At 43.8% G+C, this 140,382-nt stretch overlaps 8 protein-coding genes across 8 annotated transcripts; all 8 read left to right on the forward strand.

Annotated features, from left to right (window-relative positions):
* Nucleotides 1–7,329: 7,329 nt before the first annotated feature.
* STOX1 (storkhead box 1) lies at nucleotides 7,330–25,036 on the forward strand (the record flags this gene model as incomplete). Its single annotated transcript, XM_084264589.1, has 4 exons — nucleotides 7,330–7,476; nucleotides 19,615–19,765; nucleotides 21,568–23,878; nucleotides 24,954–25,036. 4 exons carry the CDS (start codon nucleotides 7,330–7,332, stop codon nucleotides 24,991–24,993), a joined length of 2,649 nt encoding a protein of 882 aa, XP_084120715.1. The 3' UTR covers nucleotides 24,994–25,036.
* Nucleotides 25,037–26,534: 1,498 nt separating this feature from the next.
* Nucleotides 26,535–40,462, forward strand: LOC311193007 (nucleolar RNA helicase 2-like). Its single transcript, XM_084265700.1, has 15 exons — nucleotides 26,535–26,656; nucleotides 27,193–27,459; nucleotides 28,604–28,679; nucleotides 29,297–29,475; nucleotides 30,762–30,879; nucleotides 31,746–31,931; nucleotides 32,395–32,540; nucleotides 33,434–33,583; nucleotides 34,788–34,949; nucleotides 35,707–35,826; nucleotides 36,626–36,699; nucleotides 36,844–37,003; nucleotides 37,280–37,414; nucleotides 39,030–39,074; nucleotides 39,881–40,462. Exons 1-15 carry the CDS (start codon nucleotides 26,552–26,554, stop codon nucleotides 40,085–40,087), a joined length of 2,130 nt encoding a protein of 709 aa, XP_084121826.1. The 5' UTR covers nucleotides 26,535–26,551; the 3' UTR covers nucleotides 40,088–40,462.
* Nucleotides 40,463–40,722: 260 nt separating this feature from the next.
* On the forward strand, nucleotides 40,723–53,537 carry LOC311193001 (nucleolar RNA helicase 2-like; the record flags this gene model as incomplete). Its single annotated transcript, XM_084265694.1, has 15 exons — nucleotides 40,723–41,094; nucleotides 41,299–41,577; nucleotides 42,729–42,804; nucleotides 43,779–43,957; nucleotides 44,819–44,936; nucleotides 45,593–45,778; nucleotides 46,947–47,092; nucleotides 47,345–47,494; nucleotides 48,727–48,888; nucleotides 49,441–49,560; nucleotides 50,033–50,106; nucleotides 51,203–51,362; nucleotides 52,182–52,316; nucleotides 52,903–52,947; nucleotides 53,283–53,537. The coding sequence occupies 15 exons, from the start codon at nucleotides 40,723–40,725 to the stop codon at nucleotides 53,475–53,477; spliced, it is 2,397 nt and encodes a 798-aa protein (XP_084121820.1). The 3' UTR covers nucleotides 53,478–53,537.
* A 630-nt stretch (nucleotides 53,538–54,167) lies between these two features.
* KIFBP (kinesin family binding protein) lies at nucleotides 54,168–66,167 on the forward strand (the record flags this gene model as incomplete). Its single annotated transcript, XM_084265702.1, has 7 exons — nucleotides 54,168–54,518; nucleotides 56,381–56,479; nucleotides 59,974–60,053; nucleotides 60,165–60,348; nucleotides 61,461–61,545; nucleotides 63,898–64,007; nucleotides 64,716–66,167. The coding sequence occupies 7 exons, from the start codon at nucleotides 54,168–54,170 to the stop codon at nucleotides 65,592–65,594; spliced, it is 1,788 nt and encodes a 595-aa protein (XP_084121828.1). The 3' UTR covers nucleotides 65,595–66,167.
* A 10,511-nt stretch (nucleotides 66,168–76,678) lies between these two features.
* Nucleotides 76,679–79,164, forward strand: SRGN (serglycin; the record flags this gene model as incomplete). Its single annotated transcript, XM_084265703.1, has 3 exons — nucleotides 76,679–76,757; nucleotides 78,396–78,543; nucleotides 78,772–79,164. 3 exons carry the CDS (start codon nucleotides 76,679–76,681, stop codon nucleotides 78,983–78,985), a joined length of 441 nt encoding a protein of 146 aa, XP_084121829.1. The 3' UTR covers nucleotides 78,986–79,164.
* Nucleotides 79,165–79,635: 471 nt separating this feature from the next.
* Nucleotides 79,636–93,341, forward strand: VPS26A (VPS26 retromer complex component A). Its single transcript, XM_084265696.1, has 9 exons — nucleotides 79,636–79,707; nucleotides 82,740–82,889; nucleotides 87,289–87,364; nucleotides 89,151–89,307; nucleotides 89,752–89,916; nucleotides 90,383–90,489; nucleotides 91,537–91,605; nucleotides 92,158–92,300; nucleotides 93,038–93,341. Exons 1-9 carry the CDS (start codon nucleotides 79,705–79,707, stop codon nucleotides 93,149–93,151), a joined length of 984 nt encoding a protein of 327 aa, XP_084121822.1. The 5' UTR covers nucleotides 79,636–79,704; the 3' UTR covers nucleotides 93,152–93,341.
* A 7,749-nt stretch (nucleotides 93,342–101,090) lies between these two features.
* On the forward strand, nucleotides 101,091–113,917 carry SUPV3L1 (Suv3 like RNA helicase). Its single transcript, XM_084265699.1, has 13 exons — nucleotides 101,091–101,175; nucleotides 102,715–102,829; nucleotides 103,432–103,600; nucleotides 104,798–104,909; nucleotides 105,195–105,272; nucleotides 106,358–106,449; nucleotides 107,352–107,532; nucleotides 107,944–108,037; nucleotides 108,681–108,900; nucleotides 109,231–109,311; nucleotides 110,815–110,991; nucleotides 112,607–112,755; nucleotides 113,132–113,917. The coding sequence occupies exons 1-13, from the start codon at nucleotides 101,112–101,114 to the stop codon at nucleotides 113,628–113,630; spliced, it is 2,031 nt and encodes a 676-aa protein (XP_084121825.1). The 5' UTR covers nucleotides 101,091–101,111; the 3' UTR covers nucleotides 113,631–113,917.
* A 5,419-nt stretch (nucleotides 113,918–119,336) lies between these two features.
* LOC311193000 (hexokinase HKDC1-like) lies at nucleotides 119,337–138,090 on the forward strand (the record flags this gene model as incomplete). Its single annotated transcript, XM_084265693.1, has 18 exons — nucleotides 119,337–119,399; nucleotides 123,322–123,484; nucleotides 125,963–126,111; nucleotides 126,201–126,320; nucleotides 127,104–127,199; nucleotides 128,535–128,634; nucleotides 129,280–129,463; nucleotides 130,011–130,166; nucleotides 130,895–131,128; nucleotides 131,383–131,687; nucleotides 131,976–132,124; nucleotides 132,217–132,336; nucleotides 133,989–134,084; nucleotides 134,175–134,274; nucleotides 135,306–135,489; nucleotides 136,184–136,339; nucleotides 137,087–137,320; nucleotides 137,946–138,090. 18 exons carry the CDS (start codon nucleotides 119,337–119,339, stop codon nucleotides 138,088–138,090), a joined length of 2,754 nt encoding a protein of 917 aa, XP_084121819.1.
* Nucleotides 138,091–140,382: the final 2,292 nt, after the last annotated feature.

Genomic DNA, 140,382 nt, shown 5'->3' on the forward strand with positions numbered 1-140,382 from the left:
TGCTGGAGGTGCCTTTGCTCTTGCTCTAGTACTGAAAAGGCAGAAGTAAGTTCCAGTGCTACATGGCAGTGGTGGTGGAAGGATTAATGGTGGATTTTTGTTAACAAAGTGTGGGGGATTACATACTGGCTCATGGAGCTGCTTCCAGCACTGCAGCAGGTTTTCTTAGACTCACCCAGTGCTTGACGCTTGTGCCTGTAGCGCCTGGGTGCTGCCCCAGCATCCCTTTCCAGTTTGCTTGCTTTACCTCATGTTCTCTGGCTCAGCCTGGGGAGCCCTGGAGTGTACAATGGAGAAGTTGGAAACTCCCTGGTGAGGTGGGTTTCCACAGATCCAGCATTTACAATTGAATTGTTTCAGAATCGTAACATTATGAAGCCTAGTCCTTTAAGATAACAGGTTTTTTTCATTTCAGTGTGTAACTGTTTTGAGAGCAATGAGTATTTTTTTAGTCCGTCTTTCTGCTGAGTCATGTACTGTGTGAATATCTGTTTGGACTTAGGTAGCACAGTTAACATCCATCATTTGATCAGGAATGTGCACAAAATGTGTTCTCTCTTGCTTCTCTGTAATCTTTGTGTACCCAGGTCAGGTTCTTGCCTTGAATGCATTTGTTCAGTACAGTTTCTATTTAAAAATACAGAATATAAAATAATTCATTTTGAGTGACTGAGTCTTATGGCCAGCAGTAGATGGCAAAATGTGTAGGTAGCACAGTCAAAACACTTAATGCTTGCCAGAAAACAGAAGTGGTTTAAGTAGAAAGTCAACTGGGATTTGGATATTGCCATGTAATGTGACAAGAAAAATGGCAGAAATAGTCAATACTCAGCTGTCAAAACTGCCAGTGTTTTGCCACAAAACTTTTATGTTTCTGCATACTGGGTCTCTAGATCTATTGCACAAAAGTAGTTATAGTAAAAATGCAATACTTTCAAATAACAGTTGTCCTTTTCATTCATCCACCATATAATCCATGGAATTACAATGCAAAGTGTAAATTTCAATGTTTGGAACACCAAATACCACCCAAAGTTGTATTTTGTGGTGTTTTAGCTGTGCTTAGAAACATTGATTTTGAATGTCTAGATATCTGATACCTGAATTTGTATTGAAAACATGATGCTGCAGTTGTATCCTGCTTTTGGTTTCTCGTATTTTGTATTTCTCCTGGGGTTTAAATTGTTGTTCTCTTTAGGAAGTGGATTCCCACATGTTTGAGAATTCAGGGCAGGTACTGTACAGTACATGTGTCGGTATCTTTTTCAGGTACAATTGAGTAATCCTGCAAGCTGTTGTATGTAGCCCAAGAGTAGCTCAGTTCTCTCTATTCTTTTCTCTCAAATGAAGCCCAGTAGTGATGCTGAGTAGATTTGTTGCATGCTGCAATTTGATATTATTTCGGTGCAGGGTTATGAGGTTGAATTACCAGAGGTTTTTCTCTAGTTCCTGCAGTACTTTGCTGCACTCGACCCTTTTTTTGGAGCCTGTTGGGACACAGGTACATGTTGAAAGACTTTGTTAATTTAAATTGTTGAAACTGTTTAGTGACATCCCATTTTGAGCTAACAACCTTCCCCCAGGCTGAGGAAGGAACTTTCACAGCTAGCTTTTTATTCCTGATAACTTTGCTTGCAGTTCCAAAGCACGTTCTTGTCAACTTCATATGAATCTCCCAGTGGGGTGAGGTCGGATCATTTCATTTCTTTGTGGGAGGCAGGTGATGCTTGTCCCTGTGGTGCCTCTGAAAGTCCATGCTCTTCGCAGATACAGGAGTGTTGTAGAGATTTTTTGGACCAAATCGGTAATGATAGTCCTATGAGGAGACTGAATATTTGGAGAAACGACTTAGCTGGATTTCAGCCAAGACAACAGATTCCCAAAGCCACAAGTTTTAATGGGAAATTTATCCCTAGGTTATTTTCCCTCAGTCTAGTGAGTGGCACAAGTGAAAGGAACCTGTTGACTGAACCATTGCTCACATTTCATCACAAACAAACAGCTGTTGAGGAGAAGAGTGGAGAGGTGGCAGAGGATTCTCTGCAAAGAATCCCAGCCTGTACTCTCCCTACTCTGCTTTTCAGCACGCATTTTTAAAGTACTTATTTGCCTCAATATTGGCTTGCAACCTTTCTAGTGGTATACAGAAGGATTTGTTTGAGCATGAGTTAGGTTTTTTCCCCCTCCTGTATTGCTTAATTCCTTTCGGTGTTCAGTTACATTCCTGTTTTGTCATGCAAGGGGCAGAAGCAGCTGAGAACAGCCACCTTCACTTTTGGTCCCTTTTTAGCAGGATGGATGGTAGCCAGTAGATTTGCATATTAAAAAACCCCCCAGAAATAGCTGCCTTATCCTATCATAGAAACAAACAGATGGAAATAAAAGTACCTTGCTATGCAGGTCTCAGAAAACACTCGTCTCTTGGACCAGTGTGATTTATTGTAAAGCAGTCCATGGCATGTGTGCAGAAGAAAAGCTGAAGAAGTGGGCAATTTCACTCTTAAGTGTAATGTATACACAGGTTGGGAAAATGGGTTGCAAGCCTTTCAGCTTGGCTCAAAAAAAAAAGAGAGTTTTGGAAGTTCTTTTGAGATCTGGAAAGACTCCTGTTTGTTTCACAAGAGTTAGTACAGGTCTCCTGTAACAGACTTTCCTTTTCAGCTTGTCTTTTGATGCCTTGTTTCATTGAAGTGCTATTAAATCAGATTAAATACTTCTGTTGAGTACATTACCTGTTGGAAGTTGTAAAATCTTGGGGATGGGTTTCCAAATGCAACATGAGAGCATTCCTAAAACTTTAGAGAGAAAGCTTGCACTTAAGTATCCCCTGTGATACAGGGAAGCCATGTACAGCATGACTAAAAGGTTGTGAAAAGCAGTACTGCTTTTCTGCCTTGGTGTCTTTCCTGAAATCAAACATGACTTTTTTCTTTGGGGTTTTGGAGGGGCTTTTTTTTGGGGGGGGTGGTGGGGGTGGTGGTGTTGGTTGTGGGGTCTGTGGAGGGGTTTTGAGGGGTGGGAGGGTATATTACCGTACTGAGGACAGGAAAAATAGATTAACTTCAGTTCTGGGATACATATGGGAGGCAGCACATTTATAAATCCTCTGATTATCGATGGGACCCAGTAATATGCTTGCCAGGAATGTGCAGTCAGCATTTTCACTCCTGTGATTTGGGCATGTAATGATGGACAGCACAAAAGAGAACTTGGGGCTGTAATATAATGTACAATAATTGTGATCCATGGACAAAAGCCAAAGTTGTGTACCATGACCTTTGGCTAGCAGGGGCTCAGAATAGGGAGGCTTGATAAGAGATAGCTGTTCAGTTTAGAGAAAAGGAAAATGAATCCACTTCAGGTCTGTCTTTTTTTCAATAAAGACAGCCTGAAAAAAAGGTTATTATTAAAATGCAACCTGCAATTTAAGAACTTACACAAATTCCCTAAAGAATGAACTGAATTGGGACACAAAATAGTGTGAGTGAGCAGTACCCTTATGTTGTCTGACATTGATTTTCCACAGTAAATGAGAAGATGCACAACAGCAGCAAACTGCACAAGTACCAGGTAAAAACTGCAGAGCAGTGCTGACGTCTGGCCTGCACTCTAGTGCCTCCCCTGTCTGCTATCCAGGACATCCCTTTGTGAAAGTGTAACCTGAGGCAGTTTGCCGTGATCCTGGGGTAAGAGAACAAGGAGATGAGATGGGGAGGGTGTCTGTTCTCTCTGAAATTTTAGTGCAGATTAGAGGCAGGTTTCTCCAATCCACAGCGTTATTTTCTAGAAGGAGAGTGCCCCGTCCTGGAGCAGCAGGGGTGGGAGGAGACAACTAGGGTGAGGCTGATCACAGTGGCAGCAGCACATTGCCTGCTGGAGCCTTCCTGTGCTCTCATGTATTTGCTTTCATCTTCGCTATTTCCCATCTCCTCTGCCTGCCTGTATGATCCTGATGGTGAGATCCTCTCTGCTTTGCAGAGCTGCTGGTTGATTCAAGCAGGGTACCCTGAGCTGTCATCAGATGCTTTTATCAGCTGGAAGTACAAAATCACTCTCCCACAGCAGGTGACTTCTGCCCGTGGCATTTTGTGATTAGCTGTACCAGTGTAAATCCTGGCAGGCAAAATTCCTGCAGTTGGACTGGCAGAAAAATGAACAGCAAGCAGGGCATCGCTGCCACAGCTTTCTCCAGAGACAGAGCCTCCCTGTCAGAACGGACACCTGGACAAACTGGCTTTCAGCTGCTGGCTATGTGGTTTGAAGTCATCAGTAGTGACCTGGTGAGTCATTGCAATGTAGACACTGGCACTCAATACTTAGGAAAAATGTGATAGGAAGCAGCTGTGCTGGTTGGTTGCAGTGATTTTTGGCAAGGAATGCTGTTTCCAAGAGAAGGTGGCTGCATGTAACATGTCCAGAGACTGATACTGCAATGCACTGGAAGGTGCATTTATAATCAGCGGAAGACAAATTAGCTTCACTTATCATGGATGATTTTAGGCAAAGGCTGATGCATAGAATGAAACACGGGCTGGATTCACAGAATTTTAGGGGTTGGAAAGGACCTCCAGAGACCGAGTCCAACCCCCAATATTATGGATTGACTCAAAACAAAGATTTCTCTAAGAGCTACAGAAGGTGCTGCCACAGGAGAAGGTAAAGGTAGAGGGCACATAGAACTGTGGCCTGTCTGGGAGGGAAGGCACTTTGTTAGGAGAGACATGATGCTCTGAGGTCAGCAGCTGCTCTTAGCCTTAATTCCTTCGGAAACGTTGACAGAAGCAAACCAGAAGACTTACAAAGGGTTCTGTTAAATCTTTACTAAAGATGCTTAAAAGGGCAATTGATGGAAGATCTAAGGAGAAAAGAGGTTCACACACAGGCAGGTTGCTGCCTTAAATATGTAAATATTCACACTCAAAATTCAGAAGATGAGAATCTTGCAGAAGATGACAGCAGCACTGTCTTCCCCCACACCCTTTCCTTTCACATTGATTAACTTTGGTTTGATGGGATACACAGAGAACATGCTCTCAGATCTAGCAGTAGTAACAATAATGATGAAACAACCTTGAAATTTACGAGCATTTTAAAGTAGATTGTACTGGTGAGTATTTAGCCATCATTTCTGTTTCATACCTGCCATTAGTTCATATTCAACTAATTGTGCTAGGGACCCCTGCAGTCTAATGAGGCCAGGCTGCAATCAAGGGTTTAGAGTATACATAAAAGTACAGCTGCTCGATTACTGAGTGCTCTTAGTGCAAAGCTGCAACAAAAAGTCATCTGAAATGTTAGTGGTTGCAGAATAACTCTGCATATATAGAATAACCAGCCGGCATCATAACTCTGGTTCACAGCCAGAGCAGATTAAATTTTTTTAATTAAATATTGACTGGTGCCTCCCAGGTCTTTGTTTTTTACTCTGAACGTTGTTTTGGGGCAGTAAATCCCTTTACTGTTAGCAGTTACTGGGGGGAGGGCAGACATCAGAACCCCGGTATCATTAACTCTTGCGTGTCTTTTACCCTTGGTCCTGCCGGGCTTCTGTGGGTTTGCGCTGCGGAGCTTCCCTGCCTTTCCTCTTCAGCAGGAGGCGGCAATACCGTGGCACTTCTGTAGCTCTTGCAATTTTCTGCGTGTTTTTGACATGGTTAATAAATTTTTCTCGGCTGGAGATGATTACAGGAGATAAGAAGTTCTAATTACCGAGCATAATGCAGGTAAATGATGTGAGCAGTGTAGTCCTTGCTTCGTTTCAGCTCAGGTGTCTCCTTTAACATTTTGATGTGAAGTGCTTGCACTTTGACTTTCCCAAAACAAAAGGATCAGAAGCATTAGCGGCCAAACTAAGTATGCTTCCAACTAAGACCGAGTAGAAGATGCTCAAGCGAAGACTCACAACTGTTCAACCCCATATTGACTACAAGGTACCTGGTGAAATGCTCACAGATGCCTTTTCAGTTGCATTTCTGAAGGTTAGTAGAGGATTTTATAACTGTCGTTATTTGAGAGCTTTATTGTTATTCTTCTCTGAGTGTGACGCTAAAATCTGTCTGGGGATGAATTCTAGGTTGAGATAGAAGTACTTTTTACCTCAGGCAGAACTGGATATAATTGGATCACAAAAGCTTTTTGTTGAAGCTAACTGCTGCAGTTTTGAATTCCTTCTCAAAGCAAGAAATTTATTAACTTTTGGAAGACTTGAGAAATTCTTAATGTTCTGTTTCAAAACTTTTAACAGGAAAATTTCTGATGTGTTCTCCTTGACTAGGTCAACCTCTTTATGTTTCTCTTAATACTGACTTTACCTTAAATCACATAGATTTTTTTTTCCCTCATATTTACCTTTCTTTCCTAATAATTTGTGCAGGATAGCCAGTCCCTCTTGCAGCCCCATTTTCTGACTAGACAACTGAATTTTAATGCAGTCTCGTTTCTCAGGCACTCTAGTTAATCTTCAGTAAATAGCTAACATCTGCTCCAGCACGATTTTTCCTGATCACAGGTAGCCTGTTGATTTCTAAACTCTTAACCCAGGTTAGGTATTATACAGAAGAACGTTGTTTTACTTACAGGTCTCCACCTACAAAGCATCCCTATGTTGGGAACGGTTCTTTCTTACTATAGTTATGTTTATATCGCTGGTGAATGTTGATACTTGCCGATTTCCTGGGGGTGATTTAGAGAGAGAGAGAGTCCTTGACTCCTTTTTTTCTACCTCCTTGCTTCCCAGCAACCTTTTTTCTGATGTGTAGCATGGCTGGCTGAATACAAATGTAAATCACTTTGGTAAACGAATTACATCATTTCCCCTATCATCACCCCTCTTGCTGCAGTAGCACCCAAGGGGTTTCTAACAAGTTAGAATTCTCCCACAGTTGATTTAATGGAACGCCTTTGAAGAACCTTCTTTTTGAATTTCACTTTTGCAGACATTTGATGTTGAAACGATGTTTTCATGGTTTTACATCCATTTCTCAAAGCTTAACTGAAACCAATTTGCAATTTGAGTGTCTTTAATTAGGTAATTTTCTGGTTAAAATTAATCTATGCTCTGCTTTCTCTTCTATCAATCATCACAATGACCATTTTCTGCTTTGGAAGACTTTTCTCCCATTCCTTATGTATATTTTGCTCTCTGGGAAAGCAAGTGACAAGCGCCACAACTAAAAGGCAAGGGAAAAAAGGTCTCTTGGGTTTTGTTTTATAAATTTCTTCACAATATTTAAAAACTAAGCCGTTAATATCATATATACTGTGGTTATTCTACATAGAGGTTTAACTGCTTTTTAAAATCTACCCCCTCTCATGTTGTTGCTTGCCGTAATGGGGAATTCGAGGCGCTTGGGCTGCTCACGCTTTGCGACTCATGGCTGGAATGGTGGGAACCCAGCAGTGTCCGAAGCAGTTCTTGGGAAACATTTCCTGCAGCCCATAGCAAGAGCAGCGTCTGCAAACTTCTGGCAGTGTTTGGTGAATTGTCGCAGATATCGGGGGGCAGCTGGTGTCAGTGATAGGAAGTACTTGGCCTGCAGCCCCCTTGTCCTTGGCCATGGTATGCAAAGAGTATTGAAGCTGAATTTTCAGACTCATGTGTAGAATCAGCTAACTGTTTTGAGTATTTTTTTCCCTTTCTAATCCACAACCACTTGTTTGCTGGGCCGTAAGTGAGAAACCATGGGCACTGCAGCACTAGTTTTGCCAAGTCGTATTTCAGTGAAGTACAATGGAGTCTTAGCATGCTCCATACCACTTCCATGCTGGATTTAAAGCCCTCTGCACTCAGAACTCCTCCTCACTGCTCTATCTCAAAGAGCTTGCCTGGCTATTGCTTGTCATTAGAAGACACCATGGTCCCACAGATTACTCTATACTAGCAGTGTATATAAGGTGTGTTCTAAAGAAACATGCTGGGGAGTTGGACATCCTGACTTTACAGAATAGGCTACACCTTGACTGATGTTGGCCACCAGAAGATTAACAAAATAAAGGGAAAATCCAGTCCCACAAGCTTATAAAAAATCACAAACTGTCCTTTTGTATGTATTCCCAGGTAAAATCCAAAATCTCTATCCTTCTGATAAAGATGGCTATACTCAGCTCTGGTCTGAGTGATACACTCCAGACTGAGTAGAGGCTGTTATGGTCAACTCCTTAGGAGAATCACGGCAATTCAAATCTTGCTCAGAGGGTGAGGCAGGGACCAGTTTAAAAAACCTTATCCTTCTGATCTGATAACTCAGCAGCCTCTGTCGAAATGCTAACATCGCTCTGTCGGATCATCTCCTGTACTTAGATGTGGTGGTCAGTCAATTGTTAACCAAACGAGGGGCAAACTGCTCCCTCCTGCCTTTCCCGTACAGCTGGGGGGGGGGGGGCTGGGTGCGGGGCAGTGCTGGGAGATGAGTAGTGGGCTCTCAGCTGAGATTTACAGATACAATTGGAAATACTCCGTGTGAAGACACTGACCTCCATATCCTCTGAAGAGAACTGGGGTGATCAGTCGAGGAGAATGCATCTCAATAGCTGCTTGCTTGTTGTCCTTGGTCATAACCAGCTCGTTTCTGTCATTCCAGCCTGCCTTCTCCCTTGACAGCAGCACCTTCCTTCTGCCTGATTCCCTTTTTCGTGGTTCCTATGGGGTAGAAGTGAGCAACAGAAAATTGAAACATTTTTGCTTAGCCTTCAGAGGCTATATTTGCTTGAATTTGCCGACAGTTCCACAACAGGGCTACTAACAAGGGAAACTAAGGCGGCCCTGCGCTGCACTTGCCAGTTAGGCTGAGGCTGGGATTGGTATGCAGGCTGTGACTTTTCTGTGGTCATGTGATGTGTTGATCACCTGCATTAATGAGAGGTCGGCTTGTTGGGCTCTGCTAAGCCTTTAGGTCCTTACTGTAGGCTGCAAATTTACCTCACTTGGAAAATATCCTATTGAAGAGTGACATTGAAAGGACACTGTGAAGTGTTAAGTTTTATCCAGTTTTACTGGAGGCATTGAACTGTAATGAGATCAGACAAGGAATTGTTTTGTATTCCTGTTGTTTCTGCATTTGGTGGAGTAACACGATAGATCTAGCTCCTCACTTCTCTTCTCCTTGTGTGAGTCTCTCCCAGAAAGTAGAGAGAAGATAAGCACTCAGAAAGGGAGCTAAAAATTGGGCAGTCTCTGAAGCTCCTTGATTTTGGGGGGTGAAGTGGTGGTGTTAATGCTAATTTGATATTTAGACAGAATCCTTGTGATAGGAGAGAGGTGGAAATTAATCTCCTGAAGAAGGAGAGGAGGAAGGAGTAAAACTTCTGTTACATTTATGGGGTGTAATTATTTTCCAAAGGGGAATGCAGGTTTGGGGAACTACATTTTTCCTGTGTCTTGACTCCCAAACATACCTTACGTAGTGACCTCTGCAGTGCTGACACATGGCTCTGCAGGCACCGGCCATCTCTGCATGTTTCTGCCAGCTTTCAGGAACACTTCTGAAGTGCCACCAGCGGAACTGGTACACCTCGAGTCCATCTGTGACTGCGTACTTGAGTATTCTCTATTTCTTAGCAGTTCTCAACACTGCTTAAAATAAGAGACAAATTCTTTTCCAAAATGGACCTGGCAAACTTTTAGGACAGATTTATTTTAATTTGAATAACTTAAATTTGTTCACAGCCATTGTTGTCAGTATGAGCATCGGCCTTTTGCTTGTCTAATGAAGTCACAGATGAAATCTCGGCGTTGTGAGTAGCTGATTCCTGTTTTGCCTCCAAAAGGTCATGACTCTGGAGTGGATGTTGTTTGTCAGGCACTCTGTAGTTACACACCGGAACACACACTCTTAATGAGGATGGCAGCTCAGCAAGAGGCTGGGGAGGAGCTTCATGGGATTCCTCTTTTTTTGCAGTCCCTTTCTTCCACTGTCTTTCATCCTGCCTCACAAACAGGGATGTAGGTTTGCAAGTGAAAGGGGAATAATTTTGTACTTCAATGGTGCTGGTTTCTGTAAAGTGTAACTAGCAGTGTGTGGTCATGGTTTGCATTGGATTGTTTGGGATTATTTACTGTTCTGTTCCTTTTTATTTTCTTCAGGCCTGAAAAGAGTAGATGACAGAAAATGGTGCTTTAGTTTGCACTGCTGTGTGCGGGCTGCCAGAACATGAAGAATAGCTTAATTGGATTTTTAACTGCTTTATTCTCAAATGTTACTTTTGAAGTTCTTTACAGTAAGGTAACTGATTCAGAACTTACTAACATGTACATTCTGCTGTAATTGGGTTTTCCTGGTTATCACAGTTGTTCCATTGGTGACTTTGTTGAAATATTTTCAGGAAGAAAAGGGGAAGAAAACATTAGTACAACTTTCTAGACGTTTTACCTTTCTAGTATTTACTTACTAATTTAATTCTCTCCATGTAATGGCTATGTAAGCCTCACATTATTTCATAACGTTTAGCACCTAATTCTAGATGGCGTTCAGCCCTTACCACTGACTTCAGATGAGATGATACCCCTCCGTGTTTCATGCATTTCTTAGTAAGAATTTGATATAATTGCTTCAGTACTATAAAAGCCTGATTGAACTCACAGCAGCAAGGTATGAGGTACTGTAATGTTCTTCAAATTCCAGATGCATTTACCACATCTGGTCAGATTGAATAACCTGAAAGGTGTAATCTGCAAAACCATGTGTGCATAGAAATTATTTCACTGTCTCAGCAAGAGGTCTCTAGTCACACTGTTTATTTTTAACAAGCATTGTAGAACAGGAGCACGTATATATACTTTTTCTAATAATAAACTTCATTCAGTTTAATTTACTCTGATTTTTTCTAAAAACAACCTCTAAAAATCAGTTGTGAAGCACTTGATATGTATTTGATTGATGTGTATTTCTCAGTGCTAAGGATTTTCAGCAGAGGCTCTTGCTTCTGTCTTTCGAGTGAGAAGAAAAAATTCAAGAAAATGGACTGAGCTGTGCTATCTCCACTCTTTTGAATTCCTGTGCCTTGAATCCTCAATGGCAAAACTTACCTGCCTTAATGCTCTTTTAGGATGAGAATAATTTGAAGTGTTGATTATTTTTTCTTAGTCAAAAAAGACAACAGTTTGTGTTAATATCATGTAGTCTATGAAATAAATGGCATCAATTAGCAGTGCTTCCACAATCGTCATTGATGCAGTTTCAAAATCTGAGACTTTACTTCAAGGCTGGTTTTCGCTTTTCTATACTGCCATCTCACTTTAGGACATATCCACTCCATTACTTTGTAGAGAGAGCACCAGCTCTTACACCGAGCCCATACAGATGGAATTCACTTATTTAAAAAAAAAAAAAAAAAAAGTTATGGAAACAGTAGCTACTTATTTGAAGGCTGAAGAGAACCCCAGTAGTTTTACCACACAGGTGCTGTTTCGTATCGCCTTATTCACAGCACGATGTAAGTTGAACCTTTTCTCTTTAACCTGGTGTAACCCAAGAAAACTTCACAGCTAGGGGAGGTCAAAAGTGCCATTGCATTGGGTTACAGAAACCAGGGTGGTCAAAGTGTGGGGTGAGAGTGGCTGTTGGAGGCAGGGTTACGGCATCTAACTAAACCAGACGACTGCACTACTGTTTTATTCCTGGGAGCGTATCCATATTACCTTATACTGAAAGCAGGGTCAGCTATGAGTTCAGATCAGGTTGCTCATCAGGTCCCTACCCGGTCGTGTTTTAGGAACTCTCCCAGAATGGAAACTGCACAACCTTTCTGGGCAACTTGCTCCACTGCTGCGCTGTGCTTAAAGGTATAAATTGAACCTCTTCTGTTCTGACTGACGCCTGTTGTCTTTCATCCTCCCACCATGCACTGCTGTGCAGAGCCTGGCTGCATCTTCTCAAGGGGCTGCTGTCAGGTTCTCCCCCTGCCCCAAGCTATTTCGTCTCCAGGTTCAACAAGACCTGTTCCCTCAGACTTGGCTCACAAGGCAAGTGTTCCAGCCCTGACCACTTTGGTGGCCCTCTGCAGAATTTTCCCCTATTTATAGATGTCTTCTATACTGGGTCCCAAAACCAGACTTAGCATGCCAGACGTGGTTTAACAAGCAGCAAGTAGAGATAGATAATAATATTCTTTGATCTACTGGCTCTGCTCCTGTTAATACATCTCCAGATGCTCTTGGCCTTTGTTGCTGTGAGTAACATGAGCCTCCTCAATACTGAGGAGCCTTGTTAAAAGGCTTAATTTCATTTTATACCAAGAGAAAATTGATTTTGAGTATCAGCAGAAAGAGGTGAGTGGCTTTATTCAGTCAATTTCGCTTCTTGTTTTATACTTGGAGAGCTTTAGTGATCTTCTGATTATACAGTCCATGAGCCAAAAATTTGTAGAATGAAGTGTGACATGCGTAGAGAAGCAGCATGGTTTTCTTTAACCCAACAAAACTGCTGTGGTGTTTGCATGAGATTTTGCTTGCTATATGTTTTGTTTTTCAAAACCATCAGCTTAGAGAAATGTAGCTATCTGCATTTCTAAAACAACATACATCCAGAGCCACTCTGCCAGTTCCTTGCTGTGTTTTATAAAAGCACTCCTGGGATAACTGAAGATATGCTAGTAGAGTATATCATGAATGTGACTCTTGCAGTGCTATCAAACTGCTAACAGTGAGCTCAACTTGCGAAACCCAACAAACTGTCCTCATTGGTGAGAGTACAGTGAAGCCCTTGGGAATAATTAATATATGATGTGAAAAAAAATGGTTTATCCTATACTGATGCATCAGCAGCAATCCATGCACCATTCACTGGCAGGGGAACTTTGGAAGCAGCCTGATTTGGACTGAAGCAAGATTAATGACAATGAAAAAAACCTGAAACTGCTTTGTTTAGCAAACTCAGACTGTTTTGAAAGCTAAAACACCATTTCTTTAAAAACCTGAAATAAATCGAGCCTCTGTGAACTTTATTTCACTAAAAAAAAAAAAAGAAAAAAAAAAGAAAAAAGTGAGCTTTATTTTTATCTTGTAATAATGTTTTTTTTCCCAGATACTGGATTTCTCTTTTGTGGGATACGGCCAGCTATACGCTGAGTTCCCAGGGCTGATAGCTCCACTGAAATTAATAAATTTTTCTTTGATCTCAATACAATACTGCAGCAAAGCTAGCCTGTCGTTCAGGTCACTTGCTTAGGTACTTCATGGGCTGCATAATCTACCTTTTCCCACGGAACTGTTCTGCAGTTTCAACACCTTGCAGGCAGCTGCACATCTCTGTGATTTCCACTGGAGGCTTCATTCTGGTCTGTGACACCCAGCAACCCAATATCTTCACAGCAAGGGTTTTGCTAAACTGGCTTTTCAAAAGGTATTTACTGAGTCTTCTGTAATAGAGTGGAGGTGCTCATTTGGTCTGTTGCTCTTCTATCATTTCTTCGTTGCTGAAATTTAGATGAACTGAAACACTGAACAGGTATTTAATCCTGACAAAGCCGTGCAGAAAGGGCTATGGTCCTCATGTACAAACTAGCGCTGCTTAATCTGCTGTGTCGGGACAACTCTTGAGACCCATGGTAGTGATGAAGACACTGCTTTTCATTTCTGTGCTAGTTTTTAAATTCTAAATTGGATTGTTTTTACTATTTTTGGTGCTTTTTTTTTTTTTTTGTAGGCCATAAATTCCAGCCCAATCAAAGGGTGCAGAAACTTATTTTCTATCTTAGGGAACATCTTTAAAGGTGGATATCCATGTCAGGAGAATGGAGGGAAAAGCGGCTGTGCACACCCATCAACATCACAACAGCTCAGGGTGTGGGTGTGTGTGTGTGGGGGGGGGGGGGGGGCGTGTGTGGCCTTGCCCATGTACCATCAAAGCTTTGTTCCCAGCTGAATGAAAAAAACTTCCCTTCGGTGGGATATGCCCTGAAACAAGATCTGAGGGCTGATTCCTTCCACTTCAGTGTGTGATAGTGGCTCTTGTCCTCACTGTAAGCCAGGAGCCTGGGTCTGAGGGAAGCTACAACTGCACTGAGCACTCTGACAGCTGTTTCTGCAGTGGGTGAGTTTTGGCCAAGTGTTGCCTGAGAGTAAGTTGGATATAATAGCTGTTGTGTTCCCTGATTCATGGTTTGCTGGAAAGCCTCTGCAGGGGGCTATGTTCTCTTTCGAGTAGCTCTGTGGGTGCTGTTTTTCAGAAAGACCACTGTGCCACTTTCCTTGGCTGGAGTAAATGTGAGTTGAAGTAAAGGAGCGTGCAAAGAAGTGGATTTTGGTCCATTCTGGGGAGAGGAGACATGACCATAAGCATATCTTACTCCCATGACTGTAACTTTGCATTGTATGCTTTTTGTGACTGTCTTTCGTGGGGCAGCACGTTCTCAGGCAAAGGAATCAGCCCTGGGAATATTGGGGCAGTTGGAACCGACCTTTAGCTAAGCAGGCACAGGAATGCACAAGTGTGTAATGGTGTTTTTATATTAAGTCTATATAGGTAAGTACTGTATAGGTAAGTACTGAGCAGCCAGTAATGCTTTCTGCTTAGAACAAGACTTCTGACGTTAAAGAGCTGCTTGGATGGTCTGAGATTCATTGCAGAAGAAAGGAGAGGGCTGGGAGCAAGGAAAAGGCAGTGCTGATCTTGTGGAGAAATTCCAAGGTGGTTGGTGAGGTTTTTTGGGTTTGGTTGTTTTTTTGTTTTTTTTGGTTTTTTTTTTTGAGCAGACCAAGTGGAAAAGATGTGTTTGTGACAAATTCACAGTAGATGGCACCACCTGCAGACAGTTGAAGGAGCCAGAGCCATTGCAGCTGAGCTGTTCAGTCCTGCTGTTGTTTGGCTCTGTGGGATAGTTATTGGCTATTTCGCAACCTGCCTGGGACTATTTCGTTTGGTGTTACTTCCTTCTGCCTCCCTGCAGCGAAGCTTTTGAATCAATCTGTCTTTCCTGACCAAGCTTGACACTGAAGCGGTTACAGATGATCTTCCTTGCTGGTAGCTGTGCTGGTTATGTTGTGCCATATGTGAATTGGCTTAAAAGATGGGACAGTAGGAAGGGCCCAAGGGCAGATATGTTTATACAACTTTCCTTGTTGGCTCTATTTTGCCAGCTATTGTGGGTGAAAGACATATCTCCACTGGACAATTTGCTAGTCTTCAAGCAAGCAGAAGGGCTGTTTTCTTTTAAACAGTCTATTTGAACCTGCATCTTTGCTGATGTGTTCAGTAAGTGCTTTTGGGGCTTGAAACCTGCTCCCAAATGGTTTTGGAGCATTGAAAAGGACATCAGTAGCCTCATTAAGTCCCCTGTTGAAGGGGCTGATCTCTCAGATAATCAGAGAGACGCGTCTCCGTGGCAAGAACTTTCACGCTGTGCTTGGCTTAAGGAAAACTACCACACTGAACATGTTGGTGTCTGCTTCTGCTGTGTAACTTTCTCCTATCTGGGGGCTTGAACTGAGATTGCAGGAGACAGCTCCTGCCTTTCTTCTTGACTGCTGCTTTGTTTTCACTGTACCTGCCTACGGATGGGTTTGGGTGTTTGGTTCGGTTTGGGTTTTTTATTGCTGATGAAAGAACAGATGGCTGTAGGTTGCCATTAACCCTAAGATTAGAATAAGAATCTATTAGCACTTGGCTAGGAACCTCAGAAAACAATTCTAGGTAACTTTAAAAGTTCATAACACAGTTGGGAGCAGCCTTTGGGGAGTTATCAGGAAGACAGAAAAAGTGGTTGGGCTTTGGTTGGTTGTTTTGGGTGGTTTTTTTGTGGGGCGGGGGTTTCGGATTTTTCTCCAAGTTGCATGGCATCATTCTCCATCTGTAAAATTGACTCCAAGTGCAGGACGTTGCTTGCCTAATTGCCCTGATTTGAGAGTGTCTGTTCCTTCAGAAATCAGTTGGTATGAAAATCTGACATTTTGATGTCTCTGTAGCTGCTGTTTTAATATCAACTGAAGGCTTGTCAGTGACCTTCACTGACACTTCATTGTTTTGTTTCTCTCTTTGAGAGTTGTACCAACTAATCAGACAGAAAGATATTATCTGCTGTTCCTGTTGTTTGTATCACAACAGATTAAACCTGTTACAAGATTTGACCGTTTTAATGCAGTTGAACTATTTACTTTGCTTCAGTAAAAGGATGTTTCTGAAAACAGGATTTAGTACACAATATTTGTGACAGTTTTCCCTGTTGTATACTTGGAATTGAAAGTGGTTTAATGATCTCAATTCTGTCTTTATATAGAATTTTATTATTTAATAAGGAAACATCTTGTAAAATGATCATTAATATTCAACAAGTGTTTTGTTGCAGTTACAAGTTTTCTATGATGGTCTTACTTTCTCTTCCTTAAAATTCTTCACCTTTAATTATAAAACATAATTTTTGCTATAGAATGTGACTACAATGCATCAAAGCAGAAGCCTCACAGTTCTAGCAGAATTAAACTTTCTTATGGCCTTCCTGGTGTATTTTGCAAAAAGCCAAGTGTACACCAAACATACCAGGGCTCTCATGCAAAGTGGTGCAGGATCTCTGGGGTCTTTTGAATGTTCAGCTTAACAGAGCACACAAAGTAGTTCTAAGATAGATCTTTCCATCTACAAATAATACAAAGTCAATCTTGTATTTCCACGTGCTGTGTCTTCTCTGTCTCAACAGATGTAAGTGGAATCACATAAGGGAGTTTATTCTTGATTTGCATTTGTTTGGGCTGGTTTTGTGGTGGGATTTTTTTTTTTTTCCTAGAATGAATTCACTGTCAACACTGTCAACACTTTATTGGTATAGAAATTGTTTATCTGAACTTTTAAAAAGTAAATTGAGAGCTTTTGCAACAAAATCCCTCTGTTCAGTCTCCCAGAAGTAGCCTGGGTTTTACTCGTCTCGCAAGAAATTTTTCTTAGAGCCAGAAGATGCATAAAATCTGCAGCTGTTAAACAACTTGGTAAAAATGGTAAAGCTCGTGTTACAGAGGTGGAACAAAGAAGTCATTTTGTGTTTGTCAAGAATATGCAGAGGCTTTTCTGTGCGCTGAGTTTTGCTATATAGGGGTTGTATTACAGATGACTACCCTACATTATGACTGATATTGTGCTGCTGTTCTTGGGTTTCGGTGGTCCAGGGTAATGAGCAGAGTTTGAATAGAGAGGTAAACCAAGCTGAAGGATAATAATACATGAGTACTGGCAAGCCACCTAGGTTGGCGCTGGTGAGCATGATTCTGTAAGAGCTATGGAGCATGACATGGGAACTGTGCTCTGTTTAAGCGATTGAGAGGATTTGCCTGAGTGCCGTGGCGGCTGACAGGTACCTTGCACATAGGCATAAGCAAGTCCTTTGTGAAAACTATGAAGAAACTGGGAAGATGATTTATGTAAAGTAGGGAACGGGGCAGGGGATTCTGCAGTCTGCTCTGAGCTCTAAATGGACAGAAACCGAAGAGCTTTAACGAACATGGCATTTCGGTGGTTTTGCATCAGATCTATGAGAGACAGCTTGCACAAATTATAAAGGCTGGTCCCTGTGCAGATCTAAGTGATGCGACTTTTATGTATTTCTATCACACTTGGGAGACCACTTGACATGCAATTGCAACAGTTATTTAGCGATAGAAAGTAAATCTTTTCATAAGAAATTGATAGACACTTGCAGGGTGCTGCCTGGACCTTTTCTCACATGGCTTATCAATCTTGCCAATGATCTAATTTTGCTTTCACTATTTCAAAGTCATGAGGGAATTATAAGTAATAATCTTGTTGTCGTATGTGTGTACTCTGGTGCTTTTGATCTGCAACAATCACTTTAGACAGATGCATTCGAATGCTGGTTTAGTGGGTTTTTCCTTCAGTATCAAGCTGGCTTTTGCTTAATGTGTTGTTTTAAATATTGTTCTGAAAGGGCCTCCCCTGGATGGGGACACAGGATTTAAGGCCGTGAGACAGATGCAAATAATGACAGCAAGATAATAATAATAAAGATAATGAATAAGTGTTGATTACTCTTGGTGTTTTGCTCCTTAGCAGCCTGGTGCTCCACAGAAGTAAATGGTAAAACTGGCATGGTGTGCCTACTGCAGGGGCTCAAGCCAGTAAACTATTCCCAAGAGTTACTGCTGAATGCTGGTGATCCTTTCTCACACAAAATGAAAGTTTGCAATGGTTTCTGCACCTGTGAGGAGTAGCCTAGCAACATTGCTGAGGAAACTGGACACCAGGGCTTTTTACTGAATGCATTTTGTTGAACATAGCAGCAGTTGGAAAACAAAGGTCAAGAGCAATTTAAGCTCTTAAAAGCGCTGTTGCTTTATTCGTTTACTCAGAGAAATGTTTGTGTTGTAGTCTTGGCCTACAGGATAAATATCAGGTTCCAGAGTCATCTGACTGACTGTCTGATTGGAGTGTAGTTAAGCATGAATATCATTCAGTCTAAGATGTCACTTCTTACTCGGAGGAAAATTACTGTTATCATTTAACTCTACAGTTTTTGCCTGAGGAAGTAACCAGGAGTCCCCGCTGCCTCCTGTCTGCTCTGGCAGCTGGGGATACTCAAGGGTTCTCTCTGCAACACAGACCAGGGAAGCCAGACCTCCAGCAGGTAGTGGGCACAGACCATCGGGATAATTTAAAACAGAAGAAAGGTTTTGTTTTGTTTTGTTTTGTTTGGGTTTATTTTGTTATCTGAGAAGGTGTATGCGGCCATTGCCTTACTCAGGTAAGTCCTTGCTTCATGCTTTATCATCTGCTTTAAGAGAAAATGTTTATTTCGGGTTTTCCCACATCATTTACTGGGACCATGTCAGAAGTACTTGCTGGGCTTGTTCTTACTGTCTTTTTCTTGAAGGGGAGAGGACAGTACTTATCTTTGTGGCAGAGTTGAGGAGAAGGACCACAATCCTTTCCAGCACCCTGAACTGGGGCTACAGTTACTGGGGAAGCACCCTGAGCTGGGGCTGCAGTTACTGGGAGAGCTGGGCCATGCCCTTAGCCCCTCTGAGCTTCTGCTTTCATCGCACGGGACAGGGACAAGGCTACTGTCTCTCACCAGGAGAGAGATGAAGATGTAGCCTAAAAAATGCACACAATTGTAACAAGTTTTTTTGCTCTTGCTCATTCTAGTAGATAATCTTTAGTTCTAGAGACCAGTCTAAAAATGGAATTTCTATTCAAATTTATGTGCTAGACAAAGGACAAGGCCCACTTATATTCTTTTTTTTTCCCCCTGTGTTGTGACTCAGTGAAAAGCTTTTGTATGTGATAAAGGTAAACATCCAATAATCTTTTTAGCTACTTAGAGAAACAGAAGTCCTGCATGGTTTCATATGTAAACAGTAATATAGAAAGTCATCAGTCATCTTCTCTCAGCTCCCTGTTTATTAAGCTAAATGATGGTTTAAGTTGGAATTTAATGTCAAATAAACTTAAGTGCTTAAGGTAACCTTTTGTTTCCTTGAAAAATGGTAGGGCCGTTTTCCTTCTCTGAGAAGCATTTCCGAGTAATTTGCTAAAGTAAATTAGCTGCAGATAAAGAGCTTGTTCTGAGACAACACGAGAATTTTTTAGTGAAAATCTGTCACAGCCAATAGAAAAAATATAACGCTCTTCCCTTCAATCTTTTTTGTTTGTTTCCCCCCCTCCTTCTGGGCTTCAGGTGGTGACCCCTGCTCTCATGAAGCCTCTCTCCCAGCCACAATTCACTTCCCTGTCAGAAGGAATATGCCGAACCATATCAGCCATGAATGCCAACCACGTGATGGTCACGCAGGAAACTTTAACGGAGCAGTTAGTGAAAAATTATCCAGGTAACATGTTTGTTTCTCCTGCCTTTTAAAAGTGACTGTACCATCCAGCTTGAGTTTCTGATACTGGGCAAGTGATCACTGAATGTTTACAAGCAAAGCTGGCAGTATGAGAGAATATAAATTACTAGGCAACTGGTAGAATAGATAAATGTGTATACTACGCTCATCGATTTTTGAGTGTCACCAACACTGTTTCAGATGTAATCCTCTTTGCAGATTTTAACAATTCTTTGAGAATAAGAAAGGGAACTGAATGCAGTAGTATGTTGAGAGTATGCCCTTTCTAGAAATGGGAGAGCATAAAACAGACTGTGTGTGAGATCACAAAGATTTTGAATCCTCTTTTAAGAGAAAGAAGCACATCTGACTTGGATGGGAAAGGGACTGTGTAGGAATCTACATCAGATGTTTGCTATTAAAAAATACAAATAACCTCAAATTCAGTTTATTGGTCAAATTCCAGCCCATTCCTTCCTGAAAGCAAATTGCTCACTCTAAATAAGTTTTATTCCTCCTCTTCTGAGGAGGTAGCAGCCACTTCCCTTAAATACTGTGTTTTCTTTTGCATCTGAAAAATGTGTTCAATTCCCTTTAGATCTGCAATACTGGTGTGTGTGTGTGCATGTGAGACTTTGTAAAAGCTCATTATGGCCCTCTGCAGGAGGTTGCTTGGTGTGATACCGAGCTGCCTCTTTTGAGTATTGGTAGTATTCGAGCTCTGCAATTGTTACAGGTTGATCTGGTAGGCATTTTCACTAGTAGGAAAATTTGTAGTGCAACCCCGCAAATTGGCTGAGAACCCTGCCAAGAACGTGAGGCAGCCCATTTTTAGGTCAGCCAGAAGTAGCACACTCAAAGCCTGTAGGGAGAGAGTGTATTGCTTGGTAATTTTTCAGCTTGCTGGAAGTTTTCAGTCTTGTGGTCAGCAGAAACCAGGGCCAGTAGTTGAGATGTCACTAGACTAATGACTGTGACTAGCAGCTGAGACTAGTGTCTGTGAGGTAAACTTTGGCAGCAATTGTCATCTGACAAAATTATACCCAGAAGCTTCAAAAAGTGTGGTAAAAGCTGCTGTTAAATTAGAAAGGAAATGCTTTGAACAACACACTGTTCAGCTTGTACCTGGCAGAAAGTGTCTCTCATGAATCATCATATCCTGACAGACAGAACATCCTAAACTCTATCACACCAGTGCTGCACTGGAAACCTGAAACACAGCTGGCCTTTACCTTCTCCCTTTCTAGTGAGGAATGGCCTTGGCAGAGTTAAAAGGGGTTTACCTATCCGTAAGACACTGTTGGGACTGCAGCTAGAAGAGCCCTCAGCTGGATGATGTCTCTGTGCTCCCCTCACCTGGCTGGCCCAGGAGGGCTCTCCCTGACTCAGGGCTGCAGCCTCTGCTGAGGCCAAGGTCTGGGGCAGCCCTCACTGCCCTCTACCCAGCTGCAGTGGGGCTGCCCCTGTTGTGCTGGGAGCCCAGAGCTGTGGGTGGAAGCAGCTGGGTGCAACAATGCTTTCCAGCACTGAAAACTCAGCAGAGTGGTGATACATTGACAACAACAACAAAAAACCTGCCTATCGTCCCATGATACAGGACACTTTCACATTGAAATTGAGTATGCCCGATTGAAACTTCAGTTGCCAGGTCAGTGTCAAGCTTCTTTTGAAATCCTGTGAGCTAAACCTGTTGGGTATTTCATTTTCAGTTGCTTCCAGATCTCTGGTGTGTAAGTTCTTTTTTGGCTGGCTCCCATTTTATTTGAAAACTTATTTCTGATTTGAAATATCTGTCTGTCTTGTAGGCATGGCAGTTCCCTCCCACAGTATCTTATATAATATCCTTGGCACTTTAATTAAAGAAAGGAAAATCTATCATACAGGAGAAGGATACTTCATTGTGAGTCCCAACATGTACTTTATTACAAACGATGCCACAGAAGACGACAGAAAGGTTGCGTTGGAGGACAGTCGTTGCTGTCCATTGCCTTCCATCACTTACCTGGTAAATATTGAGTTCTGTGCAGACCTAGTGAAAGAGAACATTCCCGTGGTATCCTGCTACAGAATCTGCCAGTGCTTCCCTGACCAAAATATGCCCTGTGTACGAAGACATTGGCAGCTAATGAACCGTGAACCTAACGGAGGAGGTAAGAAAGGCTGCAGTGAACTGAAGCCTTCAGTCCGAGCTCAAGGGATCTCCACATCTGCTGAAAAACATTCCTGGGACACCATCAGATCCCTGACATCTGTGAAAGAGAAACTGAAATGCAAAAGGCTTGACCTTGGCATTTTCTGGAGAAGCACTTCTAAAAAAGAAAAGCATAAGAAGAGATACTCCACTTTTTCAGCCCAGTTTCCTCCCAGGGAATGGCCAGTCAGGGATGAAGATGACTTAGATAATATTCCACGCAATATTGAACACAAAATCATCAAGTGTATTAACCCTACTCTTACAGTTGATAATTTGACCAAGCACACAATATTAATGCAGAAGTTTGAGGCGCAAAAATGCTGTATCAGCAAGGGTACCGCGGCTGGCGTTTCAACGGTCAGGCAAAAACATCTTTTGAAGGGTTGTGTTCAAAAGACAAAAAGTAAACCAGAAAAACACACCAGGAAAACCAAATCAAAAGAAGAGAAACAGGTTAGCAGAAGCAATAGGGAATCTGACATGTTTGAGCTAACGTCCCAAAATGAGAAACTGCAAAAGAACCTCTCACAGCCTGTCGGAAACCAACAGCCATCTGACATAGCAGTAGAATCCCATGTCATATATAAAAAACAAATTAGGAACCCTTTTCAGGACCTGCCATGGAGGCGCAACATTTACATGAAAGGGTACAAAGGTGCTATTAGCAGTCAGCTCAAGTCCAGGATCCGAAAGCAAGAAAGGGCTTCACAAAAGCCACAGTCCTTGGACTCCACAAAATCCTTCGAACAGTTGGCTGCTGAAATGCAGGCTGACAAAGTTAAGCAAAACAAACCACTCCGTGCTAATCAGTCTTCTCTCCAGCTAAGGAAAGGTAGTTTAAATGAAAACTTCACTTATCCTCATGGCTGTACTTCGCAAATAGATAATAAATGCAAATACTATCCAGAGAGTGGTATTTCTGAAGAAAACATCTATGGAAGACCAGCAGAAAAACATCCTGGGGATATTAAAAAATCTCCTCACTCTTACATTGGAGAAAACGGTGTGTGCAAAGAAGATGCAAGGTTTTCATTAAATCCGGAGGGTAAGTTTTGCAGGTGCAAAGCTGACTTTGTGTGTGAGTTGTTAGATCAAACAGCAAATGAATTCCAAAACGTCTGTCTTTCAAACTATACAGCCGATGCTAACCTGGCAAAAAATCCTGGTCCGAAATACAGACAGAAGACTGATAGGAAGAGTGAACCTATATTTAAATATGACTGTGCCAGCCATCCCAGATCACTGAAGCTGGAAAGAGAAGGATTTAGTGAGAACTGCCGTCTTCCGTACCAAAAGGCACATGATGGTGACACCTGTAGCTGGCTACATCTGGGTGATGGTTTTGAAGGCAGCAAACAACCTCACCTGCCTCCTGCCTATGCTTTCTCAGAAAAAAGAGACTGGAGTAAAACTGTACAAAAGCTGGGGACAGCTATGTCCCTAAAAAACTGCACGGTTGATACTTATTCTGACAAGTACAACACACTTGTACACCGACATGACTCTGGAGAGCACAGATGTAAGGGAAGTGCTTGTTTTGCAGAATCGCTAGATGGCTCAGAAGAGCACCCAAAACTGGATTTTACAGGAGAAAGTTGTTTGTACAGTCAGGTTCTTCCAGCAGTTCACAGAAAGGAAGAAGAAACCGGCCTTACTGAATGTGTGAAGGCTTCAGCCACAGCAGATTTCTGCCACACTAATGAGGCTGATGCAGATGCTGATGCAGCGCAGAACTTCACCTATGAGAGGGACAAAGTAGTGGCATGCTGTGCTTTGGGCTCACAGACCAGAGAAAGGAGAAACCCTCTGGGAAAGACAGATCTGTTTTCTAAGAACGCGTGCAGTGGGATATCAGGACGGAAACACCTGGAAGGCACAGAAAACCACAGCATTACAGGAGACAGTGGAATTGATTCCCCAAGGTAAGAAAACATGCCTAACTATATTAGATGTTTTATCTTTGGGTTAACACTCAGATTTAGGCAGATACGTTGCTGTAAATTATAACCCCTTCTCCCCAACAACAAAATGATTGCTGTCTTTAAAAACAACAGTGCTACACGTCTCCAAAATACTCAAACTACTATGTCTTTTTACATTAATATTCCATCAGCTATAAAATGCTTCTTTTTATACTTTGTAATTGTTTCCTCAAGGCAAGAAAACAGTACGAGTTCTGCCTTGCAGTCGGAGATGGCCAAGTGCAGAAATGTGAAGAAACACAATAGAGAAATTCCTCTTTGCAGGCAGGTTCAGCTTGCACTGTTCTTGCCATATGGCATCAACTGGGGAAACTATGATGTTATCCATGTAGATGAACAATTAAAACTGCTTTATAGCAGTGTTCAGTCAAAAAATATAAAGTACAAAATACCATCTGACTTGCTCACAACGCACAGGAGAATGTGTAAATCATTTGAGCTAGAAGCCTCTGCTTCCTTTCACAGGGTACATTTTATCTGTAGCTATACTTGGAAAAATCCCTTAATCAAACCCAAATTGGTACGAAACCCTTTTTTTACACAGTTGCGTGCAGATAAGACCTACAAAGCTGTTAACGAAGTTGGTAAGGATGTAAGTTAAATTGATGTGAGGGAAAAATCACATTTGATTTTTTAATAGTATCGTGTATTCTTAAAATCTTAAATGATCAGTATTTGAGTGTAATTATCCTATTAGTTCTTATTAGATGTGTGCTGGTATCTTGAGAAGTTACTATATGAAGTAACAAACAACGTACCACAATTTTAAAGGAAATTCTTCTGATTCTTTCTTCCCCTTAAGCAGCTCTTGGCTCTGCATCTTTCAAGCACACTTCTAGTGTATTACAGGCACATGAACACTTGAAAGCTGATGGGTGCTTTTTAGCAAAATATATTCCAAAGGGTCATTTTGATTGTTTGCATTGATGCCATCCATCCGTGGTACCAGAAGCTAAGCCAACTCAGTTTATTTTTAGAATGTGAAGCCTGATGTCTAATAATTCTGTCTTCATAGATGGACTGAAAAGAAGATGAAGCTTCCTGCCAAAAGCTGAAAGCATAAAGACTAATGCAAAGAGGAGGACAGTGTGCAAGGACAATCGCAGTAAAATTCCTTGCTTCAGCTAACTCTGGTTATGAATGTTTGTCCTTTAATAAGCTTTGTAAACTTTCCCTTTCTAAGAACATTAATTGTAAATGTGATGACTCACATCTGTGAGGCTGTCTCTAAACCAAAGGTATACTAAGTTTTCACTGGTAATATTTGGAGAACTAATGTTGTGTATCTCTGTTTTCTCATTAGTCTTTGCATCCCTGTGATAATAAAAATGGGAACTGCCACACTTCATTCCGATCACGCCATTAACCTGGAAAGGGTATGTGCATAACAGGACCTGCATCAGGTGGACAGGACTGTTTTAACAGTGTAATTCTCAAAAATTTTTCCTACTTGTACCATAGAAGTAACAGCATGCTCCAAACTGCCCTGTCAGACAACGAACAAACTAGATTGGCACGCACCTTATTACTACACAACCTCCTGGAATCATGAGGTTCTCTTACTGCATCCTGAAGCAATCCCAGCTGCACTCCTTAGTCTACCTGGTGTGTTTGTATCTGGCAAGCAGGATTTGGTCTTAGCAAATGACAATGTGTTGGTGCTGGGGACAACAGGTAAGGTCAGCGGCATTGCCTTGGGAGAAAACCTGCTGTGGGTTTCTCCAGCATGGTGCGCTCTGGTCACAAGTACCCCTTTCCTTCTCCTGTGTGAATAATGTTCTGGCAGTTGTCAGGATCACTTTGTAGCTTTACGCTGGTAAATCTAATTTTGACTTCTTAATCCTGAGAGCTTCCTGCTAAAAGCAGACTGTGCTCCTGGCGTGATGCTTATTGCCAAAGGCTTGCGCTCCTTTTAAATCTCAAGAGTCTCTTGGTGATACCTGAGAGACTATGTTAGGCTCTTCTGCTACTGAAAGCTTGGCTCCAGTAGTTACGGAGGCAGAAGACTGAAGCTGTAGGTATCAGTTTTTGAAGCTACTGCAGATTTATTTTAGGGAAGCTGTCCTCAGGTGTGAAAAGTGGAACAAACGGCCTTTGTGCTGGCTGGGGCTGAGTGCTCCACTTCGCCTCAGTCCACAGCCAGTGTCAGTCACGCTGCTGTTGGGTTTTCCCCCCTCAGTCTTCCGCACCTCTTTGCCTTCAACGCCTCACGCTCCCGCCAGCAGCTTTTCCACTTCCTTAAAACCCCCTCCCTGAGGCTTACGCACGCAACGGGAGAACGGCACAGCGCAAGCCCCGGGTAAACGCCTGCGGGCGATCATCGAACCGCCATTTTCCCGCCGGCCCTGCCCACCCGGCCTGTCCGTCATGGCGGACGCCTCAAGGCGCGAACGCGGCAGTGGCTACGAACGGGCGCAGGGCAGGCTGGGCCTTGTAGTCCGGGGGGGAGCCCCGGGGCATGCCGGGCTTTGCAGTCCGGTGGCGAAGTGGCTGGCTACCGGGCGTTGTTGCGTAGCGAGGCCCCGCCTCGCGTTGCTGGGGCACTGGGCGGGTTCTGTTTCTGTCACACGGCGGCCGGCGGCGGCGGCGTGGAGTGGTTGCCGGCGAGCGGAGATGCCTGAGGCCAGCCGGTTTAGCGCCAGTAGCGGGGCCGAGTCGGATCCCGAGTGCCCTATGGAGAGCGAGTCAGCTGTGGAAAGCAGCCGGCGGCGGCGCAAGGTACTGGGGAGGGCTCAGGCGGGGCGCGGGAAGGAGGGGGGGTGGGGGGTGGCGGCCATCCGCTGCCGGGTCTGGCCTCCCCGCAGCGTGCCGCCTCGCTTGCGCGCCGGGGCTCGTTGTTCGGCGGGTCTGGCCTGGGGTCGCCTCCCCCGCACGCGGTGTCGTGGGCCGGGGCGGGTGTGCGCGGCGCGGCCATGGGGCGGGGACCGGGCCGGGCCATGCCGGGCGGCCACGTGCGCGACGGCGGCGGCAGGGCCTGCCGGGAAGCCGGCGCCGGGCTGCGCGGCCTGTGGCGCCGCGGCCCTGCCTGCGGTGCGGGGTCCGCTGAAGCAGGCGTCTGGCCGTCCTCGTCCCGCGGCGGGCGGGCGTGAAGAGTCCCGAAGATGAAGGCCCGGTGACTCGTAGTCCCAAAAAAGCGTCCGGGAAGCACTAGAAGGCGGCCTTTTAGTTTTAGCTGCCGTGCAACGCGTTCTCCGCCCCGCCTCGCTCGGGCCGGGTGTTTCCATTGAGCTCCGTGTTGCTCTGTGCTTTACCAGAAGGAGAAAAAAGAGAAGAAATCTAAACACCGCGACAAACCTCGGAAGAGAAAGTGTCAGACGGACGAAAGCGAGCAGTCGGAGGACGATGTCGATTCCCCGAAGCCCAAGAAGTCCAGGAGAGGGCTGAAAGAGAATGGCAACGCGAGAGAAGGCAGCCTGGAGAGCACGAGATTGTCTTCCGTAAAAGTGAAATCCAGTTCCAGCAAGGGGCAGAGTAATTCCAGCGAAACGTCAAGCGGTGATGGTGACAGCGAGCAAGAGCAGGTAAAGCGATGCGATTAACTTCCCACCGCTGCCTTGCAACAGGGTTAAATTTAGAACACGGGCTGTCTTTCCCTTTTTTTGTTTTCTCTCAGTCCGCGGAAGGGCTGCTGGAAATGCTCAGGGTTTAAAACTACCCAGACTGTCTCCCCTTCTGTTGATTGTTTGCCAGAATTTTTTTTTAATTGTGAAATTCCTGAAGTTGTAGATCAGTGCACTGGTGTTTCCTCACTTCCAACAGTCTGGTACTGTGGTAGCTGTTGGCAGATAGACAAGCTGCAGACGGTGCTTTAATATGATTCAGCATCATTTGATATGATTGTAATGATTGACTTAATAGTGTAGTAATTGTTTGCTTTTAGTTGGTGAAAAAGTTATATATTGTGTTTCTGTATCACCTTGGTGGTAGTTAATGTGACAAGAGAGTTCTTAATGTAATAGAAATTAATGTCATAACGGTTTCCTAGGTCTTTCTAAGCTTTTCTATAAAACTGTTTTACATGGACCACTTATCGTTTTTTTTTATTTTGTAATGTAAGTATTTTGTACCTAGGATTTGTTTTGGAATGGCTTTACGCCTGAGTGTTCTGTTGTTGCTACGTTTTCTTGTTCCGAGGGATGCTTCACAGAGCATCCAGGGTTTCCATGGTTTTCAGGGTTAGCATTCTTTCCTCATGCTTAGCATTTTAATTGCTGTGCTGTTAAATCCTATGTGGAAGTGACACCTTACTAAGTAGGTGTGCTGTTCTTGTGGGGATCAATTTCTGTACCTGTAATTCACTGAACTCTATTAATTGGGAAGCAGGGAACAGGCTCGATATCAAGCCTGATCCTTGCATATTGCAGCATAATCTGTTAGGCTATTGGTAATTATTTAAAATAGAGTGTTAAAGTTTTGATTTGGGTGTTTTGCATTTGCAGTGATATGTCATTAGATACGAAACAGTCTTTTAATTAGAGGTCACTTTTGTCTAACTTTGAAATATGACAATAAGTAAACCAGAAGAGGGTCTGTAGCTGCAGCATTGTTGTTAATAATTTCACCTTTGGGTATGACAACACTGCCTCTGTCATTAACCTGAATTTTCTGATGGTCGTATGGTGATATTTACGTGGCATGTTATCTGATCTATTGTTTACCAAACAGGAGATGACTGAAGAGCAGAAAGAGGGTGCTTTCTCCAATTTTTCTATTTCCAAAGGGACCATTCAGCTTCTTCAAGGTAAACTTCTTGGCATGATGTGGCTTCAGAAAAGTAACTAATCTCTGTCTCGTGTTGCACAAGCAAGCACAGATGCTATATAGAAGGCATATTGATTGCCTACTCTGAATACATCTTTGAACATAGACTCTTCTGTATTGCCTGGTTTAGCTTTTACAGTAGAAAAAAGTTAATCCTGTGCCAGAATTTTTCAATTAAAATTTATTTCAGTGTGAGTAAAGGAAAACCAGCTTTATTTAATGTCTTTGATACTGGTTAGTGTGTGGCTTAGTGTGAATTAAGGGAAGAGTAGAATTGGCTTTGGCATACCTTTGATTTGAAAGGAAGAGATTTTCATAGCTAGATTAGATAAATAAAGGCACAGTACTTAAAGGCTGTGGTTAAAGGCTAGTAACTTCGTTTGTCTCAGCTAGGACTGCGATGGTACAAAGTAGGACAAAACATGGACAGTCCCAGGACATTCTTTACAATTGACTTCTGTGATTAAATAAATCAGTCCTGACTGTCTTTAGGGTTGGTTAAAGGAAGTTCTGTTTGGGATAACTTCCTCTGAAGAGTTTGCAAGAACACTTGTAAAATGATTGTTGTATTAAGCAAGTCTGTTAAAATTGTCACAGCTCGAGGAGTGACGTACCTGTTCCCTGTGCAAGTGAAGACCTTCGACCCGGTATATTCTGGCAAAGATGTAATTGCTCAAGCACGAACTGGCACAGGGAAAACCTTCTCTTTTGCTATTCCCTTAATTGAAAAGCTTCAGGAAGAGTCACAGGAAAGAAGAAGAGGCCGTCCACCAAAGGTAACAGTTTAGAATGCTGATTTTTTGCTTTGTCTTAGGTCAGAGTGATTCAGAGTTTCAACCTGCTGGAAAAGTTCTTCAAGTTTGCGCAGGGATAAGCTAACCCACATTAAAGGTTCTTTGAAAGTTGTGTTTGTCAGGCTTTGCCTGCATCCTGTGCTATCTCATACACTCTGGTCAAGGATAAAGCTCAAAATAGCTCTATTGACTTGTTGATTCCTTTTTCTGCTTACAGGGAGACCAAAGCTACAGGTGTTCAACGTGTTCCTGTTTAATTTTGTTCAGTCACCTTACATGTTTGGGCCCAGTGTTCACTGAGTGCTTGTTTCTCTCCCAAATTAGCAACAGATTAGTGACTTTTTCAGATTGCTTGTTTATGTAAACATGTAAATAGTGGGACATTTTTAAAATAAACTTAGTTTTCCACTTGGACCACCATTAAGCTATTGAAGCTTCTGCTCTGGACGATGCAGATTCATTATGAGGTGTCTGCATTCTGCTAAGGAACACCTGTATGATTTTATCCCCATTAATAATGGGATATCTCCTATTTTGTCACCTGATTGCATCTTGTCATTCATCTCATAGATTACCTGAAACTTAATGTCAAAGCTAGTGCTAGCTGTTTTATTAGTGTCTGACTGAGAATACTGGCTCTGGGTTGGGCACAGCCTTGCAGAGGAGCAAAGGTTTTCTTTGAGGGAGTTACAAGTCTTAAAAGAATGATTTCTGGCCCCATTCTGTCATAGTACATTACTATTTCTTAGTTAAAACTCCTAGCTAGTAGCTTCTCCGTCACCTGCTGTGAACAGTGCTGAACCCCAGTTCTGCAGACGATGTATGTTTTCCCTGAGTCACAGGGAAGCTGATATATGGTTGATGGCTCTTGCTTGCACCTTCTGGAAGGGCTGTGAAGTGTTATGAAGCATGTGTGAAAACCTTCTATTATCCAGATCCTTCAGTCTTGTACTCAGACATCACATGCTACAAAAAAACATCTAGCTGATCTGTTCTGGAGTTTAATACAATTGAAGGATCTCCTATTTCATTTAAAAAGAAGTTGGTCTCTTGTAAATGAGTATGTGGGAAAGGAGATTAATCGTGTTACAAGAGCCATAAGCAGTGTGTTTCTCTAATCCTTGCTCAGATAACTTATTGAAACCAGATATATTCTTTTTAAATTCTGTAAGTGGTCAGTCCTAAACTAATGATAAGGAGGAGTTCAGTGGTTTATTGGCAGAGGCCACATTGTAAGAACGCACCTCTTGTGTCTTTCTTCTATCCAGGTGCTAGTTCTTTGTCCAACAAGAGAGCTGGCAAACCAGGTTGCCAAAGATTTCAAGGACATCACAAGAAAGCTAACAGTAGCATGTTTTTATGGAGGAACTCCATATAATGGACAAAGTAAGTGACACATCACTAACAACTGAAATGTTGATTGTCTGACAGATTTGAGACATGCAGTGGGTCCTTCCAAACACACTTTTAACTCACTAACTAGAGACTGTTCAGGGGGAACTCGGTAGCTCATAATGTATCTTCTGGCAAGAAATAACTGTAGAATTATATTCTTGGTGTTCCTTGTGTACTTGAAAGTGGAAGAGATTAGGCTGTGTGAATACATAGTATTTGGGTTTAGGTTCTTGTAAACATTCTATTTTCTTTAAAAAATGTTTAGTCTTAGAGCAGTGAGTGGGTGTAGAGGTTTTTTTTTTGTGTGACATGGGATATCTAGAAGGAGTTGTAAAGTGTAGAACTTCTGTATTGTGACAGCAAAATTTACTGTGTTGGTGGTTATAAACAAGGCCATGGGAGCAGGAATTGAGAATAAGCCCTTTTGTCATACTATATCTTGAGACCTTAGGGATGCATTTTTTTTTTCCTGCAGAACTTGAGGGAGGAGGTGCTTTCAGAAATTTGGATAGTCAAAGAGAGAAAGTTTTATTAAAGTTTCCAATTAAGGTAGACAGCTTGGAGAAGAGTGAAGTAGTTCCAAAGTATGTTAAAAGAAGCTCTTTGCCCCTTTATTTAAATTGTGGGAAGAGAGAAGGGTGATGGGATATTTTTTTTCCTTCAGGAAGAGCAGCAGAACCTCTACCTTACTAGTTTTTTTTTTCCAAGTTTTGTCCTGCTCATCATGGAAGGAGAGTGCTTACAAATGGCTTTAAAAGCCGTTGTTTAACTATTACTTAGCTACCATGTGTTTCTAATGTAGCGCGTGCTCCTTAGTTCACTGCTAGCTCCTTTTCTACTCTTTTCCTGTTTATCAGTTGATCTCATGAGAAGTGGCATTGACGTTTTGGTTGGGACACCTGGTCGAATCAAAGACCATCTTCAGAGTGGCAAACTGGACCTTACCAAGGTGAAACATGTTGTACTTGATGAAGTTGACCAGATGTTGGACATGGGATTTGCTGAGCAAGTGGAGGACATTTTACGAGTTGCATACAAGAAGGGTAAGCTCAATATTTAAACAAATGGTGGAAAACATTAGTAATAATTTAGTCTGCTAAATTCAGGTCTGTTTTTATGAAAGTTGCCAGGTGGTTTTATCTGTAGCAGTGACTGACTACTATACATTGTGTACTGCATTCGTGTACAAGTGTTGCAAAAGTGGGGACCATTCATAGGACTTTTGCAAAGCTTAAAATCCATTAACTAGGTATCTGTAAATAACTGTCTCTGACACCCATCTATAAGTTGTAATTTGACTTTTTCCAGTTAAAATTAACCTTGAAAATATTTAGACCTTCTAGAGTATTTTTTCCCCAGATGTTGATAATGCATAAATTTAAAAAGCAGAATTGCTGTCTTTATTTTACATACTGATACTTAACCTTGTATTTTTAATAACTCATATAATCAACTTCTGTAAGATGAAACATATGAAATTTGTGAAACATTGTCCTGTATTTTAAGACTCTGAAGACAATCCCCAGACTCTGCTGTTTTCTGCAACTTGCCCACACTGGGTGTACGATGTGGCTAAGAAATACATGAAGTCTAGATATGAACAAATTGACCTTATTGGGAAGAGAACTCAAAAGGCTGCTACAACAGTAGAAGTGAGTAATCTATCTGATCCAGAACGTTTTCAGACCTTTTCCCTTTTTCTTTGTGCTACAAACAGTCATCCCATCCTAAGGAACTTTATCAGACCGATGTTGAAAATTGTTTTGAGAATTATTTTCTACCAGTGAGGTACGCTACAGCTACTCAAATTGTTTCTAGGTGTAGGATGTGTCTCTTCTCCCAGCATCCAGTGATCTTAGAGATGCCTCGGGTAGAGTGAGGATTGGTTGGTTTTTAAGAGAAAAGCGATACCTGAATTTATCTGAGTTGGAAGGAAGAGGCACACGTATAGCATTATGTTGTCTCTCTTAAATCACCACACCTACCACAGTCAAATTCTGTTTTCAGACCTCCAGTGGTAGCTCACTTTTCTGGACATTTGCTTGCTATGCAGTAGATACCATAGCAAGGGATACAACACATGCATGCTAGAAGCCTGAATTGATTACCTTTGCTGTTTCAGCTGAAGTATCACTTAGGGGTTACTTGGGCACATCTTAATTGTATCAGTGGGATTGAAAGAATGTTGATCTTGTGAATGGTAACAGCTTTTAACACGCTGTATTTCTTTGTTTCATTTTATCTGGCCTAAAGCTTTAGTTGATAGAACTGTGATAAAACCTTGCACCCCTGCCTTTTTTCCTATTTCTGCAATTATTTTGCTTAACGTTAAGCAAATCATGGTGGACCCAGCAGCTTTATGTAATTTTCACGTTCCAGGAACACGAGTTAGCATCATTTGGCCATCAGGAAACCGTATGAACTCTTCAGCGTTTCTGGATTTTTAAAGTTTCAAACATATTAAAAAAGAGTCTTGGTGTGTCTTGTTTTGGTTTTTGGTTGTTTTGTGTGTGTGTGTGCTAAACACTGGCCTCCTTTTCCACAGCATTTAGCAATAGAGTGTCACTGGTCTCAGAGAGCTGCGGTTATTGGAGACGTCATTCAGGTCTACAGTGGCAGCTATGGGAGGACCATTGTTTTTTGTGAAACCAAAAAAGAGGCAAATGAACTGGCTCTGAATGCTTCAATCAAACAGGTATTTTGTCATTTGCATTAAGTAACCAAAACCTGTCAGAGATGTATTGATAACAACCCTGTGTTGATAACATAACTATGGTGAGTTAACTTAAAGAGAAGGAGTTTCAAAACTGCTTTTTCTGTGTATGCATTCATTGAGGAGGTGGGTGAAGCTGTATCTAGAATGCAGCATAGCTTTATGTTCCTGGGGAAAGGAGAGGCTTTTTCATCTGCCACAACTACGTCCAGGAGTGTTTCTGCCACACTCCTAGACAGCCTCGCTAACAGCTAAACCTGAGCATGGAGCCTTACCCTATGTTAGTGGTGGTGTTAGTGATACCAAATCTTGCATAGTTGATGCAGAACCCTGATCTTGGCAGGTAAGAGGAGGAAATCATGTATGTGTTTCTGTATTAGCATACCAATATGCTAAATATTAAATATTAATATGCTAAAACAGAGTATGTGCCTTACCAGCTGACGCTAAGGCAAAGCTGTCTGAAAGAAATGTTTTTCATTCTGTGCTGACCCCTAGCATTGTGTTAGTATTTTTACTAATCATTCTCTTTTTACATATGGAAAATGTGGTAGCCATTTACAGGCAAGCTGTAAAACATGGAATAGAGGAAAAAAAACAGAGGACATAGAGGAAAAAAACCCAAATTTTATACATTTGATCTTCACACTTGTTATTACTGTGATACAGAACTTCCAGACTGTTTGGATTTTTTTTTTTTTAATTTTTTAAGTTCCGTTTGGTGTTTTTTCGTCCCATTTTTAGGACCACTTATATTTTAATCCTTTAATTGGTAGTGGGGAAAATTAATATATTAAGGGGGATTTAAGAAGCAACGCTATTTTGGGAAAGATGTTTAAATGAATGTTAAGAAGGCCTGAGGAAATTGAGCTTGAAGCAGTTAAGCATTGCATAGATGGGTGAACAGCAAGCTAGGACATAGCTGTTTTCTTAAGTTGGAGTAATTAGAGGTGGAGAGAGGACACGCTGTGATCCTGTTTTCCTGCCTTTGTTAAGGGACTTACCCATACTGAGAAATACTGAGCAAATATTGTAAGATGCCTAACATACAAGCTCCGGTAACGCAGTATCGTGCCATATGGTATCTGTTGCATGCAAAGACGTTGTACCTGAAGCTGACCATAAAATGGAGCACTGCCTTGAGTTTTGGTACAGTCCTGTAATAATACTCTTTTTTTTTTTTCAGGATTGCCAGTCCTTGCACGGTGACATTCCTCAGAAGCAAAGAGAGATCACGCTGAAAGGTTTTAGAAACGGTACATTTAAAGTCCTGGTTGCCACCAACGTAGCTGCCCGTGGTTTAGATATCCCTGAAGTTGACCTGGTTGTACAGAGTTCACCACCAAAGGTAGAGGAGACTGTTGCATTGGGTGTCTTGTAATAACGTACAGTTTTGTTTTAAAGCAGTAGTTGCTGGTAGTGGTGGTATTCACTGTACAGAGTCTATCAGTGTTGCACTTAAGGGTGAGAGATGTCCTGATACACAGAAGTAATTGCGTAGAGGATTTTTTCAAAGTGGATTGGTCCCTGGTGCGCCAGGGCTCCATAAAACGCCGCCTTTTCAGGCTGTTCAAAATCTCTCCCTTTGAGGCTGTACATGGCAACTGCAAGCCTGGAGACAGTGGGAAGGGAAGAAAGGCTCTTTTTCTTGCAAGAACCATTCAATGTGGTTGGGCACGTATGAGGAGGGGACCCCAACAGTGAGAACATTGGCTGAGTTGATAGGCTTTAAAAGAAATGAGATCATCTGTCAGTGAATTTGCTATTAATATCTTGGTAACCATGCTCAAGCTGATACACAGAAGGGTGAGTGGGACTGTCTTAGAGGTATATGTACTCAGAACGTTTTCTGTCATTCTCTGTGGTGATGCCAAAACAAGACTTAGTTGATCCATGCTCACGTTTCTGGCTTTCATACTCTGATTTATGGAGGGTAAAGGAAAAGGTTATTTGTTTTATGTAGTGAAACATTGTTTTTAAATTTAAATCTCTGATGCAGTTATTGTTCGGGCTTAACTGTAATAGCTTCTGCTAAGTGATATGAGCGCAATGAATTGACTAAATTGCAAGACATTAGATAAATCATAAGCCTATTTATTTTGAAGGATGTGGAGTCCTATATCCATCGTTCTGGACGTACAGGTCGAGCTGGACGGACTGGGATCTGTATCTGTTTTTATCAGAGAAAGGAAGAACATCAGTTAAGATTCGTGGAACAAAAAGCGGTAAAGTACCGTTTTCTTCTCTCTGCAGGCACTTGAATGTCCTATGTCAGGGTAGCATGTAAAATGGTCAGGTTTTGTTCACTAGTTCAGTTTCAGAATACAACTTGCAAAGCATCCAGCTGAGGTGGGGTTTCCATGCAGAGTTTGGGTAGGCTGTCAGTCACTGCAGAGCCGGGATTGTGCTGCGGATCCTCGTGCCCACCCCACGCTTTTTCAGCAGATGCTGTTGGGATTGTTTACCCACAGAAAGAAGGGAAAACTAGCAAGGTTTCAGCTTAGTGCTCGCCCTGGCTTACTGTCCGATTGGTGATTTCCATGTGTGTAGCTTCACTGAAGACCTGTTAACTTCCATTTTTGCACTTCGTGCACTGTTCCACAGGATAGTTTTCTGCCAATTAACTGTCTGGTTGGGATGAGATGGTTGAGTCTCAGCAGATGAAATTTAGGCTTAAGTTTAGAAAGGCTGTGTAACTTGTACTTAAATCCAAGTAAACAAGACTAAAATGAATATTTTTAACTTTTTTTTTACCACCCCTCCCTGGAATATGCCAAAATAGTGTCTATTTACTTCAGTTTAAGGTCACTGGATCATTTAAACTGACTGGTACATAAAAGACTTTTAAGTATTGACCATTTTCCTGTAAGCTTAACCTTGCAATTTTCACTAGCAAAAAGTTGAGAGTTTAAAGGTGGAAAAAAAGAATAATTATAGACACTTATTTCATTGGCGTTCAGGACTTTAGAAATTAATTATTTATGATCTGCAACTTTCATCTGTATTTTGCTTTCCAAATTTCAGGGCATTACATTCAAGCGTGTTGGTGTTCCTACTGCAACCGATATAATAAAGGCCTCCAGCAAAGATGCCATCAGGTGTGTTGGGTGACTCAAACCCCGTTGTGTCTTCCTGTCTTTCCAGTTCAGAAGGGCTGTTTGGATTGCCCGTTGCTGTCTTGTTGAGCTCTCTGAACCGTTCTGATGGTTAAAAATTGATCTGTTTTTGCTTTCATTGCTTAGGTGCCTGGATTCTGTTCCTCAAACTGCCATTGAGTATTTTAAAGAATCTGCTCGGGTGCTAATAGAAGAAAAGGGACCAGTTATTGCTCTGGCTGCAGCTCTAGCCCATATTTCAGGCGCTACTTCCATTGAACAGCGCTCCCTGCTGAACTCGGATGTGGTAAGGGTGTATGCCTTAACATTCTGTCTCGAACCTCAAAAAAACCCAAAACTATGCACCTTTGTGTTGTTTAAATTGAGAGTTATTACTCTCCTTTGGATTTTTTTTTTTTAAATGGGAACTGTATTTAAGCTGCTGGGAGCTACTGCTTTAGTTAAAGGCAAGAATAGAAATATACCTGTTCTCCAATAACTTGAACACTTAGTTTCTCGTGTCTGATTTGCTGAAGCTTCTTCCTCTGACTGAATGTGGGATGCCCCGTTTCTTACTCTTTAGGGATTTGTTACGATGATACTACACTGCTCTGAAGAAATTAACAACATGAGCTATGCTTGGCGAAGGCTGCGAGAACTGTTGGGTGATGACGTTGACAGGAAGGTGAACAGAATGTGTTTCCTCAAGGGAAAAATGGTAAGAGGGGTTTTTGTTTGGTTTTTTTTGGTATCTCTGCTACCGAGCTCTTCTGGGTGTAAATTTTTCTCAGCAGTTGTCAGTTGATAACAACTGGTAGAAGTTGATCTTAATCAAGTTGGTCTTGATCTTTTTTATTAGGGCTTAGGCATCTCAGGGACTTAGGGCTGTGCTCCCCTGACATGCTAAGGAGGCCGTATAACGTCGTATATAGCATGGCTGTAGGGGTAGCAGAACTGGTAAAAGGTATGAATGAATGGTGCCTTAATGGCAAAACATAGAACTGGGATTCATGGGACAGTAGCTTTCTAGTACCTGTGACTGAAAGATCAGAAAGTTACTTTTTGGGTTGCACGCCTCTAGCAGTGCTGCAACAAGTGCAGCAAAGGTCACTGAGACACCCTTAGGGATTCCCCTCGCTACTCTTGTCCTATAATTTGTATGCATTTCCAGAAATATGGCTACTGTGCCCAGGAATATGTGTGGTGTTGCAGGGGACAAGGAGTGCTTGTGTCCTCCTTTTGCGAGATGTTGGGCATTACTGCTGATTTGTTCTCTCCTTGTGTTTGTTTGTTTTTTTTTCCTGGGGTGTATCTCCTGTTTTTCCACATGCCCTGATTAATAGAGCTGTACCAGGAGATGCCGTGAGCTTGATGACTTAATTCATTTGCGTGCAGCCAACACATGCCATTCTCTTATCCCTTTTTCTGCTGTTTTATCTTTCTGGTACTTTGATGCCTCCTCATTCATACCCATGTTGCATTTTTCATCACAAGCACCATATACCACGTGTTGTTCCGGACATGTAGCCTCTTTGTGTTTCCCTGGTTTTGTGTGGTTTAAGGTGCTGTGGGTCAGGAAGAACACTAGACAAACTAAAAAGACCCCAAAACTGCTGGAAGACAAATTGAGAGGACACTTCAGAGGCAGGTGTTGGATGAGCTTTGATGTAGAGATTTGTAACAGAAACATTAAGATTGGTATGAATGCGGTTTGAATTTGTACCTTTCAGAAGTACCAAAAAGAGAGAGGCATAAAAACGGGAGGTGTTGATAGCACCTTAGTTTAGCCTGTCATTAAAATCACAGAACACCAGCATGCCAGTAATGAGGGCACCCAGACTTGGTAAACTAGAAAACCTAAAATGAGGGGCAACCTCGTTATTAATGTGTCCTTCACGTGTGATATTTGATATTGTGTTAATTGGCAAGATTAATTGTTTTATTGTCCTTGCTCTTTCTTCGTATACATTAACACTTCTGATTTGAAAGACTCTCCAACATGAGTACTGCAGAAGCCAGTAGGGCTGCCACTAAGGATGGAGAGGGTTACAAGCTTATTATTAAGGAGCAAGAAAATGTGAATTGGAAGTACTGGCTATGCAGAGGAAAGAAAAATGTCTGTATCTGTGAAAAACATTAAGGAAGTGCAAATACAGGTGTTCTGAGAAGTTCTCCCAGTGTTCAGTGGTTGTGAGGTATTTTGATCTTTGAAATGTAAATCTGTTTTAGTATGTAAATTTGTAGGCTCTATTTTTATTTATTTTTTTCTTTTTTTAGTTGCAGCCAATGAAAAGGCTATGATTGTACCCATTAAAATTATTCTCTCTTTTTAGGGCGTGTGCTTTGATATTCCGGCAGCAGCCCAAAAGGACATAGAGGTGCGTTCATTGATGTTGCTGGTTACAGCTGACTATTGATAAACCTGGGTGAAGTGGGTTAGGCAGAAAACATTATGTAGTCTCTATCCTGCCTTTTCTAGTGGCAAAGGGATGGCTTTGAAGGAATCAATGAACAGGACAAGCATACCGTGTTCCTTTCCTAAATTATTCCCCTGTCTCCAAGAATCTGTAGCTTGAGACTTTTGCACTACAAAGAGCGGTGGTGTGAGCAATCACACCTTGTTACTGCTGCTGGATTAATCTTTGTAGGCAACAAATCCCATTACACTAAAAATCTACCCCCCTCCTTTTCATGCAGAATTCTCTGCACAGAAAAGTGAATTCCAGTTCTTTTCTTGTCAGAATTAGTATCCCCATTCCAAAATTCCCCAGACTTTTAATCTTTCCTTAAGATATTTCTACCTTAATGTGTGTGTATACCCCCATGCTCTGCCATTCATTCACTCCTAAACCAGCATTTGGTTTTGGATTAGAGGGGAATTGAGGTGAGGGCATGGATTTGTGATCAACAGTAATTATTGTGGTATTCTTAGTAAACAAAAGAGTTTACAATGAGGCTGTAAAGCTGTAAGGTGGGGTTTCAGTTCCCTTCTGCGGTAACTGAGGTGTACTCAATCAGCTATAGCCCTTGCACTTAAAACCTTGAAACTGCTATTGTCCCTACTTGGATCCGCTATACTGGCTCACAGTTCTTCCTTTCCAATGGAGCAAGTTTTGTAATTATGAAACACACTGTGTATGCTTTCCTAGAATTTAACTTTATGTGTCTGACTTCATTTCATTAGGCAAAATGGGAAGATTCAAAACAGTGGCGGTTGTGCGTGGCAACTAAATTACCTGAGTTAATAGAATCACAACGCGGAGGAGGAAGCGGCGGAGGAAATGGCCGAAGCTTTTCAAGCTCCAGAAATGGGCGCCGTGGGAGCTGTGGTAGAAACAGATTCAGAGGCAGAGGCCAGAGGCGAAGCTTTGACAGAGCCTTTGATCGTTAACTCCAGCAATCCAAAAGCGGAACAAACAGGACTGCAGTATTTTGTATTGCATTCACATAGGCTCTTCCTTTCTCTTTGTACCATTTGGAAAAAAATCTGTCATTCAGGGTTTTCTTTTTCTCAGTACTACTTTGGTCATAAACAAGATCCTTTTCACTTTAAAAAAACAACAACAAAAAAAAACCCATAAGAAAGAGAAAACTTAGTATTTCTTATCTCCTCAATTACTTTCAACTCTAAGACTTAAATCTTCATTGCAGCATCTGGCTGTCATTCAGAACTGTAGCGTGGGTCAGTGTATGATATACGGACCTTAACTGCTGGTCAAACCTGTACATCTTCCCCAAAAAACCCAGTAATAAATATTATTTTACAACTTGACGTCTGATGTCCGGCGGTGTTAACAGCACAAGTAGTGGGCGAGGTGTGCAGCAGCTACCCAAGCGTGGAGGGCACCGGCACCTGCACAGAGCAAGGCGGGATGCGAGGACTGAGGCATCCCGGCTTTCGAAGCGTGGCGGCGGGCGCTCGGGTCCCGCCTCACGGTGCAGGGGAAGCCAGCGGAAGAGACCGGCGCAGCCCCGCCGGCGGAAGAGGCGGGGCGGGCCGCACAGCACCGGCAGCGCAGCGGCTGCATGGGCGGCGTGTGGGGCCGTGCGGCGCGGTTCGGCTTCCCCGCGGCCCGAGCGGCGGCCCCGGTCAGCGGGCGGCTGGGCTGGCTGTCCGGCGCCGGGGCTGGCCCAGTGCTGCTGCTGCTGCCGGCGGCGCTGCCCCGCTGTCCGGCCCGCCCGCAGTTCTGTGTGCGCGCCGCGCCTCACTTCCTGCGCGCGGGGGCGGGGCGCGGCTTCTTGGGACGCCGCTGCGAGACCGGTATCGACGCCGTCGCGCATCTCTCCGGGGAGCAGCCGGTAGCTATGCCCGCCGCCGGTCCCACCGCCAGCCCTGCCGAGCCGCAGGCGCCGGCAGACGGCGAGTCCCTACGCCGCGGCCGCCGGAGGAAGACCAAGGTGGGAGCGGGAGCGAGCGGCCGCGCACCACGTGCGGCCGCGGGGGCGGCCATTTTGTGCGGCCCGGCCCGGCCGGGCCGCTGGCTGGGAGGTCCGGCGGAGCGACCCGGTGGTGCAGGCCTTTGTAACGCGTACCGGCGCGTTGTTGGAGCGGGCGGGTGAGTGCAGTCGTTCGTCCGCGTGACTCCCGCTTTCCCGCGGCAGGAGGAGGCCCAGGAGAAGAAGCTGAAGCGGCCGGCGAAGCCGAAGCGGCGCGGTAAGGCCGAGGGGGAGCAGGCCGAGCCCGAGGAGAGCGGCCTGGGCGACGGTGACCTGGAACCCCCTCAGCCCAAGAAGACAAAAAGAGTCAAGAGCACCGGCCCAGCTGGAGAGAGCGGCAGCTCCGCGCCTGCGGCGGAAGCGTTAAGTGACGGCGCGGCCTCCCTGGTAGCCCGCAGCGCTGCCGGCGACGCGGCCGCAGGGGAGGAGGACAGCGACGCAGAGGTAGTACCGCTCCGCTCTTGAAACCCTTGTCATTAGCTCCCACGTATAATGAGCAGGCTCTGTAGCGAAAGCTTGGCATGCGTGAGCTGTGGCAGCGTTTTGTAGCCCTTCCCTGTAGATTCCCGGCCCCCAGTCCCGTGTGCATGGCCTGGGCTGCGGGCATCACTCTGTGCCGCGAGGCATCGCTCCGTGCTGTGGTGGTACTTTCTCTCCTGGCACGCTCTTAGGAGTATTTTGCAAGGTGTGCTTTAAGGCACCGTCACTGTTATCCTCATTAATTCCTGCTTCTGGAGTTCTCCCTGCTCTGATTCTACCCTCATCCTCGCAGCGGCGTGCAGGAGGGCCCTGCAGCTTTCCCTGCCCTTTTGTAGGGCCTGCCTGTGCTGGTAGTTTTCTCCCTTGCATTTAAGACGGGAACGTGAGTCAAAAGAGTGCTTTTTATACGTTGGGTGCAATGATGTTAGAAGCAGAAGTTAAATCGCGAGTTTTAAGTAAGCATCCACTGGTGTGTGAAGTTAAGCTGTGTAGTATACCGAGTAGGTGTGACATAGAAGGAAATTGTTGCTTCACACAGTGAGTTGTGACACCAAATACAGTTTTTTGGGGGGTGAAAAACAGCTTTCTAATGAGTTACATGGATTGCAGTTAAGATATTTAACAAATAGCTTCCCTTTCTTGACTTGCCAAGCATAAGCTCACAATGCACTAAGAGCACACAGAAGAGGACAGTGGTTCCCTTTTGTTTGCCAGGGGACATAAAAGGTGATACAGCAGTATGTGAATTAGATGGCAGCAGCTAAGGTTGTGAAGGAGTTGTTACAGGTACTGAAAGTCTTTACCTAAGACTGATGTAAAACTCGAATCCACTTGTAGGGATTCTGTCGCACTGAGTGGTGTGGCCTGTGTCAGTCAGCATGTGTCTTGTCTGGATTCAAGTGTCCCACTTCACACTGTGTTTGTGTTTGTGAAGTATGTGTAGCACAAGGATTTTCTTTTTAAACAGGAAGGAGGTAGCGGGTGAAACTGCAGTGCTAGAAGTAAATGCATGGGGTGGGGAGGGGGTTGTGTATTCCTGTGTAGGAGATGTTATTGTCTCTTGGGAATAATAAGGTTTTGTTTTGTTTTGGTTTTTTTCTCTTTAATCCTGTTAGGAGCTGACAGAAGAAGCAAAAGAAGGCGCCTTCTCTAATTTTCCTCTTTCCCAAAACACCATCAACCTTCTCAAAGGTTAGTTAATGTGGCAAAAAAAGTTTCTGTAAATGTTTGTCCAGAACTGCACTTTGTTAGCCGTGCAAGCAGAGACAGAAGCCAAGGGTAAATTGTCTTAAATCGTCTTACCTTGATTGTGGAGTAAGAATGCGTATGTGAGCAGTCACAGTGTTCACAGGAACAGAGTTCCTGTTTCACTTCAAGCTCTGTTGCATTAGGGCGAGATTATTCTTCCATAGTGTGGTTATTCCTGCGTATGTTTTTATATAGACTGTGTCATTCTTCTCATCAGCATCTACTTAGTTCTTGTGTATCTTATTTTAATTCTAGTATCTGCTGATTCCAACATCCCTTCTTAAATAAGTGTAATGGCGTTTCCTGTATGAGGATTATTTGGCTTCTGTGAACAGATCATCTCTGATTATTCTCATACTTTTGGGCATTTTCATATCTCTTCTAGATTACTTTTACTGTGGATGTAGTTGCTGTAGAATTCCTGCTGTTCTTTGTGTTGGGAAACTGTGATTCCCAGAAAAACTGTGTTTCCCAGAAAAAAATCTAGTTGCTTTAAGTTTTCCTTGCTTGGAAATTTCTCTGGGAAGGATTGTTTCACTTCCACTGTGCAAAATCTGTCTCAAGTTTTAGAATATCTTAAAATAAACACCCTCACCTAGTCCCCTGTCCTCAAAGACAAGCTACTGCAAAATCTTCTTCTTTGCCTCCGGTTGCCTTATGCCAAGCATGGTGGAGAAGGCTCTATTTCATGGTGACTACTCAGCTGTGTGTTGAAGGGGCAATACTTTTTGATGTAGAGTAGGAAAGAAAACACACAGGTGTGTATTTCTCCTGACTTGCACCTTCTGTCGCATATGGGGTTTGACATGATGTGTCCTACATTTTCGGGCTAGTTATGTATGAGAGCTTCTAATTGTTTGTGCGGCTTGCAGTGGAATAGGCACCTGTTAATGAAGTCTCCTTGGATTATTTCACAGCTCGTGGTGTAAAATACCTGTTCCCTGTGCAAGTTAAGACTTTTCAGCCCATATACGATGGCAAAGATGTCATTGCTCAAGCTCGAACAGGGACTGGGAAAACCTTCTCTTTTGCTGTTCCACTGACTGAGAAACTTCAGAGCGTCTCGCAAGATGTGAGAAGAGGCCGCTCGCCGAAGGTAAATACTGCTTCAGGGTTAACACCAAAGCCTGAGAATATGGAAGTTTACAAAAGTGGTTTTTGTAACTGCTTTGGGGATTTCTTTATTGGTGTTTGCAATACCAAGCTCTTTCCTCAGGCCAGGAGCTACAGTGTGGCAGGTTTTGCCCCTTACAGTGATAACTTGTTTCACTTTTAGGGTTCCTTGTGACCTAATTTGGGAGACTGCTATTCTGGGGAGTTAGTGTGTGGCTTGGGGGTTGAATCCCCTGCTTTTCTCAGTGGTTGAGTTAGCTGGACTTGTCCCCATTCACGGAGTCTTTTTCTCACTACAGATTCCAGGGTGCTAGCTGAAGGCGCTTGTATTTTTATTTTCTATATGTAATGGATGCAAGTGCTGTTTACATTTCTACTTAAGCATGAGATGGAATTGTTAACTTGTGATTATGTATCATGTTTATTATTTAGACTGAAGAACTGTCATAAGCCTGCAGATTTGCTGCCTGCTTTGTCCTTCTGTTTTAAGTGATACAAGTTTTAAGATCTTAATGTCGGAAAGATTTCCAGAGAAGAATTAATGTCTTTGGTTTATTATTAAATTCTTAAAAGCAAATGGAGGGGAGTAAGGATAGGTGGTGGAGAAGGAGGTTATGTGGCTAGAGTGTTCCATGCTTTGGCTCTTTTAAGATCTTACTACTCCATCTTGTCTAGTGACTGTTCCTGTGCTGCAATGTGCAGGCTCCAGGTGCAATATTCCTGGGGTGGTGGGGAGCTGTGAGAAACAGAAACAAGTGTAGAGTAAGAATGGGATGACAGTGTGAATTAAACTCTTCTCTTAGTACCCTGTCCCAAACACAGCGTCTCATTTCACTCCCTTCAGGTGCTGGTTCTTGTCCCAACCAGGGAACTGGCCACCCAGGTAGCTAAAGACTTCAAAAATCTCACCAGGAAGCTGTCCGTGGCTTGTTTTTATGGAGGAACTCCATATAAAGAACAGCGTAAGTAAGCACTAAAGAATTACTGTGAGATTGGAGGTGGCATTCTCCAAGGGAGTAAAGTGGCTTTTCTTCCCCTCAGTTTCATGTTGGTCAGGAATCATGACCTTGCTTTTATATGAAGTGTGCAGCCTTATTGAGTTCTTTAAATCTTTATTTAAATCTTTATTTAAAAGTGGTTGTAAGTCTGCAACGTGCCCAGTCCTTGCAGTTTCTTCATTGTGTGTTTTCTGTAGGGACATGTACTGGAACTAGACAACTGTCCAAGGAAAAGAGAGAATCAAGTTATGTATGCGTGGCTTTGTCTGCCTCTTATCAGAGGTAGCTGTGAAAAAGAATTTACCTGAAAAACTAAAGTGTTTTTTCTACAATAGAGCTCTGGAGGTTCCTAATGCTAGTTTGTTGCCACTAGGAAATTGGAGTATCTTGCTGTAGCTTTGCTTGTGGTTTAGCTGGTATTCCTGACAGAGCAACTTGGGCTGCCATTGTGCTTAGGTGTTCGTTACCTGGACTGGAGGTAGTGCTTTATTCAGAGACAGCAGTGAAAGGCAGTAGCTCTTTGGTTTTGAAATTAAAGTGTTGCTTTGTACTGGTAGCTTTTTACCTTGTTGTCTCTTAGCATTCTGGCACTGTTCTTGTTTTTCTGTCTTTTCTTCCAGTTGATCTCCTTAAAAGTGGCATCGATATCCTGGTGGGAACTCCTGGACGGATCAAGGACCATATTCAGAACAGCAAGCTGGAACTTTCCAGCGTGAAGCACGTTGTTTTGGATGAAGTAGATCACATGCTAGACATGGGCTTTGCTGAACAAGTGGAAGAAATCTTAGGATTTGCTTATAAAAAAGGTAACCTCTGACATCAGGCAAGGAAGGGGTGACAAAGTGGAGAATGCAGTTATATTATGAAAAATGCTGGTGCACCCCCAACTTGAATCCTTTGCGTGACTCAGAGAAAAGGGAAAGATAGAATTGGAAAAGGTTCAAACCAAGGTGACGGATGAAGGACTGGAATGGTGTTGCTGGACGATGCCAGAAAAAGCAACAACCCCAGCTCCCTAAGCCCTGGTGTTCTTCATCCTGAGTGGTGACTGAACGTAGGGTTAGAGTTATTGCGTGGCTGTACACTCATCATCACACAGCTAGGGAACATTTGAACATTTGCTCTTTTCTGATATAACAGGCATTCAGCAGAGCCACATTATAGCAGGTACAGAGCAGAAGAGGGATATTTTAATAGTGTGAAATTCCTTGCAGCACTGTACTAAGATCACAAATTTCGAAAAGTAACTTGGCAAATTACTGGAAGTAGAAATATCGAGCATTGCTAAAAGAAAGTGTATCATTTCTGGCTCTGGGACCCACAAGAACTAGATGCTGGCAGAGTTTCTGTGTATCTTTAACTACACTGCTGTTGGTGAGAGTATATGGCCTTCATGGATCTTAGGTTTGACCCAGGACAGCCACTGTCATTTTGACTTGACTGTTAAACTCTCCCCTTTTCTGCAGAGTTGGGTTTTTATCTTGACATCCAAAAAGTACAGATAAACTCCTTAAAAAGGAAATCTGTATGGGTTTTGGAAGAGTTGTCATAATTACTCATCTTAACAAGCTTTATTTGTTACTGGAAAATAAATTGGAGGGAATAGTAGTGTTCTTTTGCAATGTGTATTTGTTTCTGTCTGATCCTGTGGATCTCTGGAAGCAGGTTAAACGTTTTCAAGACACTGTTTGTTAAACTGTTCTTACCTGGGGCAACCTGTCTTTAGAATTATTCCCCCCAGTCTGCAGAGTGTTCTTTTTTTAGTGTTCATTTTTCCTTGACACGTAGCCATACCACTCAGAGCTAGTTAGTACTGGGATATCAGGCAAGGAGGGATTGAGACGGGGTTCCTTAAGGTATGTGTGAGCACTTTTGAGTAACTCTGCTGCTTTTTTTTTTATTTTTTATTATTACATTGGTTCTCAATTTTCATAGCCTGCTGTGATGACTGCAATTGATGGCTTTTCCTTCCAGGTTCTGAGAACAACCCCCAGACACTACTGTTTTCTGCAACTTGTCCACGATGGGTATATGATGTGGCAAAAAAATACATGAAAGATGAGTATGTACAGATTGACCTGATTGGAAGGAAGACACAGAGGACTGCCACGACTGTGGAAGTGAGTAATTCAGCTGCAGAGCAGCACAGGGCCTGAGTGTGCGTGGCCGGGGTGAGATGGGTTCTGCATTGGCTTTAAAAAGGGGGGTGTGGAGTGATTTTTCACAATGGACGCAAATATTTTAAGCAAACTTTCCTTTGGGGGCAGTAGTTCGCAAGCTTTAAAAATAAATAGATGATTTTGTTGTTTTCATTTTGTCTGCACGTTGCTTATGCTTAATACAGATGCTTACCCTGTTTCTTTCCCAAACAGCACTTGGCTATACAATGTCGGTCATCTCAGAGAGCAGGAGTTCTGGGGGACATCATTCAGGTCTACAGTGGCAGCCAGGGGCGGACCATTGTCTTTTGTGAGACCAAAATGGAGGCAAATGAACTGGCTATGAATGCTTCCCTCAAACAGGTACTGGGTTCTGAATGGAGAGCAGCAATTTTGGATATATAGGGGTTGGATGCCCTGAAACAGTTAGGTGATTGCAACTGTGTGGATGGAGTTGTTTCTATGGCTGGTTTTAAGACGTAGGAAAGCTGTTTCTAAAAGTAGAGCTTTGCAATAAAAATTGCTGCGATGATGGAATTATTCATTTGGCTTTAAATTCATATAGGGCAGAATGGTTGGAAGATAGGCAGCTTGTGCTGAACAGCCAGAAGATAGTAATAATGCTAATAAACAGAAGCTAGTCTTGTGCTCATTATTCCATCTCGTGTCGGTATTCAGGAAAATTCAGCCAGTGTGGTAGAACAGATTGTGCTGTTGCCCTTGGAGGGTCATTAAACACTTTGTTCAGATCTCAGGTTGATATATGGAGCGAATTTTCTAATTTTGCTTCAGTTATCAACCATTTCTTGACAGTGTGGAAAGGTATTGAATTTTTTTTTTCAGAGAATATCCTGTTTGATACCAAATACTAGCTTACGGAAAAAGAGCAGAAGTGGGAATGCATGATTTTCTCAGGGTTGGATGTGTGTCATACACCATCCATATTAAAATCTTTCAGGAGCAATTGTTTTTCTGTTGGCCCTGCTGCTTTCACAGTAAATCCAGTGGGTTTGTTCTTATGTCAGTCCTGTGTGACGTGTTTTTCTCTTAGGCTAGTGAGTTCTGCTGTAATTTGTTACTTGTTTGAATTCTGAGCTTGTGACTCTCTTCCTCCATGTGAAATGCTTGACCTGTCTCTTGGCCCATTAAAAACGGAGGCCATTCAGGTCACCTGTAGGGTTTGGGAATGTCCTGAAAACATCCTTTCACCTTTTGTGTGTTTTGGGATGGTTTCCTGGGGAAGAGAGCAAAGATTCCTGCTGGCTCTTCACAAGCAGTGCTGAAGTTGCTTCTATTTGTTCCAGTGTCAGTGAAAGCTGAGGTGGGCCCGTGCTGGCATGGCAGGTTGCAAATTGCACAGTCTGCTGTTGGTATGCAACAAATCATAATGTTATGGTAAAACTGCTTATGTGTGCTGCTGTCCCAGAAGTGAATCGAACCACAAAACAGGATGCTTTGTATTCCTTTGGTAGCAGCTGTGTAATTCCTTTTTGTTGCTGTGCACAGTGTTTTGTGTTTTGTAATGAAATGTCTTTAGGTACTGCAGCCTGGACTCCCATATCAAATGACACCTTAATGGCTTGTTTTGCTGACAGGATGCCCAGTCCTTGCATGGTGACATTCCGCAGAAACAGAGAGAAGTTACATTAAAAGGCTTTAGGAATGGTGTGTTTGAAGTTCTGATTGCAACAAACGTAGCTGCCCGCGGTTTGGATATCCCTGAGGTTGACCTCGTTATACAGTGTTCACCACCAAAAGTAAGTCGTTAGAGGAAACTAAAATTGTAACCCACAGAACCGGTGGGTTACTCCTTTGTCTCAGTGGAGCTGTTACTCTGATTGCCTAATGAAGTGAATTTTTTGTAATTGTAGCCCTGGAGTTTTCTAGTTGAGCTTTTGTTTCAAGCTATGATGGAAGTAAAACTGATGGGTTTTGGTTACTCTGGAAAGTTGTAAAATAGCCTTTGTTACTGTGTCAGTATTTCCAAATCCCTTCTGAACGTAGTTAGGATGAGTTTCGTGACAATTCTAAAATGCCTTTTTCCTCTTTTGAAGCTCCAGTGGCACTTTTTATTTAAAAAACTTGTATCAGTAATGTTTTTTTACCTAAGGCAGCATGCCTTGGGTAGAGCAGTGTACGCAATCCCGGGTGGTTCGTGTGTAGTTCCAAGTTCAGGTGTAGGAACATAATATAACACTTCTTAGGCTTCCGAGTTAGAAGTTGGGTTGCATTTTCTCTTTCGTACAACATACAAATGTCAAGAGCTTAAATGACGTAAGGTTTTCTCACGTAACTCTGAATTTCTGAAGGATGTTGATTCCTACATCCATCGTTCTGGACGTACGGGTCGAGCTGGCCGGACGGGGATCTGCATTTGTTTATTTCAGAGAAGAGAAGAAGATCTTCTGAAACAGGTTGAGCACAAAGCGGTGAGTTCTGCCTAAGACTTGGTGAAATTCTTCAGCTGCAGGACTTTGGCACTGTTAGACCTTGTAACCATGGGCTGCATGGGTGCTGTGCAGGCCTCGTGTCCTCTAGGTCTAAAATGTGAATGTTTGGTAAACATTGCTAAGTGATTTTCTGTCAGCCCTCTCTGATAGCCCACAAGTTTCCCCATGTTGGCAGTACTCTGTTGCTGTCAGCAGGCAGGCTGTGACAGGAGTATGTGAAGGAGACCACACCTCACATTTCAATCTGCATGTAAATTGGTATAAAGTAGCTCCACATTAACAGAGATGGGAAATGAAAGCACAGCTTTGTTCTGGCTTTAGAAGTAACTTAATTAAAGTAAGGCCTGTTAATGTTCTGAACAGTAAGTGACTAGAGGTCTCAGTAGTGTGACTTGGGTAGGGTTGAGTTACTGTAGAGTGCTAAAAATATCTTCATTTTTCTTGATTTCAGGGGATTACCTTTAAGCGTGTAGGTGTTCCTTCTGCTATGGATGTGATTAAAGCTTCAAGTAACGATGCCAAAAAGTAAGTTTATTTGCCTGTTCTTAAATGTCTAGAGTTCTTGCCAGCAACAATGTTACTGATGCAAAACTTTTAAGAAAATCAAATCTCTGTGTGAGCGTGTATTTGCCTGTGTTGGAAGTAGTCTGCTTTGCATGTAGATGCTGACTAGTTTTCACAAGGTGATATCAATAAACCTCTATGTGACTGAACATAGGCCTTTACACAGAAGGTTAAGTACTCAAAGTTCTCACAATAAATTGCCTTTATATAGAAATCAGTAGCAGAACAAGGAGTTACTGTCACTAAGGGAAACTGATTTTGTCAGCTTAGATGATACAGTAGCAGCCTTTAAAGAGCAATACTTCGTATAGTGAGGAGTTACTCTGTAGCAGTGAGGGTTGTAGCCCCATCCTGTGTTTCGTTGTATTGTTTTATTCTAAAAGGTGGTGGGTTTTATTCCATTCAGATCTGTTGACATTCGCTGCCTGGTTGGTGGAAGTTGCATTGACAGAGATTATAACAATTAGCAAGGATTTTACCAGTGTAAGGGAGGTGGTGGGCATGGTATTTGGTTCACTGAGTACTGAAAAGGTGTGGTAGTTGCTGGTGTACCAGAAATAGCATTAGAGAAATAGTTGTTCTCCGTTTCCCAGCTTGTTCTCACTGCTTGTCCTGAAAACAGCTGATTTTATCAGCTTTCACTGAGAGCAAGATGTGCCTCACTCCAGCTCAGGAGTGGCATTGTAGTGGTTTGCCTCTCTTCCTTGTGAAGTAAAAGCAAGGGATTCTTGGGTTTGCTGGCAGCGTGTTCTTGTGGATTCTTGGGTGTGGCCTTAAGAATGACGAGCCTCCCCTTGATGTATTTGTCAGCGCTCTCAAACATGCCATGTTTGAACGTTCTGAACGTGTGTTTCAAGAGACTTGGCTTAATGAGCAGAGAAGGTAGAATTCATCAGGAAGAACTGAGTTAAGAGTGGTGGTGAAGCATAGGCATTATAACCAAGGGTTATAGACATAATTTGTTAACCTTGAAAGCTGCCTGAAATCTGGTGTCTTGAACATGACTGCACTTCCTATTGGTCTTTGCTGATTGATCTCTTGTGTTGTCACTGTGTAGGTTGTTGGAGGCCATTCCTCCTTCTGCAGTAGACTACTTCAGAAAATCTGCTCAAGAGCTCATAGATGAAAAAGGGGCAGTTGATGCCCTGGCTGCAGCTCTAGCTCATATTTCTGGGGCATCTTACATACAGCAGCGCTCCTTACTCAACTCAACTGCGGTAAGTAATGTTATTTATACCTGTGTTAATAAGAATGGATAAAATAATAGCTCATGTCTAGTCAGAATCTGGCATCTTCTTCTCAGGCTCTTCCCATAGGCCTGCTGAGTAGGTGTTATTCCCAGCGTCTGGTTTGTTGTCTTGTTCCTTTACTGAAATCAGCTCTTGCCAGAGAAATTCAAAATCAGTTCCTAAACTTTCTTTTCATGAGAGTTTAAAGAATTTCTCCAGAGAACTAAGTGACAGAAGACTTTGATGCTCTAAGAGAATTGAACTAATAATGACATTTTACGAGCTAATAGATAGGTTTGTGTTGTAGTTTTCCTTTCCCAGAAAGCTTTGACATACCATTAGTAATTCAAATTAGTGGCATGGGATTACCTGATACCAAAGACATTTTGACAGAAGAAAAACACAGCTCTTCCTTTTTCTGATACATTTAGGGAGAACTTGACCCAATTTGTTGTGTGGTAACACAGCTTTGGAAATGGCGTGTGACTGGACTCTGCTTCTTGTATCAGTTCAGGGGTTTTTTTACACTTTTTCTAATAGTAACTTTCTGACACAGAATAAATGTCTCTACTTCTGGCTAAAGTACAGAAATGCTGTTGGCCTTTGTATCAACTGGAAATCCCAGGTTAGAGGGATGCCTTCCACTTCCTTGAGGCTTTTATTTGCTTTGCTTTTGGCAAGCTGATTTCTTAGAAATAAATGCCACACTACAGCAACAAGTTACTGCATAGTTCATTAGTTAACGAGTTGCAGGCTGTCCGACCAAGTTCAGTTTTGTAAATGTTATTGTTTCTCTGTTTCCTGAAGGGCTTTGTGACCATGGTGTTGAAATGTTCAATAGAAATGCGTTCCATGAGCTATGCCTGGCGAGGACTGAAGGAACAGCTTGGTGAGGAGGTTGATTCCAAAGTATCTGCAATGCGCTTCCTTAAGGGGAAGATGGTAAGTTGGTCCCTCCCTTGGGGAAGGAGGGATGCGTGTGTATGTATGGGCAGTGATTGAAGCAAGAATTCTGAAGTACTAGTGTAAAAAGGTTGATACCTCTATCCCTACTCATTTCTCATAAAATGGTCATCTATCATGAGACACCCAAAAGTGCTTCTGTGTACACTATTAAAAAACACACAACGTTGAAGCTAGTTGAGTGTTAAAAAGACAGATACTTAAAGGGAGACATTGTTCCCAAATGTTAATGCAGGAATTCTATCCTAAAAAAAAAAAAGCATCAGAAATATATATATACACATACATATATACTGGCAGTGGTGGTTGTGACCTGAGTTTTCTTTGTAAACTCAACACTAACACTATACACCATCTCCTGTGCAAGTGTGTTCTTAGTGAGCTTGTGGTGCCCAATGACACCCGTCTTAGGCTTTAACTCACAAGACCCTGCTTTCCACCATTTCTGGTTTCTACACTTAGAGTGTTTGAGTGTTTGCAAGTGCTGCCTGTCCGGAGTTGTGTGTCTTCATTCTTGGATGTGTCTTTGAAAAGTAAATACTTTTTTTTTTTCTTCCTGTTACAGGGGGTGTGTTTTGATATCCCTGTTGGCGAACTGAGTAACATACAGGTATGTGTTTTAGCCAGAATTGGCTCTGGAACCTGGTGATTTGCAAGTTGTTGATTACTGTATATAGGATTGAATATAGGGTGGTTTAGGAGGATAAAGTGTGTTTTAAGGATGTTCTATGACAAGTCATTAGAAAGAGCACAGCACAGCCAAAAAATATCCCGTTGTGCCTCTTTCTTGCTTCAGTTTGCATTATATTACCTGATTTTATTAAACAAAATCTTCTGTTCTCTACTCTGGAATGCCTTTGCGTTCAAATGTTGGTTTTAATGATACAGGCTACCTCAAAGAGACCTGGAGGCCAATAAAGTCTTGTAATGTTGGTCTTGTTTTAGGAACAGTGGAGTAACACCAGGCGCTGGCAGCTGTCGGTGGCAAAGGAGTTGCCTGAGCTGGAGGAGTTCCCACAGGAGGCGGGACGAGGGTTCTCCAGGTTTGGAAACGGGAGGAAAGGTGACGGCGGCTTCAAGAGAAACAACTGGTTTAAGAATGGAAACAAGGGACATGATTCTAACAGGTCACTTGATTAACCCTCTGGTACAGATGGGGGACTGAGCTGATTTTTATCGGAAAGTAAAAAGCCTGTTAGACACTGCTCTTTGTCTTTATTCCTTGATAAAGCCACCCGTCTTTGAAGATCTCTAGAAGTCACGTTTGCTGAAACGACTGGCTTTTTGGGAAGAATTTTCTTTTTGCCCAGCAAACCAGCTGCTGCTCTTTCCCTGCCGTTAAACATCACACACATCTCTAGGGGTGAACATTTTTACCCCAAATTCTGCATTGTGGGAGATCAGCGCTCCTCTGAGCCTGTAGTTACAGCACACTGCCGCTTCAGCAGCCCTCATGTAAAAAAACCCAAACCAACCTGGTTCTAAAAAAATTTCTCTCTTCAGAAGAATGTGAGCTCGAGCCTCGCAGAGCTTTTTAACCCTCCAGAGCCTGCCAGGAGCGCAGAGGCACTGGCAGCCGCGCTTGCCTGGGGCTGTTCGCCGGATTCCCCATGTTTGGCACCGTTCACCCTCAGTCCGGTCACCGAGGCTGTGAGGAAAAGCTCCCGGAACTCGAAAGCAGCAGGAGAGTGGAGCGCGGGGACTATCGCAGCGTGGCAGCCGCCATGGCGGCGGGGAGGGAGGAGAAGGCGGGGCCGCCTTGTGGCGGTGATTGGCCGAGGGCGCGTCAGGTGGCGGCGCGCGTGACGCTGGTGGGCCCGCGGAGGGAAGATGGCGGCGGCGGCGGGAGGCGGGTGGGCCGCGGTGTGCGAGAAGTTCCGCGCCGCTCGGACGCTCTCGGCCGTGGAGTCCCGCAAAGACCCGGAGACCGAGCCTTACCGCTCCAAGTACAGCGCCCGGGCCCTGCTCCAGGAGGTCAAACAGCTGCTGAGCGCCGCTGAGGAGGGCGATGAGGCGCGGCTGCTGGCCGTGCGCCGGGCCGTGCTGGAGTACGAGCTGGGCGTCAACCACACCGACACCGAGGAGCTGTCGGCCGGCGAGGAGCACCTGCAGCGCTGCACGCAGCTCCTGGAGCCCCACCGCCTCTCCCCCGACTGCGTCTCCCTCTACATACAGGCCCAGGTGGGCTGGGGGCGGCGGAGGGGTGCTGTGCCCGCGGGCCGTGCTGCGCGGTCTCCGCGGCGGGCAGGGAGGGGGACCGGGGGGTAGCGGCGCTTCCATCCCCTCCCGGGTACGGCTTGTTTAATAACAACAATAAAGATCACAGCTGCGGGTGGTTGTTTCACGCTCGACCGATAATTCCCGGGTGCGGGCTGCGGGGGGCGCAGTTTGCTTTGAAGCTTGCTGGGCGCGTAGAGCATCTCCCCGTGTTCCTGTAGCGGCAGCCGGGTGCCGGCAGAGCAGCGTGTCAGCGGAGCGTGTGAGACCGCTGTAAGAATTAGCTAGGAGAAGACCTCGGCACGTTAAGAACTTGTTTGTGATTCCTCGTTAATGTAGTCAGGAGGCGCTTTGCTTCGGTCTGGTATCCTGCAAAGGTAAATTGTCCTCAAAAGCTGTGGCTTGTTTGCTTTTCAGCCTTACCTTTTCTCTCTTACTCTATTATATTTTATTCCAGATAAGTAAATACAGTCTTGTAGGGCTAGAGGTAATAATAGTCACTCTTTATTCCAAGGAAAGTAGTACAAAATTAGTTCTTATCATATGAAGATTCCCAGAAGGGCATTTGCTCTGCTGATCTGTCATGGTAGTTGGTATACAGTTAGATACAACCTCTAGACTTTAAATTAAATCCAGGAGTTATTTAGATGTCTCTGTCAAAAATGGTTGCTCCAGTTAGAAAAGGTGTAGCAGTCCTTACCAGACACTGCAAAACTGTCAAGGAATTGGGTGTTCATGTGGAAAGATGCAAGCTAAAAAGTGACTTTTCTTAGGTTGGTCTGATTAACTGACTTCTCTGGAATTCAATGAGGTTACATATGCTCGTTGGCCTTCAGTGTGAAGGTGCAGGTACACCTGCTAATCTTCTACCTGTTGTGAGACTGGAGGCTACTTGAGATGGCAGCCGCAACAAGACAACATCTTCCCAGTCTGTGTTGCTCTTGTGGCTGGGGAGCAGGGATTCCCCCACTCTTGAAGTGGGGCGTTGGAAAGCAGTACTCTTTGCCATGGGACAAATGCTGTCCTTCGTGTGGGTTTCCCTGCTTGGGGGGCTTTAGGAAACAGCAGGATAAAGTTTTGGTGTCCTGTGTGTGCAGTGTTGTGGCCCAACAGAAGACATCAGGCGTGCAGCTGAGAGCAGTGACAGATCCATGTACCCTCAGCTTTCTGTCCCAAGGGCTGTAAAAGACTTTTGAATACTTAATAAAAAAACCTCTGACGTAAAAGCAGACGTGGATTGTTATTAATGCCTTTATCTCTATTAATAAACTGAGAAGTACTCTTTTGTAACAGGTGAGTTTACAGATGTGGTAACAAGTCACTGTCTATGTTGATGTAATTTACATTTGAAGGAAGTAACCCATGGCTTTTGCATCTTAACAGGTCTTTTAATCTCTTAATTGTTGAAAATGCACAAGCATTTATTCCTAGCATGTCTTTTTCCTGTTAAATTTTTCTAGGGAGTCATGTTTACATATTTCTTAATTCTTTACCTCCTCTGACATTTGTATGCAACACCAAAGCTGCAGGAATCAGATGCAGGACATACTGTGTGGAAGCAGTTTGTTGTTTGAATGTGGCAGTCCTAGTTTAGCAGAGTAAATGCAGAAAGCTGCAGTTTGTTAGGTAACTCTTGTATGTATTTGAACCTTCCTTTTTGAGCAAATCGGCCAAAAAATGAGTAAGCACAATGTTTGCTTTTTGAACTCCGCTGTAGTAGAACATATATGTGTTCTTCGTAGAGCGATGAAGACGGATAAATTGTGTCAGGTAAATGGAACATAATGGGGAATATAACTATATTTTGTTTTTCCTTTTGCCTTTAGAACAATCTAGGTATCCTGTGGTCTGAGAGGGATGAAATTAAAACGGCGCAAACTTACTTGGAATCTGCAGAAGCCTTGTACAATCAGTACATGAAAGAGGTACTGTGTTCATTAATACTGTGGCAGGTCTTGCTTTGGCGTGCCACTTACAGTTCCAGTAATCTTTGAAAAAAAACCAAAACAACCCATACAGTGGAATTTGGCTTTCTGGGCTTTAAACTGGCTGCTCTGATACTTTTGCAAGGTGATATGTTTGTACTTCGAGCATAAGATGAGACAAGCTAGAGGACCGCTTGCTAATTTCCAAGTAGACTCATTCAGGAAAGTAATTTTGCTCAAAAAATAACGTCCCTTTTTGGAAGCTCTTTTGAGTTAATAATCCAAAATTGAAGCCAGGTAGAATCTGGCTTTTAATTAAGACTGGTTTTAATCTTATCTTGGAAATGCTATAAAACGTTGCAATTCATTGTTTTAGCTTGGAAAAGAAAACAAAACTGTAATATTTGCATGGCTTGTTCTGAGTGTGGTAGAGGCAAGTAGCTTAGTTCCATCTCCAAGAGGACAGTCTTACCAACAGCTGAACCTCTCATGCATATTAAACAACCTTTTGAGTTGTGGATTCTGCTGTGTATCAACAAAGACTCCCTTGTGCTATTTTTAAGCTCTTTGCAAAGCTCTTCCTACACTGGCTTGCCTCAGGAGCAGTTCTTGACGAGCTAAAAACATTTGCAGCCTTAAAGGAGCAGTATCTCTGTTTCAGGGTGGCTGTAAAGAACTTAGTTGGGTTTTACATGAATCTGGTTTATAGCATGGATTTACTCCCATGGCAATTTTAGAATAGCTTAGGCTTTATAGGTTGGTTCCTGCTGTAGTGTCACCTTTGTAGCCGTGCTGGCCTGCAGTGGTGGGAGAGGTAGGTAATCCAGAAAACAACCCTGCTTTGTGCTGAAAGGCTTCTCTGGCTTCTGCCTTCTGGATCACTTGGCCTGACTAGATACTGTACATATGTCTACAGACCTTTTCTCTAGTTAATTCCCAATGTTCAACTTGGATATTTACACCCAACCAGGCATGATGCTGTTGCATCCCATGTTGCCTCTAAAAGATTTTGGCACTTGTCCCAATGGATATAGAATTTGAACCAGTGCTGCCATATATTTCAGTAGGTTAAATGGTTCTTCATGTTTTTATTGTGGGCTTTTCTGAAGCACTTTGTGTTAGATACCTGCACAGGTTGTTTGGTAATGGCTGAAAAAATCCTAAAAACATAGGGCATGGATGAGCTTGTCCAATGCTTTATGGCTTATTCAGCAAACTTGAGTTTCTTACAGAGGTGTTTCATCTTTAGGATTTATACAACTGTACCAACAATTTACCTGTGGGACCTGTCCTAGGGAGCTGCTTTGGCAGGGGGGTTGGACTGGATGATCTCTGGAGGTCCCTTCCAACCCCTACGATTCTGTGATTCTGTGAATCATCATTCACAAATTACAAAAATGTGAATATACTTTCCTGACATTCTCCATTTTTTAGGCTCTCATGAAGCCTTTGTGTCTCGGGATCTCCTGTGAACTGTTAATGATTGAGGCATCTTCCTGAACTGGTGGATTTAGTTACTTACTATCTGGGTTTAGTTAACTTACAATTTGGGTAGGGGTGGGATTTTCTTTTTTTCTTTTCCTAAAGCAACTAGAACAAAAGACAGTTGGCAAGAATAAAATTATTTTCATAAACATAAAAGATCCTTTTGCTTTCTGCTTCTGAATGCTTTAAGCATATTTTAGAAAGCTGTTTAACGCACTACAGGAAGAGCTGAGGCTGCTGAACTTTATGGGCAGGAGCTTGGGGACATCAAGTCCACCTGGAAGAGGAGGACAGTTTCAGAGCTGTTCCTGAGGATCATTAAAGGCCTCAGGCTTGACATCAGAGGATAAATCTATAGATGCAGGAGGGAGGCAAGGTTCTCGCTTACTGTGTCATTTCAGTTTCTTTGCAGGGTTAGCTCTCGTCTTGCCAGGCTGCACTCTGAATCTTGTAGGAGGTTTGGGAGCTGTTGTAAACCTTTGTATCTAAAGAAAACATGACAGGAGGGTTATAAATTCACATTTTAAAAACTAATGAGGTATAAACAGAAAACCTTGAAGATCAAAAGGTCACACACAAAAAAATAGCAGTCTCTGGTAGGTTAAAGATGCTTTTATTTATTTGCCACTATCTGTTTTGCCCTTTTGTTCATCTTTGAAGATGAACAGAACATTTCCATTAAAAGCAAACAAATTCATTCAGGATATTTTTTAAATGAGGAAAAGTACAAACAGAAGAATATATTTTCTTCCCTATAAAGTAATTTTTTTCTCTGTCTTTGCTCCTGTCTGAGTCTGTATTATCTTCTGAAAAGTATTTTTCTGCTTTCTTTTATATTTGTTGCTTTACTTTCTCTTGGGCTAAGAAATACATGGTGTTAGGAAATACGTAGGAAAAGCTGCATCCTAAACTGGGTTCTGTTGCTAGCAGGGATGCTGAACATCCATCAGGATGCACCGTGTAATGAAAAAAAGGCATCTTTAGAAAGACACCTTTATTTTAGAGTTGATACCGGAAGTTACACACAATTACAGAGGAAATTAGGTAAGCACAGACTAGTAAAGCTTTGCCATAAGCAGTGTTAATGTGGTGGGCTTGCCAGGTATGTTGACTCTTAACTTTATTGGCAGTTACTTTGAGGAAAGGATGACCAGCACTGCCAAAAGATTTATTGTTGTCACCATTCTGCATTCATCTCTGAGGTTATTATCACAGAACACACAGAAATAAGGCTTAAATCAATCAGAATTACTTCTGTGTGCACAGCAATAGCTTACTTTCCATTCTTGACAAAGGAAAATAAACCTGTCTCTGCATAAGAACTTATGGTTTCAAAACAAGCACTTCTAAGTGAAGTAGTTCACATCATTAATAACGTGCGTGTAGGTCATGCCTTATATCAAGGCTCAGCAGCTTCATCCTCCAAAGATGTTGCCTGTTGTCTCGTTTATACCTTTGAGCAAATGTCTTGCCAGCTTGTGCATAAAAGGTGTCATTTCACAGCTGTGAGTCTCCACAGCAGGTCTGCTAAGCGTGCTCTGCACATGATGTTCTTTGCAGTACTTCCTGCAGGATGTGTTCTTGTTACTGATAGTGCAGCTGGGCAAATGAATCTTTCACACTAGAAGGCATGCTTAGTATTAAACTGCTCTTTTAAAAACCCGCTGTGTTACTGTACAAACTGAAGACCTGTAGAATCCAGGTTGGGTTATCTCTGCCGTTGCGCAGCCTGTTACTTGAAGGTTTGTAAACAGAAGTCTTCTGCAAGCTGAAATCCTTGTAATTCCATGTGGAATTGTAACTTTCTTCCTCGATGTGTCCAGAGTGCTGTGGAAGTGCTCCAGAGATGTGACATTCGTAGTCGTATCTACCAGTGTAGGTGCGTTGGGTGAAATTTTGTTGGAATTTGGGATTGACAAATGGTCAATCGCCTGCAGCCAGGAGAGGGAGCGCTAACGCTACAGAGTAAGACAAATGTAGGTTACTGAAAGTTTCCTGTGCCCTTGCAGGATGGAAATCCTCCCCTGGATCCCAGCGAGCATTTCATGGCAGAAGAAGAAAAACTCACAGATCAAGAAAGATCCAAAAGGTGGGTGTTTAACAGCACGCCTAGATTGCTATTGCATTTTTAAACTGATGAGGGTGTATTTAGGGAGGGAAAAAAAACCCCTTAATCTAAAGAGATTTGTTTTTTTTCCAGGTTTGAAAAAGCCTATACGCATACCCTGTATTATTTGGCACAAGTCTACCAGCACCTGGAGATGATTGAGAAGGCTGCTCAGTATTGCCATACTACCCTCAAACGACAGCTTGAGTATTGTGGCTACTACCCAGTAGAATGGGCACTCAATGCTGTGACTTTGTCACAGTACTATCTCTCTAAGGTAATGTATCTGTCTAATGATTTTTCTGCTGTAATGATAAATCATAATTGTCAAGTAAGACAATTATTTTAATAGCTGTTTGAAATGGAGTTCCCCGTCCAATTAAAAACGCGCTTCTAAAAAACCACGAGTTGTCTTCTGACGTGAAACTGTTGTTGTTGCTGTTTTTCTGAAGAGGAGGTAGTGGCTTTCCTGTGTTGGTGTGATGGCAGTGGGAAAAATGAACAACGCTGTAGACATGCTTCATAAGCTACAGTGCTTATCAGCGTTGATGTGACACGATGTTTATTATCAGTTTTAAATTGTTCCTCGTATTGTTTTCTTACAATAGAGTGTTTAAAAACAAAACCATTTGAAAGCCAAGCTGTGGGACACTGTGTTTCCTATAAATTCTTGTCCTTTGTACCTTAGCACGTGCTTAAGACTTGTTTGAGCCTACGTGAATGAACGTTACAGTGAATGTGTAAGATGGTAGCTGTTTGCTTCCACACATCTGTGTTGAAATGTTCCAGCTTTATTTAGCAGTTTCTGTGTTCCAGATTATTCAGATAGTGGGTTTTTTTCTTGATGCTTCAAAGTCTACTGCCACACCTGGGCCAGTTTATGCTAATTTCAATGGTAATTTCTAATTTCCATATCCCTCTGATGCATTGGTGGCACTTTTATTAAACAACGGCCTGCCAAATATGAGTAAAGGAATCAGGGTCTGACTCATAATTGTGACTTGAACATACAGCTCATGCAGACTAACACACCATGATACAATCTTTACCACAAGACATCACTTCCTTTACCACAAGGAGGTGATAATAGCATAGATCAGAGCAGAGCAAACGTTCAGTGTATGTATCTAGTACTAAAAGCAGGGCTTCCTATTCTGACTCTGATAGGAAGAGAATAGTTTGTTAGAAAACACCATATTCAGTAGCAGATGTGGAAGAATCTTTTTCCTCCGGTGTCCAGGGAAGTATGTGCCAGAGCCTGTCAGGTCTACAATTTCCCTCATGTTCCTGTCTCTCTTTACTCTCTGAGGCGAGGGGTTGAGCCAAGCTGAGAGCACTGCTTGGGAGCCTTAGACCAGAGATAATCACTGCCATTTCTGTTTCTCTCAGCAATGCTTTATGGAGTCCCGACACTGTTTAGCAGCGGCCAGTGTCATCTTTAGCCAAGCTGGACAGGTGCCATCTGCTGAAGACAGTAAGTTTATATAAAAGTTTTGACTACAGTACTGTGGATTAAGCATCATTGATACATCATGTTGGATGTGAAGCCTGGCAGTATGTACAACACTTATACCAGTCTTAGTTTTCTAAAATCTTTTTATTTAACTATAAAGTGGACTGTTTCTGAAGAGCTGCTACTGCAGCTAAAGCTTGCCTGTGAGTAAACCATGTGAGGTAAAACTCAAGTGCTTCTTCGTGGTGTTTCAGAAAGCATACCAGAATAAAAGTGAAACTTAAGCCCATTGCAGTAGTGGCAATGTCTCTGTTTACCTGTTTGTCCTTGTACATGTGTCTAAAATGCAGCTTACTTTTGCTTCTCTGCAATCAAGAGAGCAATGATTCAGTCGTCCACACCAGATGTTTTCCTGGGAATAGTTTTAAAAGAGGGAGGGAAACTGCCACTCTTAAAAACCCAAAATCCAGGAGTTACTTGTATTGTTTTTTGTGAGGAGATGCTGCAGCCTCATTAAGGGTTATTTTTGGAGAAGTAGTTTTGGGTGCTGATGCAAAGGAAGAGCTTCATGGTTCAGCACAAAGACCAATAAAACAAACTTTTAGAGAACTAACCACAGTTTTAAGGACCTGTGGTTACACAAAAGTCAGTACTCAAGATAACGACTCTGTTCTGGACTCAGTCTTTGGTTATCAGCAGCACAGCCTTTTACATTCTGTGTCTTGGGCAGCTGAAAGCTTCAAATCAATAAAGTAAAGAGTGAGCAGGTACTTGGGGTAGTAGCCCCTGTGTGAGTTCATGGCTCTGGCTTTGAACAGTGAATACATTGGTTCATAGATACATATAACTCAGTGGTTTGAGCTGTTTGGAACATAATCTCTTTAATCCACTGATGTTGTTGTTCAGGTTAAAATATAACCTGAGTAGACACAATTGGGGTTTATTTAATTGAAGTTCTGTAACAGTACATTAACATTGCTTTTAGTGTTCCCCTTTGGTCAACAATTCAGATCTCTGTGCAGTTGCAGTTGCCTTTTTTACTATTTAAGTATTTTGAGGATGATGTGCAAAAGCTTTTTAGTTTCAGAGAAACAGAGCTGTAAGGAGTTGTGTTATGCTAAGGTGTTTGAAAACTGTGTTGTGAAATGCTGAACCAGTGTTTGCAGGCTTCCATAGCTACCTGGCTGCACAGCTGCCAGGGTTCGTTAGCGTGGCGCTTCAGCCAAGTGATGAGGTTGTATGTTCGGTAGGTGCACAGAAACATACAGTTATGGTCTCAAATTCAGGCACAAGGCTGGAAGTGGTAGGCAAGAGCCCTATTTTTAATTGTACTTTATAGATTTCTTGCTTGATTATTTTTTTTATCAAGTCAGCTGCTTCTGTCTTGACTTCCTCCTGTGCCAAATGGGCTATCAGTGTTTGTTTCACTGGAGCAGACGTTGATGCTATTGTCCTTTTTCTCTGTACAGAGAGGTGGGCGTGCGCTTGAAGATTGTTATGCAGAGAGTTCTAAGTTATAGAAAGACACAATAACACAGTCAACACTGGCCAGGCTCAAGCACCTTAGTTGGGATATAAACAAAGACAAATATTAGTAATGATGCCTTTTCTAGACTAGCAACCATTCTTACTTACTTGATAAGAACAACTTGTTTAGCTCTAATGAAGGATAATGAACCCGGTGAATCCAAGTGCCAAGCTGGCTTTTCATTTGGTGAACAAATATGCTAGTGTCCCCTCATTGTTCAGCTGACCCCATGCCTTTTGCCTAAAGACCAGAAATGAGTTCTCTGTGAGATCCATTTGGTTTCTGAGAACGTTATCTCGAGACGTCAGCAGTGCTACCGCTTATGACATTGGGGAGAAGAATAGAGAAGTTGTAGAACTAATAAATTTTGTTAGTACCAGGTAAATTAACCAAAGGCAATTTCCTCCACTTCTGTTCCCTTTTTTGGTAGCAAGTCTGGGGCCTGTTGCAATACAAATGCCCTAATCGTCTCCAGAAACAACTACTGGGCAGGCAGGTGAACCAGAGAACAAAGTAGCATGATTTCTTTCTCTTGTTGCAGAGAGAGGTGAAAACCTTTTCCAGTAAAACACCCCCAAGATCAAAGGTCTCTTTAAACTTGCATTATGTGATACTTTTTTAAAAGAATTAATGGATGACTAATCCACATTAATATATATGGGTTTCTTCTGGAATGACAGTTACAAAATTATTATATAAACTGACATGGAGAATGTGTTTCTGTCTGAAAATGAGAAACAATGAATTAAATACAAGTAGCGTATTCTTTGTGTGTCATATTTGAGGTTCTGTCTGGAATGGGTGAGTTCTCCTAAAGTTTTTATGTCTTTATGTCCCTTGAATAGATGAAATGGAGGAAGACCAACAGGACCTTCGCCAGAGAAAAGCTGAAATTGCGAGATGCTGGGTGAAGTATTGCCTGAATCTCTTGCAGAGCGCTCGGAAATTGCTCGAGGTAACACAAAATCTGTTCTGTAGCTGTTGTTTAAAAACAAACTTAGGCTGTTTTGATGTTTGTAATGGGAATCAATTTGTAATTGGTAGCAGATGATAAACGAATGCCCAATGAATAATACTTGCTTGCAGTGTAGCAGCTGCTTCATTGTATGCTTTGATTCTAATGCAGCACTTGGAAATAAGCATAGATCAGAGATCAGCTCTGTAGTGTGATCAGGGTGCTGCTTGTACAGCCATCTCACAAATTTCTCTCCCCTCAGCAGCTTGCTTGGGCAGATTGCTATTTAACTGCTAGTAAGAACATCCTCTTAATTTGCAGCAGTTTTGTATGCTGGTGTTCTCATTCAAGCTTGTGATTCATTCAAGCGTTCATTTTATTCACACAGCTCTTCATTTCGATGTTTAAGACAGTATTTGCTGAAATGTTTTGCAGAGGCAGAGCTGTTTGGTCTTTATATTTATTGTTTTGGCTACGTTGTCACACAGGGTAGGGAGACTAAGTTATCTTAGTCCTGTGTTTTTACAGAATTGAGACTGTAACTTGCATGATAATCTGTCAATATCAGGTCTAACAGGCTCACCTGACTTCTCTTCTGTCATACAAACTAGTTTGTATTTCAAAGGTGACTCCTAAACGAAACAGTTCAGTGCAAGTCACTCTTTGTAAGCCATGTGCATTTTTAATTAGTATGCTTTGTTCTTTCAGGATAACGTAGGAGAACTGGATCCAGACAGGCAACTGGAACTTAAAGCCCAAAGGAGAAAAGAGGAGGACGAGAAAGAGAAGGGCAGGAAAAAAGCTGTCCTTTTTGGGACGAGTGAGATATGTGACTCTGTCTTAGCCATGGAAGAGAAAGTGAGCAGCGTATATCCTTTAGACTTTCAAGAAGCCAGAGAAATCTTCCTAGTTGGTCAGAACTATGTTCAGGAAGCAAAAGAGTTCTTTCAGGTTGATGGTTACGTTACTGACCATATTGAAATTGTTCAGGATCACAGTGCTTTGTTTAAGGTACTTGCTTTCTTTGAAGAAGACTATGAGAGACGTTGCAAAATGCACAAACGTAGAATAGACATGCTGGAGCCTATATATGCGGACCTGAATCCGCAGTACTATCTGCTGATTAGCAGGCAGCTTCAGTTTGAACTAGCCGACACCTATTACGAGATGATGGATTTAAAGGTAGCTATTGGTAACAGGTTAGAGGAGCTAGACTCCCACACAATTAAAAAAATTAATTCTCTGGCTCAGTTAGCCATCAAATATTACGAACTCTTCTTAGATTCTTTGAGGAACCCAGATAAAGTGTTTCCTGAAGAGCTTGAGGAAGATGTTCTTCGCCCTGCAATGGTGGCTAAATTTCATATTGCACGACTGTATGGTAAGCTTATCACTTCAGATAGCAAAAAGCAGCTGGAAAATATGCAGACATCATTGGAGTATTACACATTTCTGGTAGACTATTGTGAGAAGTACCCGGATGCTGTCCGTGCTGTGGAAACTGAACTAGAACTCAGTAAGGAGATGGTGGGTCTTCTTCCGACCAAAATGGAGAGGCTAAGAGCGAAACTCTGTCCATTCATATAAATACTTGCTTTGAAGGAAATGTGTGCTATTGAAATGATATCTGTCAAAGCCAGTGCTGCCAGACAGCTTCCGTGCGGATGGGTAGAACTGAGGTGTCGGCAGTCCACCTAGAGCACGCAGTAGTGTAACTTTGTGAGGAACTCAGAGCTCTCCAGTTCAGTAGCTCACCCACACTAAAAGTATAAACTATAAATGTAAAGTGAATGTCCGGCTCTTGCTCTGTATTCTTTGTCCTCTGTGTAAATATAAACCTGTTCCCCTTGCAGTTTTTGCCTTCAGCCTGTGGTTCAGTTTCTAAATGTAGTGCTGTGTGAAACTTGTTTCTTTTAAGAGAATCTGTTTCTCTAGGAAGAATTTTCTAAGCAAACTGAGGCACATTGTTCCAATTAGAATATATTTTACCGCTTCTAACCTTTGTCGCCAGAAAACTTCATCCGTATTAAGGGAACTTTATTTTCAATATTTATTTTGTACGGTGCTCAGTGTTTTCTTTTCCCCTCTGTTAATCAAAACCAAGTTGATAGAGGTTCAATAAATGGACTAGCTTGGCTAAATGTTTCTTCAGATTCCTTAGCCTTCTGTTTCTTTGTGTCTCACTTAAGATATGACAGATGTTGCAACTTTGGCTGAAGTAAATAGTTGTGAAAGTGTTTTCACGGGGGATATGGGGAAAGTGAAGTGACAAGGTGATGGGGTGCACAGGAGTGTGCTGCTCTGTGCACCAGCAGTCTTACCACTGTCAGGGTCATGGGAAGATGTTTGCAGCAATAGAAGGCATTGAAGGAGAATAGTGAAAACAACTGGATTCTTCTGGAAAATACACACACACACACACACACACTCAAAAAAAAAAAGAGGTGGGGGGCAGACACTTGTAAGGACAAACAAATAGGCCAGCAAATGGCTCCTGGAAATGAGAGGCAGTGAAGCTCATAACATGAACCTGAATGCACACAGAGTAAGGGAGAGTATGTGTGCTTGTGTGTGGTGTTTCTGTTTTACTAGGTAATTCTGATCTAGTCAGCCTTTAGTAGTTTCTGTTTTGCTCTTGGATCTTTTACTACTCAGTTTTTCCTGTGGCCTGAAAGTGGGGCGGCCCATAGCTTCTCAGAGAAACTGTGTTACTTTTCTGTATAATTTCAATAAAAGCAAATGGTCATTTTTACCATGAAATCATAATTGGAAAGTTTTTTTTTCTACTAATGTTTAGCTTCTGATTTGAGTGGTGATTTTCCTCACCATCCCTTCTCATATGCTTTGTTGCTTTACACACGAGGGTCTTAGAGCAAATTTTTTAGAGGAAGGATTGGGTCATCAAACTTCGTTTACTTGTAATTTAGGGAAGGATAGATTGTGGGCTAAACCAGCCCACAAAATCATCACTTTTTTCTCTTCAAATAGAGTAATCCTGCTGCCTCCTTCAGATACCAGTCAGAAGTGAGTGTTAGAAGTTACCTGCAGGGTAGGCAAAGCTGAGTGAAGTGTGTGGTGATGTGTCTGTCTTACCCAGCGGTTGTGGGCAGAAAACACACTGAATTCACCGAAATCTGAGTGAGGGCTGAGCAGACAGGTGGAATCACAGAAACCAACCATGCTGATTCTTCATCTAATTTTTAAGACTACCACTGGCTTAAGTATATTTTAGTACTGGAGAGTATATGGTGCCAGATGCTCAGCATGACACGCTACGTTGTTGTTCTTTTAAGGCATATCTTTTTAAGGCAACCTTTTGAATAATTCCTGATTTGAGGGAATGAACTTCAGTAAGATTGTGTTTTCAGTATAAAAAAAAAAAATAGAGGTGGTGAGCTTGTTGGATTAGGCAGCAAAGCTCCCTTCAGGAATGTTGAGTTTTAACTGTAAAGTATGTGCAAGGTCAGGCATTTATTTCAAAGATTAATTAAAGATTAGGTTCCTGTGAACTCCGTTTAACCTGCATTTCTATTCCTTTTTGTATGACAAAAAAAAAACCCCTCACAACTGAAACATCCTTTCTGCTGTTCTGATTTTCTCTCCTAAACCAGCGTAAAGCAGCAAAAGTTTTTCTGCATGATTTCTGTGGAATTTGTATTGAGTGCGAGATCTGAACTCAGAGGCTGTAACCTCAGAGTACTTCTTCAAACAGTGCATAATACTCACAAGAAGGAATTTGGTTTGATGAAAACCATGGGTTTGTTTCAGTTGAAATGTTCTTTAATTCTCATGCCAGACAGAGATGCAGTATGAGTTACGGAATGGGTCAAAGGGGAAGGTTATGCTGGGCAAGTATTGTGGGGGAGAAAGAAATCAGTCCCTTGTTCTCCGTCTCTCCCTCCAAGCCCATCAAAGGAGCCTGTTTCTGGGCTTTTCCTTGAGGGGACCAGACTGGAGGAGAGCAGCGGGAGGTGCCAGCCAAGTCCTTTGCCATTCTCTCCTCTCGAGCCAGCTGAAATACCAGGAGAAGTGGGCAAGCCCTCGCTTCCCCTTTGCAGCAGGAAAACGGGTTCCCCGTGTTGCAAGGGGGGGAGCAGCCAGCGGCGGTTGCTGCCTCAGTGTGGTAAAAGCAGAAAGTCCCGGGCTGGTTCCCTCTGTTCACCTGCCCAAGAAGCTCCTCTGTTGGGAGCTTTGGTCTGGGTGAAGCGGGCAGTTTCCTTCTCTGTTGGCAGAATGGAGATGTCTCAGAGTATCAGTGCAGTGTTCGTTCTTGGTGTGATTGCTGCTGTTCTTCCACATCCGGAAGTAGTGCAGGAGCCTGATTAAGCTCGATGAGACACGAGATTGATCTTGCTAATGGGTGGTTTGTTTGGTGTTTTCCTTTCGTTCAGCACTGAGAAAGCGATGATGAGCTGTAGTTGCGTGCTGCTTTTTTAGACAACTGAGGAAGTCAGTGTTACCTACATGTTTTCCGTGGAACTTCTCATTGTAAGATGTCCAGAAATAGTCCTGTGGAGGAGGATGTAGCTAGACTAGCAGCTCACAAGGCCAACCCTTCTGTAGCCTTGAAGTTACAGAACTAAAGACTGTTATGTTAAAATCAAGTGCGTAAATTTGTGGTAAGAAGCATTTGTCAACTTTCTTTCCTCTTCAATTGCAACATCTTTGGCTACTTTAGAACTCACCACAAATGACTAATGCAGATTTGAAATTTGGTTTGAAAACTGCTTTTACATACTTCCAGGAGCCCTGGCCAAAATGCTTGCCTAGTACTTTTTAGTTTCACAGTTTGTCTAGTGGTTTCTAGCTCTCCTTGTCACGAGTAGGCAAAGTCAGTGGTTTTCACAAGGACTACTTGCCTGGCTGCCTGTTTTTCCAGAACCATTGTACAGTCATGTCTTTACAGCTGAAGACCTGAATGATGTGATCCTGGGGTGCATCAAGAGGAGTGTGGCCAGCAGGTCAAAGGAGGTGATGCTTCCCCTCTACTCTGCCTTGGTCAGGCCCACCTGGAGTATTGTGTCCACTTCTGGGCTCCTTGGTATAAAAAAGACAGGGATCTCCTGGAGAGAGTCCAGAGAAGGGCTACAAAGATGATTAAGGGCCTGGAGCATCTCCCCTGTGCAGAAAGGCTGAGTGAGCTGGGACTGTTCAGCCTAGAGAAAAGAAGACTAAGGGGGGACCTTATTAATGTTTATAAATATCTGAAGTATGGGGTGCAGGGGAAAATGGCCAGCCCCTTTTCAGTGGTCTGTGGAGACAGGACAAGGGGCAGTGGCTGCAAGTTGGAGCACAGGAAGTTCCACACCAACATGCAGAAGAACTTTTTCACAGTGAGGGTGACAGAGCCCTGGAATAGGCTGCCCAGGAAGGTGGTGGAGTCTCCATCTCTGGAGATACTCAAGACCCATCTGGATGCCTATCTGTGCAATATGAGCTAGGGAGCTGCTTTGGCAGGGGGGTTGGACCTGATGATCTCTCGAGGTCCCTTGCAACCCCTATGATTCTATGTGCCAGAGAGACTGTTGGGCAGAGAGGATACTAAAAACAGCATGTTTTCCAAATACATTCTGTGCTTTTAGAACGGAAAATACCTGTGGTACTGCGTAGTGAGAATACATGACTGTAACAGTGTGGTCTCTTAAAGCCAGAGACCTTAACTTGGATGACTTTAGCCATGTTTTAAATGTTTAGTGCTCAGTTTTTGGCATTTGATACGCATGAAATACAAAGTCCTTTCTACATGCTCCTTGTCATGGTAAAAGAGACTGCTTGGCCTCAAACAAGGATGAAGATCTCACTGCTTGAGGTTTGTAATGCAATTTTCTACTGAAACAGAGAGGAATTGGATGAGTGATTGAGTGAAAGATGGCAATGGGCCTGTGATGGGAGTGTGCTGCTGTTAGTCACTGAATGCTGGAAGAGCGCTTGCGTCAGCTACTCTGAAGGTGAAATGCATGGAGGTGGGGGGGGGGGGGGGGGGGGGGCGGTAAGAAGGAATTAACAAGATCATTTCCTGTACACCAACTGTCTTGGAGGGGAGCAAGTGTAAGCAGTTCCCAGGCAGGGGCTCAGACTGCTCAGTGGTGGCCATGAAATTCCTCCTGGTCTCCTGGAGTCTGTCTTTAGGTAGCCAATGGGTTCGGCTGTCACCAGAGATGATACCCAGCAGCCCAGAAGATGATGCAGTTGGTGGGCCCAGAGCCTCCTTCTGCCAGGACTTTTTAAACAACAGAGCTACTGACATCCTAGATGATGTCTGATACAGACCAGGAGATGAAAATGGCGATCTGACTGCCAGCATGGGGGCTGCAGGCGAGGAGGGGGCAATAAAAAGCAACATATCCTCCTGCCAGCAGAGTTTACTCTGAAGGTTTAGTTTGCCTTGCTCGGAGTCACATGCTGCCAGCCCTCACGCCTGTCCACATCTGGAACTTCTGGCAAATAACCCTCGAACTCTTTTAACTCCTCCATGTTCTTTACCTTAGTGCTGTCTTATGGCACCCAGCTGCCGGTGTTAATGCAGGGCTCATGGGAAAGACATGCTTTGCTTTCTATGCGGCAAAGGCACAAGGTATTGCAGGTACAAGGGGTTTGTGAGTCTCAGCTCCCTGGTTGGTGTGTCTTGGCCTCCCTGCTGTGCTTTTTGCTGCAAACATTAGGTGAGATGAATCCTTTGGCTTTTCCTGCTGGCTGACCCCTGGCTGAGTCCTCTTCTGCACTAGAACAGGTGAAAAAATAGAGCTATTAGAGAGCCTGTCTCTTTGAAGTAAGAAAAGACCAAAAAAAGTGGGGTTTCTCCCCCCCTCTAATTGATGCTAATTGTGATTTCTAAAGGGACATACTCATCTTGAAATGTGCTGTGCTGCCAAGGGCAGAGCAGCTTCATCGGCACTGTGGGCTGTTTGGAAATGTGAAGAAGGGCTGTTGGGAGTGTGCTGTATTCTGCTGAAGCCACGTCCATCCTCAGAGCACCAAGCAGATCAGTGTGCCACTCCTGTCAGGAAGAGGCTCCTGTACCAGAACTGCTTCTCACGCGTTCTGTGGTTCTCTCTTCTGTGTGTCACATTTCAAAACAAAAGGACATTTATACCTGAACATGCTTAAAGCTAGCTAAAAGGTGCACAGCTCCTTTGGTTGACAGGAAATAGACCAAACCTGTTTCCTTCTGCTCTAAATGTAATTTCCCATCTTTCCTCAACAACTCTGTGGCGGTCATAAAATGATGACTGTAGGTAAAGGGTTGGCTAGCTGGGGCCTAAAGATCTGGTTTAAACACAGGACAGGAGCAGCAGATCAGGTTCATGGGAAGATCTCCACAGGCATGTCTGCTTCCCATTCCTTTTCATCTTCCCAACAGTACCCATCCCTGCTCTCCCTGCACATGATGCAAAGTTTTTATGTGGTGCTAGTGCTCCTTGTGCTTCAAAATAGGTTTGTGCTCACACAGGGATAAGAGGCAAGGTGATCTGCTCAGCGCAGCTCTGTCAGAAAAGCCCAGGATTGATAAAAAGCATTTAAGAGCTGCTGAGCAGCTTGCTCATGCAAGGTCATCCTGTGCTGGAGAAACTACCTTCGGGAAAAAAATAACTGAGTCTAATACCCAGGTAACGGCTCAATCCATCTACGTATGCAGCAATGTGGCTGGTTTGCAATGAGAAGACAGTCCTGGAGAGGCAGCAAAGGAAAAGGGCACCAGGCTTTGGTTTTAAAGTGTCTTTGCCCCACCATCCTCCTCTCTCTAGTTAAATCCTGGTAGTTTTAGGGGTGTTTTTCCAAGCAGCAGCTGTGTGAAGGGGATTCCCTTTCTCCTCACTCTCTGCGCAGGTCCTGCAGGGCTGGTGCTACCCTGGATGAGGTTTTAAAGAAGGAAGGAGGGCTACTGAAATTGCAGTCAGAAACCGGAGCTCGGCTGCTGTCTCATGTCTTAAGTTGTTGCTGTTAAACAGTAGTCCTGAACTTGCCAGCCAAAACCTCCTGTTGCACCAGGCTTCAGTGCCTGGGAGCAGAAAGCATAGATCCTCCCAGCACAAAGGAAAGCTGCTTTTGCCCTCCTGAAGGACAGGCTGGTTGCTTGGTTAATGTCTGTGGTAGAGGCAAGATCACTGAGGCCATCAGCAGTGTCTCATAAGGTGGTGGCTGCATTCGATCTCAACAGCTGTGGCTTTCCAGCAACGACCTCTCCCCGTGCGCTTGTTGACCTTCATCATGGGAAAAAAACACAGGAGTTGTCTCTTTTGTGCGATCCAGATGGCAGCAGATGTCAGATTTCCATGCGATGTGTGTGAGCGTTGGTGATTTCTTGCAAGATCTGAGTCTTATCTTCACGGGCCAGGTCCTGATACTGCCCTCGGAGGCAAGAGAGGGTGGCACGAGAGGCTGATGGGATGCCACATCTTGCCTTGCTGTGTGCACTGTGATGCTCTGGGTGTGAAGCTCAGATGTGACCCTAGTTAAGAATTCATCTTTGCTCACGGCTCGATTTAGAAATCCCCACCGTTTGACCCAAACCTCCTGCCCTGCGCTGCCAGCTCTCTGCTATGCCCAGGCAGGATGTATTTTTGCTTTCAGTCCCCAAAGGATGGTTGGTGGAACATGAGCTGGTGGCAGAAAGCATCCTTAAATCTAGTAGAGCTTCCTGCGTGGAGCTCCCTGCTGAGGGATGGGGGAGAAGGTGATTTTGGGGCGTTTAACAGGGCAGCTCATGGGTACCCTCTGAGATGGATCAATGTGCTCAGAAGAAACCTGGTCTGCCTTCCCAAAAAGTTAAGATGGGAAAGAAAAGTATGGTTCTCATGTTCAACCCAGCTGCCATTCAGCCACTCTCCCCTTTGCTCAGTCTGACCTTTTTTTCTTTCTTTTTCTTTTCCCAGAGCTGCAGCCTTTTCTGTGCTGGCCACTCCCCAGAGCAGTGACCTGTACAAAATATGTATTTCCACTTTCCCGAAGGGGCAAATGAAGAGCTGAGCATTGCAGGCAGGGCCTGGTCCCCTGAGACCCTTGGCAGCTCTTGCTGGCTGCTGGCTTTGCTGCTCTGCTGGGAAGATGCATTTCAGGCATGCAGGGGTCAGCCTGCATCCCTCCAAAGCTAGGATTGAGCTCCTGCTGACCAGAACAGGAGAAGGCCTGACCCCTGAGAGCAGAGTGATCCCACAGCAGTTAGGGTTTATCTGATTTCTGAGCAGTTATGAATGAGAAACTTCCTTATCAGGACCGCCTGTTTGGACAGATACCGCCTCGCCTGCATGCCTCGCTGATAAACACTGGGACTATGGGTGCCCATGCACCCATGGGAGCCCATCCACCTGCTCAAACGCCTCTCAGAAACACAGGCTGCAAAGCCAATTCTTCATCTCCTGGCAAGGAAAAGCAGCAAAAAGGGCAGCCCAACATGTTTCTGTTGGACTGCTCCCTTGGACTACTCCTCCAGACCAAGCTGTACTGGGAGCATTTGACTGGGCTGGAGCAGGGCCAGGGGTTGGTGTCCACCAAGGAACTGGCTGAAACACCCCCTGATGCCTGTCCAGCTTACTGAAATGCTGGAAACCTTTTCTGCCCTGCATCCCCTGCTCTTGACAGCTTGACAGATGTCTTCATACCAGGCAGCGTGGTCCCCATTTAGTTATGCTGCCAAATTACTTGTTACTCCTGAACCCTGTTGGGAAACGAAAGAGCCCCACGAGTTACCAGCAGTTCATCATTAGATTTGGAAGTGCTTATCACAGTTTAGGGGCTATTCCTAAATTTTTTCAGGCACATAACAAAGAGTCCCAGGTGCCTGGTTGAGGGCCTGGGTGTGTGGTGCTGAGCAGTCCCCTCCTCCTGCCTGCTTCCCAAATTAATGCCTTAGAAAAATGCAAAGCTCTTAATCAGCTTTGCATGTGATTTGAAACTAATGGCAGTGCTTGAGTGCAGTAGTTGTAAGAAAAGCTCCAAGGGAGCAATGGGTGGGAAACGTTTATGCAAAGACACAGCCAGGAGGTGAGCACAAACAGTGACATTTCCATCGTGTTGGTACAGTATTTGAGATACTCTCCGACCTCAAGGTGTGAGCTGCATTCAAAACTATCTGCTCCTCATTTGTTTTCTTCATTTTAAAGGCTTATTCTGAGAGGCATTTAATCTTCCAATATATAGGCGGGATCTACGCAAGAGGAATATTATCCTGTGAACCTTCCTTGCAGTTCATGGGAAGCAGATTTGGCGTAGCTGACCTGGCCATGGTGTCTGTCCTCTCTGTAGTTTTGAAACATTGCACTTAAAACCTCCTCCTCCTTGTCTGGAACTCTGATAGTCGTGCAATGGCATGTTTCCAGGTAGCGTTCCAATGCAGCATAGTTCATGTGCTGTTCTCTGTTAAAAAACCAGAAGGGCGTTAACTTTCTGCAACTTGTGGCTTCTATCTCAAGACAGAACTTTTTATTTCTGCAGCTTAGTTGCTTTTTATGTCCTGAGTGGCTTTTAGAGAGGTAAATAACTGCATGGTATTCCTTGGGCATGCCACAACACTCCCCAAAGGTCATGCCTTACTCTTATGACTTGCTCGTCGCAGGTTGCTTCTCTAGTATCACTTCCACATGCATAGGAAGGTGGAAAGCTCTCTGCTTGCACAGCGTGGTGAGGTGTGGGCACTGGTGGAACATGACAGGATGGGAGGAGATGGGCACAGGTTGAAGCTCCCCATGGGGTTCTGGCCCCTGTTATACAGGTGTACGTTAGACAGGAGAGTGGAAAATTTACTTCAGTCTTCCCGTTGTAAAGCAACCTCATTTCCTGAGGCACGATGCTGACAGAGAAGAAAATAACAAAACCATGTGGCAAAACTGCCAGTTCTACAAGTTCCCCCATCGGCTGATGGTACGAGACAGATAACTCAGCTCTGTGAGATCCCTCTGCAGATACTGGAGCTCTGCAGCTCCCACCTCTTCCTCTTCCCGGCAGCTTCCCCTGCTCCCACAGGATCCCTGGTCTCCTATGACCATGCCTGGGCACTGCTCTGCCTGCATTCCAAGGGGCTTCCATTGCCATGATGGAAAAGCCCTGGGCTGGTGAGAAGGGCAGAAATAGCCATTGGAGGAGTACTTTCCCACACTGTTCACCCACAGTGGAGGGGTGCCAAAGGGGTCAGTGTCTGCCTGTGACCAGCGGAAAGGTAAGAGGTGTTATTGCGGGGACAGCTTCTGCAGCCCTCAGTGGGTGGAAGCTGACAGCCTCCCCACACGGGTTTGCCTGGCTTCCTATTGATGTTCAGCGCTGCTGCAAAAAAGAAAGAAAAAGAAAGAAAATAGAGTTCATAACAGTACAGAGTAAAAAAAGAGGCTGGTAGGAATAACTGCTGCACACAAGTCCTTCTGCACCTGCTTGGTTTGAATATCCTTTTTCCCTATTTTGTAAGAGCCATGTGTGATGGTGCCTAATGAACTGCAGCAATGCCAAATGCACAGCTTTAAACCCCAGCTGCTGGAGGAGTCTCCTCTGCCACTTGTGGGGTTTTGGTGGAGGGCTGTGCTCAGGAGAAAGTCACTGTTCTGCCCAGATCCCCACTGGGGCCTCCGTGGACTTTCCTTTGTGTAAAAATAGTTTTACCACAGACAAAACTTAGACAATCACTCGCACTATCATTGAAGGTGCTGGTAGCACGTAAGCCCCCACATCTGTGTCCCAGTTAACCCAGTAGCTAGTGGTATGACTAAAAAACCCACCAACACTTATATAACTTCACTGTTTGTAATTTATTCTGAAGCAAACTCAAACTTGTTTCAATCACAACTAACAGGTAAGCAAAAGGTGTGAGCTAGCTGAAAGGCAGCTTCCATGTGTCCACAGAAGGGCTTTTGTGGTTTTCCCAGCTGGGCTCCTCGTGGAGCCCTTTACCACGCTCCCTGGGATGCTCAAGCTGCACAGCGATGAGCCAGCTGTCCCATATTGTGTCAGGACCAAGCAAATCCATTGCGCCCTTTCACGTTTCTACCAAGACCTACTTTAATTTTCTCCCATTTGTTTTTACTTTTACTGTGAATATCTAAGGTACTGCTTTCAAAAACCCCAAAACCTCAAACAAATGAGTGTGAGATTCCCAAGGAAATTTACTTTTGTGGAAAAAGATTACTTCTCAGTTGGTGAAACTTGCATGGACTGCTAGCAGCCGGCTCCCAACCCTCCCGGTGGACTGACAACTCCAGGCAGGGAAAAATCACTGCCATTGCCAATGCCAAAACACAGCCAGCTGAAAGTTGGAGGGCATGAAGTGTTGTCTTTTCTCTCCAGATGAAACAGAAAATGCCCTGGAGCCCTCTGAGCAGCAGGTAGGTGCTGGGCAGGATGCACGCCTGGACCACAAGCTGCCAGCAGTACACTCCTTCAGTCCGGCGGGCTGGTCCTGGGTTTTCTTTTCTTCTCAGGCAAAACTGGAGATGAAGGCAGTGGGGATTTATTTTTTAAAAGTTATTTATATATATATTTTTTTTTGGAGTGATGAAGGCCGGGAGGGCAGAGCACTGGGCTTTTCTGTAGACGTCTCACCCCTTCAATCAGGAAACAGTGACGCAGGTTATGGGCTGGGTTTGAGGTTTTGGAAACCTTTTCTAAAAGTCGATCTCCTCACCCTGTTGTATTTCTGAAGTGTGAAGCTGTTCTGAAGGCTGGTGGCGAGCTCGGGGATTCTGGCCAAAATGCAGCTCCTTATCAGATGTAACAGGAGGATTTTCCTGGCTATTTGTTTAATCCTCTTTGTGGGATGCACAGCACAAGGTAAAACGGGGCGGTTGTTTTCTCGGTAATCCTCTTTATGGGCTACTCAGTGTAGGCCAAGTAGGCAGCCTCCAAATTTTTTCAAACTGACCTTCTTCTGGGGGTAATGAGATCTACAGAAAACATTTTGTTATCTGGAGGGGGTAATGGTAAGAAAAGGTGCTTTCTGCTAGTGGAGTGTTTCTGTGTCGCTTTCCCAGCCCTGATGAGAAAAAGACTTGATGAAATAAGTAGCTGTGTGTGGGTATATTTTCAATCCACTTATTTTGTATGTATGTGTTTAACTGGCCCTTAGCGGTCTGGTTACATACCGCTATTCAGCTGTGTAGTTACAGAGAGAGTATGTAACGGTTCCAGTGTCATAACTACTACGCTCTACTTTCTTGTGGCAGCAGGAAGGGAAACTACTTGTTAAGCATGAGGAAATCAAACGGCTTATTCGGTACAATATTGTGACACGCGGCACTAAAGCAGCTAAAAGGAAATGTGGATTCACAGTGACGCGCAACCTGTGGATTTCTTTCTCACGAGAGAGAAGCGCTTTTCAGGCGTGTGAAGTATAATTTGTCCCCAAACCAAGGCTGCAATAGTGACAGGCTTTTGTTGCGTCTCTACGACTTGGAGGCTGATCTTTGAGGGACTGTGCCCTGCCTTTTCTATGTTGTCTATTTGCAAATTGTTCAGCTGCAGTTGTTGATTTTGTTTCTGCTGTTATTATTGAAGATGTCCTTAATAATACACTCAGAGAAAAAAATACGTATGAAAAGGAATATGCTGTGAAAGAAGCAGGAAACGATACCCATGAGATCATTCTGCTCTCACAGAGGAGTGTGGGAGGTAGCTGAAAGTCATCTGCTACATTATGGAAATATATAGGGCAATAAAGAAGTGTAATTACAGAAAGATATTCCCAAGAAACCGAGGAAAAATAGATAAAGTGCCAACAGGGGGAGAATGTGCCAGGAGGCTTCAGAACAAATTAATTACATGAGACCAAGAGGAAGGATGAAATAACACTGTTTTTATCTTTGTGATTGTTATTCTCTCCTTTTGGTATTTTTTGAAAACTCAATCTTCAGCAGTAGTCCCCGATCAGGCGCCTGGGATGGTACCAGAACTGAAACTGGTCTTTTTGTAGCACTGAGCTGCACCTAGGAGACACCTGAACTGTCTCTCCTCTGGCAACATGAGCTTATGCCTTCCCCAAATCTGCTGTCTGCTAGGGTGGGTTGTCCCCTGGAGATCTGGTGATACCTCTACCAGCTTTGGCGAGAGCTGCTGGTAGGTGAGCCCTCAGGTGCCTGTGGACATGCTATGTCCCAAGCCGGAGATAAGCCCCACTGCGACATCAGCATGAGGCAGTGGTTTCCCGTGGGGTTTCCATTTCTAATTCCCATGGACTTCCTTGAGCCGTATGTGAGAACCGCCTGACGTTTCTGATAGCAGAGGTGTTGCTTAGGGATATCAGTAGCCATTTTACAAAAAAGTCTGCAGGGTTAATTTACTTCTTGGCAGTTGAACAATCAGGGCCACGTAAATTACTTTCTTCCGCTCCTTTAAGCTTTGCTAGGTGCTCATAAAGTTAATAAGTCCTGGTGAATAATGCCCTGGTGAATAATACATGGCTGATTTGATCAGGTGCTCCAGTGCAGAAGGCAAGGTACAAGAGAGTGAGGTGCCGACCCGATGCCTGGTCTGCTAACTGCATCGTCGAGAAGGGGCCCTGGTTTAACATGGCCACTGGCGGAGCCAACAGGATCCTTCCTCCCATGGCAGACCCATCCCTGTAAGTTCATGAGTACGCGAGGGGTGGCCATTACTCTACCGGTACATGGGCTGTTACCCACACATTCATCATTAATGCTGGCACTCAAAACTATCAAGTATTTTCATATATATGGGCCGGTTACAGCATGGCTCACCCAAGGGAACATGGGGCTTCAGTGTGTTCCCTTAGGAATTAATAAACAAAAGAATACATTTGGAGTAAACAAGCTGCCACTCTGCATTTCAGGATGAAGAGATATCAAGAGCTGCGTGACATATTCCCGCTCTCAGATGAGGAGTCCGGCTCTGGGTCTGAAGCCCCAGTGGAAGCAGAGCCAGCCTCTGGGTCGGGGCTCGGTGACAGCAATGGCTTCTCTGAGGCAAAGCTGCCCATCTTCCTAGCGGGCCCGCAAGGTGGGGAGCTGAAGCAAAAGCTAACAGAGGAGGATTTGCTCCTGTAGAGCCAGAGACATCAGCCCTGTGATGGTGCCCACAGCCCCCCTTGCCTCCTGTGCCCCTTCCCTGCTGCCTGACCCAACAATGAAGCCATGAAGCTTTTTTAAAACCAACTCCAACTCAATAAAAACTTTGCCTTAAAATCTTCAGTGCTTTCACTCGCTAAAAGCCAAAAAAAAAAATATTCATCTTTGTTCATCTTGATCTGGCTCTTTTCTTTTTGTGGGCAGGGCAGCCACACCAACTGGGAGAGAACTGGGGTTTGGAGCCCTGACCCACCCCGATGGATGTCCTGCTCCCGGGGCAATAAACCTTAATGTGGTGGGTGGGAGTTCGCCTGTATTTTCACAACACTCAGGTGATCGTGTTAACCGCACCCGAGCGGCTGCCTCGCAGCTCCGCGCTCCTGTTTCCCTCAGGGCCGGAGAAGCCCTGCAAGGGCTTCAGAACCGCCATCGTTACGTCCTGCCAGAGGCCAACCACCCCTTCGCACACACGCCGCCTCCTACCGCCCGCTAGGCGGCGCCATCCTGCCGCGCATGCGCACCCGCAGCCTCGGTCCGGGCCGACTCTCGGCGGGTACTGAGCTGGGGGGGCGGCGGCGGGAAGGCGGAAGGAGGAGGGGACGGGGGCGGTCACGTGCGGTGTGGGGCGTGGCGTGGCTGGCTCTAAGGTCACATGACAGGGGCGCGGGCCGGGAGACGGCTGCGGAGGGGTACGCACCATGGTGAGTGCGCGAGGGGCGGCCGTTACCGCGCCGGTACGCGGGACCGTTACCGCGCCGCGCCGCGCGCCGCCGCCCGCCGTCTGAGGCGGTGGCCTGAGCGCAGCCGGGCGGTGCCTCTCTTCCTCCCCACCTGTGGCTCCGGGCTCTCCGTGAGGAGAGCCGCCCGGCCGGGCGCGGTTTGCCCTCCGGCGCCACCGGTTGTCCCTCCCCTTTTCCCCCGGCCCGGCCTCGGAGCGCCCGGTGACTTCCGCCGCCGGCCTAGCCGCCCCCTCCCCGGTCTGCGTCATGTCGCCCGCCCCCCCCACCCCGAGCTGCGTCCGGGCCTGGCAGCGACCGCTCCGTACCAGGTGGGATCCCTCCGGGGAGGGAACCGGGCTCGGGCTCGGAGGAGAGCTGGCCGAGCGGCTTTGGGGCGAGAGCGAGATAAGCAGAAGGTTTGGAGTGTTCTTAGCGTAATTTATGGCTGAGGGCTTGGCGTGGTGCCCTGCCCCTGCTCTGTGCGCACATGCCCGCGGGGTTTAGTCGTGAAACTCGGCTTCCGTGTTCCCTGCGCAGCCGGTGTCGGACGGGCTTTGGGAAAGGTGCATGTGATAGTCCTGGAAACAGCACAGAATCTTTCAGCAGTCCTGTGAGGCAGCGCTTAAAATGACAGCGCTTGGTAGCGATCCTTCTGGGCTGCTGGAACAGTGGCTGCCTTTTGCCTAGCAGGTTTGGCCTAGGCAAAGTGCTTGGTGTGCTGCGATGTATAGGTTTTTAAAGTGTATGTTTTACAGAATCTGCTAGACCGATGCCCTTTGGCCTTTGAAGTGTGTGGATTCCTTATCATGCATCTCTGTTGGATGTGCAAAAGCTTTTTAGAGCTTTGTGTGCAGCTGAGGCTGGGGTTTCTGCACTTACCAGCTGCAGGGAGTCCTACAAGTCCTTTAGTACAGCTGTAACATGTAAGGACTGAATGCAAGATTGGTTTCAATCCTGATGTAGCAAAATCTTCAGCATTTGTCTTCTGCATGAAACCATGAACATAGCTGACCATTTGTCCAGCTTCTTAAAAGCTTAGTTCTCCGTCTTCATTTTCTTAAGCTGTAACATAATGAGCCATATGATAGCTTCTTAAAATACTTCTTGTTTTGCATAGCTTCCCCGCAGCAGTGTCTTCGATAGCAACTGGAGGAGATACCAGCTGTTGATTTCTTTATTCCATATGTTTTTGTCCTTTCTGGATGAGATCATGGGTAATCTCTAAGGGGTACAGTTGAAATATTCATGAAATTGTCTGTGAGAAGTGAAGTCTTACCAATGTTAGGTCTGACTGACTACTTTAAATGATGCAACAGATTTAGAATTTGAAAGGTACTGTAAATATTATATATCTTGTATAATATTTACCTAAAGGTAATGTGCTGCTTTGCTGGGGGTAAGTGTAAATAGATGTATGCCCCAAAGTAACTTGTGCAACAGTTTAAAATAGTCTAAAGATTTGGAGTTCTTGTTGAAATGTTCTTCATCTCTCCCCCTTCTGTAGGAGTGAAAAATCAAGAATGGTTCTAGTATGTGGTCATTTTAAAAAAATTCCTTTCTTGCTTCAGCACTTAATGCAAATATGTGCTTGTCAGGTGCTTGGAGTCCGTTTGGTCTTGTTTGACCACCTTGTTCATGTGCTGCTTCTGATAGATCATCTCAATAGATACATCTAGGTTTCAGTCACAGTTCTGTATGGATTGAGCTAGGGCTGTTTGCTGTCTGAACAAATACAAAGCCAGTTTAGTCTTGTGTGAATTGCTGGTTTATAGCTCAACATTGCACCATACCTTTGCTTGACTTGGGTGGCTAAGCAAAAAGTTACTCTGTGTTCTTACTGGTAGGCAGCAGCATTCAGATGAAGTTCTAGGCTTTTTGTTGCTATTTCAAACTTCATGTCCCCAGAATGTTTTGAAATGTGTTCTTAGAGAATTCCTGTTTCACCCAGTTGAAGTGGATGCTTTTGTTGAGAGCATAGTGTAATTTCTCTCCCACCCAAGCTCCCGCCCCCTGGCCAAAAATAGTTGTCTGCTTCAGTCCATCAAAGCAGATTAGTGCCTAATACTTTGGAGAAACATGGGCTTTTGTACTAACCTTGTTGAGTTTCCTGCAGAGCCACTAGCGTGTTTTGCAGCTTCTTGTAAGAAATGTTTGTGCAGGGTCAAAGGATGGTCTTCTTTAGATTCTTGTTTGGTGCTGGTCAGAAGTTCGTGATTCTTAAATGTTGGTGAGGGCAAACATGTAATGCTGGTAATGGATTGGTGCCTGAAGCAGTGTTCCAGGGAAACCTGTAACATCAACGTTATCAGATGGCAAAGTGTGTAGCTAGCGGAGACTGCATGAACTGCTGCCTTGTGAACCTGCTAGTGCTCTCTTCATTTGCTAAGAGAACTATGGGGTGTAGGCAGAGACAGCAAATAAGTGTGTGTCCCCCTTTGCCACACTGGGAGATGCTTTAGGCCTTGTGTTATATCCCCTGGTGTTGTACTGCTTCGCCCTGGTATTCCAACTGCTTCTGGTAATCCTTGTTACTGCTGTTTGTGCAGTAAGTTGCAGTGGGTATAAAGCAATGTCTCAACTCCTAAACAAGGTGGAATACACTTGTTAAAAGATACTCAGTTTTTTAGCAGTGTGATTTTAAAAATGGTTATTTTTTTAAAGTGAAGCCCTGATGGACAGCTTTGCAGAGACAGAACCTGGAATTGTATTTGCAACAGTAGTGTTTTAAATAACTGTTAATATTCTAGTGTAGTAGTAATACTGGTAATTCTACTGTTTACGTTTTTAGAAACATTCTTTTAAGAGCTGTCGCTGTTTGGTACTGACATGATTTTAGTTATTTGCTAGATGAACAACTGTCTTTTGTCATCGCTATTTCTCATACATAATGGCTTTTTTAACTTCCTGGGAGCACGAGTGTTTTCCCCTATGCATAGTGTACAGCTAGACATAAATATCATGTCTAAAATGGCATGTTCACTGTGTAGTAACTTATCTGATTCTTGTTATTCCAGAGTTTTCTTGGAGGCTTTTTCGGTCCCGTTTGTGAGATTGATGTTATTCTTAATGATGCTGAAACTCGAAAAACAGCGGAAATCAAAACGGAAGATGGAAAAGTAGAAAAGCATTTTCTCTTCTATGATGGAGAATCTGTTTCAGGAAAGGTAATTTATTTTTTTTTAAGTGCCTGTTAATTAATTACTGAATGTGTTTACATGCCAGTAACCACATACCAACGTGAAAACCTGGTGTAAGCAAGAGCTGCAGTTTCTGCTTGTGATGTTATTCGAAGAGGGAACAATGTTTTCCTATATGTGATCTCTTTTACCACAGTCATTCAGGCAACTGATGAAAGTGAATGTTTTGAATAGTAGACCAGTTTGTTTCTGGTCATCTTGTATTTATGAATAAGCTTTTTTGTGCAACTATGTGCATCCTGTCAGTTGCTTCTGACAGGAAAACCATTGCAAACTGGATCTCCCTGATCCTCAGCTTCCCATTTCCCCTTGAACTCCAAAGTCCACAATCCAGCACATGTAACATAACTTTGCCTGTGCAGCCAGCTTGGTTTTGCATACCCTGAAGCTAAGCCTTGCATTTCATGCCCTGCAGTGGCTTCTGGAATTGCATCAGAGGAGCCACACATGATGCTCAGCTGGGTCCTGAGTCAAGAGTTTTTCTTGTTGGGGGAGGGGGGGGGAAAAAAAGGTAGCTGAGATTGCCAGAGGGATTCCTCCACTTTCAGTATTGTACCTAGAAATTCCTTGTGGTCACTCTGTTTTTTCTGGAGCCATTCTTGTTCTCTGCGTATTTTTGTTATGAATCACTTTTCCTCCAAGAAACATGAGCCATTGGCTTCTGAAATGGACTTTTAATTTTAAATACCTGCTTCAATCTTGACTGACCTGTTGTTACTGGGCAGCTTCTTGCTCTTTAGATCTGCATGTTCAGAGCTTGGTTCTCTAGAAAGGTCATTTCAGTGTTTTGAAACTGTCACAAGATGAGCATCAAACTTGTGAAACTGAGGGAAGTAGCTTTCCTGTGTTCACTTGGCCTGAGGACTTACTGCTTGTATCAGCTGCTGCTGAGAGGTGTCTGGTGTGTTTTGACTAACACAGGTGCAAGCGGGCTGAGATAGAATCATAGGGGTTGGAAGGAACCTCGAGAGATCATTGGGTCTAGCCCCCTGCCTAAGCAGCTCCCTAGGACATATCACTCAGGTGTCCAGACAGGTCTTGAATATCTCCAGAGATGGAGACTCCACCACCTCCCTGGGCAGCCTATTCCAGGGCTCTGTCGCCCTCACTGTGAAGAAGTTCTTCCGCATGTTCGTGCGAAACTTCCTGTGCTCCAACTTGCAGCCATTGCCCCTTGTCCTGTCTCCACAGACCACTGAAAAGGGGCTGGGCATTTCCCCCTGCACCCCATACTTCAGATATTTATAAACATTAATAAGGTCCCCCCTTAGTCTTCTTTTCTCTAGAATGAACAGTCCCAGCTCACTCAGCCTTTCCTCATAGGGGAGATGCTCCAGGCCCTTCATCATCTTTGTAGCCCTCCTTTGGATTTTTTCCAGGAGATCCCTGTCTTTTTTTTTATACCAGGGAGCCCAGAAGTGGTATACACTTCTGAAGTGGACACACTGCCTAAACCAGGGCAGAGTAGAGGGGGAGGATCACCTCCTTTGACCTGCTGTCCACACTCCTCCCGATGCACCCCAGGATCCCATTGGCTCTCTTAGCCACCAGGGCACACTGCTGGCTCATAGCCAACCTGTCATCCACCAGGACCCCCAGGTCCTTCTCCACAGAGCTCTTCTCCAGCAGGTCATTCCCCAGCTTGTACTGATACAAGCAGTTACTCCTTCCCAGGTGCAAGACTCTACACTTGCTTTTGTTGAACCTCATCTGGTTTCTCCCTGCCCAGCTTTCCAGCCTGTCCAGGTCTCGCTGGATGGCAGCGCAGTGTTCCTGCGTGTCAGCCACTCCTCCCAGCTCTGTATCATCGGCGTACTTGCTGAGGGTGGATGCAATTCCCTCATCTAGGTTGTCAATAAAGATATTAAACAGGACCGGACCCAACACCGAGCCCTGGAGAACACTGCTAGTCACAGGTATCCAGCCAGACTCTGCTCCACTGATCACCACCCTTCGAGCTCGGTCCGACAGCCAATTCTCAACCCACCTCACTGTCCACTCATCTGTCCCGTGCTCTCTCAGCTTTGCTATCAGGACGTCATGGGAGACAGTATTGAAAGCCTTGCTGAAGTCAAGGTAGATGACATCCACTGCTCTCCCTCCATCCACCCAGCCAGGGATGAGATCATAGAAGGCTATGAGATTGGTCAAGCATGATCTTCCCTTGGTGAATCCATGCTGGCTACTCCTCATGACCTTCTCTTCCAACTGCTTGGAGATGGCATCCAGAACAAGCTGTTCCATCACCTTTCCAGAGACACAAGTGGGGCTGACTGGCCTATAGTTGCTGGGATTCTCCTTCTTGCCCTTTTAAAAGACCAGAGTCACACTGGCTATCCTCCAGTCACCAGGCACTTCTACTGTTCTGCAAGACCTGTCGAAGAGGATAGAAAGTGGCTCTGCAATCACTTCCGCCAGCTCCCTCCGCACACGTGGATGCATCCCATCCGGGCCCATGGATTTATGTGTGTTAATCCCTTTGAGATGCTCCTGGACCAGCCCCACCTCAACCAGAGGGAAGCTCTTCATTTCAAACTCTATTACTTTCTTCCAGTGTCTGTGGGTCCCGAGGGGCCTTTGAAGTGAAGACCGAAGCAAAGATGGCATTCAGTATCTCCACCTTCTCAGCATCCCCCGTTACCAGGACACCCACCTCATTCAGCAAGGGACCCACATTATCCCTGGTCATCCTCTTACTATTCACATATCTAAAAAACCCCTTTTTATTATCCTTTATGTCCCTTGCCAGTTTCAATTCCAAGTGGGCTTTAGCCTTCCTAGTTGTATCCCTACAGGTCCTGACCACATTCCTATATTCTTCTCAGGTGCTGAGACCCTTTTTCCACAATTCCTAGACCTTCTGCTTCCCTTTGAGTTTACTCATTAGCTCCCTGCTCATCCATGCAGGTCTTCTGCCTCTCTTTCCCATTTCTTGCTCAAAGGGATGCACCGGTCCTGGGCTTGGAAGAAGCGCTGTTTAAATGCTACCCAGCTCTCACAGGCTCCCTTACCTTCTAACAGTGTAGCCCAAGGGATAGCTCCTATTGGGTTGCGGAAGAGATCAAAGTTTGCTCTTCTAAAATTCAGGGTAGCTATCCTCCTTTTTGGCTTGCTTCTTCCACTCAGGATCTTGAACTCAACCATTGCATGGTCACTTTGTCCCAAGCTGCCCCCGACCTTCACTTCACCAACGTGTCCCTCCTTGTTGGTAAAAACAAGGTCCTGTACCCGCCCTCCCCTTGTAGTTTCCTGCACCATCTGTGGCAGGAAATTGTCTTCTACACACTGCAGAAATTGTCTAGACTGCATACGACTGGCCCTGTTGCTTTCCCAGCAAATATCTGGGTAATTGAAGTCCCCCATAAGGACCAGTGCGTGGGATCTCGAGGCTACTTCTAGCTGCTTGTAGAATGCACTATCAACTCGCTCCTTCTGATCAGGGGGCCTGTAGTACACACCCACAACAGTGTCACTCACACTTGCCTGCCCCTTGATTCTTACCCACAAGCACTCAACTGATGGATCATCCTTCCCGAGGTGGAGTTCAATACATTCTAGCTGCTCTCTCACATAAAGAGCAACTCCTCCACCTTGCCGCCCTAGCCTATCTTTCCTAAAAAGCAGATAGGGAGTTTGGTTCATCTACCTCTCTTTTCCTTTTCACCTCAAAGATTGTTCAGGTTGTTTAATTCCTGCTTGGATGCTGGTGATGTACTGGATTTTAAAGTATAGGAATTTCCCTGGTCATTGCTACCTCATAAGGAAACATTATAAATGCAACTTCCCGCAGAAGGTAACCTCATGGGATCTTTTGTTGTGAGGAGAGGTCTGTTTATGAGAAACCAATTCACAAATGAGGATCTTGATAGTAGGTTTCATTATCTGTTCTTTTTCACTGACTTCTCTAATGAAATACTTAGCTGTTTGCTAAGGAGGGGACTTAAGTTCACTTGACTTGAAAGGAATTCATCTTGTGGCAGTTCTTTTTTGGACTTCCAAATGAGTCTCAGAAAATGCTTTGAAGCTTTCTGCCTTCAAAGATGTCAAGAGGGTCATGACTGGCTTATGCAAACTCCGCCGAAGCTCTGACTTGGATTCTTAATTTTGGAACTTGAAAGTTTCAAGCTTGCTTATTAAATTCTCTCTTGTGGATGATTAGATTTTTCTTAAATGCTTTAGTGGCGCCTTGGTAATGCATGATTTCATAATCAGCTGTTTGATTTGGTTGCTTTCAAGCTCAGGTAGCTTTGTGAAGTCTCAGTTTTCTTAGGCATATAGTAACATGTTTTCCTTTTTACTGAGATCATGTCTGAGGAGTGAAAGTGTTGAGGAAAAAAAATTAACTGTTTCTTTTTTGCCTTGGTAGGTGAACATCTCCTTTAAGCAGTATGGGAAGAGACTAGAGCACCAAGGAATTAGAATTGAATTTGTAGGACAAATTGGTGAGTTTAAGCCATAAGGGGGATGTTAGATGTGTGTGGCTTATGGAACTTGGCATTTGTGACTGTCGGCAGTTTGGCTCAAATTTTGCAACTTGGTCAGGTTAGTGGATGACAAGAGCCAAAGGAAGATTATATCCTCATTTTAATGCAGTTGATGTAAGAATTTGTGCTAGTCAGTAAGTCATTGGGAGAGAAGATAGGAGAATGGGGATGGTGAGTATTCAGTCTGTCTAAGACTGGTTACGAGTTTGATTAAGAACCAATAGAGACTTCTGAATACTAATCTTGGGGTCTTTAGTTCTGTCTCTTAAAAAGAAGATACATAGAAAAGAAATGACAGCATAGCTTATAGCAAAATACTTCTAAAAATCCTTTGGTGGTTGACTTTCTAAAACCTAGTTTTATACCATTAACTTAAAACAGTATTGATGCTTTAGAGGCTCTCTGTGCTTTTTAGCAAGATAATGTGGTGCTGACTTTAAAAATGTAACTTTCTTATGACTATATCTAAGTCTGGTTAGAATTGAACTATGAAGAATCTTGATCACATCTAACTCCTTACTGGTTGAGGTATAATCTCTGCACTCTTAGGCTGATGCTGGAATTCTTCCCCTCTCTGAAAGGGCTGTTTGCCTTTGCTGTCCCCTTGGAAGTCATTCTTCAAATTTCATCCTCATACATACACAAAGCATTGCAGTAGTGTGATCTGTCTCCCCACTACTTGGGGGGCTATGTCCAGCTGCATGCCAAAGAGGTATTTTAATCCTCAGAGTACAACTTTCTGACTAGCACAAAAAGCACTGGATAGGCAATAGTAATGAAACTTTGTATCATATAAATGCTTGTTGCAGAAAACAAAGTACACCTTGCATCTGTTGTAGTCCTATTAGAAAATAGCCGGTTACTAGTTACTGTCGGTTTCTATTAAATTGGAAATGATAAACTGTGGAGTTGGTGTGTTTAGTTCATTTACTGTCTTCTGGAAAGCTGCAGTTTCTAGAAGCCAGATACTGCTAATGTTCTTGTCTGGTATTTTCAGTTGTGAATTGTAGCAAAGTTTCTTTCTGTATGCTAAAGCATTTGGGATTTTTATGGCAATGTTAATATTTTTCTACCTTTCTAAGTTTTATCTTTGATAGAATTCCACAACGCAGATCTAGAGATTAATAATGATGACATTATTAATAATGATTAATAATGATGGCCTGAGGACAAAAGATGCTGTCGCTGTGAAACTGGTGTGTCTGTGCTTATGTGTTAAGAACTTGTTTCCAAATGACTGACTTAGGCCAGTGGTCATAATAAGCCATTTGGCTGTAGACCAGCAGTAGTAATAAGCCATTTGATAGGTGTTGCTGATCTGCAGGATACCAGTTGGAAACACCAGCTTGTCCCAATTGAGCTGATCTTGATGTTGCTTAGGTTTTTGTTCCTTCGGCAATGAAGGCTGGAAGCCAGAATCAAGCGCTGCTAATTGCAGAGAATGCAAGGCAAGAAGTACTTATTAAAGTTAGCTAAACTGTCATTAAAAAAAATAAAAGCCATGGCAGTGAAACTTTTAAATATGTGTTCTGTTCATTGTGGTTAGCTCCGGAGATATCTTCAGTTTCAGCAGTCTACAGTAAGCAAAATTTGAAAAACTGGATAAAATGCTTGGTCTGATACAAGTAACTTGAATCAGTTGCTTCTCTTGTCCTCTCCCACCCGCTTCTGCTAAATTAGAAACAGTTTTGTTTGCTGAAAACGAACATTGAAACATATTTTCTGTTAACTTCCCAAACTTTAGAGCTCTTCAATGACAAAAGCAATACTCATGAATTTGTAAACTTAGTGAAGGAACTGGCCTTACCTGGAGAACTGACCCAAAGCAGAAGCTATGACTTTGAATTCATGCAGGTTGAGAAGCCATATGAATCCTACATTGGTGCCAATGTCAGACTGAGGTTTGTACCTATTAAACCTTCTCTCCCCTACAGTAAGTTCATAATTTGGCAACTGCCCTGTCCGCCTGCCCCTTCCTCCTTTTGGATTTCAAATCAGACATGTAACAGCCAGTAGCTAGTGTGACTTGATTGGAGTTGTTGAGATTGGGTTGTAATGTTGTCTTTTCTGCTTTATTTGGAGTTGCTCAGTGTTGTTTGCGTAGGTCAAATTCTTTCTGTTTAATCAAGTGGAAACAGTTCATGTCTCATTTAAAGAATGCCAAATACAACCAATCAATGCTTCCTCCACACTTCCACCTGTAAATGTTTTCTCTTATTCTCTTCTGCATAGTCTTAAGAGAATGTATTCTTTGCCTTTCAAAGAATACTTGTAGTTCAGAGCATAAGGACTTCTACTTATGCAATTCTGAATAATTATGGCTAACTTGGTGGCTTTCTTCCTAGGTATTTTCTAAAAGTGACAATAGTCAGACGGCTGTCAGACTTGGTGAAAGAATCTGATCTGATTGTGCACCAGCTTGCTACATACCCAGATGTAAACAACTCTATTAAAATGGAAGTAGGCATTGAGGACTGTCTTCATATAGAGTTTGAATACAACAAGTCAAAGTAAGTGTAATTTACTATGAAACACAGTCAAGTAATGTCTTGGGATAAAAAGGTAGAGTATGTCATATTTGATGAACAACCTGATATCTGAGGAGTTAATAACTTAAACTATTGTTTTATTGTGTTGAGCTGTTTGGTTACTCATTACCCAGTAGCCTTTTGAGGAATGCTTGTCTGTTCTGCCTTCAGTAACTATAGGAAGGTTGCTAGCAAATATCAAAGACTTGATTTCTGCCTTTAAGCTTTTTGAATATAACTATGGTGCTTCCTTTACTAATAGTGCAGTGATGGAAAGGTCCTAATTGCACTGCTCTGGCTGAGATGCTTAGCTCAGTGGGGAAGCAAGCTCTGAGTAATTAACAACCCACATAAGGTAACTGCCTGTGTAACTCTTTTCAAGAAGGTGTTAAAAATACGTTTATTTGTTAATGAAAATGCCCATTTTGGTTTTGTTTTTTTTTTGAAGGTATCACTTAAAGGATGTGATTGTTGGAAAAATTTATTTCCTCTTAGTGAGAATAAAAATTCAGCACATGGAGTTGCAGCTGATCAAAAAGGAGATCACTGGAATTGGTAAGAGAAAGAAAGTCCAAAAAGAAATGGCAGCTTGTATGCTGGTTGAGCAGACCTGGAGAGTGAAGTCAATAGTTGCAGCTTTGGCTAAAATGGTGTTCCACGTGCTTTCTTCTCACTGGTGTTTGACTACCACTTGCATTTTGTGCTTTGGTAATCATATGTAGTCAACCGAAGGTCTGTTGCGTGGTTCTGGGACTCTTGAGTGTGGGGCTAGCTTCACAAATGTGAACCATCGTTAACGGAACTCAGGCATAAATATGCAGTGGCTTAAGCAGCCTTGATAGAACAAGGGAAAATGTGTAAAATGCATCCTGAAGACCCTCTTGCCTCTGATAATGTTAGCTGGTCAAGTGGGCTTAGTAAAGATTATCCTGAGTGTCACGTTCAGTCAGCCTAAAGCTGATATGATGAAAACACCAAGAGGCTTTGAAGCAGAAACAGCTGGGTTATTGCAGATCAGGCTTGTTACGCCCTTCACATAGGAAGGCAGTAAGAGCTGGGGCTTGTGAATTCCTTCCCCGGCGGTGGGGGCGCTAGTGACCTGCTCATGTGGAGAATGAGGAGGTGTTCATAGCAATAGACGGTGGGCAGAAAGCTCTACTTTATTGTTGGCTTTTGTGGCTAACTCAAGCACTCTGGCTTCTCCATCCTAGGCTCTAGAGAAAGGTGGCTCTTGTGCTTGGAGATACTCCTTCAGATTTTTGTCTGATCATGGCTTAAAGTATCTAGCACTGCCTGCCAAACAGAACTGTTTCCAAGTCCTACCCTGCATGCTTTGTCCCTTATTTAATGCCGTCATACTCAGGGCTCCTTTGAAGCACTGGCTATGGCCTCTTCTGTGTCAGTGTGGCAAGGAGAGAGCTTTGCCTGGGAGAGGGTTTTGCTTGCTTTAGCTGTGTGTAACTTACATGCAAGATAAAGACCAAAAAAAAAAAAAGCATCTTGTGTAATTTAAGTGTTGCAGAGTAGAAATTGCTGTGATAAAGCTTTATAAACACTTAAAATGAAAGTGTGTGTTCTCACAGTGAAAACTTCTTTCATCAGGGCCCAGCACTACAACAGAGACTGAAACAATTGCAAAGTATGAAATAATGGATGGTGCACCAGTTAAAGGTAAATAACTGTGCTTGTCTTAAAGGGTAAATGTTTTGAGTTAAAGCTGCATTTAAAAAAAGTCTGGATAAGAAATGATTTGTATAAATTTTTCTTGGAGAAACCACACTTCTCCATGGGCTGCAGAAATGACAGTGGATTTTCCTATTCGCAGCCAGCATTTATTGACTTAGGGCATTTCACCTGGGAACCTGGCAAGCTTTACCCTAAGCTACCACTGGAAATTCTATGACCGATTCCTTTATCGCTTGGTTTCAAACCTGATTCCGTGGTATAGATGAGCTTCAGAGAGTTCAAGATACTGATCACTTTGTCTTGCCTGGCTACCATGCTTTTACTGAGAAAGTTCCCACTTCTGGTTTCGCACTGGCTGCTGTGCTCAGTGTGATGTTTGTGATGGTTTTGGTGGTGTGTGTTCTTGTGTTTGGTTTTTTTCCTTTAACCAAGGAGCACGGACAGTGTTTGGGGAAACTGCTTTTATTCTGTGAGTCTTCTGTAACTGCATTAATGGCATCCAGTTTTAAGGAACTAATTAAAACTTTCTCCTTTAAGGTGAATCAATTCCTATAAGACTGTTCTTAGCAGGCTATGACCCAACTCCAACAATGAGGGATGTGAACAAAAAATTTTCAGTGAGGTACTTCTTAAATCTAGTGCTTGTGGATGAAGAAGACAGACGATACTTCAAACAACAGGTATGGTCTGTAGGAATCACTTTTTGCAGGTGCTCAGTGCCATAGAAATGCTTTGTATTCTCAATATCCAGGCAAAATGCTGGGTGGATAAAATGAGCTAAGGGTTGCATGCATTTGCTTGCTTGCTTAAGCTGCTGCAGATGGGTTTCCTTTCCCAGGATTAGCCCAGGTGCAAACTTGTAAGGCCTAAGACATTTGACTGAAAATGTAATAAAAGCTGAGGTGATGCTGAGGAAGGGAAAGGTGAAAAGGATCACTGGAATGAAGCTATGTGGATTAGGTCAGAATCTTCCTTTTAAAGAATAACGAGGCTGTTTAATGAAATGTGGAAAACAAAAGGTAACTGGATACAGTGGCTGTGGTGGGCTCTGGCTTTTGGAAAAAAGGAGGAAGAAAAACTCTGGACTCTTCAATAGTATCTAAGTTGTTAGTAGGAAGTTAAGGAAGAGGTGCCTTCTAAGGGCTGATACATGTAGTTACTGCCTGATCACTTACCTTTGTAAGCTTAATTGTGTCATTTTTCTGTTACTTTCCATGTGTACTGTGCTGTTCTGTAAGTTGTGATGATGCAGAGGAGGTTTTTTTTTTCTAGTGTGTTAGTTGCTTTTCTTCCTGTTCCTTCCCCCCGCCCCCCCCCCCCCCCCCCCGAAGTCTTTCCCTCTCAGGAACTTAAGATAGTTGACACTGCTGTGTTAATGGTAAGTGGTGGTTTCAAAAGTGTTTGCTTCCTCAAATAGGAAATAATTTTATGGAGAAGAGCTCCTGAGAAGCTGAGAAAGCAACGAACAAACTTTCACCAGCGATTTGAATATCCAGAATCACAAGCATCTGCTGAGCAGCCTGAAATGTGAACTAGTCTAAGGAGAAGAACTTCACGATGCTTCAGCAGGTTAAAGATGGCAGCAGCCTGTGGGAAAAGAAGGTCAAAATTCCCATTACAACTGTCTTCCTTCATCTCGCAGTGCTGCATTTACCATGCTACTAAAGCGTTCTTCAGTTAAACGTTCAAGTATGTATATACATTTAAAATAAAGTGCTTTTTCAAACACTGGAACTTTCTTAAGCTACTATTTTATACTGCACATGTACTTTTATTTGATAAGGTTATATGCACTTGGCTATGCGTAAGCTTAAATCTAGTTATTTCCATGCATGGTAGGCTGGTGTATTTGATTTTTGCTGATCACCTATACAACATAGACTAAAGCATTTCCCTTCTCTCATGTTGTTTATTGCATGTTTCTTTCTGATGTTGCTTATTTGCATTTGTTTTGCTTTGAAACTAAGCCACAACTGACTAAATCACACTAAAAATCGAGGTGAGTTTGTCCTAAGACTTCTAATTACTATGTTAGGCAGGGTTTAACTGAAACTGCATGAAATATGCACTATGACTATGATAACTGTGGAGCCTTCAGACACCTTACCAAGGTTTCTAAGAAGCTTTGAGTCTGTCAGTAGGAGATAATGTTTGCCCTCCCTTCCCCACTTCTCTCCCTACCACAACTAATGACTGTAGAGAAGATGTTGTGATTTCACCTTCAGGGGGTGAGTGGGTAAAGTATTTGAAGGTCATTATCTCTTACTGACGAAACAATGCTGGCTGCATTGATTATTTTCACAAATACATGACACTTTGTGGTTCTTCCTGGCATCATGCTTCTGTTGTCTTTGCTGTCTGTGCCCTCGCTGTCCTGACAGGAGAGGCAAAGCATCCACAGGAGATGCCTGCCCTTTGCTGCCCAGTGTCTCTGGGCCTGTTAGGAGAGCAAACAAGCTTTTCCTGGGTTTCTGGAAAGATATTTTGGCACAAGGCAAGCCTTAAGACTGCTAGGAGCTTGTCCGGCACAGCAGACCACTCCTCATGATCATCTCATATGCATTTAGTGTTCAAAGAAGTAGCCTAAAAGGAATTAACCTTCATCTGTTTGCACCTGAGCATCCCCAAGTGCGGGCTCTGGGCCTAAAGCGAAGCCTGCTGTGTGGAAGGCTACTTGTGCTTGTGGTTCCCTTGGCCTTTAAACCAAGACTTATCAATTCCGGTGCAAGTGTCACTGGTAACCTTACTTTGTGAGTAAGTGAATACCTGAATTACATTTCTGTGAGAACTGTTTTCTTACTGTGGCACTTTGATGCAGCAGACCCCGGCTCTCTGCTGGATGCCGGGACGCCTGTAATGCGGGTATCTTTGCCCGGGAGCCATTGATCCCCTCATGTAAGTGCCTGTGCAGAAACTCAACGAGCTGAAGTGAGAAGCCAAATATTTTCATGGTCGCTTGCATGTTGTAACCGGGACTGATGCGAGAGATTTGGAAAAGTTGATTGTATGTACCCACCCGTGTATCGTACGCAGGCACCGTGCCGAGCTGCTCTATTAAACAGCTGTGTTCTAACCCCGCCTCAGCCTCCTTCCTTCCTGCCGCCGGCCTGGGGGCGGTGCTGCGCCTGCGCGGGGATGGTCGGTCGCCGCCCGATGACGCGCGAGCTGCGCGCCGCCACTGCTGCCCTTCGCTGCCGATGAGGCGGTGCGCGTGGTCGGTGCTGCGGCTCCCAGGGCGCGTGGGGCCGGTCCTCCGCCATGGGGGAGCCGCCGCCGCCCGCCTACCAGCCCCCCGGCTGCCCGCCGCCGCCGTCTCCTCCTCCTCGGTCGGCGGGAACGGCAGCGACAGCGGTTCGCGGGCCCCGGACACCTCTCTCTTCGTGCCCGTGCCGCTGAAGCCCGTCGGCGATGCGGCCGAGGAAGATGTGGGGGCCGAGCTCACGCAGCCCCTCGACAAGGGTGAGTGCGGGCAGGGGCCGTGAGGCGGCGGTGGGAAGTGGCGGCGCGGGCCTTGCCCTCCTGTTCCCGCCGGCGGGGCAGGACCCCTGGGGCCGCGGTGGCCGGGTATTTGTGAGGGCCGAGAGGAGCGGGCGGACCATGCCGGGTCGCCTCCTGAGCCCTGCCAGGCCCGCCGCTCCGTTAGGTTGTTTCCCGCTCCCCTGAGAGCGGGGGGACTTCCCGTGCGGCTTCCCTGCCCCGCGAAGGGGGAAGCGGGGTAAAAGCTCTTGGGGGAGGTACCAGCAAGGTTTCTGCTGAGACCTGGTACGTGTGCCCAGTGCGGAGGGAAAAATATGTTGACCTAGTTCTGCTCCTTATTCTGGCGCAGAGAAAGGCGCTTGGTCCCATGGCTGAACTGAAAGTATTCTGAAACTGTAACTGTGTCTGAACTTAGAAGTCACGGTTTTCCCAAAACCTGCTATATTTCTCAAAAATCAACTGCCATGGGAGGAAAGGCTGAGAGAATTGGGTTCATCCTTCAGAAAAGAAGGCTTAGGGGAGGCCTCATTACTGCGTTTTAGTACTTAAAGGGTGGCTCCAGAGAAGATGGGGACTCCCTTTTTACAAGGGCCTCACATGGAAAAGATGAGGTGCAATGGCTGCAAGTTACTCCTGGGGAGACGTGGGTTGGACACAAGAGGAAAAATTTTCACAACATTTTCATTTAGTTACTGGGATAATGTCCCCAGGGAAGTGCTGGAGTTCCCAACATTGGACACTTTCAAGAGCCAGGTGAGCTTTTGCTATGAAAGGTTGGGCAGGTGATCCTTGAGGTCCCTTCCAACCTGGAACTCTATGGTCCAGATACTGGTGTTATAGGTGGAAGACCATTATCTGTGTATGAATGTGGCAAGATCAAAGTCAGGCAAAACATTCAGTGTTTGAAGTCATGGGCCATCAGGGTTAGACTCTCACGTACAACTTTCAGTTTTAACAGTGCAGGTCTGTTTGTGTTCTTGGGTTTGCACATCTTAAAAGTATGAGCAAATAAATGTTGAGCCTAGGTTACTGTGAATCAACTGGGAAAGCTGTGTCAAGAGCTATCTTGGTTCTGGCCAGCCCAGGTGAGCTGAGTTAGCCCAGGGTCTTTCCACACCAACTGACATCACTCCCCTATAAAAGGGGCTGTTTGGGGAGGGATGCTCCAGTGCTCCTCTGGTCTGAGTATGGCTGGGGTGTTGGGTCAGTCTTCATGTAGGCACAGTGTTACCATCTTGTCTGGTAAAGTACTGTTAGTTACTTTAATTAACAGTTAAGAAGGTTAATTCTACGTTATCACGCTCTGTGTGTACGTGAATTCTGCCATGGGGCTCAGCTATTGTTCCCCTTTGTGGTGTTTCTGGTAAACTGTCCTCATTCCAACCCATGGAGGCTCAGTCTGGAGCGGCACGTGGTGCTCAGCCACTGCCTGGGACTGAACCACCACAGCTATCTGATTCAGTGCCCTCTGCGTTATGAGAGCTGCTATGTGGGGAGCAGAACAGGAGTTTGAGCTTCATCTTGAAGTAAAACATCATTCTCAAAGTGTTATGTTTCACTTTTGTGTATCTGGTAGGTATACATCCTGGCATTTCACCTGACACATTAATTTTTTGACATTTAAGTGGAAGCAGAAGAAATTCTGTTGACCTTTAAATGCTCTTGTTCTTTGATGCCTTTGTATGTAATTATACCTCAGGAAGAACGTAGTGAATTGTAACTGCTCTTTTAGTGTTTTCTTTAGTTATAAACCATGCATCCTGTTCATTCTTTTATCTGTCTTCAATCTTCTGCTCAGGAAAGGTCTTAAAACTCTGTCTATTTGTGCCAGAATATTATATTTAAAGGCTTAATAAATAAGAAACAAATTCTTGCTCCTTTTGGTGTTTGGTGATCTGAAAGCATCGAGGCTGTCATTCTTTCTGTGTTCTCTTAATTAAGTGCTCTGATGGCATATGGATCACAAACATGATCGTAACTTCTTCAGAGCCCTGTCACTCTGGTAGCTGAAAAGCCCAGTTGAGAGGAAACAGCTGAACAGCTGGAATGCAAAAAATATGTCCTGTTTTTAGACTTTGGGTGTCAGTTTGAATTGGTAGCGCATTGCTCAGATGCCAATAAATATGGATGGTGATGTCTTATTGGTACATTACCCATGTCATTTATTAGGTAAGCGCTTACGTTGGGTTTCTTCAAAGTTACCACTAAAATGCTCTGGGAAAACAAGTATAGATTCTGTTTGATCTCTGCTAGCTTGCTGAGAGAGGACAGATTGGCTAAAGTTATTCATGTTGCCCCGGGTGAAAATTAACTACTTCAGAATGCCTCAAGCCCTTTCCTGTGAGGTTTGCAAGGAATGCCTGCCAGGTGACTGGTGTGGTGCTCTCTTGCTGTCAGTCACTTTGGATTTTGAAACCCCTCCATAATGTTACAGAGGAAACTGCATGAGACCTTTCTTAGCAAGCATGATCCATGCTTTGTTATGAAATAAGTAGTCTTCCTCCACATTACCCTACAGACTCTGACCACACACAGTATCTCATTTTTTGTTCTTTTGAACAACGATACTCTCAGATTCTGCCATCAGATGCTGAGCTAGATTCAGTAAAGAGAAAGTTGTATTTACAGGCTTTCTGATTACAGCTTGTGAAGAATCTTTGTTAGAGTGCGTAATTCCAGTGTGAATCACCCTGTTAACCTGCTAGTTGCTGAAATGAGACAATGATCATGGTTTTCATGCTAGTCAAAGACCATCAGTATAACAGAAGCCTTTTTAGAAGCTTACTTTTGCAAAGTCAGTTTTACAAACCTGCCACTTAATGGCACGTAGTGGAATTCATTCATGTCTCCATCTCTTCTAAGGATCATCTTCCCGTGATGTCGTAGAAGTGGTGATGTGTGCTTGCAATCTTTGTGCACCGAATAGGTTGGAGTTAGAAGGAGCCTTGCTACTGAGCTTCTCTTACAGAGATCATGGCAGAACCTGTCTTTCTGTAGCCTTTCATTACTTTTACATTAGTAATGTTTCTAGATATGTTTGTGTTATGTTACAATCCTTGTTGTGAAAAGCCCGAATGCCCAGTGCTACAGGTAGCAGTAGAACAGCATAAAATTACTCTGTGATGGAATTACTTCAGGTGGAAGTAGGTGTTTGCTAAACCCCTCACATGGTTGCCTCATTGGACAAGCTGATTGTTGAGTGACTAGGTAATATATTGGAACGTTATAGTGAAGTATCTAAGGGGCAGTTATGTTAAAGGAAGAAAGAAACTGATGTTGAACTAGGAGGGTGAGGGGACAAGAGGTCTGCTAATACACATGGTATCAAAGGAAAGGAGTGTAAAGAGCAACAAGAGCAGATGTTGCAAATGTCAGTGGTGATCTGCGCTAAGTACAGAGATTGAAAGACTGGTATCTGGCTTCATGATGTACAGTACTGGGCCTGAGTGCTGTCAAGTCAGCGGGCAGCACGAACTAGACTTGGTTTGAATGTGCACTTCCTGGTGCGCAGATGATCCATTAATGATTATTAAGTGTAAACAGAAAAATCTATTGTATGAAAGATCAGCACTTTGTGCCATGCAGCTTTGCAGAACCCTTGATGCAGTTGTTTGTTTATGGCCCTAATGCTCAGTTGTCATATTGAATATCAGTTTTATGGCCTCAGTTGTCAGACCGTGGGGCTGTGCTTCCTGGCCTTGGATGCAGGAAAAGGACTGAAAAGTCTTCCAGCAGTTAGGGCTGAAATGTCTGAAGGAAACGGATGCATTGGAGAATAACCATGTAATTTCTGGACTGCAGAGCCAGGTTGGCTTCTTACACTAGACTTGAAAGTGCTGCTGAGGTGTCACAGTAATTGGGGAGTAAGAGCTAAAGTACTGTTTTAGAATGAGGAAATAGTAAAGGGGTATCTTAAAACGAGTGAACGGTAAAAATGGTAATGGTAGAGGCAAGGTAGAGATCTCCTGAGTATTTACCCTGACTGCTGGCTGTTGCTGTGGAAATAGCACTGTGTCCATTTAGGTTAAGCTAATGTGGGCATGTCTGGTGTGACTGCAGTACCAGCTTGGGTTTTGTTTTGATGCACCTTACTGCTAAGATGAGTATTTGTGCTTAGGAAGAATCATGACCTTGAGGTCTTGAGGGCTGCGGTGGTCCCAATGTCACGTTGCCTTGGACAGTAACAAGTATTCTGGCATTGACCTTTTCCTCTTGTAGTAAGGGCAGTATGTTGCGTGTTTAGATACGTGGGTGGTGGTTGCTGGCTCTTACAACTTGCGGAAACGCTGGAGGAATTTAGCCCTGTGCTTTCTTTCAGTGTGGTGCTTTCCAATCTGTCTTTGATTTCTGGCCCCCTTAAAGGCTTTCTGGTGGGAGCATGGATGACTGTGTACTAGATGTAAGCCTGCTAGCAGCCTTGCTTGCTTCACCTGGTGACCATTTCAGGCTGTGAGTTATTCCGTTAATAGATGACTGTAACCGTGCGTAGGGTACGGAGGGTGAGGTGACTGCTTGTGTGCTTCTGGCCTTGTCTGCGCTTGAGCTTTGCTGTATTCTCTTCACCTGATGATCTCAGTTATGCCTGGTTGGTTATCTCTGTTCTGGAGTATGCTAGTTCCTTGAAAAGAGATGCAAGGTTGATCTCATGGGGAAGCTTTCTGTGTCATGGCAGAGACTCCAAAGAGTTAGGGAGCTAATTGCAGAGGGTAGAGTTTGGTGGTGCTGTGTCCAGTGACTTGTTCTGGCAGACCTGTGGTGTGCTGCAGTTGGTACGTGTCCATCCTGGCATTTTATAATGTAGGGTTTGTAGTCTTGAATTCTGAGAATAAGTTTATGGGTAAGTGCTGAAGATATTTACTGGGTTGGTGTGTATTTCTGACCCGGTCTAAGTGGGGAGGGGACATAATTTTGCTATTGTGATTTAACTAACCTTTAATAAACTAAATTCAGAGTGTATGTCAGCAAAAACAGTTTTGTTGCAACTCTGAACTTGCCTTTCAGGGAGGGAAAGCATTTATTGCTAAATTTATATATGATAAGACAAGTTATACAAACAAATCCGAGCAATTCATGGTACATAGGAAGAAAGCCTGGTAAGTTTTCTTTCTTCCTTTATGTAACCCGAGAAGGAGGAAGAACACGGCATCTGGTTTGCCTGATCTTTCTGGAGAGCATGTCTGGGAAGCAGCATGGAGGGAGGAAGGTCTCTTGGGATGTCAACTAAAAGGTGTCAACATGTGTTTTAAGCAGATTTACTTTTCACATTAAAACCTGCTGTTTCCTGATAGGAAAAAAAAATACCACCCCGGGACCATAATTGATTTGTTCTATAACGTTTGCTGCAGGTTTCCACCTTTGTTTTCTTACCCAGGAGAGTGTCTCTTAAATACTGGCCTCGTCTTCATGGCAGTTCTTACTCCACTGCAGTTCAAGATTGTCTTTTCCCACAGCGGGCTCAGTCATTGGCTGTATTTAGTGAGAAATTTGAGCCCGTTCAGCATCGCAAATACTTGCTCTCCCCACAGTAATGAGGCTGGGACCTGGGATCTCCAGCTTAGCAGAACTGATCTGATTTTGATGAAACTAAAACACGTTACTCTCTTTCTGCAGGTGAAGTTCTAAAAAACTTAAATAAGTTCTATAAAAGAAAAGAAATCCAAAGACTAGGAGCAGAAAATGGACTGGATGGTAAGAAAATGTTCCAAGATTTTTCTTTAGTAAATGTGAAATTTGTTTTTATTTGGATTACAGTATGAGGTAGATCTTTTATGGGTCTCATGATGCTGCTTGTTTGTGTTGCCTCTCTCACTTGGTTCAAATAACCTTCATATTTACTAATAATAATCTCATGTTAAGGTACAAGTTTCTGATGGCACTACTTCAGGGTTTTGTTGCATGTTTAGAAATAGGATTTTGTGGCCTCAGGGGTACTCACTTTGTTCCTTTTTCTTTCTTTTTTTTTTTTTCCAGCTCGCCTGTTTCACCAAGCTTTTATAAGCTTTAGGAAGTATATCATGGAATCCGGTTCTGTGAGTGCTGATTTGCATATTATTCTCAATGATATATGCTGTGGTGCAGGCAAGTATCTGGAGTGCTTGTAAAATAAAATATACTTAGATTTTTTTCTTGGTTTTGACCTGTATACTTACCCACAGACCTGTGGACTTCCCTACTAGGCTGTAAGAGAGATTAAAAATTGCTACTTTCCCTTCAGAAATGTTTGCACTCATCCTACGAGGCGTTTTACCCTTAAATCTAAAGGTCGAGGTCTTAGCAAGGAGGAGCCTGTTGGTTTATAGCATCTGCTCACTGCTGGTTACTCCTCCCTTACAAATTCAATAGTCACTAGGGGGCACTTTGAGCCAGGTGGCTTTAAGTGCTTGGAAATACCAACTCCGTGTCCCTGTGACAGTAACAGAAGTGTTTGCCTGCTTACCGCATCCTGTGTTGGACTTTAACCAAGAGGTGGTGCTACCTGGCAGCAGGAGAAGCCGCTTTCTGCAGAGCCTGAACTTCAGAACTCTGTCATAGACAGCTGTGGCTCTAGTGATGGTGGACATTGGTTTTGTCTTAAAATGTGAATGCCTATATTTTAAATGTTGGCCGTCGTAGGAAATTCAAACTGTCTCTTTATATTAGTTGTGCTTAAAATCATCCACGTGATTTCTTCACTACCAATCCTTATTTACTTACACTTTTACCTTGGGTATGCCTTAAAACTCATGTGTTACAGGAGTGTAAAGCATTGTTTATTGTGGCAGTTTTGAAATTTATTAGTTGAACTTTCCTTGTTAAAAGTTAGTAATTGAAAATGCTACAGTTTTTAAGTTCTTTGAATTCTTCACCGTAAACTTGATTTATTGAATACTAATTCTCCATTGAAAAACCAAACACACCCCCCCCCTCCTCAAAGCCCGTTGCTTTTTACTTTTCCTTTTGTATGTGTATTTTTGCTAGTAACAGTTTTTTAGATCCAGATAGCCCTTTGTAATTCTATAAGAATGGGACAATTGCAGTGTGACCCGATATGGCACCCCTTAATGCCACATGCCTACTCTGCAGAAATTTAGAAGAATGAACCTGGGTTTCTCTTCTGAGATGACTTTTCTGTTTTAGTTTCCTCACCTAGAAACTGGAGACTCCAAATTTTGAACCAGCATCCCAGGACTTAGTAGTTTAGGGAAGCTACAGGCTATTCTATTTTTCTCCATTTATTAGCATTTTAGAAGCTTTTCTTTTATTCCAAGGCAGCACAAGAATTTAGGAAGAAAAGAGTAAAACCTTCTTAGGGCAGAAAAGCTATTTCTCATTCAGCTTTTCTATAGATTCATGGTTTATTTAGAAGTTCTCTCGACATGTGGGCTGCCTAGGCGGAATACACATTCAGAGATCTTTATTTTCATGCTGTTGTTTTATGTTACATTGCTTAGCAAGTCCCATGTATTCATGTTAATTTACCCCTCTGCCATTGTGATAATTACTGAACTTTGCAGAGAGCCAGAAGTTGAAAGTTAGGTGTGTTGTGGAAGTGGTAGATTTATCTTTTTTAAGGCTTATTATGAAGATGCATGCCTTCAGCCAAGCACGCAGACTTTCCTAAAAGGTTTTGTCTTCTAGGTCACGTGGATGATCTCTTTCCCTTTTTCCTGAGGCATGCAAAGCAGATCTTTCCGATGCTGGACTGTATGGATGATCTGCGCAAGATCAGTGACTTAAGATTGCCACCCAACTGGTCAGTGGGTTTAAGTAGTGTCACAGAGTTCTGTGGTCTTTGAAGTTAAGCTTTATGATGTATACTTGTATTATATTTTTAGTTCCATTTCTTTGTTTTTACAGTAATTTGTGTCAGGAACTGGACAGACCTTGTACTAGGGGCTGGAGTGACAGAACAACAGGAAGTGGTTTTAAACTAAAAGACTAGATACAAGATATGATACGATCAGTTAAAAGGAAAATAAGATCATACCAGCTATTAAAGTCGCTGAGTTGGTATTGCCTTTCTGGAAAGCTGTCTTCTGGCTGTATCTGTTTGGGTGGAAGCAGGCCAGTAGGTTTAAATGTTAATATATCTAAAGAGAGAGACCATGGTAGTGAGAATTATTTTGAACACAATGTGTGACTTCTACCCTAAAATCTTTGAAAGCATTGTATGCCATAGAAAATGAGTGTATAATAGATGATAACCTTGTTATACTGTTAAAGAGCTTGATCTTTCTGCTTTCAGCACACATTAGTAAGTCCATTAATAAGTTGAAGCTAACTTGCAGTTTCCCCTCAGTATGCAGAACACCAGGAAAATCTGCAACAGATATGCTTTTTTCTGTTATGTTTTAGGTATCCTGATGCCAGGGCTATCCAGAGAAAAATAGTATTTCATGCCGGTCCTACAAACAGTGGAAAAACTTACCACGCTATCCAGAGATTTTTGTCTGCGAAGTCTGGAATATACTGCGGTCCACTGAAACTTCTGGCTCACGAGATCTTCCAAAAGAGTAATGATGCTGTCAGTATGTTATATTACTTACCTATACCCTTAGTAGTGGAACACTCTCATGAATGCGTGTCTGTAAAGCGTTGTAGTGGCTTACGTAGTCTGTGAAGCGGTGGGCCTGACCGGCTGCATTTGCAGTTGTGTCAGCTCATGTGAATACCAGTTGTGTGTTTCCCCAAATGGAACATTGCTTTCCCCAAAGCATATACTGTGCAATCCCCCACATAACCTGCCTCTGTTTTCCTGGAGTTTTTACCTCTCTGTGTTTAGCCTGGTTCTGCCAGTAGCTTTTCCAGGGTGGAAACAGCTGATTTTACCCATGACTTTTATTTTAGCTTGTAAGCAAGAAATTACCTGTGCTTAGCTCTTCCCAACCCCCTGCTTCAATGTTTAAGTACATTTCACCTGACCATCTAATAGAGTCCTGCAGCTTCAGGTGTGTTGACTTGAAGAGCAGTGCTCTGGATCAGGTCTGTAGAGGAAGCTGTCATTAGTACTTTTTTTTTTTTTATCACTTCCAGCATCTTTTTGGAAGGCCCCTCACTCACCATTGTGTTACCAGCTCTGAAGCACTGCACATTACACATCATACATTAATGCAGCATAGTGTGTACCTACAGTAGCATATACCAAATGATTGTGTAATTTATTTTGATAAGACTGTGGTTTGGAATTCATAATTCCTGTTATTTGGCTTATGAAAGCATCACATAAGAAAGAATGGGTTGTCCTGGGAGATACCTGTTAGGTTTTCACTGTGTAGTGGATATGGATAGCATGTAGTGATTGTCCTTGTCTTGCTGTGTGCGTATAAGGCAGCAGCACGATTGCCAAATGAACCGGAGGAGGCCGGAGCTTGTGAAGCTCCTTTGCCCCTGCCTTGCTTTGTGAGCCCCGTGTACTACAGCTCTTCTGCAGTTCTTCCATTGAAGACACAATGACTCTGAAATCCTCAGAGGAAGATGGAATCTGCTGCAGGAGTAGGGGAGAGCATTTAATTACAGCTACTACCTCTTCATCACGCCCTTCATTCTGATAGACCTTAAATACAGGGCATGAGTCTCAGAAGGCTGAGTAGTTACTTTCTGGATAGCTTCTGTTATACTGTCATGTAAAGTACTGTGAGAAACTGAGTGGTTTTTTTGCTCTTGTGAAAGGAGATTCTATTACAGTCAAAAAACTTAATGTGAGTTTTTGGATTTTCTTTAGAATGTGCCATGCGATTTGGTGACAGGAGAAGAGCGTGTGTATGCCAATGAAGATGCCAGACAAGCTCCTCATATTGCTTGTACCATTGAAATGTGCAGCACTAATACTCCCTGTATGTATGCATAATTGTTTCCGTCATATCTCTGGTATCTGTGTGTATTGTTGCCTGGACTCTGAAGTAGCTGAGCTGTTCTTTTTCACTCTTGCTCGAACAATTTCTGAACTGTGTTAGAACAGTTACTAAACCGTGGATCATCTCAGAATAGCTTTCTGTGGTAGAGGATTAGCTTGATTTGAGCAACTGTTTTTGAAGGCCTTTGAGCAACTTCCTGTCTTTTATTGCTGCTCTAGATGCCTTTCCTTGGTGCATCGTATTTTTTTTTTTGTTTGTTTTCAGATGAAGTTGCTGTCATTGATGAAATTCAGATGATTAGAGATCCTGCCAGAGGGTGGGCTTGGACACGAGCCCTTCTTGGTAAGCTTGTTAGTGTTCACAGTGAACTAGTTTAATGTGACTCTAAATGGCACCTCAGATTTAAACATAGCAGCCTGTGTATTCGCAAGTGGTTACAATATGTGATGCAAAATAAAAGCGAGTATTGTTTCTTCATGTGTCTTCCAACAGCAAGTTCTGGAGAGACCCTGCCTCAAAGGATATGTCAGTATGGCAGCGAGCTCTCATGGCTTTTTAAAAGTTTTATTCTCTTACATACATAGATGCCTCTTACAGTTTTGCTTCCTTGAATAATACAGAGTTTTTGTGGTCTTACACCGTGCTGGCCTTTTACATTGATTATTTTCTAGAAGTATGCTTTTTTAATTCAATTAAAACCACACAATTTTTCAGAGATTTCATTATGAAGAGATACTCTTAATTGTAGAGGAACATGGTAAAATTTAAATACTTTACAGTGTTAAATTCAAATGGCTTATTTATAAAACTGCCTTGATATGTTAATTTCTTTTAAAAATGCTTCTCTTGATAATTTTGGAGTTTCTCAAGAGGAATTTTGGAAACTCGTTTTTTCCCTCAACTTTTCAACAGCAATTCGGAATCTGATGCCCAGTTTAACAGAATGATTTCTCACACTTCCCCTACCTCCTATTTTTTTGCTCTTTTCTATTCTGACTGCCTTAGAGATGTATTCACAATTTCAGAAGGTCTTGCAGACAATAAAGTCCTTCAGTTCTGCTGTGGTTTGGGAGTGAGTAAAACAGTAGTAGTAGTAAATAAAATATTCAAAGCTTTGCCCCATTTGTTGAGGGTATCTTGTTTCTACTGAGAGGATGCCACAAGGTATTAGCTGCTGATTATTATACTAATGGATTTCCAAGCTTCACTTGCTGATAGGAGATCAAGAGCAGCTGGAGCTTTACTAGGAAGTGGTGTATTGTATGAGACGCTTTAGGTACTGATTTGGGATGCAGAATGAGCTGAAATACAGTCCTCTGTGTTTAGCAAGCAAGAGGTAATTTTGGGGTAACTTACAGGTCAGTTAAAGCTGCTGTTGTCTATAAATACATAACATTCAGCATTGTATTTAATTGGATCTTGTTCAGGACTCTGTGCAGAAGAAATTCACGTTTGTGGAGAAGCTGCTGCTATTGACTTAGTGACAGAGCTCATGTACACTACAGGGGAGGAAGTTGAAGTAAGTTCTTTAGTTCTGTAAAGGTATGGATAGAACATCAGTTTCTCCTTGCTGGAAAACAGATTAAAAATTAGCATCTTTTGGGGTTATTGCTGGTCAAAGTAATTCTTGTGGTAGGGCTTGTTAAAAAGTTTCTTGATTCCTGTTTCGTATTTGTTTTATTGTGTTTTTTGGGTTTTGTTGATAGTGGGACTGTTTTGCTTAAAGATGATGAGTATTTTGCTGACTTCCCCTTAGGGAATGTTACAGCTGTTCAGGGCCTCTGTGCTTCCTGGAGGACTACATTGTATCCCTCAGGTTTTCTGGAAGTGTTAGAGGTTATTCTCCATATGATGTGGAAAGGAGTTAAAAGAGCTAACACCTCCAGAAGAAACTGATTGAAAGATCTCTGAAATCCAACTTTGCTGTCATAAATGTTTGGGTTTCTTTTTTTCCTCCCATTGGGAAGATTCCTTCATAAAGAGTATTTAAAAATGTAACATTTGGTCTTTAGAAAGTCCAGCCAGCATCATTTCCTGGTGAATTAGTTGTGAATATATCCATGTGTGGTGGAGAAGGTAATTCTGAAAGGGGTCCAGTTACAGCATTCAGGTGACTGACTGAAACTGGACTCTAATTCCTTGATGGAACAGCTTTTGCTACATAACCTGTATATCTCTCTTTGTGAATCTAGTTTACTGTAAAAATATCTAGTTCTGTTTCTTGAAAAGGCCATATAGTTCTCAGTTTGGGGAGTGCTGCAGGTAGGGGAGTGCCTAAGGTGTATGACCACCTTCTTCCCACTGTTTATCCCTTCAGGACTATGAGAGGTCCCTCAGTGTCATGATCAGCTGTGATAATAACTCACTGGCTGATACTCTGCAGGAACTTTTCATTATCTTTGATGACCCCTTTAATTCTAGGTCCGAAACTATAAGAGACTCACTCCTCTTACCGTGCTGGATTATGCCTTAGAATCTTTAGATAACCTCCAGCCTGGGGACTGCATAGTCTGTTTCAGTAAGAATGACATTTACTCCGTCAGCCGACAGATTGAAGCCAGAGGATTAGAATGTGCCGTCATATACGGCAGTCTGCCACCAGGTAAAGCACTCTTCCTTGGATTTCTAAGAGAATGTTCTGCTTCTTGCTGCTTTCTTAGAAGAAAAGAAATTAAAAATGACATGTTACAAGTTTTCCTAGTTTTGCATCTACAGTGAGAGAAAGTAATCAACTTTTGCTGACTGTTTTAATTTGGGGATTAGACTTTTATTATGTACTTAATACTGATCTCCAGGTAGATGTAAGTAAATGAAGTCTCTCCACAGCTCTGGGAATGATTTAAATCCCTCTTGCCTCCTTCCCCAACCACAGCCAAATACCAATCAAATACCTTTTTTTTTTTCCTCTTCTTCCCTTCAGCCTGTTATAAAGACACAGGGCTGAGTGATACCTTGTCTTTGTTTTGTAAGAAAAGAACAGTTTGCTATGTAAATTGTTTTGTCATTCATTTAGGAACAAAACTCGAACAGGCAAAGAAATTCAATGATCCTGATGATCCATGCAAGATTCTAGTTGCTACAGATGCAATTGGAATGGGACTCAACTTGTAAGTACCCTGAACAGTGTATGGCATGATATTCTTTGAGGTGTGTTCCATACTTTAGTTTTCTTGATTGTTTTCCACCCAGTTTGACTGAACTTGGCTGGATATCTGCTATGTCTAGGTAACAGAGTACATAAATTGTAATTCTGAAGTCATGATCAATTTGGGTGGAGCTAAGCTTTAAAACAGATTCTAAGAATTAAATGGCTCATTTGGCCTAATTCTGCATGATTGTAGAGACTGTTAAGATCCCCTTTTGATTCACCTGGTTGAGATGTGCTAGGTTTTCAGACTGTTGTGTTTCTGAAACATATAGCAGGTTCAATTCAGTTTCAGATGTGTTGTGTTGCTGAAGGGGATGCCGGTGCCTTGTTCAAAGCTACTGAGACAGATGATGATGAATAGATTGGGACAGATTAGGATTGATGCATGTAGGGATGATGATTTTCCCACAATTAATCAATAGTCTTGTGCTGCCCTTCTGAATATGTGGTGTCCATGAATGTTATCTGTGGCCACTTAATTTATGGAGGGGGAAATATCCCCCAAAAAGATGAAAAAATAAAACACACTAATTCTTCTGTTCATTGGAAATAACTTGAAAAAAAGGATTACTCTTTTTTTTTTCTTTCCACAAATATTTCAGATGCGTAAAAAGAATAATTTTTAACTCTATAGTAAAGCCAACTATCAATGAGAAGGGGGAAAAGGAAATAGACTCCATTACAACCTCTCAGGCTCTGCAAATCGCAGGCAGAGCTGGGCGTTATGGCTCATCCTTCAAACAGGGAGAAGTCACTACAATGCATCGTGATGACCTCGCGCAGCTGAAGGAAATTTTGAGTGAACCTGTGCGCCCTGTGAAGGTGAGAGGCACAGTGCCAAGTTTGTACAGCTGTTCTCTGCAGCTGTTTTACTGGGTTCTGATCCCAAATAATTTTTCCTTGTGTGTTTACAACCTATATATGTGTGTATGTATATCTGGTTTGGAGGCTTGCAGTGTTTTACTATATATATTGAAGCTGTTAAAAGCTCAAACACAGTAGTTTTTAAGTTATAGATAAGTGTGCTAAATAAACTGGACTCTGTAGGGTGCTTTGGCTTCTTGCAGTTTGTCTTTCTAGTGTTTGTTTCTGATGCATTAGCTTAAAATATTTGAGAATTAATGAAAAATGTTTTCTTTATTTCCCCTTTAGGCTGCTGGCTTACATCCTACTCCTGAGCAGATAGAAATGTTCGCTTACCATCTCCCTGACGCCACTCTATCCAACCTAATTGTAAGTATGCTCAAAATACTGGCTTCTGCGTTAGGAGCCAAGCGTTGCTTATAGCCCCTGCTTTGGTACGAACGATGAACATGTGCCTCAAAAGCCTAGCAGCCAGCCATGTGGGTATCCCTGATCAGCTGGATTCTTCTCTCTACCACAGCAGGGACTGCAAATTTGGAATGCTTAACTTCTCAATCTTATAACACGCTCAAAAGCCACTGAAGCGTGTGAATGAGTTTATGCATGTTGCAGAGTGTACAACCACCTTTTCACTTCACCTCTGCTGTATTTACAATGTAGACATTTTGGTCAGATGCTGAAAATATCCGAGATCGAAATTTTGGTAAATTTATGTAAAAAATTCCTAGGAAACTGAGCTGGTCAGGTCAGGTTTCCATGCATCTGAGAGCTGTCTTTTTCTGTGGACTCTGATAAAACAGCATCTCCTTAACTTTCAGAATCCAGATTATTGTGGTATATACTCGTTCTCATCATTAGCCAGATAGTAGAATTTTTACAAGTGCCTAAACATTTTATAATAGAAATCAAGCTTCTGATGCTGTATCTTAAAAAAAAAAAAAAAAGGTACACTGATAAATTCTTAATAGCTTTTGTGGATTTAAATACATACTACTGTGATCTGCTGCTGTGCTGATATGTAGCAAAGTATAATTTCTAACCTCAAGGTAAAACACTACACTTGCAGACCTCCTAGAAGGCTTAGGCTGGTAGGACAACGGCGCACACGATTTTACTGTTGGGACATTCTGGGCTAGCATAGAACTATTAAGATAAACCACATTACTACTGATCTCTTAAGTATTTGGTCACATATTTAATTAAGCAACTCAGTGTTTCTGTGAAGATCTTTGTAAATATTTGAAAGATTTGTAAACTAGAGAAGTAATTTTGGGGGCCTGTAAAAATCCTCCCTGCATTGTGCAATGGCATCTCTTGTTTCTCTGAACCTTGGATATGTTTCAGGTATTCTTTGAACTCTCTGGCAATACCATATTTGTCTTGCAATTTCTTTCTGCCTAAAATAGATCTGTTTCTGACACTGGGCTAAAAATACCTCCATTATTGAATTTTATACTGTAAAGTTAGCTTTTTTGGGTCCTACTCAATGACAAACCTGGAACGAATTCTAAACATAGTACTGACTGTTTCCTTTGATGGTGTTCTTTGTAACCAAAGCAGGTGCTTCCAGAAAATTGTATTGTATGCATAGGTGGCTAATTGAAAATGCTTAAAGAAAGCATTCAGACATTAGGCTTTATGGTTTTACCTCTGATCCTGTGTTAGAGAATCTAATGAAAATCCTGTTAAAAGACTGGACAGAACTCTCCTGCCTTCTTTTTTTATTACTGAGGGTCAAATTTGATACTTTTAAGTGCTCTTTCAGTATAACTAACCTGTGAAAACACCAAATCATTTTTTGCTTTGATAATACAAACTCTTAACAACCGTCTCCGGTAATAACATCCTCTCCTTTTGGTTATGTTTTCACAGGATATTTTTGTGAGTCTCTCACAAGTCGATGGGCTTTACTTTGTCTGCAATATTGATGACTTTAAATTTCTGGCAGATATGATTCAGCACATTCCACTAAATTTGCGATCACGGTATGTCTTCTGCACTGCACCCTTGAACAGAAAAGAGCCTTTTGTGTGTACCACGTTGTTGAAGGTTAGTTGTTTGGTTTTTTTCCTCTCCAAAAATGTGGTATTTATATTAGAGCAAGTGGATCTTGGCTCATTGCAACTATATCTAACTGCTATGTTTGTTGTGGGTTTATTTGAGAACATTCTTAAACCGTTCACAGGTTGTGCGCTGGAGATCGATCAATAGCGTGCTCTCTCAAGGAGCTGGAGAGATATATATATGTGTGTGTGTGTGTATGATTATATATATATCATTGTGTTCTTTACCACTTTTATTGGCCAAAACATGTAACTTCTGAGAACTGATTCTCATCTCATGATGTAAATTAAAATTTGGATAGCTTTTGTGCTGTTTGCCTCAGAGAATCCTGCTGCTTGCCTTGCCAGGTGATCTTTGAACGGGGAGAGATCAAAACTGTACTAGGTAGTCACTTGTGTACCGTTAAGCTTTTCAAGACAGTGAGTCTAAAAATAGTCCTTAAGAACCAAGATACTGTTGCTTCAAGGTATTGGCTTGTCAACAAAGGAAGAGAATATGTGATTGCTGTTGTTATAATACACATAATTAAAACCCCAGAAAATACAGTGCTGGAGGTTGCTCTCAGAATGATGTTATTTCACTTTTCAGGATAGGATGAACTGTTTTCAACTGTGCTGCTGGAGTGATTATTTTGAGGAATTTCTAGTCAGCTGATTTCAGTTCTTCAGGATTAGTAGTTTTGTTTGGGACTGTTACGGTGTTGGACAGTATTGCCTTTGTCCTCTCCTGGAGACTACATTAAACATTTAAAATAATATAGTGTAAAAATTAAACGGATGTGGTGCCTCCCAGTCCCAGATATTAGACTTGTGCTTTCAAAAATAGCTGTTAATGGTCTTCAGAAATTGAGCGATTGATTTAAAGAGTTGGGGGAGGGGGAGAATCATTTAAAAATGCTGAGCATTCAGACCCTAAGTAATGAAGGTGCAGAGGGGCACAATGTGTTGTCAGAGGGATGTAGGCTGTTGTGAATGCCTCTGTGAATTTAAGCCCCATTCCTTGGCAAAAAAACAACTTCTGGTATCGCCAGTTAGGAAGTTATTCCAAGTCATCAGTGCTCCTGAAAATAGAAAATTTATATCTTACTTGGCTTGTTTATCTGTTGCCAAGAGAGCTGAGATGTCTTTACTTCAGAAGGGCTGACTTCTAGTGCAGGTTAATCTGTTTGGGTTGTGAATAGGGTATTAGGATCTTAAGACAGGGAACACATTTAACAATTTCTCAACCCTGGGGATTCTGAAACAAGATAATTGACAGGGTAGAAGCAGGAGAAAGGGGGAAAAAAAAAACCCAAAGACAAAGCCCATCTGTTTTGCGAGATGAAATCATATGCCTTCAGTGTTGTGCTTCTCAGGATAGCTCTATACTTTTGCTGCTTAAAGCTGTGCATGGCCCATGGACAAATTGTGTTAATGAGGCCCCGGGGGAAGGAGAGGTGACTCCTGTGTTGAGTAATTAAGTAAAAGAATGTGTGGCATTTGGGCTGTGTAAAACAAAGCAGTGATTTTCTGGAGTATTTCTATGTATACAGACTCAAGGGGATTTAACTCCCCTTGAGGATTTCTTCTTGCCCAACTAACTGAATCTGCTTGTTTTTCAGTTTGCGAGGCAGTTCAGTAGAAATGAGCCTCTGACGTTCGACTGGCTCTGTCGGCACACCAAATGGCCATTAGCTGCTCCAAAGAACATCAAGGAACTTGTACACCTTGAAGCTGTTCATGATGTTTTTGACCTCTATCTGTGGTTAAGGTATTGGGGTTTGTGCTTGGAAATTATTTGTATTTTTTCCTAATTTTTATGACTTGCAGTCCTAGAAAAGTGGTATTTTCGAGCCTGTGTGGGCTCCCTTGAATGACCCTTTAGAGGATCTTGACAAATGCAGGTGTAGCTATGTTGTGGGAGCAAGTCATGGGTTCTGCAGAGAACAGTTTGTGACTGACAGAGGGACAGAAAGTTAGAAACAAGGTGATCCTAGACTAGAGCAGCTGAAATGCCACTTGAAATACAGTGGCCTTCCCACGTTAACATGTAATAAATTTTTTTTGACCTTACGTCGTATTTTGTCCCAGTAAGAGGTCCTTTAGCTTGACAGGGTTTAATTGTGTGTTGTTCTGCCTCTCTGCAGTTACCGCTTCATGGATATGTTCCCTGATGCTGCCCTTGTGAGGGATATTCAGAAGAAACTGGATGACATCATACAAGTTGGTGTCTGCAACATCACCAAGCTGATCCGAGCTTCACAATCTGCTGCTGCTGCTCCTGGCACAGCAGAAGTGGCGTCAGAAGGCTTTCCCTTTTCAAGGACTAAGAGGGATACCAGGGTGGTTTCAGACCATCTCGATCCAAAATCCACAGGGGCACTCTCTATTGCGGTGGAGGTTCCAGCAGAAAGAAGAACAAAGACCTTGAAAGCCTATCGGTCTGCCACAAGGCAGGAGGATCTGAGAAGCCATGGACGTGGGTCTCTTGCCAGCAGATTGCTGCGTGAAGGACTTCTAACACAAGAAATGCTAAGACAGCTGGAGAGCGAGTGGCAGGATCAGCACAGGAATGGTAGATACGGCCTCGGTTCAAAAAGAGATGAGCAGAATAGTTCAAAGGAAACAGGGAGAAAGAAAAAATAGAATCCACATCCTAATGCTGTTTAGTTTTTATTAATAAAATACTATTTTAATAACTTCTTTGGCACTTCATCTTTACATTGCTGCAGTTCATTGATGTTTTTCCTTCTCCTGTGACCAGCTACATGAAACACTTGGAAAAATGGATTCTTAAAAACTCAGAGGCCATAAGCTTGCTTCTACCAGTCAGCTGTATGCTTTCTTCAGTTGTGGTGTTCAGCTGGCATTTGGTTTATTGCTCTGTGGAAATTTGAACTTGGTGTCTTCTCGCAAGATATCCTCACATCATTAATAAACGTCACGTATTTCACTAGTAATGAATTAGCTACTCATTCCACCCCTTCCCAAAGGGCAGAGTTTAACAGATAACAAACAAGTGCTGAACAACCTGGCAGGAACTTGAGTCAGAAGGGTGATAGGAGACCTGTGTCTCTAACCTTTGTGTCCTGTGAAAAATGTGGAAGGAAGCAAAAAGCATTGGGGAATGATGAAATTCTGGCTACTGGAAGTTTTGAGTAAATTCCATTTCTATCTTCTGAGGAGTAATTACTGAAACGAACCAAAAGCTTTCCTTGCTCTCAGTGATATTCTTTCTCCTAAGAAAAGCTCATTGCACCGATTCAGGCAAAGAAAAAATTGGATTCTGAAATTTTATTTATTTTTTTAGGGGAAGAGATGCTAGACGTATAGGTATAATTTATTTACATTTGAGAAATGCAGATGTCTGTCTGTCCTTGACTTCTCTAATTCTCTTTCATACAAATTATTTTGTTCTGTTGCACTCCAGAAATGTTTTTTTGATTCACATGCTTACCACATCGAGGAGGTTTTAATTTGTTGGGACTTCAGTTCTTTGGAATGGCGACACAGTGTCACTGAGTAATGTTATAGGCAGCACACCACCAGCCTATGCCTTTTTCATACATGTGCAGATATGCCATCATTTGGTTTTGGTGTGAGTGGCTTTTAAGATGTACTTTTGAGCTCCTGGTAAGGATACTGGGGTGTGGAAAGAGCCAGATGCTGAAACTGCTGTGTGTGTGTGTTCACAGGAATGGCTTTCAGCGTTAGGATGTGTTGCTGCGGCTGCCTGAGGAGAAAAATGTTGCAGCAACCATGTTTCTGGGGTTGGTTACATACAAGTCTGCTGATTCTGCTTGTCTTAATCTTGGGATACTTGTAAAAGCTGAAATTCACTGTGTCAGATACCTGACTTTCTAAAATGATTGCGAGTTTGCTCTGAAACCCTTTTTCCTTCATCCTAGTGTCCATCCTTTAAACTGCTGTTCAGCAACAAGTCTGTACCACTTTGAACAAAGTTTTTAACTGCTGTTTTCAGCCTGTTTCACCTACCATTTCCCCATTATTTACTAGGAGCAGTGTGTAAATAGCGTACATATTTATAGTGCACATTATCCCCTGCTGATGTCAGTGTCAGGCTGGTGGGGAGGGAACATTTCAGGTCCTTCCCCTGCAAAGCCCCATCTGTCTTTCCAAGGAAAACCAAGCAGCTAGGTATGTGTGGCAGCAGCTGTGTGAATATCTTGAAGCATCTGCTCTGTGGATGATGAGTAATTCTGCTTTGCTTTCTCAGAGCCCTGACAGCCTCTGCAGAATGTGAGCTTCTTTCAGATGTATTCCATTTGATATAATTCAAACGTGGTTTGCGGGATTGAGTGATACTGGTTGTCTCCTTCTGTTGTCCTTTGCACTTAACAGACTTGATGGGAAGTAGGAGTTGTTCCAGTCTGCACACGTGTTTTGACAGTGTGCATTTGCCCACTTAACCTCTGGGACAGCAGCTTCTTAGTGGATCTGCAAACCGCTGTTTAAAACCATGCTCGTTGCAACGATGAGTCTCCTGTTTTCCCCCCACTGCATGTGGGGCTGGGTTGTAGGAGACGCACGTTGCTGCTGTACTTAACTTTATCAAAACAGACTAGAAGCAATCCTTTAATTGTATGCTAAGCTACCTACTATATTATATGTATATTTTTGAGAGTAGAAATCGTGGCTGGGACTTGGAGGTGTAAGCCAGCCTTGTGTTTGAGCAGCAAGCCTTGCAATAAGGAAGCTAAATGACTATAAGCATTCTCTTTTGTATTTTGCTGAGATTAGCACTTGGCTTGACTCGTTGCTTGTTTCCATAGTGACTCCATAGTAACTGTTTTAAGAGCTCTGAAGTTTATTCAGGCGTTTCCAGACTGACTTTTTATGAGAGTTTTCTTTTATTCTGAGCTAATAGTGTGGCTGTCACTGACTCCCATTAGAATGGCTGCCAAATTGGTCACATGTGGTACAATCTGGGCTGGTGTGTGGGGCAAGCTAAGCCAGATGCACATTTGTAACATGCCCTGTGCAAGCAAAGTCCTGAGGGAGGATTGAGTGGCCTCTTGCTCTTCTTCATGGGGCTGTCCTGAAGCTTTTCCTTTTTAAACATCAGCAACATTGTTCACTTGACCTGGGAACCACGTTTGTGAAGCTGTTTTATTTCAGGTGTTCACATTTCCAGATTGATTTTCAGGCATTCAACTTTCAGATGTTTCAAAGGTTATTGAAGTTGCAATTTTGTGTGTGTGTGTTTGTTATGCTTCAAATTTCAAGTGCTGATTACAAAGCACTCGGAAAAAGACGCCTTAAGGGAATGTGCTCTCTCCTGGTTGTGCTGTCTCCATCTCTTCTAAATAGCATCTGTCCTTGGAATGAATTTTCCAGTCAGTCCTGTCAGGCGTTCTGCCTTATTTTGCAGCCCAGTGTTGCCTGTCCCCTAAGAGGGGCGTATATAGGATGATTGTGGGAGAAAGCTCTTCTGGGTTTTGGTGGGAATACAACAGGGAAGCAAAAAGCTGCTGCTGCTGGGAAGGGGGAAAGATGTTGTAAGGGTTGGTCTTGAAAGCATGAGCTATAAGGAAGAACGGTTTCTCCTGATGTGGGTTACGGGATCACCTGGAGCCTGGTCCACTGTCCCCTTGTTAACCTGGCACAGCAACCAGCATTGTCACTGCCTTTGACACCTCACCAGACAGATGTGTTTCTCCAGCAACAAAATGCTCATTAACGTGGTACCTCTGTCTGGAGGTAACTGGTGCATGTGTAGCTGGTGTATTCATAGATGTTTGTCTGCTTTCCCCCCTGCCCCTTGTAGCTGTGAGCTCCTTTCCTCTACAGGCCCTTAGCTGTAGGGCTGTGGCTTGAGAAAGGGTTTGGAGGGACAACTGCGGGAGAGGAAAGTACAGAGAGGGTATAAAGGCTCTGAAGCCTTGGTGGCCCTCACAAAGGGAGGGTTTGTGGCTAACTTTTTGGGGCTCTTGGTGGGTTGACCTGCATGGAAATGACATAATGACTCTTCTTGTCTTGTACATCAGCCAGCCTGAAGCTAGGATGTGCCAGGGTTGAGCGGACAAGTTACACAGTGATTCTGACATGTCGAGTATTTAAAGGAGCTTGCTGCCAGTTTAGTAACATTTAGATCTTTTGAGACCCTTTTCCAGTGGCATCCATCAGAGAAAGAAAGAAAAGAGAGAATGAAAAACAAATCTATTGTATTACAGACACAATGAGCTCTGGATCAAAGTGGGATGGAGCTTGAAAGGTAATGTTTTCAATTCTGCTGGCCAGAGGGGTTGTGACTCGGATGGCATGGGTAAACAATGAGGAAAGAGACTGTCCCTCTGGGAGTCAGTGTCTGACTTAATGAGCCAGCAGTTATTAAAAGATGAATACAGGAGAAGTGAACCATGCTTTCTGGCTGGTAGTGTGGCTTTTTTTCTTCTTTCTTTTCTCCCTTTCTCTTGAAGATCAAAGGCCTAATTTTAGCACAAGCCCTATTTATGGACTGTTCAGCCACTCTGTCTGCTTTACACTTGTTCTAGAATAGAGCCAGCAGGATCTCCTGGTGTCCAGAGCTCATCCCTGATGCAAGGCAGGATGGGGTTGGTAACAAACCCCTAAACCTCAACCTTTCCACGCAGAGGTTCTGTCTAATTTGTCTCTACAGAGGCAGTTCCTTTCCCTTAGCCCTGTCAGCCTTTCCTCGTGATCAGAGGCTGAAAATGCATAACCTGTGACCGCTCCTGATGTTTGGCAAAGAGCTATCTCCTCCTGATTCATGCCGGCTTGGTGTGCTACAGCTGCCAGGACTGGGCAGAGTCCTCTTCCTGAGACTGGTGCCCAGTACAGAATTGAGTGTTGTACTCTTTGCTTGTACAGCCCAGCCTGGTGATTGATCGGGCTTTCCTTACAATAGCGTGAGGTCGCTGGGTCCGTTTTAGGCTGTGAGATCCCTTTCTGCTGACTGGGCGCTTCTGCCCCGTTCTGTGTAGATGACTTTCTACTTCTGCTCAGTAGTTCTTTGTGTTTCCTCCCATTATTTGGCTCCACCACCTCCTTTCCATCTCCCTGTTCTCCCCCTGCTGCCCCGAGGCTGTTTTTTTTTTCCTGATTTATCAAAAATAATCTCTGAGTGTAATCTTGTTCTGCAGAATTCCAGGTGGCGATCGTCTCCCTGCACAGTAAGTGCGCTCGGTTCCAGATGAAATACCAAGGAGTAGTTTGGTGGGAAATGCACCAAGTGTAGATGTAGTTTGGGAGCAAGCCTCTAATGACCCCACAGGAATGCATTTTCCCTCCAACCTCCCCAGCTTCTTGTTTTTCCTGCTTCCTCCCACCACCTCACCACCCCCACTTTGTATCAACATTTCACCCAGCTTTCTTTGCCTGATGTTTCCACAGTTTGTATTGCTTGATACAACAAAATCCTGGGAACTCTTGGATATTCAAAATCAAGCTTTTGGGAGTAACAGTTAAAAGCTGTATCAGAATTCAGCTCTGATGGTGTAAGAAAGCTGACTGTGCTCTCAGTGCCCTGCACTGCCGGTGAAAGGCATCTGTTTATCAACTGAGGCATGCTGGTGCGGACACTGGCTGCCAGGTAAGCCTCCTGTCCCCTCCCCAGGTTTTGCAACGCTGAAGATTGGCCTGAAACTTTGCCTTCAGGGGGGGCGAAGGGAGAGTAATCCGTACAAAACCTCACTGCTGGAAACGGCGCAGGAGGTATTTCAGCTGGGGGCAGGGGTCTCTGTGTGTCTTTGCTCCTTTTACACAGCTTAATTGGGGAGGAAACCCCCCCACCCCGCAAATAAGAGTGCACTGTGTGGAACTAGAGCAGAGTTAATTCATGCAGAAGAACTTGTCTCGCTGAGCAGAGGGAAGAAACCTCCTAAAATCCACTCTTAACTTTCCAGATTCCCTGGCAGTGCATCGCTGCGTGTGGTGCCGGTGGGACCTTGTCAGCCCCCCCCTCCTCTACTCCTGGGAAGGAAGCAGGGTGAAGCAGGGCAGGCTGCGTAGCAACTGCATTGCAGAGTGGTAACAATTCCCAAGTGGGGCAGTAACAAAATCGATTTTTCTCCCCTTTGGCTTGGCAGCTCTCCAGGTGCCTGCTCTGGCACAATGAAGTGTGTGGCTGGGGAGGGAGGGACTTTGGGTTGATGGGAGGGGGTGATACAAAGAGGCAGAAGTTTAATCATTGAACTGATCGCACTGGATGGATTTATTTCTGGACTCAATTTCCCAGGAACTCCACTGTCTCACCCTAGGGGAAATGCCTCAGCTGCAGTTTCTCTAGCTCCCAGCGTCGTGAATCAAGGTTTGTTGCTTTGGAGTTACAGCAGTTCTGTCACTACTGACCCATTCGTCTGCTTGGAGAAAATGTTTGCGGTCCACTTGCTGGCTTTTCATTTCACAAAGCTCAAAGAGGACCAGATAAAAAAGGTACGTAAGATGCAGTGTTACTGATTCCTGTTGTGAGACCTGTGCTGCTCAGATACTGTGGCATCTGTAGTACATAATGCAGACCAGATAATGGCATTACCTACTAAAGCCATGCAGCCAAATGGGGTAAGAAGTATTTGGACCCTAAACCATCTGATGAGTGTGAAAATAGGTCTGGTTAGTGCTTTTTCCCCGTGCAGTTGTAAGTTGTCCTCCAGTAATGGAGCAAATGATGTTCAGTAAGAAAAAGTGGTGTTTAAACTTTATCTGGCATGGTGTGTTGCAGTCCAGGGGGCAGAAAGGACCCTCTTTCTCAGTCGCTTGGAGGGTAGCATGAAGGAGGGGATTTCTAAAGCTCATAAGGAATCTGACTCACTCAAGCTGCAGCAGGGGTAGGGAAAACTCCTGGGGTCTTTGGGTCAGGTCTTCTGGGGCCCAGTTCCAGCTAGCATTGGTATGGAAGTGCCTGTGCCTCCTCTCTGGTTGTCCAACCTTGGCAGATGACTGAAGTTTATAGAAGAGAGCTTTAATTATAGTTGGACATGCTGAAGATGGCCCAGATCTGAAGCGATGAGTGCTGAGAGTGAGCTGCCTAATGGTTGCTCTTCCCTAATCTACTTTCATGGCCACGCTGCAGTGGGTTTTTGGCTCTCCATCAGAAGACCACAGGGGACCTGTAGGCTTCTTGGGTCTTGGGACAGAGATCTTCTAGTTCCTAGATGTGTCCCCTGCAGGTCTTTTGTTCTTCTGGCGTCTCCATTGAGTGCTTCGTGGCGGCCATCACTGCCAGGCTCTGTCATCTTGTTTTCCAGCCAGCTGGAGGCAGGGCTGTCTGTAGACATGTGATGGTGTGGGAGATCCAAGGTCCCAGTGGGTAGATCTGTCTGCACCACCAAGCTCATTGGTAAAGTGAGCCACGTTGGCTTGTCTTCTCTGTGCCCTTGCTCAGACGTGGAGTGGCTTGTTCTTAGGGGGCTTCTTCCACCAGTTCTGCCTTGAAGTATTGCAAGGGGTCCTGGTAACAAAGGAGTGAGATGTCTCTGTCTGTCAGCCATTGCCCTTTTAACCCCCGGTTTTAGCATGATCAGAAGGGGGCCCCAATACCGTTTCCTTGTGTGAGGATCTGATCTAAGATCTTTCACCTAAATAGCGTGGCTTCTTCCTACTCCTTACTAAGCAAAGGAGAGGCCTTGTGGAGCAGCACTTGGGTGGAGTGGGCTCCTCAGAGAAAGGTCTGGAGTGTAGTCGAGGGATGACTTGTGTGAGGTGAGGACAGTGAAGAGGAGTGGGCAGAGGGATTCTGCCAAAGTCATTAAAAAAATAAATCTTTCTGCCAGGTGCAGACTGGCCCTGTCTGAAGGCAAGAAACCTGTGCTCTTTAGAGATGTATTTTGAGAAGCCCAGGGTAAGCTGTATGGGGCAGAGTTGATTTATCCCTCGTGAAAAGGAGGACTGCCTTTCCATCTCTCCTTCCCAAGGCTTATTTGCTCTCTGGTGGTAAGAACAAGAGCCTCTGCTGTGAAAACAGTGCTGTTTCCATTACTGAGGCAAGCCACTTAAAAACAAGGACTGTGTTCATGTGGTGGGAGAGAGGCAGCGAGACAGAGTTTGATGTTGCATGGCCTTGCCATGCTTGTTCCAAGCAAATGGTCTGCAAGCAGGCCCTTGCTCTGGTTGTAAATCAGGCTGGAGAGCAGGCAAGTTTTCCTGGGCTCTGTCTTATCTCCTCCTCAGGGAGGACTGTCTCTTCCTGAGGCTGCAGGTAAACAGGGTGGGGAATGCAATTTCTGTGGGTAGCATGGAGCTAGTGCATGTCCTCTGCAGACACATGGGCTTGTTTTATTACTGTCTAGGGACTTCTGTCACAAGCTGGGTCTGTGTGGGAGCATGTGAGTGCTCTGTGTCTCTAGTTCTTGTGGTTTTTTGCCTTTTTGGTTTGGTTGGGTTTTTTGTTGTTGTTGTATGCACAAAAAAACATCTGTGCTGGTGTTTGGATTGAGGTGGTGGATCCCACAGAGTGATGGGGCTGCAAACCTTGGGGGAAACCAAGTGCTTGTGCATATCAGGGCTTCAAAGAAAGATCTAAATAATAGCCTTTTCTGGGTATAGCTGTATACAGAAGCAGCTGCTGCTTCTTGACAATCACATCTTGTAGTTTGAGGCCTTCTCCTTTGTCTCTATATGTCTAGTTTGCTGTTAGGTAGGTGCTGGAGTTACTTTCAGAGTCCTGGCTCTCTTAGGTGGGTCAGTGCTGACCATCAGTTTGAAATGGAGCTGCGAATAGGTCATTAGTTTGTGCCTTATTAATATAGGTACCAGTCCAGATTATTACAGATGAGGACGATTTATCTACAACCTGTCTTCTCTGTTCAAACAATGCTACCTTTTAAATCCTGCCTTGGTGCCACTGGGACTTGCTTTGTGCACGTTCTCCCAACCCTCCAGACCTCACTGTGTAAACAGGACTGATGAAACACTCTCAATAGATGAAGCAGCATTGTAATGTAGCCCATAGAGCAAGAGCTGAGTGTCTGGAGTAGCAAAGTGTTGGAAGCTGTCCCACCTCTGTCCCCGAGCCTCATGTTGCAGCGAGTAGGATGTTAACATGGATTACCTTCCAGGGAACATCCAGCTGCTTGGAGCGTAGAAATATTATGCCTGCATCATGTTTGTTCATACCGAGCCAGTCAGGCCAGTAGACAAGGATTTGGATGCTGACAGATAGTTATTTCAATATGTTAATCCTTTGTTGTATCCAGCTGTGTAGTTTGTAGGTCACCTTACCTACAGCCATGTATTGAACCCTGCAGGTACGTGTCAGTCCAAGCAGATTAGGGTCCTGAAGAAAAAAGAACAGGTTTTGTGTTTTAAGTTTTGCCCTGATGAAGCTGTACAGAAGCACTGGTTGGCTTCTCCACCTGTTTACCTGAATGTGTGTCTGCTGCTGAGATGCCTTTGATGCCTTTTAAATCTGACTGGCTTTTATTTCGATTGTATGCTGCGAGTTACCCTTAAGAAAGGGTATTGGTTGCACCAAAAATGTGTGTTAGATGTAATTCTAAAATCACAAGAGAATGGAGGACAAAGCAGGGGTGAGAAACAGGCTTTGAGCTCCAGCCTGGCATGCCAGCAGAGTTAATTGTCTGTGGAGTGAAGCAGTAGCTGAATAGATGTTTTCAGGTTGTGGCTGACACGCTTGGCATTTTCTGGACCTGACTCAAGGAGGTCAAAGTCTCATCAGGTTGAGATACTTTGCAGTTCTACTTCATTACGTGTATAGGAGGAGGGGAGGCTGTAAAGAGAGCTCGACAGGGTCTCAAGCAAGTCTCACAGGCTCATGTATACTGGCAAGTTAGAGCCATCAGAAAAGGTGGCTACCTTTTTGGCAGTGATTCACCAAAGCTGCATTAAACACTTTCAAAACAAGTTTTTTATAAGAGTAACTGCTCTGATGTCATCCTGGAGCTTACTTGTGCTGATGGTGATGTGAAATGAGGTGCAGAGCTAAAAAAAAGAAAATGAACTTGTAGAATTGGAGGGATGGGGTTTGCATGGGTGATGTGCTCACCTTCGGTTTGTTACATATGTAAATGTAATTCTTTTGTGTCCTTAGGATGTGTTTCGCCTCAGGTCCATCAAGTGGGTGGGAATGAGCGTAGTAATTCTTGTCCAGTATAACGCAGGGGTGCTGTTGGAATTAGAGCCCAGGATTTTCAGATCCTTCATGCCAAACTGCGCTTCTCAGGGTTGGAAAACTAGTGCAAAGGGCTGGGAATGTTCTGTATTTTCACTGCTTCCAGAGGTAAAGGAAGCCTCCCCGGTACATGTGGGACAATCCTTCCGTAGCACGAAAACAGCGCACATCCCAGGCAGCCGCTGAGCAGGCCGCACGCTTCCCGAGTAGCGCTTTTTGTCTTTCCAGGTTGACAGGTACCTGTATCACATGCGCCTCTCTGATGATGTCTTGCTGGACGTGATGGCTCGATTCCAGGCTGAGATGGTGAAGGGCCTGGGGAAAGACACGAACCCCACAGCAACAGTAAAAATGCTGCCATCGTTTGTGCGCTCGCTCCCCGATGGCTCAGGTGAGTTCCTCTTGCTCTGCCGCAGCAGTGCTGGCTTAGGAAGATGAGGGGTTGATGCCAGCACTTGAGGACAGCACAGCAAAGACATGGTGTGTTGAGAGAGGCCGGCGTGTATTAAGGACACAACAATTTGGGGGAGTGCCAACAGAGGGGTTTTGTACCCGAAACAGATAGATTTTGAGCTAGTGCAGATTGTTTGAGGAAAGGACCGAGCAAGTTCTCAGAAAACAGCCTTTCACGTGTAAATGTGGCTGCACCTAGTGCAGGCCTTGCTGCGGGAGCTGTGGCTGGACACGGCAAGGGCAGCCTCTACAGCCCAGACCCTGCAGTGCAGCGTGCCGCTGGTGTGGGGGTGCAGGCAGTGCCGTGGCCTCGGGAGGGAAGGACTTCTCTTCATGGAGCTGCAGGGGATGGCAGGATGTCACAGTGAAACCCCTCAAACTGCCAAGTGACAGCACGGTCAGAGCTGTGATCCCAGCCTGGTTTCTGACAGCAAACTCTGCGCTGCTTTATTGCCCCAAAGAGTGATCCCATCCTGCCCTTCCCTACCTTCAGCACTGGGAAAATCTGCTTCTGGATGGGGTCTACCAGGAAGCAGCCTGCTCTGCTGCTGCAGCTGGATCCTTGTTTCCAGTTGCTCCTGAGACAAACAGGGAGGGAGAGAGTGCAGTGGTGTCCTCTAGGAGGGCGTGATGTAGGTAGGATCTAAAAACCTGTCTTGTTTGGAGAAGTGTGTGCATTCAAAATAACTCCCCCGGCTCAGCTGGCTCTTGACAGCGCAGGCTGGCAGAAAATGATGCTTTTCCCAGGTTTAACCAAGGCTCTTGAGTTTGTACAGGACTCTGTCTGGCCTGGCTCAGGACTTGGTATGTAACAGCTGCTGATGCAGAAAACTTAAGAGAAATGTTTGCTTTGTACCTCATTTCCACAGGACTGTGTTTCCTCTGAAGGTAATTTTCCTACAGTTACATGAAAAATAACGGCTTTAATGGTATAAAGGGAACATTTGAAGGCTATTCCCTTGAAATAAGGGATGTCCTAGAGAAACCATATGCAATCCCCTCAAACTGCCTGGCTAGAACTGGGCACTCTTCCTTTTCCTCCTACCTTTGTGAAAGAAAAAAGTAGTATTAACTTACCCCATGCCATCTTTGTGACTATTACTGGTTCTGAGGTCTTGCATGATGCTGGCCCTGAACACTGCCCGTGTCCTGAAATAGCAGGGAGCCCCGGAAGTCAGGAGACTTGGAAAAATTGCATGTAGTGTCATTGCTGTCGCAAGACTTCGTGTTCCTCAAGGCCAGCTTTGGACAATGCTCTCCTGGCCTGTGTGACCTTTCTGCTGTGTCAAGGGCATGCTGCGGAGTCAAGCTGGGCCATGTCTTATTGACACATTGACTTTTTTTAGGTGTTGCATTGATTTTTCTATTTTTGCTCTCTTGCAAAATCCTTGCTGGTTATTCTGTTTCGAGACAAAAACCTCCAGCAGGTTTGAACCCCTCAGACTTGGCTGGATATCCCAGTTTGCAGGAGCAGTGAACTTTCTGGTTTCCTAGTGCCCTTGGTGTTGCTACCTGAAATGACTCATATGGAGCATCATCAGTTTTTAATCATTTAAGGATCAATGGTCTAATATCACAGCTTACTGAGTAACCCGCTGTGCTGCCTCACCTCTGTGATATCTGACTGTGGTATTATGGGTGGAAATTCCTTCCCTTTCAGGGTGAGATTTGATAAAATTTAGTCAGATGTTTGGACTGCGGAACAAAGATCAAGCAAGGCTACACACATGCCTCTGTGTTTTCCTTTGGGGAAGGGCCTTCTCCTGTGTTTGAGATGAACAGATAATTCCATTATTGTAGCAGTGAGGCCAAACTGTCCTTCTGTCTGATACCTCTTACTAGAGAAGAACGTGTCTGAGCTGAGAGCGCTGCTGGCTTAGAAACAGAACAGTACTTTTACAGAAACAGCTACAGGCATTTGGAAATGCTAGTGTTGGTTGAGTGGCAAATCAGTCCTGCCCTGCTTGGAACTTGGCTTCTGCAGTATGGGCAAGTCTTAACATGAGGTTGCAAGCTTGCATGCTTTACTGGCCATAGATAATGCTCTCGAACTTCTGTTTCCCCATGTTACAGGTGTTTGGTTTTGCAGCCCCTGTGTGCTCTGTTCAGCTTTGCAGTTGCTTTGGTCCTCTTGCTGAAAAGCTTGAAAACATGCTGCCGTGGAAGGAGCTGGGTGGGCAAAACAGGACTGCTAAATAAAAATGCAGTTACCTGCTCTAACAAGGAGAGACCTGTTACCCTTGAGTAGGGTTGTCAGCTCTCTGCCTCCCTGGTGATGCTTCCTGGCCCACAGGATAAGGTTCTGCTGTGGTGGGGCAGGAGAGCCTGGGGCTGTGGTGAGGCTGTGGCCTTCAGCGTGGCATCATGACCATGCTTCTCGGGCGTCACTGGTGATGGTTCCTTGCTTGTGTTGCAGAGAAGGGTGACTTCCTTGCTGTTGACCTGGGTGGCTCCCAGTTTCGTGCCCACCAAGTGAAGGTATTTGATGATGGGAAGCAGAGCAGCCAGCTGGAGAGCAAGTTTTACCCCACACCCAAGGAGGTCATACAGGGGAATGGAGCTGAGGTAGGGTATGGAGGCTCTTCTGTGGAGGTACTGTGCTTGACCGTGCACCTCTTGGCCACAGCCTGACTGTTCTCTCCTTTCTCATGCAGCTCTTTGATTATGTTGCTGACTGTCTGTCAGACTTCATGGAGACCCAAAATCTGAAGCATAAGAAGTTACCTCTTGGCTTTACGTTTTCTTTTCCATGCAAACAGACCAAATTGGATGAGGTAAGATGCAAAAAGAAATATGGTTGGCAAGTCTAGGTCTTTGCTAGACTGTTAGACTGGAGAAGCTATTGCATGAGAGTGTTGGCCTGGGGCCATTTTGTGGGGTATGTTTACATAGGTGTCTAGAGAATGTCTGGATGACCGTTAGCATTTCACTAGGCTTAACAACCGTTCACTCATTTTTGATCTCAAGGTAACAACATCTTTTAGCTAAAGCTATTCTTTTACTTAATCTGTACCAAATACCACAGTGACCATGTGTCCTTGGATGAAGACTGTTGGACTATAAAGCATGTAACTTTGTTTCCTGAAGCATGTTTCTGTTTTTTTATCAGTGTCATTCAATTTCTTTTTTACAGTTGGAACGACCTGAGTAGTTTGAGAGGCTGCATGGAGAAATGAAGGGCTGGCTGCAATTATTTTGTGGCTTCTTTTTCTAGTCCCCCTTTTATTTTTAGGGTCCTGTGATTTGGGTTCCAGTCCTGTGAATGCTTTGTGCTTAATGCTATTAGTTTGTGATGAGTATCAGCAAAGCCACATGTGCTTTAAACGAAGCTCAGGGAGATGCATTGGCAGGACTGGGACATAATACTGCACCTGTTCTATTGTGTTTGCACTGAGAGGCACCTCAAGGTGAGATGTTCTGCTGTGACATGTTTTGGCTGACGTTTTAATGTGTGGAGGCATAATGGACTTCTCCACAGACTATGGTCTTGGCTGTCTTTCTGGCAGGTTTGTACACTAAAGTTGGAGCTTCTGGGTCACTGGACTGTTCTTTTGCAGGGGGTTCTTCTTGCCTGGACAAAACACTTCAAAGTCCGAGGAGTTCAGGACACAGACGTGGTCAGCTCTCTGCGCAAAGCCCTCCAGAAGCATAAGGCAAGTCTTGAAGCTTTGTACCCGCAGGAGGTGAATCCTGAGTGGACCCAGGGTGTCCTCCTGGGAGATCAGTTCTCTGTGTGCGCATTGTTTTGGGAGCTGTCAGATGTCCTTCAAGGACAGCCAGGAACAAATGTTCAACACTGCTGTATATCTAGTGTACCTGTGTCCCCCTCCAAGCTGAAGCTGTGGAAGGGGACATGCGGCTGCAACTCAGGCTGCCCCATGTCAGCCTAACAGTGAAGCCAACTGCATGCTGATAAACAGGGCTGGCTGTGACCAGCATGGCCACGCTCGCTGAGCTAAAGGGAGTCTGTTGTGAACCAATTTGGTAAGATGTGGCTACACACTGTGTTTTGTAGACTGCTTTGTGGGATGAAGGTTGGGAGTGGGGAAGCTATCCTTTTAAATTGACACACCTAACTCTACCAGGATTTGCCTGTCCACTTCAATCTGTGGGATGAAGTGACTGATAGCAATTAAGGTCAGCAATAAGACATGATTAGATCTGCCCATTAAGCTAGTGTGTATTTTTGAATAACATTATGTTTTAATGTTTTGGAAAGCCTTGTTTTTCATGTTCAGTGCTATTGGGTAACATCATCTAAGAAATACAAAACATCTTTCCGTATCTTGATATCTCTGTAGTAAAGAGGAAATTCCTCTGTTTTCTCCCATGGTAAAAATTCAACCTTGATTTTGGTTCATTTCTTTCTTTGTGCCAGTCTTGCTGTAGTTAGTAGGAACAAAGGACCTGAGACTTCCTGGATGAAGGTTGACCCCTCTTTCCCTTCTAGTGTTGGTATCTGAGTTACAAGAATCCTTTGATAATTCGATAATCAAAGTTACCTCAGTGTGAAAGAAAAACTGATGGACAGGCTTTTTCTTTGGGTGTGATATTAGTGCACGGCCTTGTGTTGAATAGCTGCATTTATCTGTGGGTATTTCCTGACTCATTTAGTGGGATCCATTCAGGGAGCAGGACATTACCCTAGCATGAGCAGGCTACCAGAATGCAGCACATAAGGACAGATAGGTGGGTGCTGGCACACAACAAAACTCAAACTAATGAGAAGTTGCTTTTCTGGCAAACAAGGTTGTTTTGGGAAAAACAGACCAGACAACCAAGCACTTGAGAATTCAGAGGTGTTTGTTACTTTACAGGGTTGTGGGGATAATGTTGTAAGAGGGAGTAGTGTGTCTTTCAAATAAAGGGCTTTCCTGTCCCGGCCTTCAGAGTACAACTGCAATATGTCTGCTTGCTGTTCAACACAGAGGAGGCTTTCTAAACCTTTTGTTTGTTTGTTTGTTAAATACCCATCTTTATGCTATTAGGACATAGACGTCGATGTTTTGGCGCTGGTCAATGACACTGTGGGAACCATGATGACTTGTGGATATGATGACCAACGCTGTGAAGTTGGACTCATAATCGGTAATTCTTTCTGCTTGCTAAGTAGGTTTCCCTCCCTTCCCTGCTTGGTTAATTCCAACAAATCTGGACGAGGCAGGAGTGTCCCAGTACAGGAAAAAGCAGGAAGAAAAGGGAAAAACCAGTGGTCTTGTTTTCAAGCCTGGCTGCCTTCTGTAATGCGGCTGGCTTTATGCTGATCGCGTTGCCGTCAGATACCACAGTCCCCATTTTGTCTGGGTTCAGTTGTGACCAGCATACTAAACTTTTCTGCTGACTCCATGGAAAATGTCTGTCTGTCTGTCTGTCCAGGCAAAGCTGAATTCCTCTCACGCCTGGTAGTTAGAATCAGCTACGCTTCCCGCAGTGTCTCCACTGTGCACACTGAGGGGGCTTTTTGAAGGCTCATAGAAGTATATCTGAAAAAGAAAACAGGATGTTTTTACATGTCGAGCCTTAGATTAATTCCTAAGAGTTTCTCTCAGTGTGAAATGACGGTTTAACAGGTGCAGGTGGCTGGATATTGGCATCCTGTGCCACAGGGTTATGTATTGATACTTGCTTCCAAAGAACATGTATTGACTTACTCCCAAGCACATGAACTTAAAGCAAAGAAAAAGCAAAACTAGGACAAGCAGGTAATGTATCCGCCCTGGCTCTGCCACACAGGGACTGGCACCAATGCTTGCTACATGGAGGAGATGCGGCACATCGACCTGGTGGAAGGGGATGAAGGCAGGATGTGTATTAACACTGAGTGGGGAGCCTTTGGAGATGACGGTGCCTTGGACGACCTCCGCACAGAATTTGATCGGGAGCTCGATCTGGGATCTCTCAATCCTGGAAAACAATTGTAAGTGATTCCTTGCCTGAATTGCCTCAGCAATGTGAGTTCTGCGAGTGTGTTTCCAGCATGTGCCAGGTCCCCCTCTGGAACAGGAGCTGGGTTGACTGAACTTTGAGTTGACTTGACCCCCTGGTCCTGTCTTATTCACACCTTTCCATTCTTGGAAAGGTGGGTGCCTTTCACACCTTCCTGCCCCACAGGCCAAGTGGTTGCTGCTGCAGTTGTTAATGTGTTGTTAAAAATAGGCGCTTGCTCTGGTATGGTGCTGTGGAGGGTTAAAGAAGGAGGAGGAAGGTTTAAAAAATGGCATATATTTAAAACACGGTTTATCAAAACTGGTTCTACTGGCTGAGCTGCTCATAAGTCTCTTGAAAAATCTCTTCAATCACTCGCTTATGTTGCTGGGTCCCAGGACCTCAGGATGGCATCCCATCTACAACTCCATGCTTAAATGTAATCAGTCTGCATAAGAACACAGGATGCTCATACTTGAACTTTTCGTAGCTCTTGCTAACTGGTGAACACCTGTAATTCTTCCTGTGCCCCATTCCAGGTTCGAGAAGATGATCAGCAGCCTGTATTTGGGGGAACTTGTAAGACTCATTCTCCTAAAAATGACAAAGGAAGGCCTGCTCTTCAATGGGAAGGTGTCAACTGCTCTGCTTACTAAGGGCAAGATCGAAATGAAACATGTGTCTGCAATGGAAAAGTAAGAACCTGTGATACGCTGTTTGAGAGCAGCTGTTAGTCTTTTGCAAACATGGCAATGATAATTAACATGTAATTACACGCTGTGAGTACTGTGAACGATCCTGATTCCTTCAATTTGATTTTGCTTTTGCCTAGGAGAAAAGCTGATCTTCCTGTAAGTAGGAATTGGTGGAAGATAAAGATTAGCAACGTACCACAGTAACAAATGTTTTGTTAACGGTCGCAGATGGAGGTTGTTTAAATAACCTCTTTGAAGACCTGAGCATATGGGATGATTGATGTAGTTGTCAGCTTCTGTGGTGTGACAACACTGGGGTTGTAGAGCTGTAGTATAGACTCTGGATCATAATGGGTGACTACATGCAAAACTGACAGGTTCTGGTGTTTTGAAGAAGAATCTTGGTCCTCGTTCTTACTCCAGGAATCATCTTCTTAGTTGCATTGGGTGCAGATGTACATCAATTCCTGTGCTTTCCTTCCATAGGCTAAATATTTTATCATGTTCTCTTCTTGGCTTGCTAATTGGTATGTCTCACCAAAAACTGAACCCCAGGAAGCTGCCTCTTAAAAGTCTGGTTTCTTCCCCAGGAGAGTTCTGGGAATAGTGCTGGTTTATGGGAACCACTTATGATGCTGCCGCCTTTTTGAGCCAACATGAAGATACTGATTTATGTGCTGCCTTAATGTCTTTGCATTAAGTGATGCATTCCTTTTATTTTGGGGTAGGTACAAGGAAGGTCTGAGCAACACAAAAGAGATCCTTACAGAGCTGAACCTGTGTCCCTCTGAAGAGGACTGCATCGCTGTTCAGCATGTCTGTACCATTGTTTCCTTCCGCTCAGCCAACCTCTGTGCTGCTGCCTTAGCAGCCATACTGACCCGTCTGAGAGAGAACAAAAAACTGTTGAGGATGCGAACCACTGTTGGGATTGATGGGGGACTCTACAAAACCCACCCCCAGTAAGTAATTAAAAAGTGTTTGGTAATTGCTGGCCACATGTTGATGCTGCAGAGAGTCTCCTTCTGTGTATATGTGTGGCTTTTCAGAGAAGGTTTTTACTGTGGGGTTGGGGTGAGGACTCAATGATCTCTTGACGTCCCTTCCAACCCCTGCAGTTCTGTGAGATCTCGTGGAGTCCAGAGGATCAGTGTATGTGAAGTAAACCATGCATGAAATGCCTGTGAGACTCTAAAGCAGCTCTTTGTTCCTGTAGGTATGCCAAACGTCTGCACAAGGTGGTGAGAAGACTGGTCCCAAACTGTGATGTTCGGTTTCTCCTCTCCGTGAGTGGCAGTGGGAAGGGGGCTGCCATGGTCACAGCGGTGGCCTACAGACTGGCCGCTCAGCGCAAGCAAATTGATGCTGCTCTGGCGCCGTTCCTGCTGTCCCTGGAGACGCTCAGAGAAGTTAAGAACAAGATGAGGACCGAGCTGGAATACGGGCTGAAGCGAGAGACGCAGGCCAGTGCCACAGTGAAGATGTTACCCACGTATGTCTGTGGGACACCAGATGGGACAGGTGAGGTCATTTCCCAATCACCTGGGGGTGGTGCAGGAAAGTTGGTTGTCTGTTTTCTAGGGGTGAATCCACCAGTTATTCTGGCAAATGCCAGGGTGATTTCTGTAGGGGAAGCTGTGATGTTGTCTGTCTCTGTGCTGGCAGACTGATGGGAGGAATGCCAGAGGGAGCAGTGTGCCATCATTGGCGTAGGTGAAGACTCTTGGAGGTGCGTGGCAGAACGTGGCATTTTGACTGGCAAGTGTGCTACGTGAAGTGTCAAAATGAAATGCCTTTCTTCTCTTACAGAGAAAGGAAAGTTCCTTGCCCTTGATCTCGGTGGGACAAATTTCAGGGTTCTGCTGGTCAAAATCAGAAGCGGGAGAAGAAGATCGGTGCAAATGTATAACAAAATTTTTGCCATTCCTTTGGAGATCATGCAAGGGACAGGGGAAGAGGTAACCTCTGACAAATGCTTAACTGATCCAGTCAAGGCTTCATTGAAGGGGGTTGCAGTGAGATTTATTATGTGCTTTTTTTGTCCTTCCAGCTCTTTGACCATATTGTCCAGTGTATAGCAGACTTTCTGGAGTATATGGGGCTTAAAGGTGCTCGACTGCCTCTGGGCTTCACCTTCTCCTTCCCGTGCAGGCAAGCCAGCATCGATAAGGTAAGAGCTGCAACACAGCTGGGTCAATGCAGCTAGGCATTTGCTTGGCAAATTACATCATTTGGGGTGAGAGTGACTCGTTAGTTTGGAGATTGCAAACAAAAAACTGTTCTTCTAAATGTTTTCTTCCAAGCAGGACTTTACAAGGTTGGCAGGATATATATATGTTTGTGTGTGTGTGTGGTGTGTATGTATGTATAAACACACACAAGTTAGTATTTGGAGAGAGTATTTCACCTGTTATATGGGGATTTTGTTACTCTACTTTGCAAATTAGTTGTGTTTCATGAGAAAGTTAATCATCTTACATGCATGTGGGAGGTAGAACTTTCACCGCTTGTGTGTGATAAGAGGTGGATGTTACTTGCTTTTATTCTATAAAGATTAAGCTCTTTTGATAGGGAAATGACTACATTTTTAATAGCCAGGGAATTTCTTTTTCTTTCTTAACTCTTCAGTGGTAAGAGATAATAGATGCTGCCTGTTGCTTGCTCAGCTACAGCCCCGGGGTGTTTTCTGCTCTGAATTCTGCACTACATAGGCTGCTTTTTGTTGAGTGTCAGTAGGAAGAAGTGAGCTCGCTTGTTCACCTGGGAAGGGTTGGACCTCTCAGATTTCTTAATTTGACATGTAGGACTTACTGACAGATACCATATCTTCATCTTTCCACACCTGCCATAAGAAAAAAAATTGATTTCTTCCCGGATTTTCATTTTTTTTATTCCATTCTCAATTATTTTGATGCATTTCTAGTCAAATGTGTAGCGTATTGAGGAGATGACAGACTGCTGTGTTACCAGATATGTGTGTGGAGTTTTTTCCCTGCCTGGTGGATTTCATAATAGCTTCCAAGTCTAGAAGCTAGTCTGTCTCAATTTGCAGGTCACGGTTGAGAGTATAGCACTAGGACTTGTAGGCTGTTTGTGGGGAGACTGCTTAATACGCCTTCCAAACCTACAGCATGTTATTTTGGTCTTGACAAATCATGAGGAAACACATTCCACAGTACTTGTGCACAGTAATGAGTGCAACACATCTGTGCCATGGTCCTACGGTATGTCACCCTGTGCCTTTGATCTCTTACTGTTGCTAGAACTTGAGATGTTTTTAAGAGCAGGGTTTTTTTTTTCCCAGTTGCCCTCTTTGTTTCTGTTTTCTTATTTGCACAGACAGTCCATAACCAGTTACCAAGCAGAAGGTTCATTCATGTAACCTTGAAAATTACTTATGTCAGGCCGTGTCACTGTCCAAAGGTAAACAAATTAGTGTTGCCTGGAGTAGTAGGATCACACCAAGTGTCCCTGAGTAAATGAGCCAAAAATTAACACTAGATGTTCATTGATGTTTAATTATTTACAGCAAAAGCATTATTTTACAGTCTTTCCCACCCAGGTAATGCAATGGCTGCGTGCACAAAGGCACTGAGTCAGTAGTGTCTTGATAAGTAGCTGAGTAAATCTGGAATCACTCAGCTGTCTGCAGTTGGGAGACGAAGATACACACGCTCTGCATTAGACACTCATGGTAACCTGTCCAGGGAAATCTGTTATCTAAAATAAAACTGAGGGGTGGAGACAAGAAAAGACTGATGCTCAGAACTACCAGTCTTGCATCTATTTTCACTTCACGGTGTTCTTCCTCTTCTGCTTCAGGGAACGCTTGTGGGATGGACAAAAGGTTTCAAGGCAACAGACTGTGAGGGGGAAGATGTTGTTGATATGCTGAGAGAGGCCATCAGGAGAAGAAATGTGAGTGGTTCTTTTCTGCTGTTCTTGTGTACCTAGCACATGCTCCATCTCCCTCCAGGACCCCTCCACTGATTGTGACTTGTGTTTTAGGAGTTTGACTTGGACATTGTAGCAGTGGTGAATGACACCGTTGGGACAATGATGACATGTGGCTATGAGGATCCAAACTGTGAGATTGGCCTTATTGCAGGTACAGCAATATTGAAGTGACTGCTGTAAGAAGAGAGCGTGTATGCAGGTTCTAGGCTTTGCACCCCATTTTGGAATCTGTAAACCAGCATCCTTTATTTGAGCTTGATGTGTGCTATTACTAGGCACATGTGCGTGGTATTCAGGAGAGAATGTAGTAGCCCCAGTAGCGAATAGGATCCTGGATCTGTTGGAATTTTGATCATATCTCTGATGGTGCCTGGCAAATGTGCACAGGATAAAAGAATGTAGGAACAGTAGAGCAAGAATCCTTGTTTTGGTAAGTGTTTCTTCTGTAGGTATGTCATAGCCCTTTGAATGAGAAAATATTTTTAAAAATTTGCATGAATTCTTTTTGGGCTTTCTAGATGATTCCTCCAATACGTCCCTCTCAAGTTTTCAGCCAAAGTACATCTAAGCATGTACACTTGGAGGTTGGACTTGATGATCTCTTGAAGTTCCTTCCAATCCCTACAATTCTGTGTGTGAATCTGTGAAAACTTGTTGGAAAACAGACTCTTCTGGCTGGCGAAGTGTACCAGCTTATCTCATTCCGTTTGGTGATCTAGTCCTTATATTAAATATAAGCCATGTTGTACGTGATGAGGCCCCATTAACCAAATTGTTTCAGACTTGGTAGCTGCTTGTCTGGCTGCTAAGCTCTCAGTGGGGCTTGCTTTTGGGAGCATGCTGTCATGCAACGTGATTTGTGGTCTGTTACAGCCAGACTGGAAGCAATGACTTGCCAGCAGCTGCCAGAGCTGTTTCTGACCTGTCACAGAGACTCTTCATCCCTCTGTGCTGGTAATTTTCTGCACAGGACCCGTTTTACTTTATAACATTCTGCTGTGAATAAACCACAGCATTCAGCATTACTGACTAGCACTTGGTCCTGTAAGACAAGGAGAGGTCTGTGGAAATTTGGGATATGGAGAAGAGAGCTTTCTAAGATGATCACTGTAAGCATCTTCCATGTGTTTCAGCTGCTCCGTCACTTTTCTGGCTGAGATCTTGTGATTTCTTTCCTCCTAGGGACGGGCAGCAACGTGTGCTACATGGAGGACATGAAAAACATTGAAATAGTGGAAGGGAACGAAGGGAAAATGTGCATTAACACAGAGTGGGGAGGGTTTGGTGATAACGGCTGCATTGACAACATCAGAACAAAGTATGATAAAGAAGTAGACGAAGGCTCGCTAAACCCAGGGAAACAGAGGTAAGCGTGATGGTCCTGAGGCTAAGAGCCTGATGAAATTGATCTTTGAGATGCCCTGGCTGCTTTTTGAATTGCTTAATGAATTAAATAATTAGAAAGGAAATTTTAATACTGTATTTGATTGCTGCATGGTGAAGAATGCAGGTATCCAGAAAAACCCAAAAGATGTACATTGCTTCGGTTACTGTAGCACTGGTTGCACCTCGGGGCAGTTCCAACAAGCACAGCAACTCTTAAGATCTCCCTGCAAAGCACAGGCCTTGCCGTGTTCCTCTGGAGTGGGTTTTCAAAGGTACAACACAACTTGTGCAAGAGGATAAACTGAGTTGACCGTTCTTTCTTTGGTGAAGGCGGCATTGGTTGTAAACAGCTTGCTGGGGAATGCAGGGGGGCTACAAGGAAAGGTTTCATGTCACTGCAGACTCTGGCTTTAACACTATCATCTATTTAATACAGCACTTATTTCTTCTTCTCTAGTTCTGTTATCTTTTAAGATGTGGAAATACAGTGTAATGATGTTTGCCCCTGAAGTCATCACAGCAGATTTTTGATGGATGAAAGATGGAGTTCAACAGCTACCACTCATGTTAAACAGAGCTAACCTGCCATCTCTTTAAAACTCTCAAAAAAAACCCAAAACAAACCAAACGAACACTTTATGGTTTTTTTGTTTTTCTTTTAAAACTCATAACAGGTATGAAAAAATGACCAGTGGAATGTACCTAGGTGAAATAGTACGGCAAATTCTGATTGACTTAACCAAACAAGGACTGCTGTTCAGAGGACAAATTTCGGAATCACTCAGGAAGAGAGGCATATTTGAAACAAAATTCCTATCTCAGATTGAGAGGTAAAGTTAAAATCCTCGTGGTGGTCTGGGACCTCTAGGGGAAAAAAAAAATCTTTGCAAGTGTTGGGAGCCATTTCCTTCAAGAAGTCAGTTATAGTTTCCTTCTTTGCACACATCTGCCCCCTAAGTACCAGGAAAAAAATCCAAAACCAAGGGACTGGAGAAGTTCCAGAGTTACTCTGTAATGATATGAGTAATCGTTTCCTGTCCACACAGCTGCTTTATCTTGAGTGCCTTAACCATCAAGCATGATTGTACTCGCAGTGTTTCTTGTAAGACTTTAAAATAGCTCTTTGATAAAAACAGAAAGTCGGTGGTGTATGAATTACCCTGTGAATATGCACTTACCTACATATCTGCACGTGATTCTAACAGTCTTCCAGGCTATTTGAAGCCATGTCTACTTTTGGAAGTCTTGGAACATAGTGTCTGAGCCTTCAGATCAAAAAGCATGGTCAGGTGGCTGGTCTGTCTCAGCTCCCTGATAGTATTGGGAGTTGGGTGAATACTGTTTCTGCCTTCTGAAAATGCACTTAACGTAGCAGAGGGTGTGTCAGGAGTTAAGTTTTCCATCTGGATTCAGAATGGAATCTACCTTAAAGCAACTGAGGCGAGTGTTAGAGGTGGAGAAGCAGTCCCGTTTCCCTTGAATGGTGGCAGAGTCTTGGCTGTAAGGCTGTCACTTGCATGCCTGCTGAAGCTTCCCCGTAACACCTTGCTGCTGGGTGTGTTTCCCCCTCTGCACAGTGACCGGCTTGCCCTCCTCCAAGTCCGGCGAATCCTACAGCAGCTTGGCCTGGACAGCACGTGCGAAGACAGCATCATTGTGAAGGAGGTGTGTGGAGCGGTTTCGAAGAGAGCTGCTCAGCTCTGTGGGGCAGGGCTGGCGGCTATTGTAGAGAAGAAGAGAGAAAACCGAGGTGTGGAGCGCTTGCAGATCACCGTGGGAGTAGATGGGACTTTGTACAAGCTCCATCCGCAGTGAGTATCTTGGTGCTGCTTCCCTCTGCTGCTTGCTTGTTTCTGCTGTGAAAACATACTGAGCTGTACCAGCTTTCTGCCAGGATGACAAGATATGAGAGGGGATAAAGGTCTAACGTGTTTCTCTGTGTTGTGTCATTTCCCTTGCCTAACCAAGGGATCAAAAATTTCCCAAGTCCGGTCCAGTTACCACTGGGAGACTCTTTTCTCTGGGGTGGTTGAGCAAACTTATTCTTCTAATACTTATTTTCCAGTGTTTGGGGGGGATTTCTGCAACATGTCCCAAATGGAAAGCTAGATTGGGTTCAGAGTTGGGCTGTTACTTTGTGAGCAAGGCCTTAGATGGAGATGCGTTTGCTTTTGAGCTGAGAGAAGAGGGCTCCTTCCATGCTCTCTGAAGGTGAGGGGGTGTGTCTGGCATCATGCTGAGCAAAACTGAAGTGGAGGAGTAGTAATTGAAATCTGATCACATATGGAAACTTGTCTATTTCATGAATAGGAGGAGAAACAATCAGAAAGGGATACTGTGGAGAACCGGTGGAAGATGTTGGCTGAGGTTATGGGTTCCTTGCTAATAGATAAAGATGGCTAAAATATTCTGTTCATCTCCCCCTTTTCCTTCCAGTTTTTCTAGGGTCCTGCGGGAAACAGTGAAGGAACTGGCACCTCAGTGTGATGTGACCTTCATGCTCTCTGAAGATGGAAGCGGGAAGGGAGCTGCCCTCATTACTGCAGTGGCAAAAAGATTGCACAACGTTGGTCAGAAGTGAGGAGGAGAGGGCGAGTCACTTCGGCGCTGCATGGCACGTGCGCTGGGGATTTGCTGAGCGGTGACCCAAGGTAGCTTTGCCAGACACCAGTAGGCAGGTACCTGCTACCAGGGAGCAGCTGGTTTTGTCCAACCAGGATTGTGGAATTTTGTCCTTTGCTAACTTGGATCAGGTGTTTCTGCTCCCCACCAACATTGTGTCTCGGCAAACTGCAACCCACTCGATCCTGTACTTCCTGCAATGCATCTGTAACATACATGGGAGAGTGGAAACAAAACAGGCAAACGAATTGACCCCAAACGTGTCCTTTCACAATGGCTTGCTTAAGCTACTGCACCACAACTGAATTTATCACAGGATTTTTAGGAATTTTTATTTTTTTCTTTAGCTTTGACTTGGCCTGGCTCAAAGAATATTGAGGTCCTGGTGTTGCACATTTGTAGTTGACGTGTTTGTTCGATGTTTCACAGGTTTTGCAATAAATCTGAAAGTAAAATATCTCACGAGCGCTGGTCAATGATGTTTCCCCATCACCGCCGTGTCGGTTGCAAGTGTGTTGTGTTGTAAAACTTCCCTGAGGACTGGAGGTGTGTTTTATAAATGAATGCAAAGGGGGGAAAAAAAAATCTACAAAATATCCATTTGTGTCAAAAAGTATCAGTGCGTTTGAGTGTGCATAAACCTAAAGCACTGCTGGATGGATTTTGTGACTGATTCTTCTGATGCTGCGGGGAAGAGAGGATGTAGAAGCAGCTACAAGGGATGCTATGCCTCTGTCAGAGCTACCAAGGCAGTATCAAAGCTCTTAATCTTTAGGCCACCACCCAAATAGCCCAGGGGGCGGGAGGGGGGAGAAAAAAAAATCAACCGAATTTCTGGAATTCTCCTCTTTGTTTTCCTTCCCTTATCTCCTTGCCTGTTCATGGGAGAATAGTTTCCATTTCGTGGAAGGAAGTTTATCCTTGTTTTTCATTTCCTGTCACCTGCTGCTCTGCTTGCCTGTGGTCTGTTCTAAATAAATCTGTGGTGCTGTGAGCCTCTGCTCCTCTGTCTAGTGCCTCTTCTGACTTGCAGGCACAACGTGCAGGTGAGCAGGAGCTGTCTTCAGACTGATCTGTGGCAGTGCTTGGCAGCACTGCGGTTACAAGGAGGGTGGCTGGCGGATAGGGCCTGTCAAATTACAGCCACATTTGCCTGCTGCTCTGTGCTGATCAGGGAATGTTTTATTTGGTGGTAGCATGCCCAAAGGCATGCAGGCACCAGGAAAATAACCCATCCCCTTCTGTGACCGAATGTCCCTCACCTGATTAACTCATCTCAGAATAAACTGGAGCGTGAATACGGCAGCGGGAAATCTGGGCCCTGCTATCCTCTGTTGTCAGGTATTCATCTATCTTCTTTAATCCTCCATCCTTGGGTATTTACTTTTGTTCAGACTGGCTTCAGAAAGTGGGGCCAAGAAACATGCCATAAGCCTAGTTAGGTCAGGAGTAACTTACTGTGCAGGGGGATGAGCGCTTGGGTTTATGTAATAATCTGTAACAAGGCCAACAGGTTTAAATTTAGCAATGGCAACTACAAAATTTGAAGCTACAGACCTTTCCTGGCTTGTCAACAGCTCCGTGCCTGTGTCAGAGTCACTGGATGGGCAAAAAAAAATAGTACTTGGAAATAATTTTCACTTCCGAAGGGATTCCTCATGGTGCTGAGCTCACTGCAGTGAGCAATTAGGGAGAGACAAGTTGTGAGCTAGTATTACATTTAATGTTTCCCTCCTTTGGTCAAGAAACTTAGTATTTTGCCACCGCCTTTGTATTTCAGAATCCACAGAGCTACAGAAACCAAGGCTTGCTGTGTAATGGGGAGGCAGTGTTGTCTGGAACAGGTTTATTTCCTTGTGATGGACAGTTTAAATTTGGAGGGACTGGGTGTAGAAGGAAACATTATCAGGGCTTGGGGCTGTGTGGGGCTGGGAACAGCTCACCCACGTTGGCTCTTTCTTGTACTATGTGTGTAATTTCGGGCCCTTTTTGGAGAGTGGCTCGTGCAAACCCACAGAAGTGCATCTGTGGATGAAGTATGTCCCCACGTAGCCGCAATGAGGTGGTGTGGGCTTGCCCCAGGACAGCCATGTGAGTGTGGTGCAGTGTTTCTTTTGCACTTTCTTTCTGAAGTCTGGTCTGAGCAATTGGGATGCAAATCACTAACAAAACAAGGTAAAATCCTTCTGTGGACCCTTGATTTAAATTTAGAAAGAAATCCTGTATGTATTGCTTTGATTTTTTTTTTTTT

Source organism: Gallinula chloropus, assembly GCF_964237585.1.
Source record: "Gallinula chloropus genome assembly, chromosome: 5".
Taxonomy (NCBI): Eukaryota; Metazoa; Chordata; class Aves; order Gruiformes; family Rallidae; genus Gallinula; species Gallinula chloropus.

What these genes read in the sequence shown, in the direction of transcription:
- LOC311193007 (XM_084265700.1), top strand. Translation starts at nt 26,552, where the DNA reads ATGCCTGAGGCCAGCCGGTTTAGCGCCAGTAGCGGGGCCGAGTCGGAT. An exon ending in TGAATGCTTCAATCAAACAG is followed by an intron (nt 33,584 to 34,787) that starts GTATTTTGTCAT and finishes TTTTTTTTTCAG; the next exon opens with GATTGCCAGTCCTTGCACGG. An exon ending in TACAGAGTTCACCACCAAAG is followed by an intron (nt 34,950 to 35,706) that starts GTAGAGGAGACT and finishes TTTATTTTGAAG; the next exon opens with GATGTGGAGTCCTATATCCA.
- VPS26A (XM_084265696.1), top strand. An exon ending in GAGAATCTGTTTCAGGAAAG is followed by an intron (nt 82,890 to 87,288) that starts GTAATTTATTTT and finishes TTGCCTTGGTAG; the next exon opens with GTGAACATCTCCTTTAAGCA. An exon ending in AAAGGAGATCACTGGAATTG is followed by an intron (nt 90,490 to 91,536) that starts GTAAGAGAAAGA and finishes TTCTTTCATCAG; the next exon opens with GGCCCAGCACTACAACAGAG.
- SUPV3L1 (XM_084265699.1), top strand. Translation starts at nt 101,112, where the DNA reads ATGGAATCCGGTTCTGTGAGTGCTGATTTGCATATTATTCTCAATGAT. An exon ending in ATTGGAATGGGACTCAACTT is followed by an intron (nt 108,038 to 108,680) that starts GTAAGTACCCTG and finishes CAAATATTTCAG; the next exon opens with ATGCGTAAAAAGAATAATTT. An exon ending in CCACTCTATCCAACCTAATT is followed by an intron (nt 109,312 to 110,814) that starts GTAAGTATGCTC and finishes ATGTTTTCACAG; the next exon opens with GATATTTTTGTGAGTCTCTC.